Source organism: Mytilus galloprovincialis, chromosome 12, assembly GCF_965363235.1.
Source record: "Mytilus galloprovincialis chromosome 12, xbMytGall1.hap1.1, whole genome shotgun sequence".
NCBI classification, from domain to species: Eukaryota; Metazoa; Mollusca; class Bivalvia; order Mytilida; family Mytilidae; genus Mytilus; species Mytilus galloprovincialis.
In genome coordinates, this window is record NC_134849.1 from 32750209 (window position 1) to 32879415 (window position 129207).

The following is a 129207-nucleotide window of genomic DNA, read 5'->3' on the forward strand; positions in this document are numbered from 1 at the left end:
TTCAAAAGAAGCATCATTTTCTTAAAGGGATGACTTTTTGGTTGATTGCTTGCATTAATTTGTATTTAAAACTTTTAAAGAATGCTCATCAATCTTTCGATTCTATTTGATCATTCTGGACAACAATACTGTGCACAGTATATATACATTAATAAATAAAATGTATGTTTTTATAAATTAAACAACAGTTCAACATAATAATTAATAAGACAATATTGTTAAATATTGAAAATAACAAACATCTTTCATTAGTATGAGGAACTTTTTGTTGTTGTTTACTATGACATTGAGTAACTTATGTTTTTTTTTATGAAGAACATGTTTTACATGACTATGGATCATGAAACATTGGTCATGATTAAACAGTTAATGCAGGAATGTATTATTAATACACACTTTAGATTTTGCTTCTGATTTTTTTTTTTGATTGACCTTATTCCATTTCTAAAAGTCGAAATCAGAAGTGAATATCGTTGCGTTCGTATGTCATTACAGGTTCCATTTCTGTTAGTGTAGACAATGCAATTTCCCATAGGAACTCCCTTTGCAGTTAAAACTGTAACGCTTTGACTATGAAGTTTCATGAAAAATGATAACATAGAATTAAAAGTTAATATGCAATACTATTTTATTCAAAGGTCAAAACATAAAGCTGTTCGGCAGATTTTGATCATGTATTTATGTTCTTATTCAATACTTCAAACGAACATAAAGCATTTATAAAGTAAAACTCAACACCGTTATTTGGTTATCAGGTAGCCCCGACAGCACAGAAAGCTTATTTTATTACAAATAATAATACAAATGTTCAATTTGCAGTCATCGACCGCTGCCATCACATATAAACACAAACACAATCTACAATAGAAAATGTTTCTATTACTAGTAGTTGAAGAAAAAAAAATTTACAGAATTACATGTATCATATAAACTATTTACTACATTACATATTATTCACATTCCTATGATGTCTTAAAAGGGGTGGGTGGGAAACAAAACTATACTGTCGGATAGGCGAACCTCGAATGACAATTCTAGACTATAATACTATAATTTTAGCGCTAAAATTCTAGCATGAAGTTATCATGATTGATATAACTTAAACCGATAATAACTTACTGATTGTCCAATCAAATTAATCATGTTTTGATTTGAACACAAGTACTAAAAGTAAACACATACACGTGTTCCCGAGTAACCTTTATAAATACATATGCCATGAACTTGTTAGAGTTTAAACTTGTACTACCCCTACCTTCACTTTTTGTCTACTTCAGAATTCATTTTTCACCGCAATAGTTTGTGTTTGTACTGGTAACAGTCCCAAGTTATGTCTCAATGCGACGAAACATAGAGATCATATCTGGGAACTAGTATGACAACAAATCAAAGTATCTATGATAATAAATATCTCACTAAAAGAGGCGTGGTTTGCGAACCAGCTGTATTTACAAAGTGCAAACTTCACTGTGTATCAACATTGAATTATTGACAAATGATGAGATGACTGTGAACTTTCTATATTTGTGTGCAACTAGACTATGACATTACTAAAAACGATGTTACAAATTAGAAACATTAAATGATGTTGTGAAACAGTAATTTTGTTCTCATGTTCTGCTATTTTACCATTTATACTTGATTAGTAAAGGGTTATTTGCTTGCTATAGGGTATGAGTTTTGCTCATTGATGACCTATAGTTGTTTACATCCTTGTTACATCTTTGAGGTCTCTAATAGTGCATATGTGTCTTAATTGACATTATATATCATATCTCCTTTTTTATATTTAATGCAATTTAAAGACAACTGATACATTGATACATTTTTGTTTTCACCCTCTCAATTACTTTTAAAAAGACTGGACTTTCACAACTACTTTATTTAGTAGAAGAGAGAAACCCGTAAATTTTAAAGTATTGCTTTAACATTTACCAGTGTGCATTTATACAAAAATCGTTTCTGTTCTGTTAATGTGAAACCTCTTGGTGGATGTAAGGAATGATTTATCTTTAAGCAGCATTGTAAAAGACGTCCATAGAAACATTGTTTTTCAACCGTTTCCAATGCCTGATTATCAGGATTTGCTCTTATGTAAAAGGAACGATGAAAATATGTATGTAGCCTGAAATTGATAAATCTGTGATATCTATTATTTATTGAGCAATGTTGAATGAAACGTTTGTTCTTACAAAACTCTAAAAATAAATACTAAACGTTTCTTTTTTCTATGTAACGAATCCGTAACCCCATTTCCAAATTATCCAACGCCCTGCATGTGTTGTTCTTCTCAATAGCGATGCATTTGAAACGTTATACATGTTAGAGTGTCAATTTTAGAAATAACAATTTTTAATATAAGATTCATTTGTGTTGTGTTTTCGTGTGATTTCATATTCAAATATGGTATTGATGATATAAGAGATACATAGACTAATATCTATTTTAGTTTATGAAGCGAGTAGTATCCCCAAAGGTGCTTCTAAATGCTATTAGAGACAAATACTAAGATATGGCATATTATATTATTGAATTTCAAACTTGCAATATAAACAACGATCGATTGCAATATATCTTAATCTTGAAAATTAGAATTGATATAACCTGTATAATATTATGAAACATTTCTTTTATCAATTCAATTTAATTGTATGACTGTCAAATAGCAAATTTGATTTAATCTCCATTTTATCAACAGTACATGTAACAACATATATAAACTTGCACTTTGTTCATTCTTGAAGGCCGGACAATGACCTATTGTTGATAATTTGTGTGTCATTTAGTTTCTTCTTCTGTTGTCTCATATCACATCTTTCTTGCTTTTTTATATTGAAAAGCATTAGTCACATAGCTAACAAGTTATTATTTAAAAGCGTGTTTGAACCGCCTTCTGTACATTTTGTACTTTCAAAATTTAATTACCAGAATTTTTAGCTTCATAGCCCAGATAAACACGAATTAAAGTTTGGTGATTCAAGAAATTGATCCTTATCATAAAAATGCAATGAATGATGTGTCAAAATATCTAGTTCGTACGTATAGACAATATATCACTGAACTATACCGATACATGAAATTGGCAAAATTAGCCATTAAATATATTGTATGAAACTTGTTTATTCTGTGTTGTACATTTAGTTTACCATTCTGATCTTTTATTTGTGATCTATATATTAGTTATGCCTGCAGTTATCATTTTTTGATTAATTACAAGTTTTATCATGATTTTGCATTAATTCTGCGAAGAAGTATAGAGTAGCAAATAGTCATTGTATGACTCTCTGTCATTACACACAAAGACAAAAAACCCAAACTTGATCAATCAACAGAACTAGTGGATAACAACTGGCAGATTCCTTATCTGATGGGGTGAACCTGGTTTATCGCTATAACACATCTCCCCTTTGTATGACAGTTGTTATTATTTCTGTTATATTGACTACATTTCGTGAGCCATCCAAACATACGTTAAAGATTAATGTGACAATAGTTTGAATTCAGCAGCCAAATCCGTGGAAACAAACATCACAGAAAACTAGTACTTCAGATGCGGGAGATGACAAACACTTCTTTATATATATCACATAGGTTTTTCATTTGGTAATTTAGATAACGTTTAAACAGTTCTTGGGCTTTGTTTTCTATCACAATTACACCACTACTAGTATTGTACGCATTAGGAAAGTAACAACTATGCTTTGTTTGAAAGTTATATTTTTAATTTAGTATATATTCTTAGCCTGATATCGAATTACTGGTGTGTTATATCTTTCTTGAATTCAATCCAAACAGTCTAAACGACAACATCAATTAAATAATTAATCTACTATTAACTTCTTTCAACTTAATATCTTGGATATTTGGTATATTATAAGCTTTATCATGGTGAAGTGCAAATTATTTTTTTCAAACTAAACTTTCATTAAGAGAGTAGATAGTACATCAAGTTGGCAGCAACACATACAGCAACACATACACTTTTGTTCAGTTGGTAAAAAAAATGTATTAAGAAATGGGTGTTTTTATAATGGCCCTGTTATATATCCTTGGTCAGTAATAATGGCCTCGGATGTCTGTAACGGCACTCGGCGTTGCCTCGGACCATTTTAGACTTCCTCAACCATTATTACAGACCTTGGACATATAACTGGGCCGTTATAAAAACACCCATTCATTAATACTATAGTAAAGTTTCAATAGGAATACGAACGTTTTTTATTTATTTTTCAAAGACATATTTTCTTCATTTCCGTCACATAAATATTAACAAACGTATTTATAGTAGGTGCTTGATTCGTACAAATAATAATTTTTAATTGATTAAAAGTTGAATCACCACATTCCGTCATATGTTCCAATCAACTAAAGATAATTATGCTCTACCAACCTTATTGAAAAGCACTGTTTGTTGACATTTTCCCCGTGTACTTTGTGTTAAAGGTTATGTTTAAAAGGATATAAACGTTGTCAATTGAAAAAAATGTATTAACACTCCAATTCGGTAATATAGATGATCATTAAAAATATGTCACAATATGCTGTTATCTTCCTTTAAACATAAGCTGAACGATTGAAACATATCCGTAGTCATCTGTGAAACAGATATTCAATATGGTCAATCAACTGGAGATGGCGTTCGGAAAATTATCGATAAGGTGGATTTGGGAAATATGTACTAAATATAAAATTGAGAATGGAAATGAGGAATTTGCCAAAGATACAACAACCCGACCAAAGAGCAGGATATAGGTTCTATTTAAATGTTGCTAAAGAAAATTGGAAAGTTCACAACAAGAAACTGACATCATCTCATTTTTTGAAAAGTTGTGTTTTCAATAAACCTTTACTGTACATATATTCAACATATGAGGCAGACCTACCTGAATATGTTGTATCCTTTATTTCAATTTTGAAATGATAGAGTTCAAAATATTCACCTAACTTGGAACTATTGAGTGACAGGACATCCTCTTTATTGCGGAAAGAGAAGTTAGCCGATTATGCTAGCGTGTTTTCATTTTTTTGACAATTATATTTGCGAGATATTGTTTTGCATTTTATACAAAATTTAACGGATCTTTGTTTTCAGTTTGCTATAAATTAAGAAAACCGGCATGCAATATACAATTAAAAGTTTAAATCGTTCATCTCAATTTAAAATAAAACGATTATATGTCACACAAAACTTTATAGTTAAAGGGACAACGCACTTATTCAAGATCTTAACCGAAACGCTTTAACTTTATAAAAGGTAGAACATTTCAATTGAATTTATAAATGACAAAAGAACACTTCATATTGCATTGTATTGTGACGTAACGGTTAATGATTTTGAATGTTACTTACAAGAGCCTATTTGTTAAGGTAATGTATAAGTGTATATTTTAGAATATCATTTAACATAATACAATCTAAGTTTGTGTCAATAAATAGCAAAATGATCATTTGGTGGTTTAAACAGTACAAATACTTTTATATTCTTTTGTTCGCTTTCAAAAAAGTCCATTAACTCTAGATTTTTGTAAAATAAAGAGTTTATGATTTGTTATGAATAGGGATGAATAAGTTTTTAATTGTATCTTTTTTTCACTTTCCATTTTATTATATGCAGTCTTCAATCTTCATTTCTCCCTACGTGCAAGTAAAAAGGAAACATATGCGATGAATTGACACGATAAAATAACTGTTGCTCACAGAAGAAGACTAAGATAAATAAAATTGACATATAAGATAATAGTACAACCTGTTTAAGTGAATGACTATCAAAATTATTGTCCTGAATTTTGTGCAGTACGAAAACAAAGCTTATAAAAACTGGAGTTACTATGCTAAAATTACCCTGTTTAACCATAATAAAGGTTGGTCGTTTTGGAGGGATAGTTTAAACTACAATTTTGCATGTCAAAAAATTAGATGAACTGTAGAATGTAAGAAATGAATCATGAAGTTTTATATGTTTAAAAGTTGAAGCTGCGAAATAAGAAATAGATCAGAAACCATTCAATTATTTCGATTTTCATGGTCCCGACAGATTTATTACTGTTTTTAGGTTAGACCAGATTTGGAGGGTCAGAACCCCTAAACGTCCACATCAATTTTTGTTAAAGTGAAATATGCATTAACAAAACAGGGAAGCGCATCTATCAATACATAACTTGATCAAGAACATAAACCAAGAACATAAACGATGAGACATAATATAGAAAGCAGGGTTGCTATGCATGAATATATTTACATATATCAATTTATGAACAGAGTTACTTTTAAATGTTATGTCCTGCAAAAAGGTAAAAAAAACAATCGAATTAAAGAACCTGTTGCCCCTAGATATATGACTGTAATTAGCGCTTAAATTTGATAATACATGTCATTTGCACCCTCGTGATAAAACCAAATTGTATCGTATTTAAAAAAAAAATATGTCTACAGTGATACCTGTTATATGATACCAAGTCAGTGAATGAATTTACAAAAGCGCTTTAAATGACTCATTGATGTGCATTATACGATAAGACCTCGACCTTTAAATACCTGTTATTTAAATATCATTGACTACAAGTTTGTTTATTTTTTAGATGTAACTTCCTTGTATGGTATCACATATTTCCCCTTACAAACGGATTTTGGTAAAACATAATCACTGAAAAAGGTAAAAGGCAGGTACTAAACAATAGCAGATGGATTCATGTGTTTATATATCAAATGAATTAAGATCATGGATAAAACAGTAAAGAGGAATAAACAAATACCTTCTTTAGTGTATATAATGACAATTTTAAGTGATTATATGGATATAAATTCTATGCCGTTTATTTTCTGAAAACGTAAATTAGATTACGGAAAGCGATTTAGGATATAGATAATTATTTAGAAAAACATCTCTAATTAAAATGAATAACAACAAAAGTGAATCTCAGGAATTGTTGCGATTGTTTAAATGTGCAGTGGATACAGGCACTGAAGTTCTATCAGCCTTTGCTGGTAGCAAACTTTTACCAACTTATAATGGGTGTTTTATACGATTTCTTGATGACAAAAAACATCAAATATTTCATCTCTGGCAATCTAAAAAGTTATTGTGCTGTGCATGTCCAGCAGCAGGTTGCAACCTAAAGAGGACTGGTCATATGGATAAATGGATATTTAAAAAACTGTATGACGATAATGGCAATGAAGATAGGGGACATATTGTCCGTAATAGCGGCAGAGTTGAACAATTGTGTTTACACAAGTACATCACACGAAATATTGCAATTCATGAATTAGATATCAGCGCAATATCGTTTCTTCTCCGGAGTTTAGCGCCTTTGTCGCAAAACGAAACCACTGCATTGGATACAGTTACAACTTACAGAAGTCAGATTTGTCATGCACATTCTATGAAATGCTATTCAATTACCGAACTAAATACGGTATGGAATGAATTAGAGAATGCCTTAGTAGATCTAGCAGACCCTTTTTACAAACGAATTGTCCGAAACCAAATCAAGGACTTGCGGAAGGTTAATTTCGAAAAGGAAGAAATAACGGACTTATTAAAAAAAGTTGCTGAGGTCAATACTGTGAGTATAGCTAAAACCATCTGAAAATTTATGTGACGTTTTCATCTATGACTATTATACCGTATAGCTGGTTATTTTATCGGGTGTAAAATTTCGGGATTTCAGGGCAACAAAGTGTACGAAATTTTAGCAGTTTTCATTTTGGTGGATCCTTAAGTCCCCATTAAATATTTTGGCCGAACTGATATGGTGTATAAATTGACAAACACGTGTCTATTGTTATGGTTAAATGATCGCTTTACCTGCATGACGTCTTATTTATTGATTATATTTTGATACAATTAATCAATAATAATGCCCGTTTTTGTCACAAGTATACAAACTTCTTGTAAATTTTACGGTTAATTAGTTGCGAAATAGAGACCTTTGATGTACTAATTGGGTTATAAAGTTATTAAAAAATACCTTACACTCTTATATTATTTGACACTTTTTACCTATTAACTAATTAACATTTGACATGCAGCAATTAATAAATTATTTGTGAATAATTCCCTTTTTGTGATGTTTAAAATATCCTTAACAGTTATTGACCCGTTGACCGGAAAAACATAAATTGTTTACAAAACGATTTAGCTATTAGAAAGTACCTTTCGCGATTTTCCTTTATCCGCCAAAATAAGCGAAAATAAACACTCCGCAAAAATTACCCACTACACGGTACTTAGTAGTTTTTGTTTGTACTTTGCTCCCTGACAACAGGATATTTTTGCAAGATTTCTTCCTTATATCTATTAAGATAATACATTTACATATTTCTTAAGTATCATACTAAGCGCATCTTTGTCTGCATACACCATATACATATTTCCTCCTTCTTACCAGATGGTCCTTAAAACAAGAATAATAGAATAATAAGAAATGAACACATATTTACAACAACTTCCTCTCAACCGATATCCATGAGCAATACAACAAATATGCAAATGAAATCACAAATGTGTGTGTAATTAAGTAATGAAATCAATATAACATGCACCATTTAAGAGTTGATAGATCAAGGGAATATTCAAACATTTCGACCACCCGTTATTTGAAAAGTAGTTAAGATTAGAGCAGTATGAATGCATACAATACTATTAACAGTCTAACATTGTTTACCAATCGGCTTAATACAAGACAACAAGAGTAGTCTAGTTTTTCTATCTGGGCTAAACTGGGTTGTCGTTTTAATACGTAGAAGAAACTACTATATAGTTGTTTGTAAATCACATTACATTGCATAAACTGCTTCAAAAGAGAATAAAGGAGTTTCAAAAAAGAATAAATACATCTTAGCGTTTACATGACTTTCCTCTATACTTTTATAGATATATGTTTTCTTATAAATGAATATTCCCAAGGAAGGTGACTATGCTAACTATTTCTAAACATTGAATTTATTTGGAAACCAAAGATTTCCTCCAACGACAGGTCTACTCTAACTATTGCAGAAATCCTGTATAATGTTACTTATGCATTTTGATAAAGGATGAAAAACTAGATCTTCTTTCACTCTTGATGCAAACATTGCAGAATATTGTTACAAGCAAAGTCATATTGTTAGATCATCCAAATATTCCATAAAACATCTTTGCCGATGATTAACTATGTTATAGATAATGCATATTTTAAGGTTTTTCCTGTCGTAGAACACACCGAGGGGTGTCAGGATTGATCAAATGAAAGACCGACCGTAGGGAGGTTTTTCTTTGAGCAATTCTGATATCCCGAGGTGAATCTACGACATGAAAAACCTTACAATATGCATTATCTGACTTATACATGTTATATACCGTCAAAAAATATATTCTACAAAGATTTGCAGAATTAGCATCTTAATCTACCGACCACAATAAAGTGGGATATTCCTTTCCGATGCGTTCAGATTTGAATACGCCATACGGCTCATTTTGAATGTGAAATAAAACTCACTTATTAATCTAGTCTTCAAAACGTTAGAAAGCATCATCCAGACACAACACAAATATTACTGTAACTGTACGAGTGAAGACAGAATTGAATTGTTACGGTTTATGAAAAAATAAAAGTCACTTTGTAAGTAATTTATTGTACCAACTTAGTTTATGGGAGAGGTGCTATGTTGGTTTTTCCTCTATTTGTAATGACAATTTTATCGCGGAAAAGTGATTATTTTTTCAACAATTTTTAACTTATGAACTATTCAATACAATTTTTCTCTTGAATTGCAATGCATTTTTTTAACCAGAGATCTATACTAACCCGACCCCATTGTGAGGTACGTGACTGCTATTCGATAGAATATAAGCACGTTTTATCAGTCGATCATTTGATAGAGTAAAAGGTATATATGGATGTAAAAAGGTAACAACTGACACGGAGAGAGCACGAAATCGTGATACATGTACATGTAACATGAAAACGAATAACAATACATGTAGGTTACAGTATGATTTCTTTTTCAGTGTGAATCAATAAGATTTTCAAAATCCTGCACACGAATGTGTTAAATCTTGCTTGTTTTAAAATTGTTATGAAAAGTTTTACATTAAAATTCATCTCACGTATAAAATAATGTCCCTTTATTGTAGCTTCAAATAAACAAAACTTCATATTATTTGTTTCTAAAATAAAAATGCGCGTTAAACCTTTAAAAAGTAAATTCCCCAATTGGCAACAACAAACTATCAAACGAATTGTAAAAATGTTGGAGTAAATTATAGTTTACATTTTTATCAAGGAAAATTGAAACATGGTATCGTCCGGGTTGATTCTTCGAAAGAATGACCCATCGTTCTGAAAGAAAATAACTCCATATAGGTATATAAATTACTTTATCAGCAACCAAAGCAGAACATTATATGTAAGTTTCTTTCTATTTGTTACAATATAAAATAGTTTACTTCTCTACCTTCTATAAACATTTATTCTCATCCGTAACTTAAAGATAGAATTAAATAATTGTTTTAACTTTATTTCTAAAAAAAATGAGTCACATAGTAAAGTCCATTTTAGATGAGACCAAGCCAAAAAAAAATTCTTTGAAACTATTACCTTGAAGAGGGACGAAAGATACCAAAGGGACAGTCAAACTCATAAATCCAAAACAAACTGACAACGCCATGGCTAAAAATTAAAAAGACAAACAAACAACAGTACACACGACACAACATAGAAAACTAAAGAATAAAAACACGAACACCACCAAAAAACTAGGGGTGATCTCAGGTGCTCCGGAAGGGTAAGCAGATCCTGCTCCACATGCGGCACCCGTCGTGTTGCTTATGTGATAACAAATCCGGTAAATAGTCTACTTCGGTAGGTCACATTTATGAAAGGGAAGGGAATTGTACTTACGACGCAAGGAACATATCCGATATCATTTGTGAAACGGTTATTCCATAACGGTCAACCAACTCGTGATGGCGTCCGTAAAATTTACGAAGGGATGATTTCAACTTCACCATTTGGATCTCTTGGTTCAATAGCTTCCTTGTGAGCAGCAACCCTCTATCAAGAAAATCATGATAGGAAATGCAAGCACGGGAATATCGTATCAATTGGGAGATATATACCCCGTATGCAGGTGCTGCGAATATGCAAAGTGTTTGAGCTGATAACATGTGTGTAACAATTGATGGTCTTGTGTATTTGACTTTCGACGTTCCGATTGGAATCAACTACACCCTTAATTGTTTTGTCCGTCTTTAGCATACCATACATAGGAGGTTCTGAAGAATAAAGAAATGAAGCTTACGGTATCCATTTAGTTTAAAGTTTATTATTTAATGATGCCGTCCTTGCACTGAATAATTCAAGTTCATAGCATCTGTCAAATTGAACTTGAAATAAAGGGTATAGATGGCGTTCCTGATTTTCAGTTTTAAGTTGTCTATGTTGTTTGTTTGTTTGTCATTCATCGTTATTTGACATGGTGTTTTTAGTTTTAGCTTGTATTCGACTTATCAGTTTGAAATATCACTTTGGTATCTTTAATCACTCTCTTATAAGCTCATTTCATATCCTTACCTACATTGAGCTAGTAAACGAGAATCGCTTGAGGACCGCTTAAGAACCATATTTTGCTTCTAACGAGGTACAGTTAACTCTCGTTGTCTCGAACTCGGTTGACTCGAAATTTCGGATGAGTCGAAGTTTTTTTTGAATATTTCGATTTTGAAATTTCGATTTTTATGGAGTCAGATTTGGCAAAATGCACAAACACTGGTTTTGTTTTCTAGGTGATAAAATATTACGGCTTCTGTTATTTGTATCAAGAAGATTTCCATGATAGGGGATGGCAACTTGCTAAATTCCCTTGAAACGGTGGTTTTCAACTAAAATGTTAAAGTCATCACTTCAAAAGTTTGTTTCACACTATAATGATTTGATGCATGTCATTGATGACAACGAACCTCACCTTTCATTTTAGCCATATTCCGACCTGTTATCATCGGTTGCGTCTTCAATAAATGAAAAACTAAAATTGACAAACTTGGCCTCAACAATTTGACAAGAGACTATCTCCCCTTTCTCAGGCACCCATAATATATTAATAAAAGGGTTGGTGTTGCTTGTTTTTATTTTAAGTGTAACAGTTGTCTTTTGTCAATGTCTTGTCTGTTTCTGCAGGTAACAGCCTATACTTTGTCCTGAAAATCGAATTTTAAATTACTTACTAGGCTTAACATTTTGTACTTTAGACGAGCGTTTGTCTTCTACAAGAGACGCATTAGTGAAGCTCGAATGAAAAGTCATAAAGACCGATGGTTAATTATTAGGTGATGTCTTAGGGTAAAAAAACGAGAAATCTATCGATCTGTTACGGTATATTAAGTATTAATTGAATTATATATGAATCAACAACGCATTTTAAAAGGAGATACTGAGCTGTTGACAAAAGTAGAGAATGCACATCTGACACTTTAGTACTTACTTTTTGTATCAATTAGGAATCAGTTATTCCATGGTTGTATAATACACCTGTATTTTCGTCTATCAATTGAAATCAAAGTTTATTGTTTCTCGTGATTTTATAGCATTTTACAAATGAAATGAACAACATCATGAATAAACTAGTACACATATAAAGATGTATTTTTCTTATTAGGGCATCATTGAAGTAAAGAATAGCATGTCATCAAACATAAACGCCATTACGAGATCTGAAGGAAATTTGAAAACGATGGTCACTGAAGAATCGCTTGTAATGAAACAGGCACAGCAGGTTATCCTCCAGGAAGTAATATCATCTAAATCCATTGTTAAAGAAAGTGGAGCTAACATGTTGGAACAGTTTGGTGTACTCAACACCAATCAAGCAGAAATGAGAGGACAACTAAAAGAGATAGGTATAAATAAATATGCCTCCTCCTTCAAAGGGGGCATTAAGTGTTATCCTTGTCCGTCCGTACGTCCGTCCGTCCGTCCGTCTGTATGTCCCAAATTGGTTTCCGTTCTCTAACTTTAGTGTGCCTCAAACAAATAATATGAAACTTAAGGATGATCGCTCCTCTTGTTTTTGAATTTTTGTCAGATATTCGGAATTCTCTGGTTTTATCCATGTAAAGCCATGAAGAATTGCCCACTATATCCTACTTTTTTCCCCACTATTTAATTACATATAGTTTAAAATGACATCTTTGAAAATCTTATAAAATCCTTGTTATTTTTTCATAGTTTTTGATGGAAAAAAGGTACCAATGTTGAATGTATCAAAATTCTAGAGAGAATCATTTCCCAACAACTTTTCAATTGCTTTTATCTCGAAAACAAGCTCACGGAACCTTCATTTTTTCTGCTTTTTTAGTTTCTTTATTCATATACTTCAATCTATAACAGCCTTTTAAAATGCTTGTTATTTTGAAACAGAGAAGCGAACATCATTTAACACAAAACACAGTTCAAAATCTAATTTGGGTGGCGTCATTTCTATCGTTCTGGAGTTATGCCCCTTTATTCAAGGAAATTTGCTGTATTATTTGTTTCCGTTCTCTTACTTTAGTTTGCCTTATCCAAATATTATGAAACTTATACACAATGCTTATTACCAAAAAACTCAGATCGTGTTCGAATTTTGGTGGTGTCACATTTACCGTTCTCGAGTTCTGCCTCTTGATAACGTTATATGAAAGCGAGGGCATCATCTGTGTCCCATGGACACATTCTCCATTTATCTTATTTAATGTCAATCAAGTAATGTACAAAGTGGTGAAATCATAAGTTGAAAAGCACAGAAATCCAACGTCCAAAGCAAAAACAAAGCCGTAATTCAATTAACTATTAACCACGTGTAAGGACGTTTTTCTTTTATTAATATGTAGGTACATGTGTTGGTGTGACATACAACTTTATTTCGGTTATTACGTAGGTTTTGTTAAAATCACAAACATTTGATTCTAAGAACTGATACCTAGGACTAATTCATCAACATTCTATATTGAATATAAATAAACTCATCATAGATACCAGGATTGAAATTTTGTATTTGCGCCAGACGCGCGTTTCGTCTACACAAGACTACGCTCGAATAAAACAAAAGTTTAAAAAGGCCAAAAAAAGTACGAAGATGAAGAGTAATGAGGGCCAAAAATTCCTAAAGGTTTTGCCAAATACAGCTAAAGTACTCTATTACTGAGGTAGAAAAGCCTTAGTTTTTCAAAAATGCAAAGTTTTGTGAACAGTTAATTTATAATTTTGACCATATCAATGATAATTGATGTTAACACAGAATTGCTGACAACTGGGCTGGTTATACCCTCGGAGGATAAAAACTCCACCAGCAGCGGCATCGACCGAGCAGTTGTAAATAAACTCATCATAGATACCAGGATTGAAATGTTTTATTTGCGCAAGACGACCGTTTCCTCTACAAAAGACTCATCAGTGACGCTCAAATAACACAAAAGGTTAAAAAAGCAATGAGCAATGAAACTGCAAAATTGAGTGACAAATAGCATTTTTCTTAATTCAGAGAGATAATGTCCCAACTGTTTCAGTGATGACGACGGATACGTTTCCGTCCTATTTTCCTCGAAAAGGACATCATTGAATAAGATTTATCAGCGAATGTGTACTTGCATGAGCAACACGACGGGTGACACATGTGGAGCAAGATATATTTATCCTATCGGAGCACTTAGGAGATCACTCGAATTTATTTTAGTTTTCGTTGTAGTTTTATGTTGAGTGTTCTTCCCAATTCATCATTTTTCATTTTTTGACATGCCGTTGTCAGTTTTCTCAACATTTTAAAATCATTTCACATTTTTTTTTTGGGTCATGACATGTTCAATAGTATAAAGGGTCATCAAACATATCTATTACAGGTGAATTTCTCTTCTGGGTTTGGTGACAAAGACACTCTTACACTTTCAATTGATCATTTAAATATTATCATTCCTACCATCTATTTTTACAACTAGAGACCTTTGATAGGATAATTTTATATAATTTGACAGTGCATTCAGATCGAGAAAAAAAACTTACCTCAATACCCATGATAACTAAAGTATTAATGAAGCCATAGCTCACACTGACCATTTCGGCTAGATGAATTTGTTTGAATCCTACAAATATCAGTGACACGTATCTGTTAAAAACCATCATTATAATGTACGATCCAGATCTTATTTGGACATACAACCCAAAACCAAAACTACATATACCCTTTGCAAGTCAATGAGTTTGAACAGCGGTATACTACTGTTGCCTTTATTTTGGTTCAGTAATGACAATTTAGTTTTGAGTAGGACTTAATTACTAATCATGATATAATTATATATAATGTCTCAAAATAATTAAAACTTCACTTTTATACGACGTATCATACAAGGGAGTACAACACAAAAAAATGTGTATACTTATAAAGAAATAACCAGTAAATGTTGACATTTTTGTAACATTTGATTTTAAATATATGTTTTTTATTTGTTATTATTTTTCAGTGAAAATGGTACATCAAATCACCAATACTACTATTTCTTTAAAGTATGAACAGTCTATAGACTTATCAGGTGCGTTGTTAGGAATTAATCATTATAATATATCACCGTGTGTAATGTGTAGCTAAGATAAGTGTTGGTTAATGGAAATAACATATAAATTATATCTTAAGAATGTTTTGTTAAATTGTGACAGAACCCATGCAAAGATTCAATATGAAAGTTATTTCCTCTTCTGTGTTTGATATAAGTGAAATTTATTTGTAATTGTTAAACAATAAGTGAAAGACACCTAGGTCGTTTGGTTTGAGTTCCGTTCTACAAGAAAGGAAATATTGTCATTGTCAAAGGTCAAATTCATGAAACCGTATAAGATATCGAAAAAAATAATTTCACTGAATATTTAGTTGAAACACGTACATTTTGGTTGAAAAGGTAAGTTAACATTAGTAGGAGTCTACTCCCATCCTTTATCTTAAATTAACTGTATATTGATTGCACTCATTAACCTTATATTGTAGAGGGTCTTTTGATTTGAATTCTTTGTTTTCTGACCATGAAATTGAAGTCATAATTTTTTTGACGTTCTAGATTTAAATCTTTGCTGTAACTTCTTTTTGGTATATGAAAAAGTCATCGAATTTTCTGTATATGGTTGCAGACATATGACCTTGAAGAAGGTCAACCGAAAGTGGCCTTTTGCAAACAGGGCGTAGTCGTTTTTGCTTTATTTTCATGTCAAGTTACTAGAACTTTATAACTGTAATATCAGTGTGACGTAACATTGAAATGGAACCAAAAGTACCAATTTCTTTTATTTTTGTTTAGCAAAGTATAAAAGCCGTATACTTTTGAAATAAGCAAAAATAAAGCTTTTTTCAAACAAGTAATGACATTCTAAATGGGAAATAAATATGCCCCTATTGAAATAGTGCATTTGGTATGGAAAAGACTCGAATTGTTTTCTTGTTATCTCTACTGCGACTCATTTCATGTTTGGCATTCTAACTATTTTGATCTAAGCGCCACTGGTGCGTCTTATGTAGACGAAACGGGAGTCTGGCGTATCAAATTATAAGCCTGGTACATTTTTTGTACCTTTGATAACTATTTATCTTCAGGGTATTTTGATAAATTTATATTGAAGCAAAAAAAAAGGGATTTCATATGAAAGTTATTTCCCGTTGTATTCAATTTAAGAAATATGTATTTTGTAACTGTCAAACCATAAGTAATAGAGACCTTATGCTCATCAACACGAACATCAGGTTAAGTTCAAAGGTTGAGGTCATGCTATAATGTTTGATTCTTGCATCTTATCGCTTCTTCTAGAAAACCGTATAAGATATCGACAAAATATACTTATTGGATTGTTTGTTGTGACATAATTTTAGCTGAAAAGTAACTTAAAGGACCTGAAAGTTGGCTTTAAATTGGAATTGATGCAACGTCTTTGTTTTGTGACTGTGGAAATGAAGTCGAGTTCAAAATTTGATTTAACACTCTAGAGTATGACGATTGATGTAACTTCCTTTTAAACTTGCTAGGTTAAAACCCAGGTTTAACCTCCATTTTTTACATAAGTAAATGCTTTACCAACATGACAGGTCAGGAATATTACAGTTGTTTTCCATTCGTTTGATGTGTAAGAGCTTTTGATTTTGAGTTCGGTATTTTTGTTGTTTTACTTTTTAATACACGATGGAGTTGTAGGGTCTTTTAATTTGGTTGCTTACATATGACCTTGCATCAATTCAACCGGAATTTCTTTTTTAAATCAAAAATAGCTATTATTGCACTATTTTTATATAAAATTCATTTCAACCATATATTATTGGCATCAGTGAAAGTAACTTTTCATATGAAACCAAAAGTGAAATTGTGTAAATCAATAGTACATTTTACCTACTTACATGTATATGCCTTAATTAAGGCAACCTTATATAGTGACATCATATTGTTTTTGTCAACGTTAAGTACATGTGTAAGCTATTATCTGACTCTGATGACAATTTAAACCGTGTGTCGGTATTTGCCTATATTAATATGTTCATGTTGGGTTTAACCCCATCAGTTGTTCTTTAAACAATTGAACTTTAACCTTGGAAATAACGTGATTTTGATTATAAATTTTCTTCCAAAGCTTTTATCTTTTGCGATTCTTTTGCTAGTCTTTTTTTTGGAGAAGATTTAAAGTATTTGCTATCGGGTTTGAAGATATATGACCTTGGACAGGTCAAGTAGAATTAGTCTCTTGATGACCTAAAGTAGCAATTATTACCATAATTTGCATGTCAAAGTACATACAATCATACATTATTTGAATCAGTGTGAAATAACCTCATCTGAGATGGGACGTATTATTTATCAAATCGGAAGAAGCGATTTGTCTCCTTTATGTTATAAAGAAGTATATCACAACATATGGTTTTGTTCGATGTTGACTTAACTATTATTTGACAACAGAAGTGAATTTGACTAAATTGGAAGTGGCTTTTTATTATCCTAATTCACCAAAAAAGTTACTCGAACTTATATTGTATGGAATCAGTTTGATATAAACTATCAATTGTTACCAGAGCAACAATTTTTATTCTTTTTCTTATCTTAAGCGAACTTTCGGTGGAAAGACCATTTACTTGGTATTAATTGAGATCTTTTTTCAAAAAAATCAACGAGTTGTAAAATTATACAGTATGAATTATTTCAAAAACATACACTGCTCATCAAATCAGATCAAACATTAATTACCTATAATAAAAAAAGAAATACCTATTGCGTTAATCCGTCAATACACATGTTTTCTGTCAAACATCCCCACCTGAAGGTTTTCCTCATATATTTGAGCCACTTGATGTCATTATTTGGGACCTGATATATGTTAGTAAAATGCGTTTTGTTAAGATATATATTTTTTTTACTCTTTTGGTCTTTTGGAAAATTTTGTTTGTGCTGTATTTAGACCCCTCTACAACGAGATTTGTTACATGCACACGTTGCGGTTTTTATCCAACACAATTATAGGTTTGAACGTTGTTTTCAATTTAGACATGTATATATATATATGTATAAAACGAAAGCAAATTTACAGATCTAACATTGTTGGGTTGATGTTTGGACGAGTTGTATATACATGTATATATATAATTCGTCTAAATAACAGCCCAACAATATTAGATCCGTAAATTTGCGTTGGCAAATTTTTTAATCAGGGATGCTGTCCCATGTATAAAAATATGAAATTGGGTCGTCTCTTGTTTTTCATAAGGGAGCGTTACTAAACCTGTTTTCATTTTCTGTGTTCTTATATATTGATACATATCTATCACTGGACGTTAAGTCTCTTTTTTGTATTTAACACAGTTGGTATTTTCTCGTCCTATAGTGAATAGTTGACTGTCGACGTTTTGACATTAAATGAGAAAAAAAAAACACCCCCTTCCCCCCACCAAAAAAAACCCCAAAAAACAAGCAAACAAACGAAGCATTCAAACAATCGTGTTTTGAAGGGGGAAAGACCGTTTAAAAGTGTTTTAAAAACAATTGATTTTTAATTACATCTACAGTCACTTTTATTTTTTGCGAGGGTTTTTTTGCAAGATGTCAGTTAGATATTTGGTGTCTGATATCGAACAGTCAACATATTAAAACACAATTATAAGATTTATCAATGTCGTCGTCTAAAAATCATGCGAAACCTGAAAGAAGTCAACTGGAAGCGACCTTTTGTAAATCGGGAAAAAAACATTAAAAATCTTTGAAAATGCAAAAACTAATACAAATAAGAAAAAGAAAAAGAAAATCTAAAGTATAGCAAATTCCGGACAAAGAGGGAGATATATTCCTTAATTTAAAATGGTTTTCAAAACTTTATGTCAGTAAATTTAGATCAAAACAATATCCTTATTTTCATGCCAATACTGAAGAACTGGCTACTGGGCTGATGCTACTCTTTGGGACTAATTGTCCATCAATAGAGGTACCGACCCAGTGGTAGTAATACCATAAAAGGATCCAGTTTTATTGCACCAGTTGCGCATTTCGACCATTAATGTCTCTCCAAATTGAGAGAGGCCAAAATGTTTGAAAATTGAAAAACTAATTTGAACGTTTAAGAGAAATCAAACAATATCATTCACTTACACTTGAACTATTGCACTAATACTTATATAAATATTATTCAGAAGGTGAAGAATGCCTTGTGTTATGGCAGCTGGCAACTCCCGCAAATTGGAATCCCAAAGAAATTGAACAGATTCTGAACGAGTCTCAAGAAAGGTTTAAAGATCTCCCAATGAAGATCAAATTCGTTAGAAATGGATCATTGGTATTAATGACCACAATTGCTGCCAAAGATTTAAAAGAGTCGACAACTTTTCAGACTGCTGTTAAAGCCTTTTTAACAAGGATGGTAGAGGTTTGCAACATTGATACAACCATTAAATGTAATGTCGATGTAACGCTGCATATACTGAAGAGTGATGAAGGTAAGTAAATCCATATCATACTACGTTATTTCAATACTAATTTTGGAAGTGTCTCATTACCTGTTTAACTGCGACGGAGGTTATTGCAACATACTGTGTTTTTGTCTCTTACTATCATCATGAAAGGCACTATTTCATGACTTTGTTTAAACAAAATCTCAAAACTATTTAGTATATACACACAAACAATGGTTTCATCCAATTATCTCTTGCTCTTTAAATTATCTGCAAACAATTTGCAATCCGAATATGAGGGTTATGACTTAATCTAAATTTATTCACAGATTTTTTCTTCTATACTTTACGAAGCTGTCTTGTGAGCTTTGTAATCAATTTTGTTTTACACACTTATAGTCAGCACTTCTGTGTTGACTTGAGTTATCATTGATATGTTCATAATTATTATTTAACTGTTAACAAAACTTTGAATTTATGAAATACTAAGGCTTTTCTACCTCAGGAATAGATTACCTTAGCTGTATTTGGCAAAAATTTTAGGAATTGTTGGTCCTCAATTCACTTCAACTTCGTACTTTATTTGGCTTTTTTAACATTTTTTTTTATTCGAGCGTCACTGATGAGTCTTTTGTAGACGAAACCCGCGTCTGGCGTAAATATAAAATTTCAATCCTGGTATCTATGATGAGTTTAATTATATTATACAGATGATTAAATTTGTTGTTGAACTGCTTAGATAAACCCAAATGATAGCATGTCGAAAACATTTTCATTTCCAAACAATAATTTGTAGTTCTTTGTAAAAATTATTTGTTTGAGATTCAACGGTTAATTGTAAACGAATACAAAGTTCTTTATTTTCTGAATAGGAAGTCTGTCACAATCCCGATTGACCACAACGTGTGTTATTTATTTAACGGGAATTCATAACAAGATAATGAAAAATAAAGATAATCGACCAATGCTATACAAATTCAGCATAAGTATTCATTTTATAATGGTAGAAACTGGAAGACGAGAAAGTAAAATTTTGTAATGCTGGGAAGGGCCCTGTTGTTAAGAAAATATTTTGTTTAAATTTGAATTAGAATCCGAATTACAAAACATACCAAGTTATTAAAACAAATTCAGTTTTCAGTTGTTTGTATCAATGATTGCATATTGAAAATCATGGGTAGAAGAAATAAAATCCTTAAATATCTTCAAAATATATAAAGAAATAAAATTCGATGATTTATACTCAAGGTGGAAATATAGGAGTGAAAACTTGAATATTTCAATATGTATTAAACAATGTTAAACCACCTTTGTGGTCTTGTGGTATCGTTTGCGCCTCCTTAGACCAAGGGGGTACGCTAATTGCATCTGCTTATACAAACCAAAGACTATAAACTTAGTATTTTCCACTCCTCTGCTTAGCATTGACAATAAGACCAAAGGCTAGTTGGCTCAAAATAATGTGTGCGGGTTGGATGAAATGTCTTCTTGTGTATCGTTACTTCGTCAATATGCACGTTTACAATATACCTAAGCGTGTCGGTCGAGGGTAAAGCTGGTTTATACTACAAAAATACGTTAAAAGTGTTTCACAACTTGTTGATTACGCTATAATGATCCTATATTAACACCTTAACAGAAGATCCTTAGGTTATTTCTAGTCCGAGGTGAAAAGAGGGGCAACACGCTCATAAATAGAAAATAAACTGACAAAAAAGAAAAAGACAAACAGACAAACAATAACACACAAAACATAAAATAGAAAATTAAAAGACTAAGCAAGACGAACCCCAAAAAAAACGTTGGTGATCTAAGGTGCTCAGGAAGGGTAAGCAGATCCTGCACCACATAAAATAATAGTTTGAAAAAAAAAAATGACATAATCATACTGCGTTGCATTGATTTTCAATCTATACTTCAATTTGGATTATGACCACATGCTAGCAATTTGCAATACTTCTAGCTATACTACCTAAATAGTTTAAATATTAGTAGTAAATTAAGACGAAATTTTGTAGGTGTCAAACCACAACTCCAACAAATCAGCATCTGTATTTATATTGAAATTGTTCAAATATGCATCTTCATTCATGCAAATATTTTTGATATATCAAAAAACGATATCAACAGTACTCTGTTCTGTCAAAAGAAAGGACATATTTGAACAATTTCAATATAAATGCCATAGTTGTGCTTGCACATTCTTTAATAGATGTTCTACGTTAATCAGAATTTTGGTAGTAGATGAGTAATATAAGGTTATATGTCACACATTGGTGTTCTGAAATGTTATAAATTTTTACATGTATAACTAGGATTTAAATAGTAAGAATAAATCAAACTAAGACAGCTGTGAAAACTAAAATTTTTGGAGAAATTTATCATGTGTCAGACATTGATTACCTTAGCCGTATTTGGCACAACTTTTTAGAATTTTGGGTCCTTAATGCATGCTCTTCAAGGAAACGCGCGTCTGGCGTATTGAATTATAATCCTGGTACCTTTGATAACTACTTGAATTCGTATCATGTCATTTTAACCAACCAGTTTTCGCGAATATATCATTTTTCGTGTTAAAGTTGATTTACGTCAAATTGTGATTTCATTAATATCTGAACTTAAGGAAGATAACAAGAGAAACGTATAAAACTAGGAAACAAAGAAACAGATAACACTTTAACCACAGCAAAAATGTTTAACAGCAAAATAAATACCAGGCTTCTCATTGTGTTCGGCAACTACGCGTTTCCTTTACAATAGCCTCATCACTGACACTCCAATCAAAAATAAAGTACGAATTGAAGATCTTTCATGTACCATAATTCCAAATGAAACATCGGCATACAAAAACACTATCCAATAATGCAAAAAAACATACAATACCTAAAATAAGAGTTGTTCTAAAGTACTTTTCAAACCAAAATACTGGTACAATTTTATTTGGTTTGTTGATATGCAAAGGACGATAAAGTTTTTTTTATCAAAATATTTTAATTCGTTTTCACTCCGTTTTGTATCTTGAATAGATTGAAACTTTTAACAGCAAAAAGGGTCAGCAACAAAAGAAATAATAATAAGTTATATGATAAAGACCTTTCTGGAGTTGCTTTCCTATACCACACATGCCACAGTTGTTTTTACTATTTTGTTGCAATTCTTCAACTTTACGAAAAATGAGCAATTTAGGCTGTTTTAATAGTCTAAATTTAACAATGTACGGTTTTTAAATAAGCTTGTTAGTTCGAAGCACCTGGAATGTAGCTTTAGAATATAGTGTATACAACAGTTTATTAGAATATATAAGTACAGTTGCAAGTTAATAAGACTGTTGTAGAAAGTAAAATAACAAGAAAACCGAACTCCAAGAAATATTCAAAATGGAAAGTCCCTTATCAAATGGCAAAAATAAAAGCTCAAATACATCAAACGAAAACCTTATGTCTAGGGGTCCAAAATTCGCGTAAATATACATCAAAGTAATATATGTATTTGTACGAAAACTCTCGTATATGACAGTTGTATAACTCGATATGTTATGCAATAGTGCAACGTAAGCTAAATAATGTTTGTGTTGTATTATCTTATTTACAATATAGAATATGAAATACTCTATTTGTATTTTATCACTAGTATTACCGAAACTTTCGGTGGTCGGGTGTTACCTTTCCACGTCAGTTTTAATCTAGCGACGTACTACAGTACATGATATATAACAGGCATAGATTACCTTAGCCGTATTTGGCACAATTTTTTAGAATTTTGGATCCTCAATGCTCTTCAACTTTGTACTTGCTTGGCTTTATAAATATTTCGATTTGAGCGTCACTGATGAGTGTTATGTAGACGAAACGCGCGTCTGGTGTACTAAATTATAATCCTGGTACCTTTGATAACTATTTACACCACTGGTAAGATGCCACTGATGGTGGACGTTTCGTCTCCGAGGGTATCATCAGCCCAGTAGTCAACACTTCTGTGTTGACATGAATATCAATAATGTGTTCATTTTTATAAATTTCCTGTTTACATTACTTTGAATTTTCGAAAAACTAAGGATGTTCTTATCCCAGGCATAGATTACCTTAGCCGTATTTGGCACATTTTTGGGAATTTTGGATCCTCAATGCTCTTCCACTTTGTTTGGCTTTATAAATATTTTGATTTGAGCGTCACTGATGAGTCTTATGTAGACGAAACGCGCGTCTGGCGTACTTAATTATAATCCTGGTACCTGGTACTATATAAGGCACTGGGATGCTACTTTTACAAATCAGCTGAATTATCTATAGTAAAGCATCCTACAAATTAATGTAAGATACAGTCTCAGAAAATAATTATATTTATAAGAACGTCTGAGCCAGTGACACCTCTACAACAGATTTATCCATTGGATCACTAGCAGCGATGGTGATACATGGCTGTGTACATTATGTATATACAACTCGTCTAAACATCAACCCAACAATAATAGATCTGTGAACTTGCTTTCGCATTTTTTTATTCTTCCCTCGACGGGATTCGAACTCATGCTACTGATATATCGCGACACCAATTCGGCTGCACTGTAGCCATCCCGCTAGACCACACGACCACCTGGGCTTCATAAAAATGAAGCTTTCAGTGGACGGACGTTACCTTTCCATGTCAGTTTAAATCTAGCTTCGTACTACAGTACATGATATATAAGGCATGGAGATGTTATTTTTACAGATCAGCTAAATTATCTATAACAAATGATCCTACAAATTAATTTAAGATACAGTCACAGAAAATGATTATATTTATAAGTACGTCAGAGCCAGTGACAAGTCACAGAAAATAATTATATTTATAAGTACGTCTGAGCCAGTGACAACTCTACAACAGATTTATCCCTCGGATCACCAGCAGTGATGGTGATACATGGCTGTGTACATTATGTATATACAACTAATCTAAACATCAAACCAACATAGTTAGATCTGTAAATTTGGTTTTGTAAATTTTTTGTTATTCCCTTGCCGGGATTCGAACCCATGCTACTGAGATATTTTGACACCAAATCGCCTGTACTGTAGCCGTCCCGCTAGACCACACGACCACCTGGGCTTCATAAAAATACAGTCACAGAAAATAAATATATTTATAAGTAAGTCTGAGCCAGTGGCAACTCTACAACAGATTTATCCATCGGATCACAGGCATTGATGGTGATACATGGCTGTGTACATTATGTATATACAACTCGTCTAAACATCAACCAAACAATGTAAGATCTGTAAATTTGCTTTCGCAAATTTTTTGTTCTTCCCTCACCGGGATTCGAACCCATGCTACTGAGGTATCATGATACTAAATCGCCTGCACTGTAGCCGTCCCGATAGACCACATGACCACCTTGGCTTCATAAAAATGAAGCTTTCGGTGGCCGGGTGTTACCTTTCCACGTCAGTTTTAATCTAGCGTCGTACTACAGTATATGATATATAAGGCGTGGAGATGTTATTTTTATGGATCAGGTAAATTATCTATAGTAAAGGATCCTACAAATAAATGTAAGATACAGTCACAGAAAATACATATATTTATAAGTACGTCTGAGCCAGTGGCAACTCTACAACAGATTTATCCATCGGATCACAAGCATTGATGGTGATACATGGCTGTGTACATTATGTATATACAACTCGTCTAAACATCAACCAAACAATGTAAGATCTGTAAATTTGCTTTTTGCCGGGATTCGAACCCATGCTACTGATGTATCGTGATACCAAATCGCCTGCACTGTAACCGGTGCGCTAGACCACACGACCACCTGGGCTTCATAAATAAATGAAGCTTTCGGTGGCCGGATGTTACCTTTCCACGTCAGTTATAATCTAGCGTCTCACTACAGTACATGATATATAAGGCCTGAAGATGTTAGTCTTACAGATTATACATATATATATAATTGAGTTGATCTGTAACAATAACATCTCCATGCCTTATATATCATTGAAAAGAATTGCGCTATTATTAACGTACCTTTTTGCGGTACGGCCACTATCTTTGTGACGTCGCGTAATTGTGATACTTTATGTTGTATTGAATAGAAACGTATAATGGCAGACGTAGTTCTATCTTTAACGCCTTAGTTAGTTTTCGATCAAATACACAACGCAACGCAATAATCTACATTGGTGCCGTGACTTCAAACGGAGAGAATGGACATAAGCCGATTAAAATCCTTGAGAGCGGGGAACAAAGCAGCGGTAACAAAAGTTTAAAAAAAACTGGAGGAAGCCATCGGAGATTCACAAATAGACAAGGAGGAAGTATTAACATTGCTCGAAGCAATTGAGAAGAAAAAGAAGATGTTAGCCTCAATAGACGAACAGATATTAAATGCAGTCGAATCAGAAGATATTACAAATGAAATTCTTGAAACAGATGAGTATTATTTAGATTTAGAGGGTAAAATACGAAAATTTAAAAGGTTCGTAAAACCCGTACCAAAAGCAACATCTTCGATACTAGATTCAAACGCACCAGAGTTTGTTCCGTACACAAACCCATTTACTCACACAAGTCAGCAATTATCTCAGTCAAGTTTGACCTCAAGTAATAACCATCGCCTACCAAAGCTATCTATTCCCAATTTTAATGGAGACATTTTACAATGGCAATATTTCTGGGATTCATACGAAACCACGATTCATCACAATCACACATTAACTGACATTCAGAAATTTTCGCACTTGAACTCATTGCTTCAATTTGAAGCTGCAAACGTAATTTTAGGATAGACCATGACAACTCCAAACTATCACAAAGAAATTGAATTATTGAGAAACCGCTATGGCCAACCACATAAAATCATTAATGCATATATGAAAGCACTATTTGATAAACCCGCACCACATGATACATTAGAAAGTTTGAGAACATTTCATGACAAATCGGAAGCTTACATACGGGGTCTAGAGTCTCTCGGACAATGTCAGAAAATGTACGGATCGCTATTGATACCAGTGATTCTCGGGAGGTCACCGCATGAAGTACGAAAAAATATAACTCGAGAAAACGGAAGCGACAGTTGGAATTCTCAATCGCTTAGAATCGCGATAGGTAAAGAGATTTCTATTCAAGAGTCCGGATACGGTGATTATACACAGACGTATTCAACCGCAACTCCTAGCGCAAATTTCATAACAGGCGTTAAACGAGTAACTACAGATAAAACCCGTCCGATAAACACAACAGATAAATCATTAACCTCGAATCGGAAGAAACAATGCACATATTATGACGGAAACCACTGGCAAAACGAATGTTAAGATGTCATAGATCACGATTAAAGAGTAGCCATTATTAAAGAAAAGAGGTTATGCTTTAATTGTTTAGGTAAGCATAAAATAGCCGATTGCAAATCCAAGAATACGTGTAAGTGTTGCCACCGGAAGCATCACTCTTCATTATGTAAACAGAACTCGTACTCAAATAAACATCATATTGAAACTGAACAATCGCAAAAATAAAGAAGACACAGAAACTTCTATGTTGTATACCGCTAGCGAAGAAAGGTCCACTGTTTTACTGAAAACCGCATTCAGTCCAGTCGTTCACAAAAATACATGTATAGATGCAAGAATACTCTTGGACGAGGAAGCTCAGCGCTCGTTTATAACCGAAGAACTAGCAGCTAAATTGGTAATTACAAAAGAGGGGTCTGAAACATTAAGTATAGCTACATTTGGAAGTACTCGAAAAAAGGTGAGAAATCTTGACAAAACAACAATTAATCTTAAATCTATAGAAGGAGAATTAATCCCTATTAAAGTTTTAAATGTACCAACCATTGCTTCACTCACAACATAGGAATAACGCAGAAGTTTTCATATTTACGTGGTCTACAATTAGCACACCCAGTCATGGAAGGAGAGCAATTTGAAATATCCTTATTAATTGGAGGTGATTTTTACGGGACATAGTTCAAGACAAAATAGTCCGTGGAAACGGTCCAACTGCAGTTAGCTCGAAAATTGGATATTTACTTTCCGGTCCTGTTCCTACACGAACCAGTAATGCATCTTTCTCAATGATGAATATACTAGTATCTTACAAACATGAAGAGTGGGATCTTGAAAAAATTTGGAAGCTTGAATCGTTAGGAATTGACGCTAAAGAACAAAATGATCCAGACCTAGCTGAATCAATTAAAATTTACTTACAAACCTCCATTACGAAGAAAAATTATAGATATGTTACGAAATTACCATGGAGAGAGAATGCGCCAGAACTACCGACAAATGAAGACATCGCAAAACGCAGAACGGAAAGCGTTATTCGTCGCCTTAAGAAGGATCCCGAGATGTTCCGAAAGTATGGTGAGATAATTACAGACCAAGAACAAAGAGGATTCATTGAAAAGGTATATGATGAAAGTACATGCACAAACAAGGTTCATTACATTCCGCATCATCCCGTGAAAAAGGATTCAGTCACCACCACGATACGCATAGTATATAACTGTAGCTGTAGAGCGAACGACAGTAGTCCTTGTTTTAACGATTGCCTAGCAACATATCCACCAATTATGACTGATTTGACGGAGATATTAGTCCGCTTTAGAATGTATAAATATGCAGTTACAGTGGATATTGAAAAAGCATTTTTGCATATTGAATTAGATGTTGATAACAGAGATGTCACAATATTTTATTGGTTAGAGAATCCCATGGACACAGAAAGCCGTTTGATTACTTACCGGTTTAAGGTTGTACTTTTCGGCGCCACCTGTTCGCCATTCATGTTAAGCGCCACGCTAATGAAACATTTTAGAGACAATCCGTCAACTACATCAACAGAGTTACAGAGAAATGTATACGTGGATAACGTTCTAACCAGTTTTACAGATAAACAATCACTTTTGAAATTCTACACGGAGTCAAGAAAATAATTGTCAGAGGCAGGATCCAACTTACGGTCTTGGAATTCTAACAGTACGGAATTACAGAACGTCGCAGAACGAGACAAGATCGGCGATAATGACGACATAGTCAATATTTTAGGCATAAGATGGGATAGGGAATCCGACGATTTGAAATTTCAACAGATTGAATTTATGGAAAAGGACAAAATGATAACAATAGATGAGGTTTTGCGCACATCGTCTAGAATTTTCGACCCCCTATGATTAATCACGCCAATTACGGCGAAAGCAAAGCTGTTTATGCAGACTTTATGGAAGGCAAAGTTGGATTGGGATGAATGTTTGTCCGACAAACTGAACAGTAAATGGCAGGCAATAGCTTTAGATATCGAGGAGGCTACCAAAATAGTATTTCCATGAATGTTAACGAAAGGAGTTATTAACGAGAAAACGTCGCTACATATTTTCACAGACGCTAGTCAGTTAGCATACGGAGCTTGTGCTTACTTAGTTACAGCAAATTCATCGGTCATCGTCATGGCTAAAACAGAGTAGTACCCGTAAAACCGAGTTCATTACCACGTTTAGAACTTATGGGCGCGCTTATCGGCGCCAGATTAGCAAGACATCTTTTTAAAGTCATAGCAACAGAACATGTGTATATGTGGAGCGATAATCAAATTGTTTTGAGTTGGATTAAATCGTCAAAAAGCTTAAAACCGTTCGTAGCAAATCGACTTAAAGAAATAAGAAAATTAACAGAAAATGCTGAATGGAATTATTGTCCAACAGATGACAATCCAGCTGATTACTTAACTCGCGGAATTTACGCTAAACACCTTTATAATAACAGCTTATGGATGAACGGTCCAAAATGGATTTTAAATCGTGAAAATTGGCCGACATGGACGAGAAAAATTGAAGACTGCAGCACGATGGTAACTGTTAGTGATGACAATACAGACGATGAAAGTACAAATGCTTCAACACAGACAATTTCATGTATAGATATACAACGATACAGATCTTTAGAAAAATTAATTAGAGTAACAGCATACGTCTTGCGTTTTATACAGAATTTACGGAATTTAAAAGATAAACGGTCAATCGGATTTATCAGTGTTGAGAAGCGATGTACAGCATTAAAAGTTCTAATAGTAACAGTACAACAGGAAACATTTAAGGATGAAATTGAAAGCTTGAATTCATCTTCACAGAAAAAAGTGCCACTTGTTCGACAACTTAAACTATATACAGACAAAAATGGATTACTACGTTGTACCGGGAGAATACCAAACGCACCTGTGAAGGAGAGTACTAAATATGCGTTGTTATTGCCAACACACCACAGTCTTACGTCCTTAATCGTAATGGATGCACACACAAAGACTTTACATGCCGGACTTAACAGTACAATCGCGTATCTTCAACAGAAATATTGGATACCGAGAATAAAGCGGTGCGTAAAATCACAAATTCGCAAATGCATTCAATGTATTAAAATATCAGGAATGCCTTACAGCGCACCCGATCCTCCACTGCTACCTAAAGATCGAGTCAACTACGATTATCCTTTTTCAGTAACCGACGTTGATTTCACAGGAGCTTTGTATACAAAAGGAAAACACAACCAATTAAGCAAAACATGTATTTGTCTATCCACTTGCGCCGCTACACGAGCTATACACTTGGAGATAGTCACAGATTTAACCGAGGAGTCTTTCGATATAACAAACTAGTCAAAACATTTACTAAATTTTATCATCGGTATAAGGACATCATTCGTAAATATAGCTCAACATGCAGACTTCTTATACGTTCAGGTATTTCACATCCAATTTTTTATGGAAATATTCTTTATAAAGCACAAAAATGTCAGTATTCACCTCAGAAACTAACGAAACCATTAAATAGACTTATTAAAAAGGGATATAGTTACGATACTGTTGTCAGGTCATTAAAGATTGCATATTTTGGCGTTAATATTGATTCACTTATAGGGTCTTTGCATCAAAACTAAACACATTTATTCAAAAACCAGTTGTTGGCATGACACGGGTTATGTTCTTCTCATATATGTTATGATGGTATGATACTTAACCACTAACGGGAAGGATTGTGCCTGATGTTCATATGATGAAATCATAATCTTTCAGTCAGTTTAATTGAAGTCTGGAGCTGGCATGTCAGTTAACTGCTAGTAGTCTGTTGTTATTTATGTATTAATGTCATTTTGTTTATTTTCTTTTGTTACATCTTCTGACATCAGACTCGGACTTCTCTTGAACTGAATTTTAATGTGCGTATTGTTATGTGTTTACTTTTCTACATTGGCCAGAGGTATAGGGGGAGGGTTGAGATCTCACAAACATGTTTAACCCCGCCGCATTTTGCACCTGTCCCAAGTGAGGAGCCTATGGCCTTTGTTAGTCTAGTATTATTTCAATTTTAGTTTCTTGTGTACACTTTGGAAATTAGTATGGCGTTCATTATCACTGAACTAGTATATATTTGTTTAGGGGCAGCTGAAGGACGCCTCCGGGTGCAGGAATTTCTCGCTACATTGAAGACCAGTTGGTGACCTTCTGCTGTTGTTTTTTTCTATGGTCGCGTTGTTGTTTCTTTCCCACATTCCCCATTTCCATTCTCAATTTTATTGCTTTTAAAAGATTTGTCGCTAGGAGATCTACACCCAGGATTATGTTGTCCGATAATGCAACAACCTTCAAGGCAGCCGCCGAAAAGATTACAATATCAAACGAAGCGAATGCAAGAAAAACTTTCCGATCAAGGAACTGAGTGGAAATTCATACCCAATCGTGCACCGTGGTTTGGAGGCTTTTGGGAACGCATAATTAGACTCACGAAAAAGTCAATTAAAGCAATACTAGGAAAGTCATGTGTCACTACGGAAATGTTGAATACAATTATAATCGAAATTGAGGGAACTCTAAACAATCATCCTATAACTCATATTTCTACTGATATTAAAGATCCCGAACCGCTGACGCCAACGCACCTTTTATATGGTCGTCGACTTGACAACCAATCGGAACAGAATATTGACAGTGTTACTTCCGAAGATTTGCACGTGAAACTGAATAAAAATTTACAGAGAAATAATGAACTAATCAACCATTTTCGCTCAAGATGGAAACACGAATATCTGACGTCACTCCGTGAATTCCACCGTACATCTGGAAGAAACGAACAAACAATACAAATAGATGACATTGTACAAGTACACAATGACACAAATCGTATAATGTGGAAATTAGCAGTTGAACAAGATTTAGTTCGTTGAAAGGATGGGCTCATTCGATCAGCTGTTTACAAGACCGACACAGGAATTACCAACCGTCCGATTGTGAAGCTTTATCCGTTGGAAATACGCAGTACAAATGATGACAGTGAATGAACTTTTCTGCCCTGGAGAAATAAGTTTATGTATAGACTGTTCAATTAACTACGGTTATTAGATAGACTTGTCAAAGTGTTAAATTATTCAGATGTGAACAGTTAAAAACTTGTCAAAGTGTTAAATTATTCAGACGTGAACAGTTAAAAACTTGTCAAAGTGTTAAATTATTCAGACGTGAGCAGTTAAAAAATATTCAGAGACTTTAACTATGATTTTATTTCATTTTATGTCACAATTGATCAGACATTTAATTTCAAATTTACGAATTTTTCATATTGTATTTCAAATTTTAGTTAAATATCATTTTCTGCGGCCCCAGAATGTAAAGAATTGCGCTATTTTTAACATACTTTTTTGCGGTACGGCCACTATCTTTATGACGTCGTGTAATTGTGATTGTTTTGAATAGAAACGTATAATGGCAGACGTAGTTCTATCTTTAACGCCTTAGTTAGATTACGATCAAATACACAACGCAACGCAATACTCTACAATCATGTACTGTAGTACGATGCTAGATTAAAACTGACGAGGAAAGGTAACACACGGCCACCGAAAGCTTTATTATTGTAGAGCTCAGGTGGTCGTGTGGTCTAGCGGTACGGCTACAGTGCAGGCGAGTTGGTGTCACGATATCACAATAGCATGGGTTCGAATCCCTGCCTAGGGAAGAACAAAAAATTTGCAAAAGCAAATTTACAGATCTAACATTGTTGGGTTGATGTTTAGACGATTTGTATATACATAAAAAGTGTACATAACAACACCAATAACATAAAAAGGAACTATAAATGTAATTATTTATAAATATTTCGGATAACAGATATCCTTCATCGGTATATATGATTGTGATGTTGAATGAATCAATTATCAGTCTACTTAGATTAAGCTGTTACAATCTTGAAATTTATACAATAAAAAAGTCAAAACGAACATCAGGTAAGACGCTTGCACAATTCTAAAAATTTGTTAAACACGACATAGGTTATATGACTAATTACATCAGAGAGTTCAAATATATGCTTTAAATAAAAATAACATTTCTGTAAAATGAGGATGTGCTATCCCGTTTGAAATTTATTACGAAATTCGAATTTCCTAATCAGAGTCAATATTTTCATCGTGATTCACAACGAGAAATCCATCATTACGGAACCATGGTGTGAATGTTTATTTTTAGTATCACTCTACGATTTTATCAATCTAAGTACATTTATTTATTTTCTTTTGTCAGAAATGTGTTGTCGGTGCATTTATCGATCTTTGTAATAACATGTTTAAACATATTCTTCATGTACCTGACTTTGAAGGCACGAGTAAACGCAATATCAATTAACTGTTGAGACGTTATATCAGGTCTGGAAAATTTAACCGGCACGTTACTTATTGTTCGTGAATCAGAGTGCGATTTTGTATTGTCAAAAAATAAGAAAATGTTCCTCTCTCATGATTTTTCTTTTAGATATTTGTCTATTGTATTTATTTTGTAGATATGCACACAATTATTTAATCTTTTTTACTGTATTTCCGAATGACAGGCAAATATTTCCCTTAATATTGTTAAAACATTTGAGTTTCTTTGACTTTCCAACTAGTTACGGTTGTTTTCCCCCTGTACTGCTACAGATAGCATCACTGTTAGTATTTCCTTAGCTAATTTCCCGCCTTTGTAGATCCTTTTTTTAGCCAAGTGTTTTGTATCTGCGATTCCTTTTCGTCGACAGTGTATTTAGATTGATAAACAAATATTTTTTTCTCTTTTTTGGGGCGTATGACAATTGCGACGATTTAAAGAAAATGATTGATTTTATACCGGGTGGTTACATGCACTATACCTAGGTATATTGGTAAAATCTGGATAATAACGGTGTTTACTTATGTTTCAGTTAATTTTGTTTCATATTGTTGGGGAACTTTGTTGTTACACGATAAACCTGGCCGTTACTTATACATTTTATGTCAAAATAAGAACTTGTAAAACGCCCGCTTCTCTTTGTAAGCAAGAGATTGGATTTTAATGTTCTGCTTTTGAATGGTGTGAATAGCTTTCTTATTCCATTATTTGAGTGGTTGTAAACAGATTTTTATTATCTACTCGAAATCCTTCTTCCACCTCCACGTGGTGGGCAAGAGACAACCATTACATACTATGATTGAAAATTCATAACAAATGTACAAGTGGCTAGAAGAATAGGTTTATAACGATGGATATTAATACCTTTAATATGTTATTTACCTGTACACAAATGAGAGACAAAAATTAGCGAAAGTAAGATGCAGATCGGTGCAAATGTAAAACGCCGTTTTTTGCGTACATAAAGTCTACATTCTTGTTTGAATTAACTTAATTCAATAACCACTTTAGATTGTTCTTAGAACATTTTACTTCAGTAAGTTAACGGTTCTTCAACTTACCTTTTTACTAATACCCGTAAACAACTATATGTCTATATCATATATCATTGGATTCGTCAAAATAGGAACTTTCCAAAAATCAATGTCGTCAAATAGGAATGTGCTAACATTTTTGCATAAAACATGGTAAATGATCAAATATTATGCTACTGTTTTTCTTTATATAGATTAACGTCGGAATTTATGTTAAGTTTCAGATAAAGACAGCTTTTAAAATCAATTAACCATGAAATATCTCGAAAATGTTAAAAAAAAAAGAACCTTAAAAATAGCAATTGATTTAAAAGTTCTTTTATCCAAGATCAATAAATATTCAATTAATGTTACAGTAGTCACCTTGCATGGTGACATTTAAACTCTGAAAAATACAATTGAGCCAATACATAAAAAAGGTTAAAACAATAGAATTCAGCAAGGAGTTTATTCTGTGTCATCTTCAAGGATATTATTGGGAATTTCTGCACAATACTGGACTCTTGACAGATGCACAACTCTGTACATGAACGATTGTGTTGTGAACAAATGCATGACTTTGTACTTGGAGATTTCTTCATACTTGGACACATACGATCTTGCAAGAATTATGTTGACATATGCATCCAAAATACACAAATGTATAATAATCCTCTCACTATCTACATTCTAACCGTGCTAGGATATAAAGTTTACCCTAAAGAGTAAGTCAGGTGTGATGCTGTCCAAATTTTAGTTTGAAAAGAAGCACTATAAATATTATGTTTCATTACCGCTTCACAGGGAAGCAAAATGACAAGACTTTCGTCATTACTTGTGGCAAGTTTGACGTATATTTTATTCATATCATGATAAAACAATTATATGTTTTCTGATCAAAAAGCTGTGCAACTTAATTCTTTCTCACACATACACGTGCTTCATGTTTGTCTGAAGTCGCGAAGCTCTTCAAACCACTGAAATCATACATAGTGCGTATCCTGTAGACTGAATTCTTACATATCCGAAACAGAGAATACGTTTTGTCGCACCAGTAAGAACACCTTTTAACAATTGGTTTGAAAAAAAACCGCAACAATAGTTGGTGAATATGCTTTTACGCGGTCCTTTACCTATGTTCTCAATCTGCACTGACAAATATTTGTTATGGGTCATTTGTTTGTATAGTAATTAACACACTTCACATTATTATCCTTATCAGATTCATTAATACTAGTCTTTAACAGAAGTGTCTAAATCGACTTGACAATTTGAGGTTTCAAAAACGTTTAGGTAAAGCAAATCTGGTTAATTGAAGTTGGGGGGGGGGGAGTCAAAGTTTTGAAGAATTAAACTTCAGAAAAAATTAAAGAGTGTCTGTTTGGTTTCCTTATTAGACATGATCTTCTTCCATGCAAGATTACTTCTATCTCCTATAGTCTGACTTTATAGAGGTTTTCGAGAAGTCCTGGAGATCAAAACGTCCGCTGCTGTGTGCGCTAGAATAAAGCATTGAGACATATTTTATTTAATAGTCGGCTGTAAGGTATACGAATATCTAATTTTTCTTGACACCAAACAGTGAACCAATGACAAGTATAAGTCTTAACTTTTGAATTTGATATTTGATTTTAAAAACTTCATGGATGATAGTAATCATCATCAAAGGGAACAGTAATGATGATTCACAAAGTCGTACAATGATATTCGCCTCTTATTATGTCTGTTTTTTTTCATCATCTTAATTTGAACTTTTTTCAGCAATACAACCACTAAGATTTGCGCCTCTAAGGGATGCTATAAAATGACTGGTAAAGGTCAAATGAACGAGAATAGACTTATGAATTTGTATACCTACGATGAACCTGATCCGTTTGATCATTTTAAACAAATATGCTGTCATATCGGTCCACATTCCATTGTTATGTCCCGATATCTGTGTAAAACCAAAGTCGCCACCTGTAGATGATGACTGATTTCTCTTTTAGTTAAAACATATGAAGTTCAAATAAATAATGTGACATTTCAGATGACGATCAAAAAAGAAGTGACAAATTATCCGATCGTTCTGCCTTAATTAACACCTGGCAGCAAAATGTCCACAAGTTTAGAAAAAATATATCAGTATTTCAATGAAGTGTTTGCACCACATCCAACTTGCTCATGTTGCTGATATATTTTTTTAAAAAGAATATTATGAACTTTAACTAATTTCATCAGACAGATTAGGCTTGAATTGTTGGTATTGCCACTGTCGACCTCCAACAAAAGCATTCCACAGTCGAAATAATATGTCTGGGATAATTATATACCTATATGGAGTTATTTTCTTTCAGAATGACAGGTCATTCTTTTTCAGAATCAACCCGGACGATACCATGTTTCAATGAAATATGCTCAAAGGCATAAAATAATGACCTGTGTGAGGTCATTATTTTCTTTGATAAAAATGCAATCTATAATTTACTTCAAAATTTTATTCGTCTGAAAGTTTTTTGTTGCCGATTTGGAAATTTATTTTTAAAGTTCAATCGAAGATAGATGTAAAAGAAACCTTCATTGCCCGCATTTTAATTTTAGAAACAAATAACGTGAAGTTTTGTTAATTTATCGCTACAATAAAGAAATATTACCATATATGTGAGATGAATTTAATATAGACTTTCATGAATAAAAAGCCAGATTTAACATATTCGTGTGTTAGATTTTGAAAATCTTATTGAGTCACACTGAATAGGTTGATTGATTTTTGGTTGCTTGCTTAACGTCCAGTGGCAAATATTTCATGCATGGTCATGACGATAAACGCTGAAAAGGAAATCATGCTGTGACCTACATGTATTTATATTCGTCTTCGTGTCAGTTCTTAACTTTTTTAAATTTATATATGCCTTTTACTCTATCAAATGTTTAACTAATAAGATAATCTTATATTCTATTGAATAACATTAACGTAACTCAGAAAAGGGTCGGGTGCGGAGGGTATATAATTATATCCTGATTATCTGTTAATAAAATGTATTGATGTCAAAAGACAATCTTTCTGAATTTTTCATTCGATTCAATTAAAATAGTTAAAAAAATAACCACTTTTCCGCGATAGAAATGACATTACAAATAGAAAAAAAAACACACCCCTCCCCCTTTTCCACAAACTAAGTGGTATAATAAATTATTTATAATGTGTCTTGTATTTGTCATACACCGTTATCGGATGGTAACAATACATTTGCGTTTTACTTCATGAAGTTACAGTAATATTTTTATTGTGTATGGATAATATTTTTTACAAGGTTTATATCTAGATTCATTTGTGAGTTTTTACTTGAGCCGTAGGGCGTATTAAAACATCAACGCATTAGAAAGGAATATCCCACTTTAGTGTTGTCGATAAAATAGGATACTACATTTTGCAAATCTTTATAAAAAATAATTTTTTTTTTTGACGGTATATAAGTCAGATAAAGCATATTTTAAGGTTTTTCTTGTCGTAGAACACACCTCGGGGTGTTCTACGACAAGAAAAACCTTAAAATATGCATTATCTCTAACTTAATTTGATAATGTTTTATAATCATGTCGATTTTTATACATTTAGCATAAGACATAACAATTATGAAATTGTATTGAAACGTACTCCATTTAATGCAAATTACTCCAAGTGTCAAACAAAAACGCTTCAAAAACGGATAAAGTTGGTCAAACTTTATTTGAAATCGTGAAAATAAGACGTAACAAGAATGTCTATATTAACAGAAAACATATAACGAATGCTATATTAGAATTCTAACAAAACAATTGTCAATTTCAAGTTTCCTTTAAAGTTAGCTCTCATAGTTTTAAGCCCACTATATTAAAAGATGCTCGAAACGATTTTTGTCTTTTAACTACGAATATTATAAGTTATAGCCAAATAGTCCAATTAATGACTAAACTATGTAGATAAACGACTATTCTTCACTCGATCGGCAAACTGAATTAAAAAAAGTTGTTTTGACAATTAACTATTAATGCAATTTTTTTTAATGAGATGGGAATTCGGAATACTCAGTTTATAAAGGGTACTTTTACAAAGGATTTAATGAAAAATATTTTGACATTTATTTTAATGTGACAAAACACTTATCCTACCTTCATGACAAATATGTTGTTGTCCCCGCAGATAAAGCTCCAAACAACATCGTTTTGTGTGTAAAACTCATTACATTAAATGCTTGATAAACGAATAGGTATTGACAATTCAGTTGGAAACCCAACATATACCCTCACGACACTTACTAAATAGGATATCCTGGATAATCATAGGTCTGTTCTATGTTCCTTTGGAATTTCAACCAAAGATGATGCACTGGATCTTTCATCACTGTATTGAATACCATAAGTGTCCTTACAAACAACGGTATATTGCTGGGTCTTCAAAGAGCTCCACGAAACCTCTTTCTAAATTATTAACATCCACATTATCAGCAATCAAAGACGGGCTTTAAAGTTATTGTAAAACTGCCTATTCTAGAATTGGCGTGCATCAGATGTGGATCTTAAAAATTCCAAAGATCTTTTGGAGTACATAAAATCTAACTCTCTTACATGTCGTAATAGTATTAAAAATTTTACTTTTCTACACTTTATACAAGTATTCCACATGCCAAACGAAAAGACAAATTGAAAGATTTGGTTTTGCTTTGTTTCATAAAAGAATGGCCAACGACGATACAAGTATCTTATCTTAGGAAGGGATAAATCCTACTTTGTAAAGGATTATTCTGATTCAAACAAAAAATTCTCTGAAACTGACATATTCAAGATGCTTGATTTCTTGATTTGTTACATTCGGAGGACGTGTTTTTCAACAGACTATCGGCATTCCAATGGGAACGAATTGTGCCCCTCTACTGGCCGACTTGTTTCTTTATTATTATGAGACTGACTTCATACAGGAAGATAAGAAGTTAGCAATATCCTTTAACTCAACCTTTCGCTATATAGATGATGTTCTTTCACTAAATAATTCAAAATTTGGTGATTATGTCGAACCCATCTATCCCATTGAACTAGAGATGAAGGATACAACATATACAGTTAAGTCGGCCTCATATCTTGACTTACATCTAGAAATTGACAATAAGGGTCGATAAAAAACAAAACTGTACGACAAAAGAGATGATTTCAGCTTTCCAATTGTGAACTTTCCATTTCTAAGTAGCAACATTCCAGTAGCTCCTGCATACGGTGTATATATCTCCCAATTGATTCGATATTCTTGTGCTTGTTGCATTTCCTATCATGATTTTCTTGAAAGATGGTTGCTGCTCACAATGAAGCTATTAAATCAAGAGTTCCTAATGGTGAAGTTGAAATCATATCTTCGTAAATTTTACGGACGCCATCACGAGTTGGTTGACCATTATGGAATAACCGTTTCACAAATGATATCGGATATGTTTCTTACGTCTTAACTACAATCCCCTTCCCTTTCATGAATGTGACCTACCAAATTAGACTATTTACCGGATTTGTTATATCATAAGCAACACGACGGGTGCCACATATGGAGCAGGATCTGATTACTCTTCCGAAGTACCTGAGATCACCCCTAGTTTTTGATGGGGTTCGTGTTGTTTATTCTTTAGTTGGCTATGTTGTATCATGTGAACTATTGTTTGTCTGTTTGTCCTTTTCATTTTTAGTCATGGCGTTGTCAGTTTATTTTCGATTTATGAGTTTGACTGTCCCTGTGGTATCTTTCGTCCATCTTTTACGCAGGTTTGGCTGTATGTATATGACGGAATTATAATCAACTGTCATAAAAAAAAATGGAGGTTTAGCTAGCAACAAACTAGTTTGAATCACCATTTTTTTTTAAATATGTATGTACCAAGACAGGAATATGAAAGTTGTTTTTCAATTGTTGCGTCGGTTGATAAAGTTTGATTTAAGTCAGAGATTGTTGACCCCTCTATTCGAATGAACCTTGATGGTGTTTATTTTTTTATTTTCAAATGTTTCTTTTACATTATTTTTCACATCTCTAGTATGGGCAAAGACTTTAAGTATATCTTCTTTTAATAATAAAGACAAAAGAAAAATCTGATAGCAACGCATAATTTCTCTAGAAATGTAAATCTATTTAAGTTGTGTTCGATTTGTACACAAGGATGAACAGTTACAAAAAAATTAGAACTCTATAAATCTACTGGTACGAAAATCTGGTCGAGAAAAAGAAATATTTGTTCTTTTTTACCGACCTGATAATTTAGTAATTACTATTCCTGTAAATTGTTTGAAAGGGACGCAATTTATGTTTGAAATCATAAAAAGGTTGTCTGCATTTACATAAGGTGCCAATAATATCCCTTTTTAAATAATTATAAAACATCTTTAAGTTCTGACCTTTAGTGTTAGTTTTACTCACAGTGAGATCCATTAGTCTAATACTACTTTAATATTTTATGAAAAATGGGTATATTTCATCTTTTTAATAATGTGCATGATCAGGTCTGCCAAACTGTTGATTAGTTATATAGGCCAAGATTAATTGTTGTTCACAAAGGTTTTGTTAAGTCATTTTTTAAGCTCGTAACTTATTAATATATAGAAATGAAAGCATAACAAAACACTTCATATAACAAGATACCTACGTTAACACAATTTACTCCACAACAAAGATCGTTTTCAGAATTACTTCTTTACAAAAGGTTTTTAATGATTTGTAAGCTATATAAAGATATCAGTAGATGTTTTATACATAACATATATATAAGATATAGGAAACAAAACTGCTATAGTTTCTGATATTAGTAATGATTTTATGCTCTGACTATCAGTCTGAAAAAATGCACGTTTAACACATATAATTGTTTTAAAAATATGTTAAGTGACTATTTCTATCTAATTTGACATACAGTAATAAAAACATACATGAATTTGCCATCGAATATACATTTCATAAAATATACTGAATGTATGCAAACAACTAGTAAAATAATAACTGATTTAAAAAAATATCAATCGAGTAGAGAGGAATAAGTAAAGAAAAAATGGATGAACTCCACCAAATGTTCATACGTAAAGTTCACGTTATTAGTAGTGTTTACTTGAAATATTTAAGCTACTTTTTTCTGAAGGAATATCTTTGATAACTTCTGTTATATCAATCTTTTCGAAACCCATTGTGATTTAGGCCTAACACAATACATTGAAACTAAATTTATTCTTTATTATCAAGGATAAAAGGATGTTACTTAATAATTGAATGCCATACCACTTGTATACAAATGATAGGTATAGCTACCAATAAAACCAGGTTTAATCAACTCTTTTTTACTTAAGAAATGACTGTACCCAGTCATGCATATGCAATTTGTTGTCTATTCGTTTTTCTTTTTAAACTAACAACAAAACAAAGCACAGTTATAGAGAATCGAGTAAAAATTACTGATATGAAACTGTGGTGGTTTTTAAACTTAATTGATTTGTGCTGACAGTTTTCAATTACAAATATGAAATAAGTTTTCAATAACTTTAACATTTTTAACAAAATTTGATTCAGTTCAGAAGCGTAATGACTATTTTTGTAATTATTTGGACGGCTATTTTTAATCTCTTAAATTCAATGGTTATGATATACAGGTATGACAAGATCGAATATATTTAACATAAAACATGATTGATTGGTCGATCAGTAATTCAATTTTAGACCATGTACTACGACTAAAAAAATTGAATGGATATTGCAAGATTTTTAGAGATGATTATATGTCGTCTGTTTTATTTCAAGTCTTAAAGTATTGTCTTAAACAAATCTGCCTATTGAATATTGGCAAAACTTTTAGGAATTTTGGTCCTCAATGCTCTTCAACTTCATACTTTATTTGTTTTTGTTTTTTTTTTGTTTTTTTTTTTTACCTTTTTTGGATTCGAGCGTCACTGATGAGTCTTTTGTAGAAGAAACGCGCGTCTGGCGTATATACAAAATTAAGTCCTGGTATCTATGATGAGTTTATTGGTTTATTACATATAACACGTATTTAGAAAAAGCAGTATTTATTATTTATTTATGTATAGTGTATATTAATTTAAAAAACGATGCTTTATTTTTCAATCAAATGCAGCATATGACTGCTAACTGAACTGTGATTAAATCAACATTCCTCGAGAATCGGATACGCAGTTATTGTGACAAATGGACGACATAGAATATTTCTATTCGACCATATTCATGATGTAAACATAGTTGTAGTAAATTGACTGTAAAAACGCGGAAATGTAAGTAAACCATCAACATCAGTGCAAGCGGTGTTTACAGGCATTTAGTTTTTGCTCTGGTTGTTCTGCGATCAACTGTATTTTGGGAGTTATGCACTAACGTGCTTAATTCAAGACATTTTAGGCCTTACATTCATTTATTAAGACTAAATTATGCATTATAAATACTGGTATCTGACATCCTAATATAAGAAACACAACTTAGAAATATAATACTCTTCATTTCATTCAAAATTTCATATGGCAAAATAATTGCCCAAGCATACCTTTACTCTTATATTATATAACCTACATTTTTGTATATACTTTTAGATGTTTAGGTCTAATGTTATCATTCCAGTTAACGTCAGCTGTATAGTACCAAATATAACTACAGATGACAAAGCAGTCCAAACAGAAGGTAAAGATTATTGAAATGTTATTGGTTTATAGAAATGAGTTAACAACAAACAATGTATGTGTGTTCTGTAAATTTCGAGATTGTATAATTACATTCTCTTGGTAATGGTTAAATATTGGATCTTTAAGATTGTATTAACACTCATATTGAGAACGACTATAGTCTGCACCTTATTTCAATAGCAAGTTTGTTTATGAGTGTGCACGTTCGTCTGTTCATGTCATAGTTAAATGAAGTGTATGCACAAAAATATATAGACATGTATATTTATTTTAAATGAAAAACATACATTATTGATCACTTTACCAAATATTCAATTGGAGATAGTTAACCTTATTTGTAATCCTATAAACCTATTCATTTCTAAATAGTCTGTCTAAATGATAGGTTTTTTTTGCTTCTGTAGTAGTACAGTGTTGGATTAAAAAGTAAAATACAATTCAAATTTTTTCAAATGGATTAATTGGAATTAATAGTATTATTTTGTATTTGTGAAACAAACAGGTTTACTTTGAATTACAAGTTGAACAAACATATTTGAATCTTCTTATAACCATGTGTATATTCAGGGGACGGATCCATCCATTTCTAACCCAAGATAAAGGGGGTTCCCAACTATATGTTCTTAATCAATTGTAATGCTTGTAAAAAAACTGGGAATTTACCCCGGGAACCCCCTCTGGATCCACCACTGTATTTCAATCGCAACATAACATGCATAATTAAAAAAAAAGCCTCATTGTTTTATGTGTTCCACTTGCAAAATAGACGTTCTTCAGACAAAACGTAGTATTACGTAATATCAATTATATACCAAGCAAAATGCATTCAACAAAAGTGCAAACCAAAGGTGTTGATTATTAAAGTACTATGTATTGAGTTCACATATGAAATAAAGTTGCATTTAGCTGTAGGTGACTAAATTTATTTAATTATTTAATTTGTTTTAGTTCCAGTTAACATGACTTGCAAATTACCAAATATAACTACAGATGATAAATTAGTTCAAACAGATGACGAAAGTGTTCAAACAGATGACGAATGTGTTCAAATTTATGACAACTGTTTGAAAACAAGACAGGGTATGTACAAGAATGATTTTAATTGTTGTAAAACATTGCTTTTTAAAATATCGTATCTCAATCAGACTTCCGGATAATATGACTTTGAATCTATATAATTCGTAACATATTACTGATGATGGACGGTATACACGATGTCTTAATAATTTATGGTTGTTGCCATACTATACAATGTAAGCGGTACATTTAGGTTTTAACTTTTGATAGCCTTATCGATATGTTTCTTTTAAAAAATGTTTCTCTGATAGAAATTATTTCATTTTGTTCACGTTTTACTCATATGCCTTATCATTCAATTCAGACTAACGAGATATAAGTGGAAATCGTAAAACTGTACATAACAAAATACCAATTTCTCATAAGATCAGTAAAAAAATTCATATTTAATCTTTAATAGAGGGAAAAGTCTGCTATATTTAAAAAAAGATACAAATTTGATAAAATTCATTAAAAATTTGAAAAAAGACATAAAACTCAGCTCGTAACTTATTAATATATAGAAATGAAAGCATCACAAAACACTTCATATAACAAGATACCTACGTTAACACAATTTACTCCACAACAAAGATCGTTTTCAGAATTACTACTTTACAAAAGGTTTTTAATGATTTGTAAGCTATATAAAGTATTCAGTAGATGTTTTATATATAATAGTTATCAAAAGTACAAGGATTATAATTTTATACGCCAGACGCGCATATATATAAGATATAGGACACAAAACCGCTATAGTTTCTGATATTAGTAATGATTTTATGCTCTGACTATCAGTCGGAAAAAATGCACGTTTAACATATATAATTGTTTTTAAAATATGTTAAGTGACTATTTCTATCTAATTTGACATACAGTAATAAAAACATACATGAATTTGCCATCGAATATACATTTCATAAAATATACTGAATGTATGCATACAACTAGTAAAATAATAACTGATTTAAAAAAAATATCAATCGAGTAGAGAGGAATAAATAAAGAAAAAGTGGATGAACTCCACCAAATGTTCATACGTAAAGTTCTCGTTATTAGTAGTGTTTACTTGAAATATTTAAGCTACTTTTTTCTGAAGGAATATCTTTGATAACTTCTGTTATATCAATCTTTTCGAAACCCATTGTGATTTAGGCCTAACACAATACATTGAAACTAGTTCATTGTTGACCACTACAACGTAAAAAAAACTTCAGGGCTGGCAATAACTTTGGATCAATAAAATAGAAAACGTGAATCCTGCAATTGCTTTACAAGAAAAAGATTAAGTAAGCTATATAACACAAAGGTATAATCTGCAATTTTTTAAAATAAGGAAATGTCTGTACAAAGTCAGGACTATGACAGTTGTTTTTATATCGTTTAATTTGTTTGAGCTTTGATTTTTGCATTTCATATGGAATTTTCTGTTGTGAATTTCCGTGGGGTACGGTAATATTGTTATTTTACTTTGTACCATTATGTTATATACAAACCCATAACACTAAGTCCTATTACAACGGTATTTAGGATACATATAAAATAGCATTAAACGACCGCATGTACTGTAGACCTGTACATTGTAGATAAACTTATATGAAAAAGTATACCGTTATGCTGGTTACTGTCAACAATAATTGGAGGTATCATATTTTGCTATGCACATTCACAATCGTTCTGACTTTATACTTTTAAATGATATTAAACTACTTGAAAATAACCAAATGACATATACCGTTTCTTATGTTTGCACCAATAGGTATTGAGTTCAATCCTGAAATGCCCGTGTTAACAGGTAAGTAACAACTGTTTATCAAATAACATTATTTATTACATACTTAGAAGACACATTGTATATGTTATACAGCTCATTGCAATCCATGTAATCGTGCTGTATCAGTCATTCATGAAGAGATCGATATCAGTCACCATTGCAAGGGCTTCATCACACCCTTCATCTGTATTATGTCACGTCATCTAAATCATTCACGGTTGCAAATTCTTTGTCAAACCCTTATTCTGTATTATTATATTATATCACGTGTCTACTGAAGTCATATATTAAAGTGTATATGATATGGCTTTTTCAATATCTCACACCGCATCACCATATTGGTGTCTCCGGTTGTTACTGATGTTATATTATAAAAGCCATATAATATTCTTTATTAATAAATATCGACAAATAGCAATAGAATTTGTATAAATAAAAAATCGTAAACGCGCCAGAAGCACATGTCGTCTACAAAAGACTCATCAGCTACGCTCGAATACAAAAAGGTACAAAGGCCAAATAAAGTACGCAGTTGAAAAGAATAAGTTATTACTCCCCCTCTCTTATAAAAAGCAAGTAATTCAATAGATGGAGATGTCCCTCCATGGGTTGAAACTGTATAATGTGATCTTTTCAATCGCAAGCTTCATTGATTTACAAGTATGATGCTCATTTGTAGGATTATAAGAACGAGCATACGGAATAACTTCAGTTAATGTTTGTGTTACATATATGCCTTTCTTATTATATACCTAAACTTTTTATCTGTATAAAAGTCAAAATGGCTATAAAAAGTAAAAATTCCGGAAAGAAAACTATTGTTTACAAACAATCGATCTGTACATCAACAACAAAACGTTATAATATATACATTGTGTAGAAACTGATCAATATTTGTCAATCGAAAAGATCATCATGCAGGGTTTTATCAAAGGGTTAGAAAAATGATTTTGAATTTAGAAACTAATTGAAGGTTTTCGCCGTTTGCATTAAAAAAATTATGAAAATAGTTTGCCTCTTTGTAGCAATAGTTGTTTTCAATAAAAGCATTTGATACCTTCTACATGAGAACAGTTGAAGTTTATTCTTTGCCTTATTGCTTTTTTTTAAACACATGACCTATTTTTGGCAGTCAAACAGTAAAAATCGTTATAAAATGGCCATATTTTCATTATTACAAAACTATCCATTTCAATTGTAGCCACTTCATTTCCGTTGTCTTATCTATAAATTCATATGCAGAGAATACAATAAACCCTTCTTATTTAGAAAATGTAAGAGTTTGAGACATTGCAATCTGTATAGAAATTTGAAAATTATTTCGGTATCATTTACATCCAAATCTTTACAATACAAACAGCAGTTACCTACAACATGTACAATGAAATTATATTCTACAAATAAAGTTTCAAAGTAATTGTATTGCTATTAAAGAAAATAAAAGAATGTATCACTATTAAAATTGTACTTCGAAATTATGCTTGCAAATAATAATTATGTTTATAATTTAGTTGATAAAATATACATCGAACATGTTATTTCATGTTATTTCAGGTTCGTATTCAAATGAAAATGAAAGTGAACTTACAGAATCATATATGGACATTTCGGACGTTAGCTTATGCAGTATGTAGAAAAACCTACTTATTAATCACAACACCAATTCCATCGCTAATTACATTTTTTCTTATATAGAACGCATTGTGCGCCACTCCTTGGTGAACTCTTTTTGTTTTCTTACAAATCAGAGATATTTTCAATCAATAGATTCATGTTAGCCAAATCATTGAATTTACTATTTAGATATATTGATGATTTCATTCCATAAATGATCCAATCTCTTGACATAAGTGATCATCTCATTTCTCAAATCTGACTTTAATTTTGAAATTAAGAATTTTTCCCAACATCTGAAGTACAGTTGTTGTCGTTTGTTTATTTAATTTATTCGTGTTTCTCTTTTCTCGTTTTTCATATAGATTAAATTGTTGTTTTTCCTGTTTGAATGGTTTTACACTTAGTCTAGTAGTTTTGGTGCCTTTTCATTTCATCGATTCAAAATCAAAATGCAAGAACGAATTTATGCTGAGCCTTCCCTTTTATCCGTATATAAGAAAATACAATCCTGGAGAGAAAAATGACCGATCTGTAGATAAGCAAGAACGTGTTATAATACAATGAATTGTTTAGAAACTAACCAATGGCCGCCAATCTAAAATATATTTGGGCAGGGAGTTCACAAAGCGTAAGGGAAATAATGTCAATTCAGAAACACATTGATGGTTTTTCGTTGTTTGCATCAAATAATTTTTCAAAATAAGTTGCCTCTATGTCTTAATAGTTGTTTTCAATAAAAGCATATGACACCTTTTTCCTGAGGACAGTTGAAATATTTTCATTTGCTTTATTCGATACTTTAAACGTACTTTTTTATGTGAATAAAACAGTAATCTAATGCAATTACTTTTCATTAGACGCTAAAAAATATTTTGAGATTTAGATTACACGTTTTACCAGTCCGTTACTTTAGAAGCAACCATTTTGAATTCCGATTTTTTTTTAATTTACAATTTCTCACAAAAGAAACAAGAAAGTAACGTTTTACTTTTAAATTCAAATTATTTACCAACAAAAAAGTATCAAATTAATTGTATTCCTGTGAAAGAAAATTTTAGAAAAAGGTAACACTACTAAAACTGTACTTCTAGATATAAACTTGCCAATGGTAGCTATCTTTATAATTTAGTTTATAAAATACAATATAGAAAATGATATTTCACATTGTTTCAGATCCTTATAGGAAGGAAAAAGAACATAGCAGAATCGAATCTTGGGCCATTGAGAATAAACATCCATTAACGTTCTCGTAAGTCATAGTTTACGATAGCACAAATAGTGCGCTAAGAATCTTTTAAGACTGTAACATGAAGCATTCTCTCTTCGCCCTTTTCTTTCTCTTAACATCCTTTAAGAATACCCTTAAGACGGTCTTATTCTAAGTACACTTACTAACTTTCCGTCCTGCCCGTAAACGTTTTCTTTCTTCGGTTTAGTCATTGCCGAAAAGAAATCTCTCGTGCGCTTTAAAGTAACAGGATTTGTTCTTAGGGGACGACCATTTGATATTGGGGGGAGGGGGGGGGTGGGGGTGGGGGTGGGGATTTTGAAAATAAATAACTCGGCCTTGATAATCACAAAAATAAATGCTTTGTTTGCAAATGCCTCATGTAGAAAATTTCAAAACTAAACGCTTGTCTTCATATCGAATTGTTTTCACGTTGAGTGCCTTGCAAGAAGCAAGTTCTGTTCTCCCGAAGACATAGCCCCTGACTTTTCGGGATCAATGTTTCTTTTTAATTTTTTTCATTGATTGTCCTTCTGTATTCTGTTAGTGTTGCATTCCTTTTGTAATTTAGAAATTTTGTTAATTAACTTGGTCATGTGTTTAAAAAACAGAAGCCCAAGACTTCAACTATGTTAATTATATTTTGCTTTATCATGCATATTGGTCTCTTGATGTTGTCTATAAAAACTTAAGTCTTACACTGAATGTATACATTTTGCTTTGAGGCAAAAAAAAAGACAGTGTCTGGGGAACACCCAGGAAGCATGATTTTGCATTATTTCTTCTACAGTTTCTTGTGCCTTCAGTGGCTCCAAAACCCTTCAAAATAAATTGCCTCACTCCGCTCGGCGTACCATGTTTGCCAATACTTTTAAAATAGGCTAGATACAATCAATCTTTTATATAGTATATGGAACCAATACATGTATATGCAGTTGGGTATATAGAAGATTCATTTCTGCAGAGGATGATGATTAATTCTGATTAAATGGTACATGATGACTTAATTAACTATACATGTATCATTTATAATTTATAAACAAATAATTTAAAAATTGTATGTTTTCGAATATTTTAAATATAGTTGTGAAATAAATATCCAGTCCCTTGCTTTAATGAAAATGAAAAATCTTTCATTAAAAGTGCAAAAATAAATCACCGATCCAAAAAAAAAAAAAATCCTGCCCCGAACCTCCCCCCCCCCCCCAGAATATCAAATGGTCGTCCCCTTACATATTCTGCACACATATTGATCCTTAATAAGTTAAAAACGTGGGAATATTTAAAAGGAAAAAGAATACACTGGCTCAGTGCAAGACAACGAAAACCGGATTTTAAACAAGAGGAAATATCCCCCGTCCTCACAACGGGAAAATTTGACATGACCAGTTTATTATGATATCGGTCCATTTCATTGGTTATCTGTCTATGAATAAAGGAACGATTTCATTCATTTTCGTAACCCGGAACGGCGAATTATTTATAGTTTTTGTGGAAATTTGAAGATCATTGAAAAAGAAACAGATTTGATATGATGACCAATTAGACAACTTTCTACCAGAGACAACGTGACGTAGAATTTAATAAATATATGTCACCGTCCGACCTTTAACAATTATCAAAACCCATACCATCTAGTCAGCAATATTTAATAGGCCCCGAATGGAAGAATGTAAATCAATTCAAACGAGAAAACTTACAACCTGGTTAATGAACAAAACAATAAATGGAAAAAAATATGATATACAGCAATAATTGACAACCACTGAATTATGGGCATCTGTCTTGGGGCAGTATTATAAGACAGTGTTTTAATTTTTTTTTTGGTTGAAAATTTGCGGATAGGTATATATTAGAGAGTGTTTTGGAGTTTTGGAACAAATTTGATAATAAGTATATATAAAACAGTATTTTATTTGAATAAGAAATATCGGAATATTCATACCGTTTATTTCGATAAAATGCAGTTCGTCTTTTCATTAACGGAATAAACTGTACTGATAGATCTATATAATAGTGGAAATTTCAGGAGAATCAGTATATATGAGATACTATATTTCATAGTTTTGGGAGAAATTTGCAGATCAGTATATATTTAAGACAGTTGTTAGAAATATGTATCAAAACAATTATTTCTTTAATATTTCAGTGTCTAAAAAGGTATCTTTTGTACAACATTTGGGAAAAATACGGCTTAGAAAGGTGTTAAAGGATATAGCCATAAATCATATATGCTCGCTATGGTCGCTATGTCTTAGCGACAGTTCTTGGTAATTTATAAATCCGTCACAAAATCATGGGGATTTCAGCCTCATGGAATAAACGTCTTGTAAAGTGATCTTGATTTATTCGCCTGTTAATTATCAATCATATGTTAAAAAAACCGCCATTTTCATTCAAAGAGTAGTTAAGTGGTGTGTATAAGCACACTTACACTAAAAGATGTTAAGTCCGAGTCGTGTTACGCTCGTTTATGCTTAAGTTGATGCAAAGAGTTCTTACTAAAGGAAAACAAATAAAGATATTTTCAAGGTACCCGAATTGATAAGTTTATGATAAGGGGATGCAAAGAATTCACTTAAATCCGTAAGAAATTGAAATGTTGTAAGGGCTGTCAATCATTCTATGATTGATATAACATTGTTTTTGTTACAATCTTAGTCGCTAAGACAGTCTTTAAATGATCTTAGGTGGTAAGAGAGCTTCTCGTTACCGGCCCCTGGACCGTAATGTAGACTGTATGTAGAAATACCTATTTAATAACAGCATCAAATCAATCCTTGATTACAATTTTTTTTAAATATCTATCAATTGGGTACGAACGGTGCGGCCCTCCTTGGCGAACTTTCTGATTTCATACAAGTCGGATATCTTACAAGCACAATCAATATGATCAATGAAGCCAGGTCATTTAATTTCAAATTAATATATATATATTGATGATGTCCTTTTCCTTAATTATCTGAACGTTTCCTGACAAAACAAATAACCGCATTTAAATCTGACTTTGGTTTTGAAATTTATAATTTTCCCCAACCTTAGCAGCAATTTAAAAAATAAAGCCACATGCATATGGAGCATAGTTTTCCCAGAGAATTCGGCATTCTAATGCTTGAAGCTGCAACTCAGCTTTTTTAAAACGTCACTTTGTGTCTATTCAGAAAGTTGATTGACAAGGACAGTTGAAGAATAAGTTCATAGAAACAAACCAAGACCTTGTCGATAAGTATTTGGTATCAATTTAAACACTGATAAAAACTCTTTAATATAAAAATCTAGAACATACATCACGGAATGGCAAATACCTCATTTTTTTAATGCATTTTAATTACTTAAGTATATCTCATCTGCAGCGACGCTTGATCATGAGCTGTGCAATTGTCTTGGATATTCACAGAATAACGGTTTACTATCACTGTATAAACAAAAATAGGTAACATATGTTAATCAATCTCTTCTCCCTGAATTCTTATATAATGTACTAGGAGTTTTGTAATAGAAGAAAGGTTGTCACATCAACACCATTTACAAATTTATAAGCACAACGAAAACGAAAACACTCAACAACTTCCGACTAAAGCTTGTATGAATTCAGACTAACTACAAAAGTGGTTAAGGTAAAAGCAAGCATTATATTAAATAAAAATATTCAACATAAGTGCATAATACACAGCTAAAATTATATTCCTTCCATGTACGCTATATATACTACCTAATCAAAGATAATGCATATGCTTATCTTAAAAATACAAGATGGCTAAAGATGTTCTTATCATCATTAACATTTCATCGGTTCAAAATTTATATACAAGAACGAATTTATTCTGAGCCTCCATTTTTACCCGTATAAAATAAAAATCCCGGAGAGAAAAGATAATCGATCTGTAGATAAATAAGAACGTGTTCACTGGTATTTAACTGATAATCGTAACTGAAATTACGACTATCCCAATCTTGCGACGGTAGATATAGGTATAATCTTTACAGTATTTTTTTTCTCAAATGTAGCATGCTTTTGTCAATAGTTACTAAGCTGCAAAGCTTTTCTATACCATTACATGATATTTGAATCGTAACGGTGCACTGGAATTGTCTAAGAGTTTGTTTTTATGTTTTTCAAGAGCTTGTGACATTATACAATGTTATAATCTGTATTAAAACTTGAATTTGTTTTTTAAATTGATAAAACAAAATTATTTTATTGCAATTTATAGTTTTAACCAGTATTGAAAAAACGCATATCGCCTTTTGAAAGAATACTTCCGGTATCACGATATATATTTTTTTTCAAAACTAACGACAATTAATTTCTTAGAAGTTCAAATTATTTATAAACAAATAAAGATTCAAATTGTATCGCTATAAAAGAAACACAAACAATGTAACGCTATTAAAATTGTACTTCTTAACATATGCTTGTCAATGGTAACTATTTTCATATTTAGTTTATAAAATACAATATAGAAAATGATATTTCACATTATTTCAGATCCACATTGGAAGAAAAACTAATAGAATCAAAACTGGACCGTATCAAACACTGTATGTAGATATACCTACTTACCAACTCAAACCCTGATTACAATTAATTGAAAAATCTATCAATTTGGAACGAACTGTGCGCCTCCCCTTGCAAAACTCTTTAAAATTTTCAGTTTGAGATCTTTAAAGCACAGGTGAAAGTATGATCTCAGTTCTAAAATTTTACTTTGATATTAAAATTACGAATTTTCCACAATCTTCGCAGCCATATCGAAACTCCACATGCACATGGAACGTACATTTTTTTCAAAACAACATTACGTATTCAATAGTGGGAAGCTACTACTCTTTGCTTATATTAGATATGTAAAATGCCAATATATTGTCTATTCAGAACGTTGATGAACAAGTATTATTATAGAAAAAGTTCATTGGAAGATACACTGAGCCTGTGGATAAATATTACATTAACTTCACAAATCAAAGATGCGTGTCCTGTACTATAGATTATAGGTACTGATGCGGTTTATCTTCTGAAAAACGTGTTGTATTATTCCTATTAAACCTTGTTTCATCCTCTGTTTTATTCATAAAAAATGGTTGTACCAAGTCAGGTTTACGACAGTTGTTTTCCGTTCGTTTGATGTTTTACATGTTTGGCCTTTTGATAAATACTCTCAGTTTTGAATTGTCATTAGAGTTCGTTATGTTTGTAATTATACATACGTAGTGTTATGGTAATACAGATTTGACATTTATGGAAATGTTAAACAGTATACAAAAATGACCCAGTCACATGACAGGGAGTACAGTACAAATAAATACAAGAACACAGAAAACAGAGAAATACACAAATAAACAATACAACAGAACATCTCGACCTTCTACTGAATAAAAATAAACACTTAAAACAACATAGTACAGCACACAAAACTGCACAACAGAACCACGAACTGTCTTTCACTTGACTTGGTCAACGCCACAAAAGTGACGTCGCAGGTAAATTTCTAAAATATGTTAACGTTGATTGAGCAGGTTTGCAACATTGTCGTTTGCTCTGTTTTATAACAATTACAAGAATATTAGAAAAAATATGTTGTACTATCCAGCTATGTCGGTATTTTTTTTCTAAATCAAAATGTAATTCAAAGAAAGAAAGAAAGTTTCTTTAAACTAAAATCTTAGAAATGAACTTTTTGATTAATTATCTTTAATTTCAAACACAAATACACAATAAAAAAGGGGTAGAATTACTAATACAAACGATGAGACATATAACAATATCCGATCAGAATTACAAATAGAACAGTATAACTAAATATATGAATGCTTGATACCAAGTACCGTGACACGTCTTATAGCAATGAGAATTTACACTATGCAAAACAGTTAAATTCTGGAATAGGTCATGTGCGGTGCTTCACATGGTAAATCACAATCAAAGACGTGATAAAAAGCTATTAGTAAGTTAAGACACAGACACATCATATGGATCAACCGATTCGTGGTGGTGTCCATAAATTGAAGTGTATTTTTTTTCAGGAATAGATTACCTAAGCTGTATTTTGCAAAACTTTAATGAATTTTGGTCCTCAATGCTCTTTAACTTCGTACTTTGTATGCCATTTAAAAAAAATTCTGGATTCAAGCGTCTTCTTGTTTTTTTAAAACGCGCGTCTGGTGTAAATACAAAACTTGATTTTAGTATCTGTGATGAATTTACAACCACTGGGTCGAAGCCACTGCTGGTGAAGAATTAATTTCCTGAGGGTATCTCCAGCCCAGTAGTCAGCACTTGAAATATCATTGATATTGTCATATTTATAGGTTAACTGTTTAACAAAACTTTTGATTTCTTAAAATACTTTTCTCCATCAGGAATAGATAACCTTAGCTGTATTTTGGAGAGAAATTGGTGCGTTATGCTTTTCAACTTCGTACTTTCTTTGGATTTTTTTGACTTTTTTGGATTCGTCAACAAAAAGCTCATCAGTGACGCTCGAATCAAAAAATTTCAAAAAGGCCTCATAAATAGGCTATAATTGTTATATTTTTGATTTACGATCATATTTGTATCAAAATCGTTATTTGATTTTGTTAGAATTTCATATTGTCACCTAGGCAATAACACAGATTAGTTTGTATTTTATTCCCTTTTTTTTTACATTTTATATGTTTGAAGACTTGTTTTCTTCAAATCATCGATCATTACTAATGTTTTTTTATAAAACTTTTAACAATATCAAGAAATTCATTACATATCTCTGATTAAACAAAATAGGGAAAACATACAGAACAGAATGTCATTAAACCTATTGCCCTACTTTTCGTCTTAGTTTCAAACTACACATTACTCGTATGCCATTATCATTGTTTGACAATTCTCCCGTATTCAAACTATCTTATATACATGATACAGTACTGGTTCTTTTCAGACTGTTCAAGAGGGCAATATTCCGCATTGCGAAAAGTGAAGAATGAATTATAAACGCTCACGACTACAACCAGGATTACTAAACAAAAGTCATTTTTTTTAAAATTGAATAACAAATTAACTTGACTTAGCTAGGGAAACATCAGGAAGAAAGGAACCCAAAGGAAGAGTAAACTCGAGACATTTACAGTTGATCAAAACGTTCTCAAATTTAGACATCCAACAATGTAACTAAAAGCTTCCCAAGTGTATAAAATTTGAAAACGAGAGTCTGTTAAAAAGCTAACATTACCCACTTTTAAACAAGTGAATTTCAAAAATTATCACTGAAAACAATGGGAACACACACACACACACACACACATATATATATATATATATAAAGATTGGTGCTGTAGTGTATCAAAGGTGTGAGTTCGAATCCCGCTGAGGGACGAACAAAAAATTGTCAGTAGAAAATCTAACTCTAACACTGTTTGGAGTAATTTTCAGACTTATATAAATATTTGTATTAACCATGTATCTCTATCACTCTGAGATCCAGTGGGCATATATATTGTATGGTTTGTCACTTGTTTAGACTTGTTTGTATGATATACTTATTTCTAGTGACTGTATAATGAATTGCATCATGATCCCATATGATATATAAAAATTGTTGAGTTAGATTACTGACAAATGAAAAATACATTGTGTATAAAAATAATAATATAACATCCACACACGCTTAAAAAACACGTGTCTCATGTCTATCTCTAGATTAGCCTTCCGTGACAGGGTAACACTACGACTATTGAAGTTATATTTTTTATATAGCGGATGTGGTCGAGTGGTCTAGAGCGCTGGACATGAGGCTAAGCGATTGGTGCTGTAGTGTATCAAAGGTGTGAGTTCGAATCCCGCTGAGGGACGAACAAAAAATTGTCAGTAGAAAATCTAACTCTAACACTGTTTGGAGTAATTTTCAGACTTATATAAATATTTGTATTAACCATGTATCTCTATCACTCTGAGATCCAGTGGGCATATATATTGTATGGTTTGTCACTTGTTTAGACTTGTTTGTATGATATACTTATTTCTAGTGACTGTATAATGAATTGCATCATGATCCCATATGATATATAAAAATTGTTGAGTTAGATTACTGACAAATGAAAAATACATTGTGTATAAAAATAATAATATAACATCCACACACGCTTAAAAAACACGTGTCTCATTCTATCTCTAGATTAGCCTTCCGTGACAAGGTAACACTACGACTATTGAAGTTATATTTTTTATATAGCGGATGTGGTCGAGTGGTCTAGAGCGCTGGACATGAGGCTAAGCGATTGGTGCTGTAGTGTATCAAAGGTGTGAGTTCGAATCCCGCTGAGGGACGAACAAAAAATTGTCAGTAGAAAATCTAACTCTAACACTGTTTGGAGTAATTTTCAGACTTATATATATATATATATATATATATACAACTCGTCTAAACATCACCCAACAATGTTAGATCTGTAAATAGTTATCAAAGGTACCAGGATTATAATTTAGTACGCCAGACGCGCGTTTCGTCTACATAAGACTCATCAGTGACGCTCATATCAAAATATTTATAAAGCCAAATAAATACAAAGTTGAAGAGCATTAAGGATCCAAAATTCCAAAAAGTTGTGCCAAATACGGCTAAGGAAATCTATGCCTGGAATAAGAAAATCCTTAGTTTTTCGAAAAATTTATAACTTTTGTTGACGGGAAATTTATAAAAATTGACCACATTATTGATATTCATGTCAACACCGAAGTGTTGACTACTGGGCTGGTGATACCCTCGGGGACGAAACGTCCACCAGCAGTGGCATCGACCCAGTGGTGTAAATAGTTATCAAAGGTACCAGGATTATAATTTAGTACGCCAGACGCGCGTTTCGTCTACATAAGACTCATCAGTGACGCTCATATCAATTTGCTTTCGCAAATTTTTTGTTCTTCCCTCGCCGGGATTCGAACTCATGCTACTGTGATTATCGTGACACCAAACGCCTGCACTGCAGCCGTCCCGCTAGACCACACGACCACCTGGGCTCTACAATAATAAAGCTTTCGGTGGCCGTGTGTTACCTTTCCTCGTCAGTTTTAATCTAGCGTCGTACTACAGTACATGATATATAAGGCATGGAGATGTTATTGTTACAGATCAGCTCAATTATCTATAGTAAAGGATCTTACAAATTAATGTAAGATACAGTCATATATATATAAATATATATATTCATTAAATAAAATAGTAAAAAAGTAAAAAGTTAACAGTTCCATTCTATCGATTTCATCTTTCCATTGGGACTCTTCAGGATAACTGATGTAGTGTCGCTATATGCTATATATATATAACTAACCAGAGAAGAACACTTACGACAGCTTCATTAACCGGCCATTAACTCAAGCTAAATGAAAACTTTGAATTTAACAAATAAAAAATGTAACACCTCCAATTACAGATGACTATGGCGAAACCATGGAGAGAGACATAAATACATATACAAGTCTGGGAAAAGGTTACTCTAGGCAAACAGGTAATATTCTAAGTTCAACTTCTGCATTACAGATGGATACCGTTAAGGTTCATGCATTGTGCAACACGGCTTATAAAAATATCATTGCTATCCAGAGCTCATTGTACAATATCAACTGCAGTAGATCTTGGGTACATAAAACTGCATTGAGTCATTATGTTGTGCTAGTTTTCACAGGGAAAGACCATACTACAACACAATAGTTAAAACATACATACATACATAGAAAATGTCAGTTAAACTTATGTCGTATGGTCGTTATAGTATCAGACTACACATTGCTTATGCGACATTCTTTGTTTTGAAAATTCTGTGTTATTCAAACTATCTTAAATAGTACTTGTTCTTATCAGAACTTCCAATTACAGGTGGCAATGCCGATGACATTGAGAAACAGAAAAGGGCAAATAAAAGTATGTAAACAGATGTTTATTTTAAGCGATTACTAGGTAATATGTTAAGCTCCACGTCTGTATTACAGATGATATCGTTTAGCTGAACGCATTTAACACGTTGCAACTCGGCTAATAACAAGAACATTGCTATCATGAGTTCATAACGATATTTTAATTAATCACCGGAAAAGCTCTGATTAAACAAAATAGGGAAAACATACAGAACAAAATGTGATGAAAGCTTATGCCGTAACTTTCGTCATAGTATTAGTACCAGACTTCACATTACTCATGTGACATAATTATTGTGTGGCAATTATTCCGTATTCAAACTACAGTCGACTCTCGTTATCCCGAAGTCAGTCGGACCAGAGAATTATTTCGAGATACACGTAGTTCGACTCAAACGAAAACCGGAAGTTTGACAGACCAAGGGACGCAACTCTTGCTTAGCATGGTAAAGCTAAAATAAATCCGGATGAATATGGGAGGAGGATCGATATTCTGGTATCAGATCGATGTTCTTTTAAAATTATTTTTACTTATTCAATTGTTTCAGTTACAATTTTTTTCTATGGCCTTCATCCGAGAGATTAAATTCAAATCGATCTTAGAGTTATTTAGGTCGTTAAAAGATGACAAAATTGTTTATTTTCGATACAAGAGATTTTAGAATATTTAGATTTCTTTTCATTTTGTTTTATCTCACTCTTTCTTTTCACAATAGAAAATACAACAAGATTAAAGACGCCGATTGAGTAATTTTTAGTTGATCATCAACGGAAGTCTTAATCCTTACTTTATACACACCAAGCTCATTTGTGTAAATCACGATTTATTGTTTTGTAAACATTTTAGATAATTTGTCATAAACATTAACACATAACTAATTATTTATTAAATTCCATAAAAGATAATCTCAGGTAAACACTCGTGGAAATAGCATGTCATAAATCAATTACAGTTGTCAGTGACCGGGAATTTAATTACACGTGTATTGTCAGATTAACTCTTCAATCTATTTAAATCCCGGAGGTCATGTTTTGACATATTTGTCGACATAGTTCGAGATAAATATTGAATTTTGAATGCTTTTGCTAACCTTGAGACTGTAAATTTAGTTCGACTCACTCGAAATTTCGACTCATCCAATTTCGACTCATCAGGAGTCGAAATACATACATTTATATGGAAGAAAGTTTGGGACCACGTGAAAACTTCGACTCCTCCGAAATTTCGAGTCAACCGATTTCGAGACAACGAGAGTCGTCTTTGTATTTTATATAATACTGGTTCTTTTCAGACAGTTCAAATTGTAATGTTCTGCATTGCAAAAAGTAAAGAATAAATTTATCGCTCGCGACTACAACCAGTATTACTAAACAAATTTTTTTTTTTTTCAAATTAAATAACAAATTAATTTGACTTAGTTAAGGAAACATCAGAAAGAAAGGAACCCAAAGGAACAGTAAACTCGAGACATTTACAGTGGATCATGACGTTCTCAAATTTAGACATCCAACAAAGTAACTAAAAGCTTCCCAAATGAATAAAATTTGAAAATGAGGGTCTGTTAAAAAGCTTAAATCATGACCCTTAAACAAGTGCATACAATACAAAAATGATCACTGAAAACAATGGACACATATATACATGTATATATAATTAGCCATAGAAAACACACATACGACAGCTTCATTTACCGGCCATTAACTCAAGCTAAATTAAAACTTTGAATTTAACAAATAAAAAATATAGCATCTCCAATTACAGATGACTATGCCATTGCCATTGAGAGCCAGGAAGGAGCATACACAAGTCTGGTAGAAGATACTGTAGGAGAACAGGTAATATTCTCAGCCCCACTTCTGCATTATAGATGGATACCGTTAAGATGCACGCATTATTCAATACGGCTTATAAAAATTCAAATTGCTATCCAGAGTTCATCTTACAATCTCAACAGAAATAGATCATGGGTACATCAAACCGTGTTGAGTCTTAATGTTATGTTAATTTTCACCGGGAAAGACCCTGATACCAGAAAATAGTAATAACATACATACATACATACATACATACATACATACATACATACATACATACATACATACATACATACATACATACATACATACATACATACATACATACATACATACATACATACATACATACATACATAGAACATGTCAGTTAAACTTATGTCGAAATGATCGTTATAGTATCAGACTACACATTGCTTATGTGACGTATTCTTTGTTTTGAAAATTCTTTTTTGTTCTGACTATTTTATTTAGAACTGGTTCTTTCAAGACCGTCCAATTGCAGAAGAAGACAATGGCGATGACATTGAGAGACAGAAAATGGCAAATAAAAGTATAAAAAAAGGTAATATTTTAAGCTCCACTTCTACATTACAGTTGGATATCGTTTAGCTGAACGCATTTCACACGTTGCAACACGGCTTATAACAAGAACATTGCTATCCAGAGTTCATCGTACAATCTCAACAGAAGTAGATTTTGGATACACCAAACTGTATTGAGTCTAAATGTTAAATCAAAATTTTCACCTGGAAAGACCCCTATATACAACAATATATATAGTTAAAACATACCGTACAGTGGGTTACTTTCGCGGGTGTAAAATTTTGCCATAGAATAAGATATTCGAAATATTTTAGCAGTTAATATTTTGGCAGATTTAAAACTTTTATCAATGCCTGTGCATGTGCATGTTTAAATTGATGAAATTTATTTTGGCGAGTTTGTTCTATCTGCAAAAATAACCCACTTCACCATGTTTACAGTACATAAGAAAATGTGATTTGAGCTTATGCCTTAATTTTTTGTCATTGTATCAAACTACTTATATGACATATAATTGTTTTGACAATTAATTATTCCTATCTATATAGCACTGGTTCATTTCATACCGTTCAACAGACAATGTTCTGCATAGCAAAAAGTGTACATTAAATTGATCACACTACAACCAAAAATCCTAATCAATAATAAATATATTTTGATTAAGTTTAGGAACCATCATACAGAAAGAAAGGAACTCAAAGGAACAGTAAACCGGAGACATGTGCAGTGCATCTTCGCGTCTTTTACTTAAAACATGTTCAAAATAACAAATAGCTTCCACAGTGTATATGTTCCGGACCATATGAGTATTTGGACCATACGCGTATGGTCATGACCATATGGGTATATACTCATATGGTCCGACCATACGCGTATGGTCGGGGTAATTAACACTCTGTTACAGTTTACTTTTAATACTTCTCAACTCTTCATATGGTATGACCGTTCATTCAAAAGACGCTATCATATAGGTAATTTTATCGTTATATTATAATAAAAAGATAAGCTAAATAAAAATAAGAAGTTTCACATTGTTAATTTTACTTAATTGTTTTTCACTCGCAAACAAAATGTGTAAATGAAAAAGATCGTGCACAAAACTTGCAAATGCAAAAAAGCTATGATACCGTGTGGAAGTGAATGTCATCCAAGCCTACATGCACTAATGTAACTAGCGATGAAAACTAACTATGGCATCAATATTAAATTTTTACGTAGTTTTTTTTTATTATAAAATTAAAAAATGGTCATGTTTTAAACCATCACTGTTTTTTTTAGATAAAGTTCTTGTATTATTGAAACGTTTATAATGTAATTTGGAAAAATAAACATACCTATATGGTCCAAATACTCATATGGTCCAGCCCGTTAATAACCAAACGAGTATTATACTCATATGGTCCGACCATACGCGTACGGTCGGACCATACGCGTTTGGTCGGACCATATGAGTATACGCATATGGTCATGACCATACGAGTATGGTCCAAATACTCATATGGTCCGGAACATATACAAAAAAGTGAAAAATAGAGTCTGTGAAAAGCTTATATAAAACCGTTAAAACAAGTGAATGATATACATATACAATAGTGAAAAATAAAAAGACTTTAAAAAAGGGATGCCAAAGATCTGAAATTTAATTCTCGGATATTCGGTCAAGATACTCGAGTACTCGCATGTACTCGGATGAATCTAAAACGTGTATTCAAAATTTTGATTTATGGTTGGATGCAGTGTTTTTATTATTACCTTTCGTAAACATTTAAACGAAACACAAACATACTACGCATATAGCTTGGTCCTCTGTTTTTTGTGACAACTCAACAATTAATTACCGTCTGACGTTTCTACAAATGACCTATCATAATAGCATTAATTGTATGTGTATGTGTTCAGGAACGAAAGGTCCGACAAAGTGGACAATATAAGTATCATCTGTTCCTGAGGAGTTTGTATTTTTTTAAATTCGACTTCTCCATCAATTTTGTCAGCAACAATATTGGACTTCAAATTATTTGTGCATTTTCGTGTTGCCCAGTCTTACTTTTTCTGTGTTTTTTTATTTTTTTGCACTATCGTTTGTCTGATTTTCTTTTTTTACAAGCAATGACGTTTGTCAGTTTATTTTCGACTTTTAGGTTTGAATGTCGCTGTCGTACTTTCGCCCATCTTTAAATTGTAAATAAAACAATTATAGTTTCAAATACAGAGTAATTTAATTAATTTAATTGTACATCTCATACAAATCACATTTAGTACATAGAAGTCTTGATTAACAAACAAAGGTAACTTTTTACTATTTGTGATGCGTTGATTATTAATCCATGAAAGTGTTGATCCGTGTACAAACACCGTTAAAAATGTCTTTAATCAGTTGCGTAGTGTTCACAGCAGGTCACTATGATTTTGTTCCTTTTTAGAAATATGATCTGGTCAACAATTTCAGACGAAAGACTGTTTGACTTTTATTTTTTTGTTACAAGTTGTGCGCGTGAAAATTTTCCTTTGGAAGGAAGGGACGTTGCTTGAACTACTATAACAAATAGTAGCCTTAGATAAACACATTTATGTTGTAAATTAATTTTATTTAGTATAACGAAGGGGGTATTGCAACGGAACTAAAGAGAGTGGAAATGTGAAGAGAAATATTTCAAGATGTTTAACAGCAAACGAATATCTGAGTAATTAAACAGTACTCGAGAACTAGGCCTTCCGACAGAGTACCCGAGAACTCGAGTACTCGTTGCCATCCCTACTTTAAAATGTAAATAATTATATAACATACATTTAACTTCGGTGATCTACCATATCATCTACTTAAACTGACTAGTAAAATATTGTCCTTTATAAGTAACTGCACTTACATATCATTTTGCAGATGCAAATTACGACAATTTTGAAAGTGGAAAAATGCATATTATATTGTAATGAAAAAAGATAGATTTGGGCGCTTATCTTTATTACTTCATTACAAATAATAAACTTAAGTATTATGTGTTGTATCACATCTGATAACAAGAACATTGATATCCAGAGGTCATGGTACAATCTCCGCAGAATTAGTTCTTGGCAACATCAAACCGTATTTAGTCTTAAGCCTCGGTCGTACCTTACCGGATAACACGTCCGGACGCCTAACGGATGAAAATAAAAGTTGTCCTTTGACAAAATTGTTATCCGTTGGGAGTCTGTTGATGTACAGAACGGATGTCGAACGTACATCCAACGGACGAATACCGCATAAAACGGACACCTAACGGAAGTGTACCGGATAAAACGGATGATCAAAATGTACGGAAAAATTAAAGGCGACATTAATAATGCATGTAAATCGCATAAATATTCAAAATGTTTCTGTGTAACTGGTTTTGGTTTAATCTTCAAACTGCCGCCAAAGGGCAGGGTCTTGCCTGATTAAGAGCTTCAAGATGATGAAGACGTGCCCTTACTATATGATCGATTATGAATAATTAGAATTCATGAACCTATCGAAATATAATTGGCATTTCTGACTCGAAAATTTCAATTGACATATATCCGTTTCAGATCCGTTTATGATCCGTTTTATCCGTTACACGTCCGGTAGTAGTCCGTTTCACATTCGTTTTATCCGTTAGACGTCCATTAGAAGTCTGTTGTTGAATTTTATGCCAAATCTCCATTGGATGTAGAACGGACACGTTACGGATAAAAAAACGGAAACGAAACGGACGAGTACCGTACAAAACGGACGCATACCAAACGTCAACGGCATTTCATCCGTTCAAAGTTTTGAACATGCTCAAAATTTTCCATCAGACAGAACGGACGTCGACGGATAAAACGTACGCTAAACGGACATGCAACGGATATGGACGGACGTTTAACGGATAAGAACAGACGTCCAACGGACATGAACGGATTGAAAAAAAAGTTATCCGTTAGGCATCCGTTCGAGCTATCCGTTAAGGTGTGACCGAGGCTTTAATGGTATGTTAATATATCACGGAAAAGTCACTGATACAAAAATACAAGAAAAACATACAGAACAAAATGTCAGTTAAGCTTGTGTAGTACTTTTCGTCATAGTATAAGACTACACATTTCCCATGTGACATATCATTATTTTGACAATTCTCCCTTATTCAAACTATCTTATATAGTACTGGTATTTTTCAGACTGTTCAAGGGGCAATGTTCTGCATAATATAAAGGGAAAACTGAATTAATCGCTCTTGACGCCAACCAAGATTCCTAAACAATAATGACTTTTCTTTTAAATTGAATAACTAATCATTTTGACTTAGTTTGGGAACCATCAGGAAGAATGGAAACCCAACGGAACAGTAAACTCGAGACATTTACAGTACATTATAAAGCTCTCAAATTTAGACATCTGACAAAATAACTTAAACCCTTCCAAGTGTTTAAAATTTAAAAAAGAGAGTCTGTTAAAAAGCTTTTATTAACCAACTAAGTACATTATTGGAAAATATGACTGTTTATTATAAACCCTAACTGGGCTTAATACAGAAAAACAGGGCCATTACAGAAAAACAGGGCCATGACAGAAAAAACAGGACCATTACAGAAAAAAACCCCAGAGCCATTACAGAGAACAGGGCCATTACAGAAAAACAGTGTTAAGATCAAATATAATACATTTAACATGGCCGCCGATTTTCAAATATAGGGATCACTGTTCATCCTGTTTTTCAACACATAACTTCTGTCAACTAATATCTTGGATATTTTGTATATTAAAAGCTTTATAATGGTAAAGTACAAATTATATTTTTTAAACTAAACTGTCATTAAAAGAGTAGAGCTAGAGAGCATCAAGTTGGCAGCAACACATACACTTTTGTTCAGTTGGTTAATAAATGTATTAAGAAATGGGTGTTTTTATAATGGCCCTTTTATATGTCCTCGGTCAGTAATAATGGCCTCGGATGTCTGTTGCCTTGGACACATACATGTAACAGGGCCATTATAAAAACACCCATTCATTAATACTATAATATAAACCCGTTAAGTGAATAATATACAGTAGTGATAACATAAAACAATGAAAATACAACAACCTATAATCAATCATAAAACATACACTTAAGACAGCTTCATTCACCGGCCATTTATTTATGCTAAATTCTAATTTCTTGTTTTTAATCAATAAGAAATCTAAAACCTCCAATTGCAGATGACGATGGCGATAATATTGATAGACAGATAAGGGAAAATAAAAGTATGGACAAATGTTTTCCTAAGCAATCAGGTAATATTTTAAGCTCATCTTCTGCATTACAGATGGATATCGTTAAATTGAACGCATTGCACACGTTGCAACCCGGCTAATAACAAGAACATTGATATTTCCAGAGGTCATTGTACAATGTCAACAGATGTATATATTTAGTACATCAAACCGCATTGAGTTTTAATGCTGTTTTGATTAATCACCGGGAAAGCTCTGATTATACAATATAGGAAAAACACAGAACGAAATGTCATTAAAGCTTATGCCGTAATTTTCGTCATAGTATTAGTCTACCCACATTACTCATTATTTTGACAATTCTCCCTTATTCAAACTATCTTATATAGTATTGGTTCTATTCAGACTGTTCAAATGTTCTGAATGACAAAAAGTGACGAATGAAATGATTGCACATGACTCCAACCAAGATTCCTAAAAACATTTTTGTTAACTTGAATAACAAAATACTTTACTAACTTTGGGAACCATCAGGAAAAAGGGAACTAAAAAAATAGTAAATCTAAGACTTTTACAGGTCATCATCGCGTCTGTTACTTAAGACATGTTAAAAAAAATTCCAAAGTGTATAAAAAATGTGAAAACGAGAGTCTGTGAACAGCTTATATAAACCCGTTCAAACAAGTGATTGATATACAATAGTGCTAAATAAAAACAAGTATTCAATCATATAAAATATACTTTTGTGACACGGTGATGACTACTGTACCCCTATTTTGACAATTTTATCTATTATGTCTGTTAAGTTCATTCATCGTTGTAAATACAATGGAAGTTTATGCGACTGTCATATAAGTGGGAATCATTAGTAGATATAAAAACAAATAGATACAAAAAAAAAAAAATCTATTCATTGAATGTCCTTTAAATTTACAAATGTACTACTTAAAAAGCAAAAATAAAAACCAGCAAAAGGTCTTCTAAAAACTCTCCATGGCAAAAATTGACAGTTGACTCCTTAAATCTTATAGAATGTAATATCCTTGAAAGACTTTGTTTGATTATTTTTTGCGAAAATAATAGATGACGAACAGAAATCATCACCTGGACAAAATCTACCAAAATAATAAGTGATATATCACCTATGCTAAAATTATAAGTAATTTGTCATCTGAAGTCAAAAGTCGACTCCTTGTTTGAGTTTTTGCGCTTAAGGCTAAGTTTGTGTTTTCTCTAAAAGTTTAGTGAATAGAGAGTAACTATTTATAGCAAACATTATGAGCATGACAAAATCTACATATGAGTCAGTAAAACAAAATCGTCAGTAAAATCCTTGAATGTGTGTTTGCACTTGAATAACGCGTTGTACCCATTTATGTAGATTTTGCAGAAACTGTAGCAGATATAAAGCAGCTGTTTATATAATGTTTAACACACTTTATCAAAAATACGTGTACTATTGTTTATGTTTGAGGAAATTATTGAAGGTAGTGGAAAACAGTAACTAGCAAATATCATCTTTAGGAAAAGATCTACTAATACTTAATACACCTGTACTCGTCATTCTACTGTGTATTGGGGTCATTCCTTGAATTACTAGTTTTTTTTATTATAACGGAACTATAATTGCAAGAGAAACGGTAAATGAATTAAATTTCCAACAAATCAACTTCCAACATTAGTTCAACATAGCCGAAAATGTAAATTAACACTTTGAAGAATCTAGTGCCCTTGCACGATGGATGTCACATGTAGAGCAGGATATTTTTACCGTTCAGGACGCCTGCGATCATCCTCCGTATTTTTTGGGTTCGTGTCTTTTGATTTCTATGTTGTTTGTGTACTTATTTTTGCGTTTGCAGTTTATTTTCGACTTGTGCGTTTGAATGTCCCTTTGGTATCTTTCATCTCTCCTTTACACATCATTTTATTTTTTCTGGAAAATATATTGGTATTATATGCAAGCGGTATAACCAATGGTTGTGAAGAGATTTACTATCGGAATAATAGAAAAGCCAGTAGATTTTATAACTTCTAAATCATTATATTTGAGGATAGTTGAGCTGATGCACGTAAAGAATTTTCTCCTATGACCAAACGGTAATAGTCAAATTTGACTTTTTCAAATATTTTGTACCCCCAAAAATGCCAGGAGAAAAGTCTATGGATGATAGATGTGGTAAAATGCATTGTTGGGCGTTAGCGAGGGATAAAATTAACGAATATCACGGCCCAGGCCATGTGTAAATTTACAACAGTCTATGGCTTCTATAAATTATTTCGATTCTAATAGGACAATTACGGTCATTAAAATACTGAAGCGAGGGTTGGTTTGGTGTGTGTGGCTGATCTTTTTTACTCCCTGTTAGATAAAGCTCAAATATCTTAATAAATCAGTAGCTTGCATGGGTTAGTTTGTGAATAACCACTAGAAAAAAAAACTGTTTGATTCTTCTAATTCTAAAACCCAACATTTGCCATTTCTATTTTACATGATTTTCTCGTAAGCTTCCGTCAAATCCAAAGTTGACATTTCGTATCTAAGGAGCCGCCATGTTGACTTGCTGAAGTTAGTAGATATTCAAATAATGCAATAGAATAGAAAATAAAACAAAACCTACCTCAAAAATCAGTTTTAATACAATATCATACGAATTTCGATGATTCACGTAACAGAAAGCTTCCAACTTAAGCGGTTTCATTTGTATGACGTAATGTTTTGAAATGACTTAAATGCGCCAAAAAAATTCATAGACTTTCGCGGAATTTTATGTTATTTTTATTTTGTTGATTTCTCCGAGCTCTTGTGCATTACTGGTTTTTATTATGCATCCGAATAAGAATAACAGTTATTTTGTCTTTTTTTTAATTGCACTTTTTTAATCAATAAAATCGGCAAAGGGTCTGCAAATACGATACAATACATATAGATTTACGTTGGAAGTATATTGTAACAGCCATTATTATGTATATCTCTGAGTCTGCGCTATGTATAAATATATCGAGAATTTTATCACAGTGTTGTTTACAAAGCGAAAGAAGCACGTCATATTAAAATACAAGTTTTAACTAACTTTATTTTACTTTATGTAAACCCATAGGCATTATCATAAGTAAATACTCTAATTAATGATGTCAAAACGCAAAACTATAATCCCATTAGGACTCCTTGGTGTGTTTTATTACGTTTTTTGTTTTACCCATCACTATGATATCTTAATGGTGTAACTCAAACAAAAACAATTTTTAATAACATACTTTGGCCATAGATATATCTCTAGTGCTGCTTGGTGCCTACATTAAAGGATAAAGATGTGCCTTTTTACACATAAGCTCCTTGTAATATTCCAATATCGAATTACAAAATAACAACTATAAAATGCAATGAAACAAAAGCACAATATCAACGATTCGTGAAACCAAAACAAATATTTTGATGCGCACACAATTTGCATTATAATAAATTGTTTTCCTTGCAACTTTTATTCTTAAATCAATGTAAAAGAAAAATTGTTTTTGTTTTAATATTTGCATTTGTTTATGAGGGAATTGAAAATGAGTTAACAAAACGTAAGTAACAAGAACAACAGGACCCGTATATTTGGATATCATAAAACTTCACAATCAAACCAATGCAGTTTAAACTAAATTAATATATTCAATTACCTATATTATACATAGAATGTGTCTACCACTATATCATGTATATATAACCCTGTTTTGTTCCGAAAAATTCAGGGTAAGCTTTGATATTTTATCAGTTGTTACATTTTATATTTTGTTTGGCAGAATCCAGATGCACTATACTGTGAAATCAAGTTCCAAAGGTAATGGTATATATTTAGTAATTCGATCTGATATAGGGATATTTTATACTATTGTGTACCCGAACATGATCAAGGTACACACTATCACCTTTAGTAATGCATACCTTGATTAGGTTTATAAAGATTTTGGTCATCTAATGCAATTTCTTTGTTCCTCAGAATCTTCTATTTGAATTTCATCTCAAATGAATATAGGAACAAATCAACAAGAGACAAATGTTTGAAATGAGGAATACGTGTGTAAAGGGTAAAAATGTCAATGTATAAATACTATAACTAGAGAATAAAGACATAGAGTATATGTCCTCTGACAGATCTTTGGTATATTCAGTATCAACATCTACTTGACACAACCATATGGTAGGCAGCTTTACAATAACTTTGAAGTCCGACTTTGATTGCTGATACAATTAATATTCATAATTGAGAAAGAGGTTTCATGGAAAACATGAAAAACCGGGCAGTATTGCGTTGTTTGTAAACAACTTTATGTTATTAAGGCATTCAAAGCAGTGACGAAATATCCAGTTCTTCAACTTTGTAAAAGAGGGACGAGAGATACTAGAGGGACAGTCAAACTCATTAATCGGAAATAAACTGAAAACGGCATGGCTAACAAAGAAAAAGACAAACAGACAAATAATAGTACATAAGGCAAAACATAGAAAACTAAAGACTAAGCAACACGAACCCTATAAAACAGGGGTGATCTTAGATTTTCCGGAAGGGTAAGCAGATCCTGCTCCACACGTTGCACTCGTCTAGTGGCTTTTGTTATTACAAAACTCTGTAAATAGTATAATTCGGTAGGTCACATTCATTAAAAGGGAATGGGATTGTAGTTACGACAAAAGGAACATATCGTATATCATCTGTGAAACGGTTATTCCATAACGATCAACCAACTCGTGATGACGTCCTTAAAATTTACAAAGGAACGATTTCAACTTCACTATCTGGAAATCTTTGTTTAATAGCTTCCTTGTGACCAGCAACAATATATCGAGGAAATTATGATAGGCAATTCCAGTCCGGTGTTGTGTGAGGATTTTGTCCAACAGGCAGTTGACATTCCTGCGAAAAGCAAGTGTTATTCTCTTCTTGCTGACATGTTACTTTATATCTGACTTATGTCATGAAGTTTGCTTTAGGAAGTAAGATACGAAAGAATTAGTCCCGTTTATAAATCTTCTTCTGTTCGCAGTAAGTGAATATGATGAGCTTATCTTTTAAGGTGCCCTGGAAAAAAAATATTACAGAAAAAAATGGTCTACGTTTTGAGTTTCCTTTATTGTCAATAAGTTGAAAACTAAACTAAGCGTCAAAAGGGTTGAATTTTTATTTTCTTCTTTGAACTTCAAATTTGTATTAAACAACACTTTATCAGCACCTGCAAATTATGATAAGGAGAGAGAGTTGTTCAGCGAGTGTTTCTTATAGTAAAATTGGTTGCTTCTTTCAAGTAGGCTATTGAGCAACGTGTTCTTACTGACTGGTACACTATATCTCATTTCTTTAATTATAGAAAAGAAGATGGACAATTTTGATTAGTGTTTACCTTGTCCTTTATTATTAAAGCAAATGGAAAAACATGTCTGGTTTCAGAGGGATTGTATTAAACGTTAAGTTTTAGAATTCAGTATTCCTTCAGAAAGAACAGGGAAACCCCATCAATAACTTATTCGTTACATAACGTACATTTACAATAATTCTTAAGGTGTAATACCACCATTGATTTTTCCCTATTAGTCTTTGTTAAATTGGCACTTTTAAAAAAATCGTGCAGTATTTACCTTTATTTCAACCAAAGAAATACTTTGCATGTGTAAAGTTCAATCCTTTCCAGTGATACAGTGAAAATTCCACACTACATTTCATTGCAAATAAGAAAGTAACCACCGCCGAGGGTAGACAACCCAATTTTTACACTGTTATTTACTGGTTACCTGCTTTGGTAACTATGTAACCTTAACGTTCCAAAATATTTTATAAGACCATCAAATAAAAAAAGAATGATGCTTTCAGACACCCAACATACATATTTACGACTCAGAAAAATTTAAGTGCATTGAAATGCAGTGTGAATTTTCTACAACTGTCAAATTCAAGGGAATATTTTTTTAGGCCTACTTTCGTATGCAACCGGATGTGACGTACCATGATTTGGTGGTATTACACCTAAAGAACACCTAAATGTCAAATAAACTTAATGCAATTTTTTCCCCTCCAATTGCAAGTTATTTCAAGCATAACTGTCAAGTTTTGTCTCACTCAGAACTATAGTTTCAGAGAAAATCACTATAATGTAAGGCCATATCCTACGGCAATTTCAGTCCAATTTCTTCGAAAAATCCTAACTTCAGTGTATCATTATAAAATGCAGTGTTGACTAATATCTGATCATAAACTCATGATATATGCATTCAAACAATTAAATAGAATACAAAAGACAACTTTAAGATGATAAACAATTTTATTGCACCTTTTAGAGTTCATTTGAAGGTCTGTTTTGGTCTGTTTTGGCCCATTTTTCCTCTTTCCTTCCTTTTTTATCAAAACTTGATATCTTTTGTCTAAAAAATAAAACAAATGTGATTATTTCCCCACAAAAATGAAATAAATGTAATGTTAAATCAATAATTAAAGTGTTTTAGCTGAAAGAACTGTCTCTATAAATGTTAACAGTCTACACAGAAGTTTCTATTAGCCCTTATGTGTAACTTGAGTTTTTTGTCTGTTCCCCTAGTGTGAGAAATAACGGTTCCCTTTCAGTCAATCATTTATTGCTACTGGTATCAAAGTCTTTTTATTTACTCATAACAGTATATTTCTAATAGATTTACACAAAAAGTCCACTTTCTTGTATTTTACATTAGAAAATGGGGAGAAAGAGTAATAAAAAAATACCTCAAAATGTTTTTAAAAAGGGTTATGTCCCTTGGAATGCTGGTACAAAAAATAATTGGTAAGAATTATAAAGTTTAAGTATGTGAGACTGGATTCTGATGTGTATAAATCCAGGACAAATAAGTGTTTAGATGAGTTATTGTCTGTGCAAAATGTAGACGGCACAATGGCAAATTGTAAACTTTTGCGGCCAAAAAAAACCAAACATGATGATAGTTGATACATACTTTAATGCTGAAGTGTCATCTGCAGACCAATTCACGTATAAGATTTTTCAACAGAATGCTTTTCAGAACATGGTTAACACTGAAATAAAAAATTCACAAGTTGTATAAACAAAACAAAAACTGTAAGGGTAATTTAAAATTTAACACAGTAATCTAAATACAGCTTCGTCTGTCAACCCATTTGACTAAGAAAACACCCGTAAACCCCCATTTCAATGCAATTTTACCTCAAACGTACTTTCTGTGTCTAAATCCATTCCGAATAGTCCATGTGTACAATGTATGAACTGGTTTATTAATAACTTTTAAAAATGAAAGTACAATAGGGTCACGAGTGCACATTTAGTTTCCCTAAATAGGTGTAATACCACCATTGATTTTTCCCTATTAGTCTTTGTTAAATTGGCACTTTTAAAAAAATCGTGCAGTATTTACCTTTATTTCAACCAAAGAAATACTTTGCATGTGTAAAGTTCAATCCTTTCCAGTGATACAGTGAAAATTCCACACTACATTTCATTGCAAATAAGAAAGTAACCACCGCCGAGGGTAGACAACCCAATTTTTACACTGTTATTTACTGGTTACCTGCTTTGGTAACTATGTAACCTTAACGTTCCAAAATATTTTATAAGACCATCAAATAAAAAAAGAATGATGCTTTCAGACACCCAACATACATATTTACGACTCAGAAAAATTTAAGTGCATTGAAATGCAGTGTGAATTTTCTACAACTGTCAAATTCAAGGGAATATTTTTTTAGGCCTACTTTCGTATGCAACCGGATGTGACGTACCATGATTTGGTGGTATTACACCTAAAGAACACCTAAATGTCAAATAAACTTAATGCAATTTTTTCCCCTCCAATTGCAAGTTATTTCAAGCATAACTGTCAAGTTTTGTCTCACTCAGAACTATAGTTTCAGAGAAAATCACTATAATGTAAGGCCATATCCTACGGCAATTTCAGTCCAATTTCTTCGAAAAATCCTAACTTCAGTGTATCATTATAAAATGCAGTGTTGACTAATATCTGATCATAAACTCATGATATATGCATTCAAACAATTAAATAGAATACAAAAGACAACTTTAAGATGATAAACAATTTTATTGCACCTTTTAGAGTTCATTTGAAGGTCTGTTTTGGTCTGTGTTGGTCCATTTTTCCTCTTTCCTTCCTTTTTTATCAAAACTTCTATAAATGTTAACAGTCTACACAGAAGTTTCTATTAGCCCTTATGTGTAACTTGAGTTTTTTGTCTGTTCCCCTAGTGTGAGAAATAACGGTTCCCTTTCAGTCAATCATTTATTGCTACTGGTATCAAAGTCTTTTTATTTACTCATAACAGTATATTTCTAATAGATTTACACAAAAAGTCCACTTTCTTGTATTTTACATTAGAAAATGGGGAGAAAGAGTAATAAAAAAATACCTCAAAATGTTTTTAAAAAGGGTTATGTCCCTTGGAATGCTGGTACAAAAAATAATTGGTAAGAATTATAAAGTTTAAGTATGTGAGACTGGATTCTGATGTGTATAAATCCAGGACAAATAAGTGTTTAGATGAGTTATTGTCTGTGCAAAATGTAGACGGCACAATGGCAAATTGTAAACTTTTGCGGCCAAAAAAAAACAAACATGATGATAGTTGATACATACTTTAATGCTGAAGTGTCATCTGCAGACCAATTCACGTATAAGATTTTTCAACAGAATGCTTTTCAGAACATGGTTAACACTGAAATAAAAAATTCACAAGTTGTATAAACAAAACAAAAACTGTAAGGGTAATTTAAAATTTAACACAGTAATCTAAATACAGCTTCGTCTGTCAACCCATTTGACTAAGAAAACACCCGTAAACCCCCATTTCAATGCAATTTTACCTCAAACGTACTTTCTGTGTCTAAATCCATTCCGAATAGTCCATGTGTACAATGTATGAACTGGTTTATTAATAACTTTTAAAAATGAAAGTACAATAGGGTCACGAGTGCACATTTAGTTTCCCTAAATAGGTGTAATACCACCATTGATTTTTCCCTATTAGTCTTTGTTAAATTGGCACTTTTAAAAAAATCGTGCAGTATTTACCTTTATTTCAACCAAAGAAATACTTTGCATGTGTAAAGTTCAATCCTTTCCAGTGATACAGTGAAAATTCCACACTACATTTCATTGCATATAAGAAAGTAACCACCGCCGAGGGTAGACAACCCAATTTTTACACTGTTATTTACTGGTTACCTGCTTTGGTAACTATGTAACCTTAACGTTCCAAAATATTTTATAAGACCATCAAATAAAAAAAGAATGATGCTTTCAGACACCCAACATACATATTTACGACTCAAACATTGTTTTAACTACACTAGGTGGGCTTGTTTTTAAATGTAAAACTAAACGAGGACCCAGTCCGACAAAAACAATATTTTAAATACTTATAGAACTTTTAAGGTATTTAAAGGTATGATAACAATATATATTTGTCATAGACCATGTTATTCGTTTTTGAAGCCCCTCTCATGCTTTCATTATTTGGGGACACTGTAATTTCTGGAAAGGGTCTGTTACGTATTGGTTAAAGTAAGATTTTGAATAAACAAACATAAATCCATATGAATTGATTCCTACAATCTCAAGATTTGAAAAGCCCCCAATCACCCAAGAAATATTTTTCTTGTTATTTGCTATGTTATGCATTTTTCAGTTTTACAAGGTATATATATTTTGCAATTACATATAATGAGGTACAATTTAATGCACTAGTGTAAGCTCCTTTCATTCTTTGTTTTTCACATGACCAAATTTCCGTAATAAATCAGATAAGACAGCGCTAAAACATGAAAAGTGAACAAGTTTGATTACTATCTTCCATTGTCAATGATTGTCTGAACGAAGCCTGCGCGTTCGTAACAGAGGCATTCATATCGGAAATTGTCCAGTGAGGTCGCTAAAACACTCCCTAATGTTAGCTGAGGTCCGAATCATTCGAGAATCTTTTATGTCTGGTCGCATTGCGATCGTGACTTAGTTCTATCAGATTCTGTTATATTGGGTTTTGATGGTTTCTTTAGAACAGGTATTATCTATGAAAATGTATCATTGCCGATTGATTCAAAATTGCGTCAAGATCATGCAAAAGATATAAACGGATCTGATCAGATAACAGGAGAATAGAACGATTTCGACTGGAAACAGCTGAATCAGGAGGTTTCCCGAAAAATATTTTATTGTTGTCGTGATTGAATGATTGTTTTGAATATTTCTTGCCTTAGACTTTGATTAGACATTTGACAAATTTAATCGAAGATAGTCTAATCAAAGACTGAAGTAAAAGTACTGAATGTATAACTAAGGTCTAAAATCAACACTAGTATAAAATAAATTGTTAGTCTTATTCTAGTTTAACTTCCGTTCAATAGATATAGGAAGATGTGGGGTGAGTGCCAATGAGACAACTCTCAATCCAAATAACAATTTAAAAAAGTAAACCATTATAGGTCAATGTAGTTTGGAAATACAAAAATAACACACTAATTGTGTAACTCAAAAAAATACAATTATTCTTTTTATATTTGTGTGTGTGTGTTACATTTAAGGCATTATCGTCAATTCAATACAACATGTGTTAAAGTTTTGAAATTATCTTTGACTCACAGTGTTTCATTGATACTGTTCATAACACTTACAAGAGTATGTCAATTCTTATTATTTCATATAACTGAAACACTGCTCAAGGAGTTCATCAAATCTTCAAAGTAAAGTTATTTAAAGATATCAAAATTAAAACGTTTCTGTCATAGGTGGCAAAAATATGATCGTGAATATTGTTTTTTGCTTTCAGATGAAGAAATTGTACCGAAGTCAAATGGGTAAAAGCAGAAATCCCTCCAAACGACAGTTAAAACGTTTTATTTGATTATACATTAATATTGATATGGATATTTTAGATGCAATTTTGTATGGGGGTATGTCGGTCAGATTTGACGTATGGAACTCCATTCAGTAGAAGGCCGTGCTTACTGTTAAAAGTTGACTTAACTATGATTAGTACATATGTATATAATGTATATAATGTATATAAATTTACTTTTATATTTCTGATAAATTAATGATAAATTATGTACTGTATGTTAATCATTTTTTGTAGAGATTTCATGAATGAAATCAAATCCGATTGGTGTATACTAATGATTAAAACTAATTAGTAATCACTATAAGTAAAATCTCTATACATATATAATATGATAAATTTGATACAATTTAATGTAAATATATGATTATTTAAATCAATCATGCATGTTATATTCAATCAAAGATATAGGATAAATGCTTAGTCTATATAAATTCCTTTCCATACAAGATAAATGATGGAATAGTAACTGTCTTTTTTGCATATCTCAATAATATATCACAGTGAGTGAAGAGAGGCAGTCCTCCTCATCTATAAATTGATGAAATTAAACGTGATAAACAGGTAAGTAAAATGGACCATTTGTCAGTCATTAGATAGTAGAATGCTTTACAATACATTATACAACGTTATCTAAGAATAAGAGATAAAACTGTATAAGGAAAATGTAGGATAATTTTATATGAAATTATTATATTTATACCTTATATACAAGTTTACACACTATTAATATATTTCAGAACAGTTGTTTGATTTGTACCTAATACGTTAATGTTCGTTGCTCCAATATAGATTTTATATATTTGCCTATAAAGTGTATTTTAACATTTGAGTTTTAATGAGGAATCAATAGTGATATTGTTTTGTTAATATGTATGTATAACGTATAAGTATTTTCATAATAATTGGATCTTAGAAACCATGGAATAGGATTAATAATCTACCGAAAAAAACATGAATAAAAAATCTATTTCCCCAAAAGGAAGCTTTCATTTTTTATTCACGTTGTTAGATACAACATGTGTAGTGACACTTGGCTCATTCATACGCTTTAATATACATTAGTGTACCTCATTTATCATTTTCTATATAAAATATGTACACAATCATTTTACCATTTTTTTCAAATTGCAAGCATTGAACTATTGGATAGGTCAATAGTTTCCAACATTTGGACCACGATGAAACTATTTGACCGCAAGCTTTATTATATTTCGCGGAATTTTCAATGCAGCTACGGAATTAGAGGATTTTGAAAATACTGCGGGATTAACGATGTCGCGTTTTACCTATTGTATTTTGGGATGACGTTAGTCCCAGACGTAGCCTTAGCATTTCAAAATATTTATGAAGTTTACATTAGCATGATTAGGGTTGGGTTTCTGCTTTTTATATCAATATTTATGATAGTTGGTTTATCACTGCAATTTATTGTCTGTTTTCTTTTGCGATATAATAAAACATTTACTGACTAAATATTCGTGGAATGGTTAGTTTATTGTCCCCTCAGATACACCTATTGCCATCGGCTACGTCTCAGGACAATATTTGCACTACGGGGGACCATACACGTACTATTCCGCTCATAACCTGTCAATAATTATACAATATTGTATTTTCGTTTATTAATATTGAAATGTCCACGACAATGGAAGTGGGTGATAATTTCGTTAAGTAAATAGTAAAGTTTGTACATCTAGCAATTCATTAAATACCATTGTCAAGTGATTACAGTTTATTTAGAAAATGCATACCAGGGAGTACGACAAAGGGGGATGAACAATTTCCTCCGCTATTGAAATGTTTACTGATATTTGTAAATCATGTGAAATCTGCATCTTATGTAATCTGAGATTACTCCATATTCTACTTAATGAAAATTATTAAAAATATAATAACATTAAACTCATTTGTTGTTATCTTCACTGGAATCCAGGTTCTGTAAAAAATGTATCCCTTAAGGTGGTACCTAACACTACATGGAGATAAGAACAAGTTGTTATTCAAGTACTATCTTTTGGATTGATTGATTGATACGTTTGGGTTCTTTTATTATCACTAGAGCTATCCAAAATTATATTCCCACTATCCTAAAAAGGTCTAAAAATTCGCATTCTAAAATGTATCTCTCAAACTAAATAATCAGATATTTTATGACATTGATACGCTTGTTTTCTCTGTATAAAGTTATCGTCAAGTTTTGAACTCAGTAGCTAAGAAAATTTACATCTACAGATTTATGTTTAAACATTTGAATCAGGATAATCTAAAACAAATGTTCTTGATCCTATATCAAATCATTTTCTGAGGTATAGAACATTTTTCAGACGTAGTCGGTATAGTTTCGGTTTGTGCCCTTTGAACTTAAGGACGCTTAACTATGACAACAGAATACGCATGCTCGAAAATCCTTTCTGTGATTGGACAAAATGCTGTCATGGAGGGTTATTTGGTTGTGTTTGAAAAAACGTCTCGTTAATTATATCGTGATGGAAAGCAAGTGAAAAAGTATCAATATTTGAACTAGATCTTACAAAGATTTATATTTTGATTAAAATAATTGTTTCTCCAATAGCTCTTTGCATCCGTGATAGCTGTTTATTCGGGACAATTATATAATTATTAATGTAAACTTTGTTGTACGAACGTACATGACTTTTAGAACGCACCTACGCATGTGTGATTTCCGCGGGGTTTTGGTGAATTTAAACAGAAAGATACGAGGACCGAGAATACTGAACACAAACAGAGAAAACGTTATCTAAATGGTATCTTTGTGCTGCTGAAGGCTATCGAAATGATAGTTTTAAACATATACTCAAATTTAGATACGTCGGATATCTTTTTTTAAAGATAGTTATAATTTTCCGCGTTTCGCAGTATAGAGGAAAATTATTGTACTAACGTTCCGTCTGATTAATCATGTGATTATCACATGTTTACATGTACATGTAATAAATAAGCGGGAAATAATCCCGTGGAGTAATCACTCTCTACCCAACACTGATACAGTCAAGATGGACACCGATATGTTGAGCAGCCCTTTAAGAAATGCCATTTCGAGAGAAGTTTCCAATGCCATATCAACATCTCAACAGGATTTATTGAACAGTATAAACGGTATAATGGACAGTAAACTGACAAATTTCCAGACCACCTTACAAGAAAGTCAACAAGAAATTTCGCAGACTCAAATGGCCAAGATGGAGGCCACTCTGACCGATAACTATACTTTTCAGAGGAAGGGCAACGAAAACCAATTCAAGTATGGTGTGAAGGTTCTAACAAAGCTGAAAGAGGCGAAGTCAAGCTTAGAAGTTCATGATTTGACCAGAGCGACCGTACAGAACGCTAAATCCAGGATTTCAGAAGGTATTGACATTGTGCAAGAGAGACAAAAGTTAATTAAACTTGCAGATTCTTCTCAACTCGGTTGGAAAGTGGTTAATGAGTATGTTGCCAACCCAATAGCAGAAGACTCCGAAGATGAGAGAAAAATGTTAAGAGCTCAGTCTAGAGCAGAGCGCAAGAGTAAAGCAGAGAAAACCAAGAAAAGCATCAAACCCAGACAAGTTCCTTATGCCAGGAATGCAGATAAAGATGATTCTTTCAAGCCTGGAAAGTGTTTCAATTGTGGAAAAAGGGGGCACTGGGCAGATGGGTCAACTTTTTTAATTAATTCTCCATAGGCGACAATGGTAACGTTTTCCTCCATTGCTCAGTCCATATCGTTTACTTGAACATGTATGATGGCTCATATCGAAGCTGATACATTTATACATGTCTGGTTAAATTTTCGGGGTGGCAAGTGAGATTACTTTTTTTCGCAAATTGCTGGACCCCGGAAGATGGTGAAAAATGTCAGTCTCCACATGAAATAATCCCAAAATTTTGATCATAAAACTCAATAAAAAAATTGTCCTTTCTAATAATTTATTTCAGGTCAAATCTACATATTTCTTTTCTCATCACATCAGCTCTATAAAACAGTTCTTATTGTTCATTTATGTCCATTTTTAAAATCACAGCATCCACAATTGTATGGCGGACTAATATTGTTTTTTAATTACGTCATCTGAGTTCCTCATCTCAAGGTCTATTAGGGATCCTGACCCAGATAATTGTCCTGATAGAAAACAAAAGATAAGTAATTCTTTATATTTATCAAACTTAGATAGTTCAAGCTTATTTTGTAGCTCAGATGATAATTTTTATTGCAATAATTCCAAAATAAGAAACGCCAATGAGAAGGTTTCAATAACAATTGATTGTTTACAAAAAGTTGATCTTGTTACTTATGTGGAAAAACCGGTTAGTCCAGTAGGTAGATTGAAAAATGCTATCGATGAATGGAGATTAATCACAGGTAATACACATATAATTGATGTTATACAAAACGGGTATAACATACTTTTCAAAACAGAACCAGATCATAAAATTATTAGAAATAACAGATCATCTCTTGATAACGCAAGTTTTGTTAAGTCAGAAATTGAAACTTTGCTGTCAAAAGGTTGTATATCAGAAGTGAATGAGATACCTTGTGTAGTTAATCCTTTGACCGTTGCTTTTAATAAATCGAGCAAACCCAGGTTGGTATTGGATTGTAGACACATCAATCCTCATTTATTTAAATTTAGATTTAAATATGAAGACACAAAGTTAGCAAGGGAAATTTTTCACCAACATGATTTTCTATATGGCTATGATTTAAAAAGTGCTTATCACCATATTGAACTTGTTGAATTGCACAGAGAATATTTAGGTTTTGCATGGGAGATAGATGGTGCAAACAGATATTTCGTCTTTAATGTCTTGCCATTTGGATTGGCTACTGCTGGTTACATATTTACCAAAGTTCTCAGAGCAGTTGTAAAGTATTTCAGATCTAAAGGCACACAAATTATTATGTTTTTAGATGATGGTTTGGGAGGTGGTAAAGATTTTGAATCTTGTCAAAAAAGATGTCAGTTTATAAAATTTCAACTTCAAAAGCTAGGTTTTCTAATTGCACATGAAAAATGTGTTTGGGATCCATGCCAAAAATTGAAATGGTTAGGTTTCATTTGGAATACTGAAACTGGTAGAATATTCGTCAGTCCTGAGAGAATAGATAAAGCAGAGCAAACTGTAAACTATATACTTTCCGAGATTGGGAGAGGTAAAGTTTTGTTAAAGGCTCGAATTTTAGCAGGCATAGTCGGTCAACTCATATCAATGCAAATAGTATTTGGTGATGTCGTGAGATTGAGAACAAGATTTTTATATGCTTGTGTTAACGATAGAGCAAGCTGGGAGGCATCTGTAAAAATTACATCAGAAGCTATTGATGAGTTAGAATTTTGGAGAGTTTCTTGCAGAGCAAGGAATAGTAAAGGTGTGAATATAAGCACAGTTAATTTTCACGACAATTTTGATGTCGATTTGTTTTGTGATGCCTCAGATGTAGGCTTTGGTGGTTTTTGTTCCACTTATGATCGTACCGAAATATTCGGTAACTGGGTAGGTAATGAACCTTTTGAGAGTTCAACTTGGCGTGAACTTGAATGCGTCAAGAGAGTTTTGTATACTCAAGATTTGTTGTTGGAGAACAAATTAGTTCGAGTCAACAGTGACAATCAAAATGTCGCACGTATTTTGACGGTGGGGAGCAGAAATTTGTCACTACAAAAAACTGCGATTAATATTTTAGAATCTTGTGAACAGAAAAACATTAATATTCAGACTCGCTGGGTCCCTCGAGCTCAGAATGTGTATGCAGATCAACTTAGTTGTTATACAGATCACGATGACTGGTCTTTAAACGATGAAACATTCAGTTTTTTAAACAATATTTGGGGTCCGTGTAGCATAGACCGATTTGCCACTCATTACAATACACATTGTTCGCGTTTCAATTCAGTTATATGGTGCCCAGGAACTGAAGCAGTTGACAGTTTTAATCAATATTTGGGAAATGACAACAATTGGTTGGTACCCCCACCTTCTTTGATTGCAAAAACAGTAAACAAAATGTGCAATGAGCGTGCTAATGGTATTTTGGTTATACTAGAATGGAAATCGGCGGCATTTTGGCCTTTACTTTGTGCACAAGAAATTTTTAAGAGTTTTGTTTCAGACGCTATTTATCTTACAAATGACAAAGTTATAGTGAAGGGTGCCGGTAAAAACGGCATTTTCGGGAAATGGCCACTTAAATTTAGGTTGATAGCTTTAAATATTATGTTCTAATGATCCATATTTGCGATTTTCAGGCTTAGGACTGAGGCAACATGTTGTGGAGATTGTAGAGAAGAGTACTGTAGGATGTTCGGGTGAACTTGGAAAATTAGCAGAAAAGATGTCGGTTTATCTTATCCAGTCTAAAAGTGACAATACTACAAAAAAGTACTTTGCTAGTTATAATCGTTGGAGATCTTTTGCTCAATGATATGGTTTTAACGAATTACCCGCAGATCCGATTCATGTTTTATTGTTTTTAACTTTATTGATTGACAAGAAGTCATCACCTTGTACTTTAGATTCGATAATTTATGCTTTAAAGTGGGTACATGAGCTTTATGGTTACGTTGATCCTACAAATAACGCTTACATTCATTCGTTAGCTCAATCATGTAAAAGATTAAATGGAAAACCAGTCGTAAAGAAGGACCCTAGGCCTGTTACCTCGGATATAATACTTGAACTCTGTAAAATTAATGAATTTGAAAATGACTTGCTTATTGTTAGAGACTTGACTATGATTTTGATAGGCTATGCTGGATTTTTGCGCTATGACGAATTAAGTTCTATTACATGTTAGGATGTTAAGATTTTTGATGATCATATTTCTATTTTTCTGCCCCGGTCCAAGACCGATCAATACAGACAAGGTAACGAGATATTTATTTCTAGTGGTAACACTTTGGCATGTCCAGTTGTTATGTATAAGCGATACATTTCACTTGCTAGTTTGGATGTTAATTCGGATTATTTTATATTTCGACCGATTTTTAGGTCTAAGGGGTTAGCTAAGTTGATATATAAGAATAAGAAGTTAAGCTATACAGCCACAAAAGAGAATATTGTACGTAGATTAAAGACTGTAGCTCCTGACTTGAACCTAGGTTTGCATTCTTTACGTTCTGGTGGTGCTTCTGCAGCAGCCAGGTCAGAAGTAAATGAGAGATGTATTAAACGTCCTGGAAGATGGAAATCAGATATTAGCAAAGATGGTTACATTGCTGATTCCTTAGATATGAGATTATCAGTATCTAGAAAACTTGGTTTATAATTTGGGCTCTTTTCATCCCTTTCTTTGTGATCTCTAGATTACGGTGGGCAGTCGGCAAATATATATTTGGTTATTGTATTAATATTATGTATTATAGTGAGATTTATGGTATAAATTGCAATGAGATTACATCACTAAAGTGTGTACTTATAATTTTCCGCGTTTCGCAGTATAGAGGAAAATTATTGTACTAACGTTCCGTCTGATTAATCATGTGATTATCACATGTTTACGTGTACATGTAATAAATGAGCGGGAAATAATCCCGTGGAGTAATCACTCTCTACCCAACACTGCTACAGTCAAGTTTCTTAACGATATTTGTATATATTGTTTCTCATTAATATTTCATATCTAGATCTTCATTGGGTTTTTATAATGTTTGTGCAATGTATTATTACGTTTTTTGCTGAATGTACTGATGCACGTAGGGTTATTTTAAAGTTTCATGTTCCACTTTATATCTTTTTTGTTTGTTGTTTTTGTTATATGTCATATCTTTAAGTATACCGTCCAAGTATGACTCCGGAAACGGTCTTTCGAGCATAATTAGCTTTCGACTAATTTAGGGTTTGGACACAGGTTTCCAACGCCGTCTATCGACATAGTTCGTTTTTCCTGGCCGGCGGGATCGTTAAGGATGGAGAAATTTTGATGATTTATAATTATTAATTACAACTCAGTATGTTATGCTGTATGGTTATATCACACATGCTGTTATATTTCACATGTCATGTTTATTTATTTGTAATAAATTCGGTGTCCTCTTGATTACGTTGGGCAGTCGGCAAATATATATTTGGTTATTGTATTAATATTATGTATTATAGTGAGATTTATGGTATAAATTGCAATGAGATTACATCAGTAAAGTGTGTACTTCTTGTTATGCATATATTGACATCATGAATATCATGGAGTGTGTTAAAAAAAAGTTATTGTTTGTTTTAGCAAACCTGGTTCAAAACAAACATGTTTTGGCAATTGCTATATATTAATAATATAATTTGTTACGATATTCAAACTAGAAATTTACAAGATTTGAACAATATTTTTCTGCAGTACATATTTTTCTGGTATAGAGGAATTAAATTTAATGTAGGTAAGGAATCGAAATTGAAAACGATGTAATTTTGTTTGTACTGTACGTGAATTTAGGTAATACCTATTTCAAAATTAGAATCAAAAGAATCGAGCACTACGTTTTTTCCGCACTAATCGGTTTTCATATTTTATATGAGTTATATCAGAAAACAACTCTTACATGTGAATAGAAGGATAGGAAAATCGAAAAAAAAATTAAATAAAATACGATAATAATGCGATTTCAAAAAATAAGAACTTTTGAGTTCACCAGCGTCATTGTGCTTCTCGTGATTAGAAATAATAAAAAAAAATGTTTGACCATGACATGCATAATATACATTTATCATTTGTTTTCATGTAACTAAAAGTCTTTCAAACAAATTCCATTTTTGCATTTGTTACAGTATAAATTAAGAACAGACATTTGTATTGCAGCTTTCGGGGATTAAAAAGAAATTTCAACCCTTGGTCAACCCTCAAGTTGTTTGTGTTGTCTGTTTATTATATTAAAGTTAACATTTGATTCAAGTTCACCTGGTTGCAAGTCATAAAATATTGTAAATCAACTACAATTGTTCATTTTGTTTTTAATTGAATATCATTTGATCCAATGTTTAACTATATCAAGTTGTTTATTTTGTTGCATGTAGTTCATTGGAAAGAAAGACTTCTATCTATATACAGATTTTCTAAAATAAAATAACATCTGTTATTGATAGCTAAGTCCTTGTTGAACATGTTGAAACTGCGAATTGGAATATATCTATAATAAATTGTAATGCAATTTGGATGTAACAATTTTTTTCATTGGCTAAAAGTTGCCGTCAAATCCACAGTTGACCAGACGTAACTAAGGAGGGACCCGACATTTTATATTGATTGAATCAACAAATGTTCGATTACTACTATATAATCGAAAATAAAACAACACCTCTCTCGAATTCTCCGTTTTAATGTAATTTTATCCGAATTTGAAGCGTACAGGTAACCTCCAGTTTGTAAGTTTTCTTTTATATGACGTCACGTTTAGCCATGACGTCAGTGTGCGAAAGTCATTCATGAAGTTTCGCGGATTTTTTTTCAAATTTAGACATTTTTTCAAGTTTTATCGTATTTTTTTCTTTTTACAATGACGGTTGCAAATCTCCGTTTTACTGTCTCCGCTACGCGTCGCCAGTAAAACTGCAGTTTCGAACGTCAAATCTACAATTGAAGGTGGCAACTCTTCAACTACAGTACTATTATTTCGATTCTAATGCATTATTCCTTAATTTTATGTTACAAATGTAATGACATGTTTGTATATTCATTTATATAAACAAACGTGAAAGAAAACGTATTACTTTCTTATATTAACGAATGTATAGCACCCCTTCCTTTTTAATATTTGATCATCAAAATACCTTATGAATTGCCAAAAAAACAACTCTTTAAATATGTAGATGCTGCTGGATATTTTTTTAATTTATGAGGAAAATGCCGGGAACACACCATGTAGAAATTCAAAGTCTGGTAATGGATAGGTAACATATGGTTCAAGATAAAAAGTAACGAAATACACTTAAGACAGTCGTTATTCATGTAACACTAACACACATACATGTAGCTAAAATGTACGTTGAGTCAAAAATGAGACTCTGGAGGGATATGCAGTTTCTGCTTTAAAATCGGAACTCATCGAATTGTTATCACTGGTACAATCCGGTATTGATCATATTTTGTTAATATAAGCGACTGCTAACTGTTCAAAGCAGGAACTGCTAACACTTTTGAACAAGCTACTATTAATTTAAAGCAGCAACTTATTACACATAAAAGAATTGTTTACATTTTAGGGTAGGACCTATATATTCATATGGGCATCAAGTGCAATACTTGAGACATTGTTAGAATAGAATCTATATATACTTTGGAGCAGTAACTATGAACCTTAAAATTAACTGGCAACACTACAAAGCAGAAATTGCTGACACAAAGATCAGAAAATATTAACCCTTTAAAACAGCAACTGCTAACCCTTAAGAGCAAATACTGGTAATATTTTGTGGCATTTGAATACTCCTTTTATTGTCACTTGGTAATGTTGATTTATTGTTTATGTATTTTACTGATCCTGATGGGAATAAAACAATTAGAAACTTGTCAATTCATAAAACGTGTAGATATGACTTCTCTGGACTTACAAATTTGTTCTCTGATGGAAGACGCAGATGTTATATTGGTCAATTTGAAATATGAAATGACATGACGTTGGTTGACGTAGTTATATTCGACTGTTAGTATATTTTACTCCAATTGATATGTAATAAAGCAAAATTAATATTTAAAAGTTAATATACCCTTTTCAATAGTTTATCACGTTTCAGAAAGAATTCCGTCATTTTTAAAAAGTAAAATACTGAACTCCGAGGAAAATGCAAAACGGAAAGTCCCTTATCAAATGGCAAAATCAAATAATAAAACACATCGAACGAAATAACAACAATAAGCATGATCCTGACTTGATACAGGCATTTTCAAACGTAGAAAAATGGTGAATTTGACCAGGTTTTATAGCGCTAAATCTCTCACTTTATGACAGTTGCATCAAATTTCGTTATATTTACGACGATGCGTGAACAAAACAAAGATAAAGGTAAGAAAGTCAAAATTTGGATACAGCAAATATCATCAATACTATTGTGCAAGATTCTTGCAAGATTCTTGAAGTACACAGGAATATTCTGTTTGAGATCTATATTAAAGTTTAACCACTGATATTTGTGTTTATTTAGCCAAAGTTGCGCTATATTCCTATGACCACTTAAACAGTTATCTCGGGTAACATCAAACGTGAGGAAGAGGGACGAAAAATACCAGAGGGACAGTCAAACCCATAAATCGAAATAAACTGACAAAGAAAGTGATATACAGTATTTTGAATCTGGAAGCCAGACATTATACCATCAATACAATATGCAATAACATTATAAAAGCATGAGTGCTGCAACTGCGTAAAACAGTTATGTGCTTTAATTAGTCTGCAGTCAAGTATGGTGGTCTTAAATGAACAGAGTATTCAAATAAGAAGATGTAAATAAATTCATCATAGATATAAGGACAAACTTTTGCGCGTTTCGTCTACAAAAGACTCATCAGTAACGCTCGAATCCCAAAAAAAATGAAAAAAGCCAAATAAAGTACGAAGTTGAAGAGCATTGAGGACTAAAATTCGTAAAAGTTTTGCCAAAATCCAGCTAAGGTAATCTATGCCTGAGAAAGAAAAGCCTTAGTATTTCAAAAATTCTAATTTTTGTACACAGTTAATTTATAAATATAACCATATCAATGATAATTCATGTCAGCACAAAAAGTGCTGACTACTGGGCTAGTGATACCCTCGGGGAGATAAATCTCAACCAGCAGTGGCATCGACCCAGTCATCAGTGACGCTCGAAACCCAAAAAATATTGATTGATTGATTGTTGGTTGCTTTACGCCGCATTAGCACAAAAAGGCTATATCGAGGCCAAAAAAATTCAAAAAGCCAAATAAAGTACGAAGTTGAAGAGCATTGAAGACTAAAATTCCTAAGAGTTTTGCCAAATCCAGCTAAGATAATCTATGCCTGGTGAAGAATAGCTTTAGTATTTCAGTTAATTTATAAATATAACCAAGATACCAAATGACATAAAAGTAAACAAATATAGATTAGCATACGGCTTCAACAATAAGACAATCCAATACCCCATAGTGAGTTATAATAGAAATGACAAATGAAAAATAATCCAATCGAGAAAAACTAACGGCCTGATTGATGTATAAAGTGATAAAAAATAAAATAAATAAGATCCTGGTTTTGGATTGACACATACATAACGTTTCGGGGTTAAACATGTTAGCTGAAAAAACCTACAAATGTCAGTAGAAAAGATCTTAACTTATCAATGTATGGCACAAAGTAACAGACTTTTAAAACAATTGACCAGCAGGTACATTTGTTTTATTCTACCATTACATAAGAATTTGTCTGTGCCAATTCAGGAACATAACAGCTGTTATTCATTCGTTTGATTTGTTGGAGCTTTTAATTTTGCCATTTCATTAGGGACTGTCCGTTTTGAATTTTCCTTTGAGTTCAGTATGTTTATGATTTTACTCAGTAGTAAGTTTCATACCGTGCAAGTATTTAGTAAGTCAAGTTATGTATTAAGACTATTAACATCCTGTTTTTATACAGTAAGACCGTACAATTGTCTATAATTGTTTATATTCACTTCATCTTAACTTTGTTGTATCGTAGTTTCATTGCAATCATACCACACCTTTTTATTGTATAAACATCGGGGAAACGACCAACTCTTAACATGTTTAAACAGTATACAGATAAACATAATTGGCATGACAAGATATGAGTGGACTCTGTATTTTATGTCCATCCAAGGTACAACTATTCTAAAGATTAACATCTGTTGTTTGTATTAATAATTTAGAATTTTCATTGATGCTGGAATGTTGCCATTCATCGAGTTACTCGAGTTCAAATTAAAGTAAGAGTTACTGTTCGAGTTAAACTTTGAGTTAGAATTTGATTTCGATATAGAATTCTAACCTTTATTAGAATTAACGTTCTAGTAAGCATTCAGTTTCGAGTGAAACTTCGAGTCTGAATCACATTCAAAGTTAAAGTTCGACATATTCCCAATTTCAAGAAGTCTTTTCTTGTACAATTAATAAAATTGAGAATGGAAATGGGGAATGTGTCAAAGAGACAACAACCCGACCATAGAAAAAAAAACAACAAAAGGTCATCAACAGGTCTTCAATGTAGCGAGAACTTCCCGCACTCGGGGGCGTCCTTCAGCTTGCCCCTAAACAGATATATACTAGTTCAGTGATAATGAACGCCATACTAATTTTAAAATTGTACACAAGAAACTAAAATTAAAATAATACAAGACAAACAAAGTCTAGAGGCTCCTGACTTGAGACAGGAGCAAAAATGCGGCGGGATTAAACATGTTGATGATATCTCAACCCTCCCCCTATACCTCTAACCAATGTAGAAAAGTAAACGCATAACAATACGCACATTTAAAATTCTGTTGAAGAGAAGTCCGAGTCTGATGTCAGAAGATGTAACCAATGCAAAGAAAATAAACAAAATGACAATAATACATAATTACAACCGACTTCTAGCAGTTAACTGACATGCCAGCTCCAGACTTCAATTAAACTGATTGAAAGATTATGGTTTCATCGTATGAATATCAGGCACTACCCTTCCCGTTATGGGTTTAGTATCATACCATCATAACATATATGAGAAGAACATACCCCGTGTCATGCCAACAACTGTTTTTTTAATAACTGTGTTTAGTTCCGATGCAAAGACCCTATAAGTGAATCAATATTAACGCCAAAATATGCAATCTTTAATGACCTGACAACAGTATCGTAACTATATCCCTTCTTAATAAGTCTATTGAAAGGTTTTGTTAGTTTCTGAGGTGAATACTGACATTTTTGTGCTTTATAAAGAATATTTCCATAAAAAATGGATTTGAAATACCTGAACGTATAAGAAGTCTGCATGTTGAGCTACATTTACGAATGATGTCCTTATACCGATGATAACGTTTAGTAAATGTTTGTGATATCGAAAACCCTTGTGTAACAATTTTTCAGTAATACATAAATTTCTCTCGTTAAAATCTAAAACATTGTTACATACACGAGCGAATCGTACAAGTTGCGATATATAAACACCGTAAGATGGTGACAAGGAGATGTCAGCATCTAAAAATGGATAATTAATCTAATAGGAAATGAAAACTCCTCTCTTTTATCATAAATTTTAGTATTAAGCTTTCCGTTAGTGATATAGATATCAAGATCGAGGAAAGGGCAGTGGTCATTGTTAGTATTAGCTTTATTTTTAATGAGTTCAACAGGATAAATTTCTTTAGTAAACATGCTGAAGCCGCCATTATTGAGAGCCAGAATTTCATCAAAATATCTAAAATTATTATAAAATTAACTCGGTTATGTAAGAAGTAATGCATTTTGAGTCTGACTGTGCAACACTTTTCAAAGTTTCATTTGAAGACAATTCATATTTGTTTATACTGTAACAAGTACAAAATAACTGTTATCAACTGGACAAACATGAACTAAATTTAGCTACCCGTAATTTACCTATATGTTTAGTTATGTAATCACATAAGCAACACGACGGGTGCCACATGTGGAGCAGGATCTGCTTACCCTTCCGGAGCACCTGAGATCACTCCTAGTTTTTGGTGGGGTTCGTGTTGTTTATTCTTTAGTTTTCTATGCTGTGTTGTGTGTACTATTGTTTTTCTGATTGTCTTTTTCATTTTTAGCCATGGAGTTGTCAGTTTGTTTTAGATTTATGAGTTTGACTGTCCCTTTGGTATCTTTCGTCCCTCTTTTATGCACTTTTTTATGATAACTTCTAACACTTATTCCTGGAACATCAACACAGTTTTACAGGTAAATTGTCTGTAGGTAAAAGGGTATTGGCATTTAAGAAATAAATTGTTTAATTAAATCATGATAAACAAATCAAAAATAAATGAACTAAAGAGAATGCATAAACAGAACTATTAACAAATGATTTTTTTATTTTGTTTTGTACCGTTTGTGTTGCATTTGACATTTATATCAAGTGACGGAAAAGTTTGTTTTTCCAACAGAATGAATGAATGATCCAGGTTTATTCCTGACCTTTTAGATAAGAAAATGCCTGTAGTAAGTCAGGAATTTGACAGTTTTTATCCATTAGTTTGATGTGTATAAACTTCTGATTTTGCCATTTGATAAGAAACGTTCCGTTTTGAATTTTCCTCGGCGTTTATTATTCTTTTGATTAATATGAAACCCCTCTTTACGAGAGACGAAACGATACAGAAATTAACAACTATAGGTCACCATTCACTGTCAACGTCACACTGTATTAGAAAGAAGTTAAATAAAAAAAATACTCCGAGGAAAATTCAAAAAAGAAAATAACGCTTGTCACTCATTTCAATTACCATGCATATTATAAGACGATGACCACACAATATATTAAGCATGATTTTATCCAGTTGACATTGAAAGGGTATCATAAAGTCATTACAACGTGCAAGCTTAAGACACTATCAGTTAATAATCACACTGATCATGTCAATTTATAAAAGATAAGAACAATAAGTTGTAAGGAAAACACACACCGAAACCGACTCGTCTGAGAACATTCAATTTATCATGCTTTACTACACAATACTAGCTTTATTAGGTATGTAAATTGTATTTAAGACTTCTGTTGTACTCGGAATGCAATTTATTATAATTTCTAATATCTGTTCCATTATGAAATAGAAATAGAAACGTAAGTGGGATGTTACTTGATGAAAAACAAGTAAAATACAAAAAAAAACCACAATGGTCGGGTGACAACTAAATAGAGAGAACAAAGTCATATAAACATTTAATAAACGTTAAGTTTTGAAATATTAAAACATTTCATATATGATTCCTTTTTTTCCTTTTTTCCTTCTTTGCTAATTAATACCGCAGTCCCAATATACCACGATTGCACTACGATCTGCGAAAACAATGAAAATTTGACGATCGTACTGCGATCGTGCAGATCTCAATAAGGTCGTAGTACGGGCGTTGTGAGCTGTACATAATCGTGATGAACGTGGCCAACTTTGAACATGTTCAAAGCAATCGTGGTGCGGTCGTTGCGAAATCAAGTCTGAGTAGAAGCGTAATGAGAGCGCAGTACGGTCGTGGTAAGATAGCAAAGGTCACTGTACCAACGTAGCGAGAGCGTAACGAAAGCGTTATGCTATTCGTAGAGATTTCGCTACGATCTTACAGCGACAGTATTATTACCTCACTACGAACATCACGTTCTCATCTTGACCCAGCTACGCTTCTTCTACGACTATACCCCGTTTACACCACGCTGTTCATAGTACGATTCTAGCACGCCCATTCTGTCCTCTTCGTACGGACTGACTACGTTCATACTACGACTATCATGCTCATTTTCACATATAATATATAAAAGCTCTCCAGGTTTTGATTGTATGTATGTAATTTGAACTTCTTGTCCTTTTTCTCTTACGGCTCAGCCATGTTGACACATTTGTGTCATCCTTGCTATCGTTTACTAAAACATCGTTATCTTAAATTTGATGGACCAACATAAGGTTGTGATTCAGGTTGGATTCGTCGATCACACATCTCTGCTGGATTAGATTCGTTACTATCAGTGCTCCTTCTGCTTCTACATCTACCCCGACTACCATGCCCACGTGAACTGGTAGATTTTGGTGGCATGACTGTATTGTTTCCATGAAATCTACGTATTAATCGGAAATAGAATGAATGAAATAGTATCTATATGGATTATAATGTTGACTTTATTGCTGCAAGCGTAGTGAGATCGCAATATGAACGTAATATGATCGTATTATGGTCATGGTAATTAGAGCATGCTATAGTAAGAAGCGCGGTAAGATCGCGTTGCAATCATATAAATCGTAGTATGGTCGTAGTGAGGACGTGATGAGCGTAGAAATATCGTTATAATCGTAAAGGGGTCAAAGAATAAGCATGGTGAGAATTTGGCATATTCGTAGTGGGATCGTTGTAGAAGCGTAATAAAGACATAGTGTCAACGTTAACGTGAAAGAAACAAAATTTTACATTTTATACCGCTCATACCGCGATCTAAAATAAATTCTTATAATTCTAATTGAAAACGCAATATGGACCTTTCCCAATATTTCAATGGTAACGATTAACAAACATCAAACTAAAAGTATCGATATTATACTAGTATACATTACAATTGTTATTAACGCTTTGCAATTTTTTGTAGCTACACAAATTATATTATTAAATGTCAAAAGTTTCAGTAGTTGGATTTATTATTTAGCGAAAGCAGAGTTTTTTGCAATTAAATTTCGCGTAAACTGTTAAGCAAGGCAAAATTTAAACTCACGGCTTTCAGAACTGCAACCAGAGTTCAATTTTTAAAACTTCAATGTTCCGGAAGAACAAATAACTTAACTGTATATCAACAAAAAGACAAACACGTGTACAATAAGAAAAGTTTGGTCGTAAAAATCCAGAGTGGTAACATGATTGTGAACTTAAGGTCAAAGGTCAGACCTCAATGTCTCAATATTTCAACATCAAGGACAAAAGGAGAAATTTTTTGATATTTATTCAATAGAATATTACAAAAATGATTCAATCATAAGCATATGATATAAACATATTGGACTACTTATATGAAGAGCTGCTATTACAAAAGGGCGTTGATCTGGAACCATCTGTTTTTTTCCATTTATAACATAGCAAAAGAAGAGATGGCCTTGACCTTTTCACATTCATACACTTTCATACTGCTTATACTTTACTCTAAAATATATAAAACGACAGTTTATCAAATTATTTCAATATTTTTTTAAAACAAAAATAATTCAAGCACTGAAACAGTGCTTTTTACTTCGCATCTAAAAGGTTGTGTTTTTTGTGAAAATTAATATTTAGTTATAAATACATACATATTGTGAATTTGCAAAGTATGACCAGATTAGTTATAACACAAAAGATATCATAGTCAACCGAGGCGAATGCGAGGTTTAAAAAATCATTAGTGTGACTTGCATCGAATAAGCGTTTGCTTGAGTGTAAAACCGGCTCAGTTTTGTGTAGCTGTCTGTCATTTTTAAAGGTTGTGCTTTTACACACAAAAAAACCTTTATCATATCCAAACTACAAAGAGAAATACAGGAATGTGAGGATACAGGTGGATTAGTTTGATCACATATATGGCTTTCTGATGCTTCTAATTTAAAGACGCAACAATTCTGCCTTCTGATGTACGTCTTAAAACATCACTGATGATGCATAACTCTCTTGCCCAAAAAAAGCAGACTGTTAAGAGAAGTTAAATGTAGCATCGCTCTGTCACACAACAATTATTTGCGAAACATAAAAGTACTCTTTTCCCGACCGCGTGCATGCTTATAAATTATCGGAGGTTGAACATTGAAATACAATTTATTTTTTCCACATAATATCAACAAGTCATTATACGGAAAAACATCTAATACGAAGGATTTGGTTGATTTTTATAGAAAAGACACACTTTTATTAACTTCAGCATAACTTATTTACAGAATAAACACGGAAGAACTACTTTATATATTCAAAAATAGATTAAATTATCCTAGAAAATGTACATAAACACATCGAAACTATAATATTCATTGTTAAGAGGGAAAAAATGGTGGAGCTGATTGACGGATAGGCAATTTCCGTATATTAAAAGTGTACAAATGATGTTTTAATATTTGAATTTTTGACGGGGATGGTATTATATTTATGTCTTCATCATAACAAAGTTCTTTGATGGTATGTCCATCGACACTATTTACGACAATAGCGAGAAATTTAACAAAAACATTAAGTTTTTGGATTTTAAAGTCACTACCCGAATTTTTTTACGACCAGACGGAAATTAAAATACAGATATTATTCTCTCTTTTAAAACAATGTTCAACCGCCGTGTGTTATTCCGGATCATTAAAATCGTTAACTGAGCGTCTTTTTTCGAGTTCAGTTGCAGTACTATTTACAGTTTTATGGAACTACAAACGGAAGCACACAGTTCTTATTATAAGAGTCTTATACTTTTTTAGAAGTAATAGTTTACTGAGATTTAACTCGTACTTGTGCATTGTGGAAACAAACTGAGGATTCAAATGAGCTCCAAACGAACAATCATGTCATCTAATGAATATGTATAAAAGACACTTTCAAACTATCGAAACTGGAAGATCATTGTAGTTTATGGTTTCATTTAGGAACAAATTTTCAGGTTGCAATACATTGTTTCAAGATGTACTTAATAGTCCTTTTAATTCGTAGTGTGTTTTCAACATGTTGTGTGTGAGTGCAATGTTGGTTGGATTAGCCATGGTACATCCTGTTATTATTTCAGCGATAATGTAAAGAACTGGGACACATCATCCGTATGTATATTATAAGACAACAACTAATATAAAACAACATATTTATCATTTTGAGTGCCATATAGTTCAGTTAAAATCCACTTTACCTATTACAAGAACAATGTAACATTGAGTTTTATTTTGAATTTAAAGCAACGATAACAATGGAAAAGAGAGGCAAAAGCTACATACAAAAGAGACAGTCAAATTCATATATCGAAAATATACTGACAACGCCATGGCTAAAATAGTAAAAGACAAACCTACAAACAATCATACACAAGACACAACATAGAAAAACTAAACGCTAAGCAACCCCAACCCCAAAAACTGGGGGTGATCACGGATGCTCTGCCAGGGTAAGTATATCCTGCGCTATGTGTAGCACAAGTCCTGACAAGTTATGACAAACCCGATAAATAGTCTCATTCGAAAGGCACATACGTGAAAAAGGAAAGAGATTGTAGTGACAACATCGGGAATATATTCGATATCAATTGTGAAATGATCGTTCCAAATCGGTCAATCGAATACTAAGGGTTGACTTCAACTTCACCGATTGGAATTCTTGGTTTGATAGCTCATTATGAGCAGCAACCCTCTATCAAGGAAATCCTGATAGGAAAAACAAGCTCGGGAATATCGTATTAATTGGGAGATATCTACTCTGTTATGCATGCGCTGGTATAATGTTGCTACATAGAAATGAAAAGATCACAAATGGCAAGCTGAAATCATCTCTTTTGTTGGAAAGTTATGTTTTCAACCAACCCTCATTGTCAATTTCAAGATGTAAGTCAAGATATGAGGCAGATTTAGTTGTATCCTTTATCTCTAGTCCAATGGGAAACATGCGTTTAACATAGTCACCACATTTTGAACTATTTAGTGAGAGAATATTATCTATATCACTGTATATACCGGAAAGTTAAATTAAAGGTTATTGCTCACTTCTTAGCTTTCTTCCTGAGTAGATCCTGTATGAAGTCAGCCTCATGATAATGAAAGAACAAGTCGTCAAAATAAGGGAAACAATAGGAATGATGATAATTTGTTAAAATAAATTAACTTCCTGGTTAATATTTAAAGATAAATAAAATACGTTATTGTAATTTTGATGAGAAATTGAAAGGAACATAGTAACACAACTTTAAACATTTATTTTTAAGAAACAAATTCGGACTTATTCTTTAAATTTGTCTTTTAGTTTGAAATTAGGGAATACTCTTTTAAAGGATAGACAAGTCAAATGTCAAATAAAATATAATACATCTTCTTCAGTTATAAGCGATTAGCCATGTTAGCGGCAACATAGTTACAATATCTTTAGTTTATACAATTAACGATGTTTGCTTGCCATGTTTTTGAATTTGGGTAAGATTTTCGAAATCCTCTGGTTTTATCCATTTACAGGTATAATTAAAAGCCATTTGTAAAAGTCTTATAAAATCTTATTTATTTTTGATAGTTTTTTAGAACTTTAACTTGTCAATGATAAAGCTATGAAAAATCAAGAGAGAATATTTTCCCGCCAAAATTCCAATGGCTAATATCTCAAAAACAAACACATTGACCCCGATATTTTTTTGGCTTTATTTATTCCTCAATTAATACCCTATCAATATATACTAGTTTTATGAAAAGTTATTTATTTTGAAACTGATCAGCAAACGTTCTTAAACTAATCATAATTACAAATGTACTAGGTATGAAAATTTGGACGCCAGTCCCACGTTTCGTATAATAATATATGATTAAACAGTGCCGCTCAAATCAATAAGTTGTATCTATTCTTTCAACAAATTCTCATACGAAACACTTGCCTGTGGACTTTGCACAATAAATAACCATCAATCACTCAAACCGTGAGTAGAAAAGGTAGAAAAAAAGGTTTTCAGTAATTGTGTTTAAATTGACGATTCTTTCTCATATTGATTTGGATAAAATAAAATCTGTCGGACGAAATCAACTCATGTCGATAGAATAGCCAACAGTAACATGTAAATGAAAATGAAGATTTTGTTAAGATATATCAGGTTGGTCAAGTAGGATATTTTTATTATGCTTAAGGGTGACTGTAATATTTTTTTCTGTCTTGGAGAAATAACATAAAAAATGTGGTCCACACTTAATAACACACGTAGCGTGTTATTTTAAAGTGTGCATCAATTTTTTTTTTATGTTATTACGAATAGACGGGAAAATATTACAGTCATTTCTTATAATTTAACTTTGAATTCAATTTTAAACCGGAGTATACCATGACAAAACGTTGAAAATAAATAATTATTATTATGACCTGATAAAAAACCAACGTCAGCCAATCAGAAGACGTTTAACATCAAAAATTAAATTATCTTATTATAATTCTGTATAAAGATATGATAGTAATATTATGATGATTTTGGTAATCACACATTTCACAGGCTTCTTGCCAGGCACACCATTCTGAACTTGCAATTATAGAGAGCATGGATGAAAATACGTTTATACATTCGATGATGACGAAACTTGGAGGTGAGTAATTATAACTGCAGACATAGAATATAGGACTTTTTTCCCCGTGAAAGTAAATTGATAACTTGTACACAGTTGATAAATTTTACAATCAGAAGTCCCTCAATGTCATTTATTTTTACTGCATCGACTGGAGCAAATAAGCAATATGAATGACCAAAACAACCACTTTATGATTGACTCGACTATACTCTTATATTAAAAATGATCCATCAACTTCTGCTCCGTCAAACCATGGAACTGCTTCAATCAATCCGAGAAAAGATCTGTAACTGGCACGAAAAACAGGATTATACTGATATCGGTCCCCTATCAGTAGTATACACATTGGTTGGAAACAATGTATCATAAATAATTGTTTAACACAATTTGCGAAAATCCTGCCTTTTGAGAAAGCAATATAACTAATTATGCCGTAAGGAGATACTGTAAAATTCACCCTTTTTGTTAACATAGACACCTTATAAGGTAATGATTCGTTTTCACTATCTTAACCGTGATTCCGTTTCAGATTTAATAGAACTAGTAGGACGCAGCTGGCCCCTTAACAATATGTATACTAGTACAGTGATAATGGACGTCATACTAAACTCCTAATTATACAGAAGAAGCTAAAATTAAAAAGCATACAAGACTAACAAAGGTCAGAGAATCCTGACTCGGGACAGGCGCAAAATTGGGGCGGGGTTAAACATGTTAATAAGATCTCAACTCTCCACCTATATATGCCTATACCTCTAAGCAATGTAGAAAAGTAAACGCAAAACAATACGCACATTAAAATTCAGTTCAAGACAAGTCCGATGTCAGAAGATGTAACAAAAGAAAATAAAACAAAAATGACAATAATACATAAAAAAAAACCAGACTACTAGCAGTTAACTGACATGCCAGCTCCAGACCTCAATTAAACTGATTGCAAGATTATCTCTTCATCATATGAATATCAGGCATTCTACCAATACGTTGCATGATCAGTAAATTGTGTTCCATGTTCTGTATGTGTATGTTTCTTAAAACATAATTATATCATAATATCTGTATAAATACGTCATCATATATCATCGGTGAAAAACACTCACTTCCATCAATACAGAGTAACAATGGGCAAACATTCGCTCGTATAAAAAAAATCTCATACAAATTACATTCAGTTCATTTAACCCATTTACATTTTGTATTCCACTTACCCAAAAACCTGCCAATGGTGCTGTATCATAGATTTAGATAGATATGACATGAGTGCAAGTTATAAAGAGCCCTCACAACCACGGCCATATCTTTATAAACTAGAGGCTCTAAAGAGCCTGTGTCGCTCACCTTGGTCTATGTGAATATTAAACAATGGACACAGATGGATTCATGACAAAATTGTGTTTTGGTGATGGTGATGTGTTTGTAGATCTTACTTTACTAAACATTCTTGCTGCTTACAATTATCTCTATCTATAACAGTACTTTCTGTGGAAAATGTTGTTGAAAATCTTCAAATTTTAAGAAAATTGTTAAAAATAGACTATGAAGGGCAATAACTCCTTAGGAGGTCAATTGACTATTTTGGTCATACTGACTTATTTTTAGTTCTTACTTTGCTGTACATTATTGCTGTTTACAGTTTATCTCTTTCTATAATAATATTCAAGATAATAACAAAACAACAGCAAAATTTCCTCAAAATAACCAATTCAGGGGCAGCAACCTAACAACCGATTATCCAATTCATCTGAAAATCCCAGGGCAGATAGATCGTGATCTGATCAACAATTTTACTTCCTGTCAGATTTGCTCTTAATGCTTTGGTTTTTGAGTTATAAGACAAAAACTGCATTTTACCCCCATGTTCTATTTTTAGCCTTGGCGGCCATCTTGGTTTGTTGGCCGAGTTACCGGACACATTTTTTTAACTAGATACCCAAATGATGATTATGGCTAAGTTTGGTTAAATTTGGCCCAGTAGTTTCAGAGGAATTGATTTTTCTAAAAGATTAAGATTTACGAAAAATGGTTAAAAAATGACTATAAAGGGCAATAACTCCTAAAGTGTTCAACTGACCATTTTGGTCACGTTGACTTATTTGTAGATCTTACTTTGCTGAACATTATTGCTGGTAACAGTTTATCTCTATCTATAATAATATTCAAGATAATAACCAAAAACAGCAAAATTTCCTTAAAATTACCATTTCAGGGCAGCAACCCAACAACGGAATGTCCGATTCATCTGAAAATTTCAGGGCAAATAGATCTTGACCTGATGAACAATTTTACCCCTGTCAGATTTGCTCTAAATGCTTTGGTTTTTGAGTTATAAGCCAACAACTGCATTTTACCCCTATGTTCTATTTTTAGCCATGGCGGCCATCTTGGTTGGTTGGTCGGGTCACCGGACACATTTTTAAACTAGATACCCCAATGATGATTATGGCCAAGTTTGGTTAAATTTGGCCCAGTAGTTTCAGAGGAGAAGATTTTTCTAAAAGTTAACGCAGGACGACGACGACGGACGACGACGACGACGGACGACGACGACGGACGACGGACGCCAAGTGATGAGAAAAGCTCACTTGGCCTTTTGGCTAGGTGAGCTAAAAACGAGATACGAACATCAACAAACGATAACCACTGAACAATGCCACAACAAAATATTTTAACATAACACAGTGTTTTGCGTGCAACAGGATATTTTTGGTTAGATGGAACAGATGAATATTCAGAGGGTCGATGGGAATGGGCGTCAACAGGGAATGCCTTAGATTATACAAACTGGTATCCTGGAGAACCAAATAATGGTGGAGGCGAAGATTGCCTGATGACAGGTGGAACATTCGGAGATTTCTGGAACGATTCCCCTTGTGGAACTGTTTACAAATTTGTTTGTGAGAAAAAGCAAGTAAAATTTAATTCATTTTAATATAAGTAAATTATTTTCCCGTATAGTATTAAATATGCAAACTAAATCATGCAGCTGCTGATTGGATGACTAGTATTGAACTCTTAGGTATACTAGTAGCTAATCCACTGTATATTTTATCTTGTGTTTCAGGGATTTTTAGATTGAATTATGCGTCAAATCTTGTTTGTACTTTTAATTTCAGTCTAATTTTCACGTCTTTATTCATTATAAAAACAAACTTTGTAAAAGTTTATGTATCCGTAATTACTTTTAATGGTATTCGAATGTTTCGTTATTTTCTAGATTTTTTTATTAGCAGTTGTGTATTTAACATGCTTAAAGAAATGATTCATAAAACAACACGGTTTACACACCTACGGTCTGAATGAATTATAATTTCATGAAAAATGGTCTTTGATATATATGACACAAAACTGTAATAAAAAAAGATAGATTCAGTAAAAATAATACGATTATCTGATCTATATTCCGATACTTTTTAATTACTAATTTCAATCAAAGGACAGAAAATTCGTCGGACTATAGTTTTTAAGGCATTGGTGCATTTACACTACATCGATGTCTCTGCTAGACAGATGGGCTCCGACGGTAATACCATTCCAATATTAATTCATAATTCGAATATCATGAATAATAAAGGATAAAAAAGAACAAAGAGAATAAACATTGATTTTTTATTATCAAATTTTACATTTGAAATTCTTATCAAAAACAGTATATGAGTTTGTAAAAAGTAAAATATAAAGAAAAAACCCAAATTCAATGGAAAATTTTTATCGAATAATTAAAAAATTTAAACACTTTAAACACATCAAACGAATGGAAAACTGCTTTCTTAGTTTTGACTTGGTACAGACATTACCTTGTGGAAATGATGTACATGATCTAAAGGAATAGAAAAAAAAAAGTTAATGTAAATCAAATTGTAATACACTACACAATTTATGTGTAAGGATTTTCTGTTTGTCACTTTAATTTTTTTCTTGCAGATTGGAGGATCCGATTGTTGGGTAACGTCTCTACGAAAACTGCAAAGTTTATATTTTATAGATTAAATATATTAAATACAAAGCCTTTAAAGTCTTATGTAATCAACAAACGGATACTCGATACTGCTTTAAAAAGAAAGTTTGAAATTCAAAACACAAACTGAAACGAATGAAACGGTGACAAATAAAAGACTTATTATTTTAAACCAGGTGCGATATCGATTAAACTATAATACAGTTAACGCATGCAAACAAAACTTAAAACAAAAACCCATTAGACGAACATCGAATAACTACATTATACTGACAATAAGACATATGTGGAATGTTCCTTAAAATACATTATACAAACCACAAACAAAATAAACAGATTTCAACTCAGGATAAAATACTGAACCAACACGTATAAGAAAGCAACGACACAATACCCGAAAGCAGGATATATAGATATGGAATCACGTCTGCAACAGTGAACACAAAACATAACAAAATGTCTAACAGAACTTACAGAATAGAAATTATATATATATATTTATTTATATAGTTGCGCATGCAGTTTTAATTCAAGTACTTTGATAAAGAAGTTTCAAAATATTTATACCTAATATGCATTGGAAGATAAGTAACAATACAGGATGCATACCTTTAAACCAGCAGGCGGCCTTTTAGTTTCAAAGTTTAGATATACAGAAAATATCTCCGTTTTAAAATGGATACAAACACTTCTTTTGGTGTTTTGTAGTTAACAATCATGAATAGTTTAGATATTTTATTTTGAAACATACGTTCGGCTGTTTTCTGCTCTATGGTCGGGTTGTTGTCGCTTTGACACGTTCTCCATTTCCTTGATCAATTCTATTTATAATAAACAATAAAAAAAAACAACGTCATAACGCTTTTTTATTATTTATCATGTTAATAGAAAACGTTTAGAGTGTTTGAAAAATGAAATCGATATTGGAAAAAACAAGGTTTTCACACAAAAACAATATTTTATGATACTATAAAATAAGAAGACTCGGTACGATTGTCATGTATTAGAGACCAAATGACACAGAAATTACAACTTTAAGCAACTGCAGGGCCTTCAACAATTAGCAAAGCCCAATTGAATTGTCAGCTATAAAAAAACAGAAATGTCAAATATAAAACAATTTAAAGAAGAATCATAACGACATAATTTATAAAAAAAATAATAAAAATTGATACACTGCAACACACAACAATCGCTGTATGGCTCCTGACTTGTAAAAGGTACAAACAGAATATTGCGTGGTAAACCAAGTTTTGGGTCACCAACCTTTTTCTTACTATGGACAGTGGTCTGATAGTACATTATTAGTACAAACTATAAAAGTCAGTTGAAAACAGCTACATTCATTAGTTGGATACAAATAGAAATACATCTAACAAAACATAGAATAAACTTGGACGGGTACTTATACATCCACACACCAAAAAGACACTAATTACAGATCTAAGAGCACTCGCAGTGTTACTGACAGCGATTTGAAAGCCAATAAAACTAATTAAAAGATCATGCATCTAAGACGTAAAAAAGATTTCATTGAGATATATTCTATAATCGAAGTCAAACCATTTTAAAGAATTCTCAAAACGTAGATTTCGTTTAGACATATCACGTTAGTCGATCATTTTGATTTTTGATAACACCACAATGTAGTGATTTCAAACAAAATTTTGTTAAAGAAGTGATTGTATTTCTATGGTGATCATATACAACGTGCAATTTACAGCCTTGTTGGCAGGCACACAATTCCAAATTTGCAATTATAGGGACGATGAACGAAAATACATTTTTTCATTCTATAATGATGACACTTGGAGGTATAGATCACACTCAATGCAAATATATTTTTTATACGTGCAATACAGATTTTATAATTTGGAACTCTCAGAAGCTCTGGGTTTCACTCATTTCCATCGTTCAGACCAAAGAAAATAAGCACTATACTTCATACTTGGAACATTTTTTTAAAGTATTTGTTAGACCCTATTATCATGATTATACTCTTTTCAATTTTTCATACAAAAACAAAAAAGTCTTGCTCTGTCATATAAAACAGTTTAACTATCTTTTCGAAAAAAAATTACAATTGAACCGAAAAACATGATTACACTGAATGCGGTTTCTCATAGGTTAAACATGTTCTGGACCATTTGGAGCATCCGTGTATAGTCATAACCATATGCGTATATACTCCTATGGACGACTATACGCATATGGTTAGGGTATGTATTGCGTCGAACGTTGAACAGTTATTGCGTAATACATAACCCTTCAAGGTGCCATCAATACAGAGTTTTCTAAAAATGAAATTTTGACTTAATTAATAATTTTGGTATCATTGTTTTATGATAAATGAAATAAAATGAATTTTACTAACAAGTAAAAGTTATTAAATACCCATTTTTGCATTGTCACTGTTAACATGTCTTTCCAAACACACTTTGTAGACTTTGAAATTAACAAAATGAACTGTTACACAACTATTCAAATATATCATTAGCAATTGGAGCATTGAAACATCCTTTCTACTGAAATTTGGTGTTTTAATCAATTTTTGTGAATTAAAATTTCTGAAACATTTAAAATCATTTCTAGTTATTTCATTTATTCATGCCCCTCTTTTTACGTACGATAACAAATTAAAGTAGTTTACACGTTTTCCTCTCTTTTCTTATATAGAAACCACTGTTATTGTAAGATCGCAGGAAGAAGAGTATGAACATATCAGTTTAATGAAAATATGTTGAAATCGGAAAAAATTAAATATGCGTATATCCATTATGTCTTGACCATACATTTGTATATGTATGATACAAATACTCATATGGTCCGGACCATATACATAAAATGCAAATCATGTATATTTGATATAAGTTAGAACACAGGCTTCTTTGTAGGTGTTGTTTTTGTTATGGCAAGATGACTTAATCTACGGGCTTTGTATGGAACAGTTCATGAGATATTGAAAACTGTTCTATAATTGTCATCAATACATTTCTGGTAGTGAGTATCTGGCTTAAACGAGCATTTTTTGTTTGGGAATTGAACGAATACTGTAAACTCAGAAATTATTGAGAGGTTTTAATATTGCGAAAAACGCGTTAATTAAAACTCTTATTTTGAAATATTTTATATGAATTAAACAAGATTTTTCTCAAAATCGTAAAAATTAAAATTGCATTGAAATAAAAAAAAAATGACAAAATCGCATTAAAAAATAGACGCAACAATTTCTCAATTTACAGTACGTTGGTTCCATTACCTGTATCGCATTAGTTTTCGTTATATAGAAAACAGCTTCCAATATAGAAAAACAAATTTGATACTTGCACATATTTCAAGTGTACACACTAACTTTTAAACTTATCAATAAGCTTTATTATCAGTAAATGGTTATCTTATTCTGTTTCTGTTTGTTGCTTAAACAAATATCACGTAATATAGATATAAAACTTGATAGAGGGAGAAAACAGGTTATCTTTTTCAATTAATCACATAATTACTATACATTTCAGAATTATTACATATTGTATTAGTTTAACTAATATTAAATACAAATGCATCTAAGCTAACGTGTACCAGTACCAATAAAATTCAGAAATGATTGCATATTCTAGATCAAACAGTTTTTTTTCCAATTTGAACTGTTTTAAAGAAGTCATGTTGGTGTCTTTTTTAGCTTGCTTCTCGATATGAGCCAGTACTCCGTGTTGAAGACCGTACATTTACCTATATTGGTTTACTTTTGCAAAATGTGGCTTGGATGCAGAGTTGTCTTATTGGCACTCAGGTCACATCTTCTTATATCTACATAAAAACTAACATTTGTTACCAAATATCTTTAACTGAAAAAGTGTCATTTTCTCGAATATGCTACTAGAAGAAACACTTTCAGAAGGTGTTTTGTAGTTATGAATTTAGAATGAAATCTTGATTGTATCAATTTTTCTGTCCTCCAATTGATACCTTATTACTGCTTTTGTATGGCAATACAAATCGTTGACTTATCGTTTCTTTTTCTTGTCTAAAAGAGGGACGAAAGATACCAGAGGGAGCGTCAAATAAACTCATCGTAGATACAAGGACTAAATTTTGTATATACGCCAGACGCGCGTTCCGTCTTTAAAAGACTCATCAGTAGCTCTCGAATCCAAAAAAGTTAAAAAGGCCAAATAAAGTACGAAGTTGAAGAGCATTGAAGACCAAAATTCCTAAACGTTTTGCCAAATCCAGCTATGGTAATAAATGTCTGAGGTAGAAAAGCCTTAGTATTTCAAAAATTCTAAATTTTGTCAACAGTTAATTTATAAATATAACCTTATCAATGATACTTCATGGGCTGGTGACACCTTCGGGGAGATAAATCTCCACCAGCAGTGGCATCGACCCAGTGGTTGTAAATAAACTCATCATAGATACCAGAACTAAATTTTGTATATACCTCAGACGCGCGTTACGTCTACAAGACTCATCAGTTACGCTCGAATCCAAAAAAGTTTAAAAGGCTAAATAACTCATAGATAGAAAATAAACTGACAACACATGGCTAAAAAATAAAAAAACAAACAGACAAATAATAGTACAGAAGACCCAACATAGTAAACTAAAGACTAAGCAACACGAATTGTCAAAATCTGAATCTGAAGTCAGACAGACAGATATCATTAGCATATTAATGCATACACAGCCTAAAGTTGAAACTTGTTTTTCTATATAATATAAAAATTATATATTCCAAAAAAAAGTTAATTTCTTCAAATTTATAAAATGTGAAAAGCCTCTAAAAGGTTAAAAAAGGGTTAATCCTTCTGCTTTTTTGTACAAATTAGTGAAATGTTTAGCATCTGTCCACCATCTTGAAAATTTTTGCCGTTTTGAATTTTGCAGAGTGGGTCCATAGCCTAAATTGACCACAATATACATGTTTAACCTTGTGCAAAGTTTCATGCTTTTATCATTAAACCCACAATTCTTAAGAAAATATGCACGAATCAGGTGGACTAATATGACTTTAAGGTGATTAAATCAACTATTAAAGGAAAACAACGGCACAAGAACAGTTTAAACCGTTACCTAGGCAGCATTTATAAGGTAATTCTTGATTATTAAAAAAAAAAACAACATCATCAAGGTAGTATGTGTTGTTGAATTTATCAATTAAATGTTATTTAGACGGCCATAAACTGTATAAAATGTTTCATGAATACGTCATAGACAAAAGGTTTGTTAACCGTCTGTTTACGTTTACGCCAAACATTTGTCATTTTTAAATGAAAAATAACTTTTGCAAATTGCTCTGCAACTTTCAAAGTTTTTTAAAGTGTTTTTTTTTTAAATACACAATAATTTAATTCATCAAATATTGCTTGTTTCATATATTTTGATTATTTTTTAATCATTTTTGATCTATGATTAAAAACGAGTTATCCATTAGGTCTCTCTGTTAGTTTTAGTTTAGTGTAACACACATGATGGAGTAAGTATAAATAGTAAATCTTTAAAAACGAAAACAAAATGCATGTGCATTGATTTTTTTATTCATTGTATCATGTGGTTTAACATACTTGAATATCAACAGGACATTTATAAAGCATTTCAACACTGCAAAAGTGTGATTATTTATTTGATGTTAGTTTATTAGAGAACATACATATCATTATAGATGATTTCAGAAATAAAGTTATTGTTGCCAGATCTTTCTTATATTTTGAATTACAAAACAAATGTTTAAAAATATCCTTGTTTTTTTTCAAATACTATATAAGCATACCGTGTTTACAATCTAACTCTCTTTCATTTTGCAATAGTATTAAAACAATTGACTTTTCTACCTTTTACACAAGTATTCCACATTCCAAACCAAAAGACTAATTGAAAGAGTTGGTATTGCTTTGTTTCATATAAAAAAAATGGCCAAAATGTCTTAGGCAGGGATAAATCCTACTTTGTAAAGGGTCACTCTGCTTCAAACAAAAAATTCTTTGAAACTTACCTTATCAAGATGCTTGATTTCTTGATTGACAACATATTTGTTACGTTCGGAGGACGTATTTTTCAACAGACTGTCGGCATTCCAATGGGAACCAATTGTGCCCCTCTTCTTGCCGACTGGTTGCTTTATTATTATGAGTCTGACTTCATACAGAAAGAAAGATAAGAAGTTAGCAATATCGTTTTACTCTTCCTTCCGCTCTATACGTTCTGTCACTAAATAATTCAAAATTTGGCGACTTAGTTGAACACATCTATCCCATCGAACTAGAGATACAGGATACAATAGATACAGTTAAGTCATATCTTGACTAACATCTAGAAATTGTCAATGAGGGTACCGGTCGGTTGAAAACAAAACGTTACGACAAAACGGATGAATGTAGCTTTCTAATTGTGGTCTTTTCATTTCTAAGTAGCAACATTCAAGCATCACCTGCATACGGCGTATATATATCTCCCAATTGATACGATATTTCCGTGCATGTATTTCCTATCATAATTTTCTTGATGGAGGGTTTCTGCTCAAAAGGAAGCTATTAGGCAACAGTTCCAAAAGATGAAGTAGAAATCATCCCTTCATAAATTTTACGGACGCCGTCACGAGTTGATTGACCATCGTTTCACAAATGATATCAGATATATTCCTTACGTCGTAACTACAATCCCCCTCCTTTTCATGAATGTGACCTACCGAATAGGACTATTTACTGGATTTCTAATAACATAAGCAACACGACAGGTGTCACATGTGGAGCAGGATCTATTTACCCTTCCGGAGCACCTGAGATCACCCTTAGTTTTTTGGTGGGGTTCGTGTTGCTTAACTTTGGTTTTCTATGTTTTTTCCGGAAGGGTAGACAGAATCTGCTCCACATGTGGCACCCGTCGTGTTGCTTTTGTTCAAATAAGTACGATGATCAGAGTGCAGGGTTCGACATTAACCATTTAACATATGATTATATAAGTTGAAACAACCATTGGATTACTTTTATTAACAAGTTAAATATGCAAAATATTCACAATCACTCCCAAAACAGATAGGCAAATTATTTTCCAATTCTTAAACAGCTGTCTTTACTTATTATCATTGACTTATCTACCTTTTAACTAACATTTTCACGAACATTAACTAAATTCTGCCACCAAAAACGGAAACGGTACGTCCAGGTCTCGCTTTTTGCCTAGATCAAGGCCACACAATAAAATGATGTATGATTCAGTCTCCAAAATCTGCGGCAAGGCCATCCTTGAACAAAGTCGATCGAAAACATTCGTTAAGAACATAATGTGTTCTGTGCCCAATGAAAACGATTTTCCCAGGCCCTTGTGTTTAAAGGTTGCACTTTGTAAATGCAGCTGTTTCTCAAACCACGTCTCTTTTGGGGAGATTTAGAATATTCATAGATAATTAAATTTGTTTACATGATGGTTCCCAGTTCCGATCTGTAGGTTGCATCTCACAGAGACATAACTTGGAAAAGTTATCAGTAAATATACATGTAAATATTGTTGATATTGAAAACTGTGGTAACCCAGCAGTCGTGGTAGGGGTAGTGAAGAAATCTAGTGTTATTTTAAACTCTTAGAAATTCGGGGCATATAAACGTTGAAAATATGCCGCACAGCCCTATATTTTGACCTTTGAATATGAACTAGGATATAATTTTTTGTTCAAATCTTCCTTGTAAAAGTGGTACAGTTTTAGCCGAAAAGGGAGTTCCTATGGGAAAATGCATTGTTAATATTTACAGAAATGCTATCTATAAAGAGTAAAATAAGAGAACAAATAGAATGTAACCAAAGTTGGTTTATCTCACATATATTTATGAAATTAACTCAAAAACAAAGTTTTATAAATATTTCATGAAGATTGATAAATCCTCGGCTGTGGTGTAGTGGTTAGTGCATCGGACTACTAACACAAAGGTTCCTGGTTCGATTCCCGTCTGGGATGAAAATTTCAGGGACTTAATTTTCGGCTCTCCCTTGACAACATTTGCGAGTATGATCTTGAGGAAAACGATGATAGTCCATCGGACGGGGACGATAAATGGCTGACCCGTGTTAAGAAAGAGCCATATCTCTTGCACGTTAAAGACACCCTTGTAGATTTCGAAAAAGAGCAGGCTAATGCAGCTACAAGAAAGCACTCGCACCCGCAAAGTGGAAAGGGGTTAATATAAGTTGCAAAACTTGTTTCCCAATCCACTATAAATAAATATGTTTAAACTAAATCCTGTGCCTTAAATATGATTACTAAGCATACATTTACAGTTTGCATTATGCATAGTTTAATTAAAGGCCTGAATGCAAAATTAATTCTTAATATATGCATACTTTTAGGTTACATTGTTTCGAAGTGCTTATATTTACTCTTCGCATTCATGGAAACTTAAAGATACTTCCAGAATATAATTAGTGTGTGTGTGTGTGTGTGGGGGGGGGGGGGTTCTCATGTCGATAACCCTAAAGTAAGTCGCAACACCTAAATCTACTTTTTTGTCACCACGGCCAAAGTGTAGGTGGTACAGTTTTAGCCGTAAAAGGAGTTCATATGGGATAATGCATTGTCAATATTTAGAGAAATGCAACCTATTACGGTGATCTTTATGATGCCGCTTTCTAATATATATAATACTAAAATTACGAGGTCCAATTTGTCAGCCGTCATCAAGTAAAAACGATGAATCAAAGAATTCAACTTTATATATAACTTATATATTATAATGGTGTTGATTAAAAATTACACCACTCCTGGCCCTTTTGTTTTCCACGTAATTAATATTGCCAATAATTAAGAAGTTCCGGATCGAGTCCGACACCGATACCAATAGTATATTTAACTGTTACAATTTGTACCTATTACCTTATCTGTACGTTCCGCATCTGACAGGCGCACCACCAAACAGTGTATTTAGAATTTTGCTGTATATTGTTGAGTAAAAAATGCTTTATTCTAAGCCCTTTTGTTTTCCAAATTATTAATATTACCAATAATTGATAGGCTCCAGGTCGACGGGTTCAAACAGAAAGATTTTGAAAGCAGAGAAAACTGTGCATCTTATAATTGACATGACTTTATCAGATGACAATATCAATACTAAAATAACGCATACGCATAGTTATATACTTCAATTCAGTCACGGACCCGCGATATCACGGGTGTGTTCTAGTATGCACACTAAAATATCTTAATAAAATAAAGCCAAAAGATGCGCATTAGGTTTCAATTAATATGTGTGAATAATTCTAAAGCCTCCTTGTATATATTTGCATCGTGTACATAGAACGAATGGAGATCTTGCTATCTCACGGTTTAAAATTACCTCAATATGCAAAAATTAATTGTATACGAAACCTGTGTCAGAGTAAAAAAGGGAAATGACCAGATACCTCCTATTCATGATAGTCACCTCTCATGTCATTTGTAAGTTTATATTTCACTGATTAATAAGGTATATTGTTTGTTTGTTGTTCCCTTTGCAATAAGGAGCTATTAAGCTTCGTTTCGTGTGTGCCACATGATAGCTTAATTTTAACTGTGCATCGAAAAATGTAAGGTTTCTTAATAGTTTTACTTAAAATAAGGGAGATTTTTAACTGCTAACGGAGTGCAATAGTAACTATTGGGTTTTTTTCTTGGTCTGTTTTTTTTTTGCCAAATGATCGTCAGTTTATTTTTAGCTTATGAGATTAGATGTCACTTTTGTATCATTGGCCTCTCTTTCCCGGGTTATCAGAAAGGTTGAATCACTAATTACATTCATTTAAATCCATTTGCTGCATGGGTCATTTGTTTTTACAGATTCACTCATTTGCGTGAATAAAAAGACACGGTAGATACTTATTATGAAACAATTCAAAACAAGTTTTGCAAAATCGGCCCATTTATACCTAGGATAGATAACTTAGGATGAAAATAGTCTGTTCTATGTTAATGACTTGGTCAAGTATCTATTATTAGTTTAATTTTTTACAAATACGTTTTACTGATATCTAACGTCAACAATTTAGAACTGAATACTCGGTTGCTTATACCTTCTGGGAGGAAACGTCCATGAGCATTGAAAACCAAATTGTACAGTTTAGCTTTTTCTTCAATTTCAGGTAATACTGAATATGAGTTACCCCTTTAATAACAACATCGGGTATATTTTAGCCATGGAAGACAGAATTAACGATGCATCATTAAGTAATGCAGAATCAATCAAAGACCACTTTACTATACAAGCCGAAGTAGCCCAACTCTCATTGTCAGAAACAGAGAAGCACTTAGAAAATTCTGTTCAACACGGGGTAAATGAGTTGAAAGAGTCTCAATGCAACTTAGTGTACTAATTGTTGGAAACAAAGTAGATGCAACTAGATCAGACGTTGAGGACGTAAAAGAAAAATAAGACAAAACTCAACATATACAAGGACAAGATTTTTTGTTTTATTTTTGTTTTACAAGTACACACCCGTGATATCGCGGGTCCGTGACTGAATTAAAGTATATAACTATGCCTAAGCCTTATTTTAGTAATTGGTATTGTCATCTGATAAAGTCATCTCGATTACAAAATACACAGTTTTCTCTGCTTCCAAATCTTTCTGTTTGAATCCGTCGACCTGGAACTTATCAATTATTGGAAATATTAATTATTTGGAAAACAAAAGGTCCAGGCTATCCAGTAATGGGGTATTTTTTAATCAACAGCATTGTCCTATATTAGTTATCTTAGAAAGTCTTGCTGATTGCTGAATAAAGCTACAATAGGGAACAATTTGACAATGATTGAATTTAGTAGTGCTAGCCCTTTGATTATGACCCGTGTATATAGCAAAATCCTAAATACACCGCCTGTCAAATGCGGAACGTACAGATAAGGTAATATATAGCTAACAGGTGAATATACTATTGGTATCGGTTTCGGATTAGACCCGGAACTTGTTCATTATTGGCAATATTAATTATGAGGAAAACAAAAGGGTCTGGAGTGGTGTAATTTTTAATCTACACCATTGTCCTATATTAGTTATATATAGAGTTGAATTCTTTGATGTGTCGTTTTTACCCGATGACGGTTGACAAATTGGACCTCGTAATCTTAGTATTATAGATGGGTCGGAACGTTTTAAGTGTTGTTTATAATGTGATTTAGGCCGACAAAGACAAAGTAATGTTAGACTTTGCAAATAAGATATAGCTGTTTCAAAAATTGCTTATACTCACATATTTCGTTGATCAAATTAAGTTTATGCTTTCAAACCGTTATGGAATAATTCAAGCTTAGTGTTCCTAATATTGTTTTAATTACCTTTTTTAACCTTGATTCCAATTTAAGATGAAATATTAAGAGCCATACAGAACTTAACACTGTCAGTAAAGTATGAAAGACCCAGAAACGTACTCGTACCAGAGGAATCATGTACAGGTAGAATTTTTATACAACAACACATTTGTAATATATCTGGTATTATAGTACATATTTGATATTGGTTACTGGTATTTTATTTCAAAGTTCATTGAAAAAATAAGGCAAATAGCATTTTCTACTAGCACCATTATATGCCAAAGTTTTAAGATGACAATGCCGTCAGACAACATAATTTATGTGTTAGAAATATGAAATAGTACGTTTTAAACTTAGATGCAACGGAACATCCTGTCCTTTGGCAAATGGCAATCCCTGAGCAATGGAATCTAGAAGGTGTAGAAGCAACTCTTCGAAATCAATCTAACAAAGATGAAGTATTTAAGAAGAAATTTGTGAGGAAAGGATCTTTGATTATGTTGACAACGATATCATCAAGTATACTCAGTGATCCTGAAGCATTTGAAGCTGCAGTCATATCATTTCTAGTGAAAATGATAGCAGACTGTGAAATCAATACAGAAATACCAGACCGACTTGAGGTCAGGCTTCATATTTTGGATGCTAATGAAGGTTTGTAATCTTAATCAACTTATATAATTGCACCATGATAAAGAAAAAAGAGAAGTTTCTATAGTATTTCGATTAGCAAACCTACTGTGTGGCGGATTCTATAAGTGTACTATTCTGTATTGTCTAAATATATAGATATTTCATATAAAGTGTACGTATTAAATTTACCTTCATATTCCGGCAGATAAGTCAAATATATTGCCTTAATTGATCATTTTTGTTTTGGTAAGAACATACATTATTTCACATTATCATATAATTAGTTACTAAATACAGCTATTGTAATATCTAATAAAGGTTTCTTTTCAAGTCTGTATCACTTACCCTGTTTCGCATACCCCGTATCGCATAGCTAAACCCGTATCGCATACATGGCGTGACGTCATAAATCGAACGACGTAAAGTTGCTGTATTTCCTGGCATGATACGAAATGTAACCTCATTTAGTTTGAATTTCTGAAAATACTTGCTAGAGAAAATGGATCGTTTATTGACACTAAAAAAAAAATCATTTCTGAAAATTATCAAATACTTCTTTCCGAATTTTCAATGTTACCTTTGTAAAGGATTACAAAAATGTGTTCAGGACCCGACTTTGTTTTGTGTGATAAGACAATATTGGTGATTTTCATCTAAATGTGGTCCTCAATATTTATTTCTAAATAAAGGCAACAGTAGTATACCACTGTTCAAAATTCATAAATCGATTGAGAAAAACTGATCCGGGTTACAAACTAGAACTGAGGGAAACACATCAAATATAAGTGGAGAACTATACGACACAACAGAAGCACAACACTAAATTGTATCGTAAACGGAAACGAACTATAATATAACGATGACCATTTTCCTGACTTGGAACAGGACATTTTAAGAAAAAATAATGGGTTGTACCTGGTTTTTAGGCTAGTCAATCCTCACACTTTATCTGCCATTACCTGTTATCTAAAATCTGCCAAGCCCAAACCTTAGAATCAAACGATTGTACCCTGTCCTTACATATATGTTATGAATCAGACTTTGTTAAAATATATGATAAACTGATCAATGCATGACAAAATCCGTATCGAATGCTGTATCATCACTCGACCAATATCAGCCATCGGAACCTTCGGCTCTCATGATTGATATTGGTTTCTTGTGATGATACAGCATGCGATACGGATTTTGCCATGTATAATTCTATATATATTAGTTTAATGCTTAATTACTATGCTTACTACTATGTTTGGTCATGGAGCTTAGAAACATTGAAAATGGCCGCCAAATTCAAAATTAGCATATAAGGTACTGATAATAGAAAACCAAAAAATTGATGATGTCTACATATATGCATGCATATAAAAATCTGTACATATCCAGGTATGGTATTAAATAAAATCCCAGGACATAAGCATGCTAAATGTTATAAGATTTTTAGCTTTGCTTATCAATTTTTTCTAACAATTGAAATATAAACACCTACAGTTGGGTGTAGACCAAGCATTAAATTAAGTAAACACACATGATCAATTCGTGCACATATATCGTTAGATAACTTAAATTGAAAATTCAAAATGAAATAAGCAATAAAACAATAATACACAAAGAAAAAGAAAAAGAACACTATAACACGTAATTAAGTTGATAAACAACGTCAATACCTACAATCTGTATGTCTATAGGTTGCATTTCTGTAAATATTGACAATGCAATTTCCCATAGGAACTCCTTTTACGGCTAAAACTGTACCACTTTTACTATGAAGTTTTGAAAAAAAATCTTATCCTAGAATTGAAAGTTCATATGCACCACAATTTTTTTCAAAGGTCAAAATATAGGGCTGTGCGGCATATTTTCAACGTTTATATGCCCTGAACTTCTCAGAGTTTAAACTTACACTAATTTTCTTAACTACCCCTACCTCGAATGAAAGGTTACCACAGATTTCAATGTAAACAATATGCACGTGTTTATTTACTGGTAACATTCCCAAGTTCTGTCTATGCGATATGGAACACAGAGAGCATAACTGGGAACCAGTATGTAAACAAAATGAATTTTCTATGAATATTCAATTACTCCCCAAAAGAGGCGTGTTTTGAGAAACAGCTGTATTTACAAAGTGCAACCTATAGCTGCTGCTTGATGTGAGACAAAGCTATACGTTGAAGACCGTACTTTTGATCTAAACATCTTCAGATATCTATGTAAGATCATCGTGTATTATTTGTTAAACTGATACGGACTACTTATCAACAAGGTCTTGATATGTTGCTTTGAACTATTGTTATGCAAAAGGAGGAGACGTTCTTTGACATAACCCGTGTGAACCATATCTTTTTTCTTTTATGTATATTTATAAAAAAAGAACATAGTATAGACCTGTATATGTGCATGCCAAAAACTTTCTTTTTAGTTAATGTTACCTGCAAATTACCAAACATACCTACAGATGATAAAAATGTCCAAACTGAAGGTAAATATTGTAAAACTTAGTTAACCTGAGGAATGAGTATGCGAAATTTTATGAATGTGCTTCTTAATCATTTATCAACGATACATGTATGTTTTATTTCTTTTTATGCCACATCTACGATAGTAGAGGGGCATTATGTTTTCTGGTGTGTGCCTCCGTCCGTTCGTCCGTCTGTCCCGCTACAGGTTAAAGATTTTGGTCAAGGTAAGTTTTTGATGAAGTTGAAGTCCAATCAAATTTAAATTTAGTACATATGTTTCCCATGATATGATTCTTCTAATTTTAATGCCAAATTAAAGTTTTGACCTCAATTTCACGGTCCACTGCACATAGAAAATGATAGTGGGAAGTTCAGGTTAAAGTTTTGGTTAAAGTTTTTGGTCAAGGTAGTTTTTGATGAAGTTGAAGTCACACCAACTTGAAACTTAGTACACATGTTCCCTATGGTATGATCTTTCTAATTTTAATTCCAAATTAAAGTTTTGACCCCAACTCACGGTCCACTGAACATGAAAAATGATAGTGCGAGTGGGGCATCCGTGTACTATGGACACATTCTTGTTTTATATATTTTAGATAGAAATTGATAACTAGAAATAATTTCATATGTTATTGTTAGTTTGAAGTGATTTTCAACACCAAATGTTCATGCAGAAATAAACATACCTTTTTCTCGATCGTCATGGTCATGGTCAATTGCAATTTTCGTAAACTGCCGTTTTTCTTTTCTTTCAATGACGATGTCAGTAAGTTGTCAAATATGAGTTTATATTTCCTTAAGTATCTTTCGCCTTTCTTTTCAGAACTGTAAACTTCCATTTGATGTTTTTAGAATGCGTTTCCAAAATATGAAACGTAACTTTAAAGGTACCCAGCGAATCTTTTCATGCCAAACGTTGTTTTTTTTCTTACCTAAAAGTATTATTTCAAAACAAATGTTGAAAAATTGATCATATTTATAAAATTGATAAGGAATAAATGTACTTTCTGTAACAATTCCAAATGATTTGCATGCAATAAAGCTTGTTCTTATATAAATCAAAAAATGAAACTCAATGTAAATGTCTCATTTTTAACTAACCTGACCCATATTTTATAAAGGAATGATACAGAAATTTTCAATTTTTGTACTTGTTGTAAAAATACAAGGCCGGTGACAATATTTTTTCTTTCCTTTTTTAAAACCTATCTTTTTATATTTATGTCAAAATTCCCCCAATTTAAAAGTGTACATGCAAAGGTATTGATAAAAGTTCAATAAAAATCGCGAAATTTTACACCCGTGAAAATGACCCGCTATACGGGATTATATACTTTTCCTCCTTTGTCTGTTGCAAATTCCCTCAGACCAAAAGAATGAAAAGACGCTTAAAGTCAAAAATAGATATAAAAAAATGAAAACAGTAAAAGGACCCAGAATTATAGCTGTATCTATATAAGATTGGCCTTATTTTTTTAATTCCCCTTTCTCTTTGGCAAACTCCCTCAGGCAAAAACAAATGAAAACAACGTTTTTTGAGGTTAAACTAATCACGAACGTTCAAATCTAAACATTCAAAAACCAAAGATGAAACACGGTGGCCTTGGATAAATATGGCTATTCTATTTGAGTCAAATACATCATTGGCTTCCAAAATTGTGTGTTTGAGTGTGTTTGCTGCTGAAATACGCATCATGAACTGGGGATGTTTCAATTAACAATATGACCTTAACTTTAATATCTTATCACTATTGAAGTAAACTATTGTGCAAGGCTCATAACTTTTGTACCTTAAAAATTAAGTTAACTAAACTTAGTATGCAGTTGCAATACGGGCCGTCTGTGTGTTACTCTCTGGCCTTGACTTTTGACCCGTTTCATTGTTAAACATTGTTATATTTTTGTTCGGTGCATAACAGAAGATTGACAAACTTTGTATGCAGAAACTTCATTTTAACCTCGATTTTGACCGTTAATCCTTATGATAGTAAAGTGTATTCTTTAATTGTTTTCGGTTTAACATATGATCGAGAAGTGTCAAATACCAAAATCAGTCACTCTGACCTTGACTTTGATACTTGACCCTAAGAAAGTTATTTGAGTTCGGGGGAATAACTGTTTTATTAAGTTCTTATGTTAATCAAACTAAGTGAGATAATGCAATGTGGGATGGTGATTTATCAGTTAGATTAGTTAACTGTTACTTGACCTATATTGAAAGCTGTATGTGGACATTTGGATATCTTAATTATTTATTTGGTAAATAATGTGTTCATTCGAGTACCACTGACGAGTTCTAGGCAGACTAAACGTGGGATATGTGTTAAAAGCCTAATTCTTTGTTGAGTTATAGGCTGGTATCTGTGATGAGTTTTTATCTTAATTTACCTCAAGATACCACAAAACTATCAAAAAGTAAAATAGCACAAACAAACAAGGCAAATTCAAAACGGCAAGTCATTTATCAAATGATAAAATCAAAGGCTTAAACACATCAAACGAATGGACAACAACTGCCATATTCTTGACTTGGTACAGGCATTTCCTTATGTAGAAAATGGGGGATAAAACCTAGTTTTATAGCTAGTAAAACCTCTCACTTGTATGACAGTCGTATAGAATTCCATTATATTCACAACAATGTGTGAACAAACCAAACAGACATAATGGGTATAGGGGGAGGGTTGAGATCTCACAAACATGTTTAACCCAGCCGCATTTTTGCGCCTGTCCCAAGTCAGGAGCCTCTGGCCTTTGCTAGTCTTGTGTTCTTTTAATTTTAGTTTCTTGTGTACAATTTGGAAATTAGTATGGCGTTCATTATCACTGAACTAGTATATATTTGTTTAGGGGCCAGCTGAAGGACGCCTCCGGGTGCGGGAATTTCTCGCTACATTGAAGACCTGTTGGTGACCTTCTGCTGTTGTTTTTTACTATGGTCGGGTTGTTGTCTCTTTGGCACATTCCCCATTTCCATTCTCAATTTTATAATGGGTAAAACTTCTAATAAAAACATCGTACAATTTCTGAAATATTTATTAATATAATTATAACTTAACTTGCGTTTCCTGTCATGATAGAGAGTTGCTGGGGATGTATTGAACAAGGAAATACAGGATGTAATTTTAAGTCATCTATTCGAAAACTTTACAGACACCATAACAAGTTGATTGACCTTTATGAAATATATGTGTCACTGGTGATCACTGAGATATGTTTCTACTGTACGTTAACTTTAACTCTTTTGGATCACCTAAAATCAATTTTAGTTTTTTGTGTGGCTTGTGTCGTTCAGATTTTATTTTACTATGTAATGTTTTGTGAACTTGATTTTCTTTTCGTCTTTTTATTCTTTTACAATGATGTTGTCATTTGTTTTTTTGACTTGTGAGTTTTGGATGTCATCTGAATATCTTCCGCTTCATTTTAGTAATTCATTTAAGAATTTACGATAGTTTTGGCTAATATCGAAACATTTGCTGGAGCATACTCGTAAGTACAAGAAATATTAAGGCATCACTATTATCGTGTATCGTGTTTCTTGTGGTTAGTACTTCGCTTAAGGGTTAGTAATGAAAGGCGTTGTGTTCATATCAAATTGTATTCAAGTTATGCGACGTTGCGCACAAGGCAACGTTACGTAAACAATAGGCAACGTAAACAATAGGTAACGTTAGTGACGTTAGTTACTTAGTAAATGTACAGCGGCTAATACTTGACACTGGGGGCGCCGAAAAGTGAAAATTAATCTAAAATTATGAAAAAGAAATTAGCATGATACAAAGTGTGAAATGATAATTAACTATTTAAAGTCCATGTAATAAAATAGAAATTGTTAAACTGTCTATTCACTATGATCATTATCAAAATTACGGCGCACTTGATACCAGTAAGTATATTGTCATGAAAATATTAAGTCCATGTTTGAATCTTTAGCTTGGCTTCAGTTTTACTCGGTGCTCTGTCTCCGTGGATTTTCATCATTCCTGGTTCCCTGCTAAATGTGTGAATCCTACCATTGTTCTTCATTGTGTTGCTGTTTGATTGATACGTCTCAAAATAGTCTTTGTTAAATTTAATTGAATTGTCAGATACTTCTGCCATTGATTCGATTTTCCCAAAACGTTTCAAATCGACTTCTTTTGTCTTGTGTTGTAACGTGAAAGATGATGATGTGGGTTCAGCTGAGTCTTTCATTGGTCCAGAAAGTAGGTATCCGAGTTTGATTCTACTGCGGTCGGGCCTGGTCCTCGGATAACTGTGTCTTCTACGATATCCCAGTAGTAATCCGAACCTATTAAAAATGAAATCCTGAATTCATCCATGTCGCTAACAGGGTGCGCTAATGTAAGTCCACTGAGGTATGGCAGTTTAGCAGCATTGTATGGCATGCGATTGTGTAACGGGGCTGCGATAGTAGGGACAATAAATACTTCCATTGGTATTTTCTTCCCATTCTGAGTTTGTAAATCTATTACGACAATGTCCAAATTGCGTATATTTCTGTTTTCATCTCCAAATGCTGCTAGGCTAACTGTCGAGGTTCCATTCGGTTTTAATTGCAATTTAGCGGCTAATTCCTCGCTAATAAACGACTTCTGAGATCCTTCATCTAAAAGAATATTAGCGGTAGCTGACCTGTCATCTACCCAAACTGGTGAATTGGCTGTCTTTAATAAAACGTCTGTCCTTGGTTTAATGTTCAATGTCGACGTGTAACATGTTAATGCATCATTTTCGCTCTCTACTGTACTTACTATGTTATTTTGCGGTAAAGATTTTGCTGTACTTACGCTTTCCTTTTCTTGATTCTTATTACTGTCACAAAGACTAGTGTGGTGCTTGTTATCACATTTTCTGCATCTAAAACGCGAGCGGCATTCTGAAACTTTATGACTTCCAAAGCAACTGTAACATACTTTTTTCTGTTCAATGATAGCTAAGCGGCTCTCTCTGTCTACAACACTGGTACATTCGACTGACGAATGCGATTGTTTGCAATAAATACAGGTTTTGGGTTTGAACTGATTTATTACATATTGAGGTCTTGTGGTGATTTTGGGTTCAACTGTTGTGTGAAATGACGCTGTGGTTGTGAAACTGTCTAATTTATCTGAATTACCAGTTTCCTGTACGTACATCTCTTTGCCGATTGCTTCTCTAAGGGACCTTATATCCCAATTCCGTTTTCCGTGTTCTCTGGTCATGAGTTTTTTCATTTCGTCGGGCAAAATATGATTGGTACTAAAAGTGATCCGAATGTGTCTTGCGATTGTCCGAGCGACTCTAATCCCCTTATGCACGATAACATTTTATCGTAAAATACTCTTATGCTGTGCGGCGTAAGTGACGGATGCGTAAGTTCAAGTAGATTCTGCATGTATGCGTTTATAATGGTTTGTGTCTGTCCATACCTCTCCTTTAACAATATGATTGCGTGTTCATAGTTGGCGTTTGATAGAGATAAACCGGATATGCATTGTGCGGCTTCACTGTGTACCTGAGATTTGAGATAGCTGAACTTTTGTATATTTGTCAAAGAGGGATTGTGATGAATGGTTGTCTCAAACGATTCCCAAAATGTCTGCCATGTTAAAATGTCTCCGGTAAAGTTTGGTAGATCAAGTGTCGGTAGCTTGTGATAGAAGTTTGTTGCTGTTGTTGGGTTTGCATTCGTATAAACGGAGTTATTATCTACGGAAAATACATTTTCTGAATGGTTTGAATTATGATTTGCAATACTTGTTGACGGAAAATTTGATGAATCAAGTGTATTGGCTATTGGAACATAAGTTGTTTCACTCACCGTTTGCTGAAATGGGGTTGTTTTGTTTCCAGAAACTATGTCCTTGAACCGGCGAATGGCGACTTCCATATTCATTGTATAATCGTCCGCGTCAAGAATTTCTTGTTCCATGTCTTCTAGTTCAGTTCCATCTAAGATCTGTGAGTCTAAAGAGCAGGTTCCTCTTCTTTGTAAGGTTGTCTGCGGCAGCCGAAAGTTCTTCATGTCCAATATCATCTTGCGAAATTCTTTCCTTTGTTCTATTAATTAATCTTGTAACTGCACTACGGTGACCACCACGAATTGCTTTTAATTTCTCCATGGGTCACGGCACCAATATCGTGTATCGTGTTTCTTGTGGTTAGTACTTCGCTTAAGGGTTAGTAATGAAAGGCGTTGTGTTCATATCAAATTGTATTCAAGTTATGCGACGTTGCGCACAAGGCAACGTTACGTAAACAATAGGTAACGTTAGTGACGTTAGTTACTTAGTAAATGTACAGCGGCTAATACTTGACAACTATCAACAACGTGAATGTAAAGGCATTAACTCAGAAAAAAAAACGTACTGAACGTAACCTCATATAATACAAGATACAAGTATATGTACGGACTTATGTATATTAATTAATCTTCATTCTGTTGTAGAAATACTGTATATTCACCATGTTTACAATCTTATATAGCAAGGTTTAACTATGGAATATCGAAATACAAAACTAATGTAAAAATACTTAAGAACCAGACATTCATATTCTTACCTATACTAATATTTCCAAATATCTAAATTTGCAATGCTTTTATCAACAGGACGTAAAAGAGATCGGAATGAATCTGACAAATTTGATCTAGCCTTTTTAAACTGTGACGACAAAAAGGAAAGTGAATGGGTAGAAAATATGTCGATAATGTTGGAGACAAAGTATGATATAACATGTGCTATCCTCGCAAAAGATTCTTTGTACGGTTTTCCATTAAAAACGAAACTCGCTATGCATTTAAAAATGTTTCAAGCAGGTTTAGTAACTGTAACAAAGAACAATTATAAACACTATTCACATATAATAAATGAAAGCATGCCACTTGTGGGCGTGGAAATAGATTATGTAGGACAAATTCCAGAAGAGCTCTGGCAACGGCCATACATCAACTGCACAACGTGTGAGCAATGCCTGGTGAGTGATGTGAAAATCATATTTCAGAAGTATGTGGTTAAAATGTATCAATGTAATTAATATGTTATGGTAATAAACATGTTATGCATTTAAACAGCACAGACGTATTTTGTGCACAAATTAATCTTCTAAAGAGCCATCTACGGTAATTAAATTCCAACTGTTCATGATTTATCAAATACTTAATCCATAATTTATGTTGAGGTCACACGTAATTCGAATTCGATTCGCGTTAACTAATTCGAATTAGTTTAATTCGCATTCGAAACGTTGTACGTCCTAACGTCAATTATAATTCGCATTACAATGAGCGTCAAATTCGCTTACTGTCCAAACGACGTTAACTTTTAATTCGTATTAACAAAAGCGTATTTCTAATGCGAATTGGATAATTCGAATTAGCCAATTCGAATTAGAAAAGAAGAGTGTGTGAACGCGATTAGCGAATTCGATTCGCATTCGATTCTAATTCAATTCGAATAAAATGTTCGTGTGAACGAGGCATTATTTGCACTTCAAACAAAATTAGACATATGCTGAATTCCGCAGTAACTCCAGACCAGTAATTCTATCTTCAAACGGAGATCTGATTTCAAATAAGTTTATTCTTTTAACCAAATAAAAATGACATTCAATATTATAAATAGCATGTCTTGTAATGAATGGTTTATTGTATAGCTCTATTAGTAGTATCTTTTCGCATGTTTAACTACTAAACCTTTTCATTACAGGTAAATTGAAGCCGACGACAGAAAGTGTAAAAGATGAAACAGATTGTGAAAAGTGCAAGTCTTCAGGTAAAAACATACTTAAAATTTACACAGTCGACATTCATGTTATTCTATGGAATAGGAATGTTTTTTAGTGTTTGTTTGGGTTTTTTTATGCCCATTATGTTTTCTGGTCTGTGAGTCCATTCGTTCATCCTTCCGTCCGTTCGTCTGTCTGTCCCGCTTCAGGTTAAAATGTTGATGGAATTGATGTCCAATCAACTAAAAAACTAAGTAAACATGTTCCCTATGATATGATCTTTCTAATTTTAATACCAAATTAGATATGTTATCCCATTTTTACGGTCCACTGAACATAGAAAATGATAGTGCGGATGGGGCATCCGTGTACTTGGGACATATTCTTGTTTTGTTTTTAGTAAAGCAATATAGTTATTCAAATAAATATCGCATAAACATCTACATTTTCAGGGAAATCAATTCTTGCAAATTTATCTATGAGCCTTCATAAGTCGGTGTGAAAAGAACACATTGCATTGCTTTTAAAGCGCTGAAAAATAAGATAGTCCTTATCAATCGTTTATGTAATTGCCTTCTTAAAAAAAATCCTTAGATTTGTTTTATTGATTTAATTTTGCTCACACTTTGTTCCTTTTTCATTACTCTGTTTTCACGTTACAGTGGCGACGGCTGTCTATCACCAGTTTGACGCAAAACGAAAAGGGAAGTTTCAAACAATTATATGTGGATCACTTACAGATGAGCCATGGATACTAGACTTCATTAGGAAAATAATGCCGTTTAACCAACGAGTATACTACATTAATAAGTGGCTTAAACAAATAAGAAATCCACTGGAAAATACTTCAACAATATATGTTCTTATTTCACCAAATCTTCTGAAGTGCCGATCAATACTTGAATGCATTGGATCTGTCGATCGTAAATGTAGAATTGTTCAATTACAGATTACTCGTGGAGAAATCCGTAGTCCCCTTGAATGTTTTCCATTGATAAAGGGTTATGATACTACAGTCAATAACGACAAGACTTTAGCACACACAATTTTTCCACCAGATAATTAGTATGGAAATACTACTGTAAGAAACATTCATCATAAGACAGATATATATATGTCAAACTTTCATTAACACCACAATTTTTTTTTTCATTATCTAAATGTATCAGGTACCGTGAACAGTGTCATAATTTAATGATTCTATTGTAAGTTCCATTTGCCTTTGTCAACAAAATATAAGGCTATCTATTGTCTTACTATCTTAAAATAAACTAAGATTTATAAACTACATGCCCTATGTATATCTTTGCATGTTACATAATATTATCGAAAAGGGGCAACTTCAACCGTGAAAGAATTCTATTTCAAACGATCATATATTTTTTAATCATTTGCTTCAAATTATCAATCAAATAGTTATTTTTTTTAGAAAGCCCAATACGAAAAGCGTTGTCATGACATTGCATTTATAACTCATCAAATATGTTTGTGTATACAATTTTTATATAAATAATGTTTAATTTCATGTTCTTTGGGGGAAAAGATAGGTCAAATGTGTTAATCCATGCAGTCAAACGGACAAATTCTAATTGTCAACATTTGACACATTTTAAAGTATTTATTTTATTAGTGTCATGTATTGTCTGGTTTTGAAGTGCTTCCAGTGGACTGTCAGTACTAGAGGGCTCTATCAATTAACCATTACTGGGGTACCGTCATAATTGTTATGATACATTTAGAAAACATTATCTAAGTTTTTTTCTGATTTTAAGAAAACACCATGTGTCTTACATGTCCGAGGAGTATCTAGTTTCAAAGAATCTCCGATGATCTTGACTGTCAACTAACATTGCTGTCAAGATTTCAAATGGAAAGACTGTGTAAAATATTGCTTCTTGAAACCACTATCAATAAAGGAAACAAGAATGATGTTCTGAATGTCAAAAATGTCAACGATTATTTTGTTTGTTGAAAATCTTGAATTTGTATTATAATTTTTTAGATTTTTTAAAAGTTATAATAGATGTAGATTTAAAAACCATTCAATGACACAATTGCAGTTTAAAATTCAACATGATTTATGTATATATGTATCTCAATACTAACACCTAATTGTTTATACATTTGAAAAGTAAAAAAAGATTGTAGTTTTTTTCTTATGTGAGAACTGTAGTTTGAAGAGAGAAACTAGTTACTGAAGCATTTGGTAAAAAAAACATTGTTTGTTTTTAAAGTCTCGTTGAAGATTATTTGTGTGTGTGGGGGCTCCCCGGGATGGGGGGGGGGGGGGGGGCTGAAAGTTGTAGGTGAACACATAATTTTGATAACAGGAAGAACAAGAGTGCACACATTGCAATGTCTCGCCTTTTTTTACTAATCGTTGATATTATGTTGATAGTCCTAAATATAAAGCTTTATTACAACTGTCACATAAACTTAACATTAACCAAAAAAACTAATCATTGTCCAATGAACCATGACATTAAGGTCAAGGTCAGATGAACCATTTTTGGAAGACATGTACAGCTAACAATTCTGCCATACAACAAATATAGTTGACCTATTACTTATAGTTAAAGAAAAAAAAGCCAAAACATTAAAACGTATCACTGAGCAATGAACCGTGAAAATGAGGTCAAGGTCAAATATAACCTGCGCGACTATAAATAAATATTTCCATACACCAAATATAGTTAACCTATTCGTATAGTATAAGATAAAAAGACCAAAATTCAAAAAATAACTTTGACCACTGAACCATGAAAATGAGGTCAAGGTTAGATGACACCTGCCAGCTAGACATGTACACCTTACAATCATTCCATACACCAAATATGGGGACCTATTGCATATAGTATAAGAAAAACAGACCAAAACACAAAAACTTAACTTTAACCACTGAACAATGGAAATGAGGTCAAGGTCAGATGACACCTGCCGGTTGGACATGTACACTTAACAGTCCTTACATACACCAAATACACAAGACCTTTTGCTTATAGTATCTGAGATATGGACTTGACCACCAAAAATTAACCTTGTTCACTGATCCATGAAATGAGGTCGAGGTCAAGTGAAAACTGTCTGACAGGCATGAGGACCTTGCAAGGTACGCACATACCAAATATAGTTATCATATTCCTTATAATAAGAGAGAATTTAACATTACAAAAAATCTTCACTTTTTTTCAAGTAGTCACTGAACCATGAAAATGAGGTCAAGGACATTGGACATGTGACTGACGGAAACTTCGTAACATGACGCATCTATATACAAAGTACGAAACATCCAGGTCTTCCACCTTCTAAAATATAAAGCTTTTAACCCTTTCGCCGACGAGTTCCGGTTTACCGGGATTCACGCTTCAGACAGCTGACGATGAGTCCCGTTTTACCGGGATCGGAATACCTCTTTTATGTTTCCCGCTCAAACAGTGCAAACGTGGGTTATCTTTCTTTGATGGATAACATGGATGAAAGTGTAAACATGGCGGTTCCGTTTGTTGAAAACCGTGTCAAAATCAGAGGAAATTTACGGAATTTACGAGAATTTGAAATGAGGGACATTTTTTTTGAAAGAATATGGAAGAATTGAAGCCAAACTAGTATACTTTTTTGACATAAAATGTCGTTTTATGTAAAAAAACAGCTAGAATGGACATCGATCAGTGTGAGGAATTTGTACAGCCTCATAACATTTTTCAAAATTTTGCCGTTTTGGGTTAAAAAATTACGATTTGGGGTGAAAGAGTCGAATTTTGAGAATTTCACCTTGATAATGACGAAAATTTGAAAATTTTGATATTTTATGAAGAAAAAATTGTCAAAACATGAACAAAACTGTGAACATGGTCTTAGTGAATAAAATAAATACACAAATACTATAAACAAGTTTTTATTGACATTTATTATGAATATTTCCAACTTGAGTAATAGTAGCCAGGGACGCCATCGTCTCAGAGTAGCTTCTGTCTGGGCAGCAATCGGTGAAAGGGTTAAGAAGTTAGCTAACGCCGCCGGATCACTATCCCTAT

At 32.6% G+C, this 129207-nt stretch overlaps 3 protein-coding genes and 3 long non-coding RNA genes across 6 annotated transcripts; 4 read left to right on the top strand and 2 right to left on the bottom strand.

Annotated features, from left to right (window-relative positions):
* The first annotated feature begins 6589 nt into the window (after positions 1–6589).
* LOC143055553 (uncharacterized) lies at positions 6590–79147 on the top strand. Its single transcript, XM_076228710.1, has 17 exons — positions 6590–7565; positions 12637–12877; positions 15473–15541; positions 19654–19956; positions 43201–43260; positions 44211–44342; positions 46078–46113; positions 47647–47718; positions 48883–48958; positions 53427–53479; positions 58343–58417; positions 58786–58830; positions 60586–60659; positions 61113–61203; positions 66367–66441; positions 70171–70208; positions 77199–79147. The coding sequence occupies exons 1-16, from the start codon at positions 6894–6896 to the stop codon at positions 70191–70193; spliced, it is 2097 nt and encodes a 698-aa protein (XP_076084825.1). The 5' UTR covers positions 6590–6893; the 3' UTR covers positions 70194–70208; positions 77199–79147.
* LOC143055551 (uncharacterized) lies at positions 72558–74545 on the bottom strand. The gene is made up of 3 exons (XR_012972079.1): positions 74467–74545; positions 73343–73421; positions 72558–72781 (listed from the first exon to the last, which is right to left on the bottom strand). It is a non-coding gene; the product is annotated as an uncharacterized LOC143055551 (long non-coding RNA).
* LOC143055552 (uncharacterized) lies at positions 75011–75698 on the bottom strand. The gene is made up of 2 exons (XR_012972080.1): positions 75446–75698; positions 75011–75089 (listed from the first exon to the last, which is right to left on the bottom strand). It is a non-coding gene; the product is annotated as an uncharacterized LOC143055552 (long non-coding RNA).
* Positions 79148–92780: 13633 nt separating the features above from the next.
* LOC143054773 (perlucin-like) lies at positions 92781–103153 on the top strand. The gene is made up of 5 exons (XM_076227822.1): positions 92781–92908; positions 96568–96671; positions 99077–99167; positions 101846–102053; positions 103071–103153. Exons 1-5 carry the CDS (start codon positions 92878–92880, stop codon positions 103093–103095), a joined length of 459 nt encoding a protein of 152 aa, XP_076083937.1. The 5' UTR covers positions 92781–92877; the 3' UTR covers positions 103096–103153.
* Positions 103154–114699: 11546 nt separating this feature from the next.
* Positions 114700–117503, top strand: LOC143053645 (uncharacterized). The gene is made up of 2 exons (XM_076226433.1): positions 114700–115025; positions 117424–117503. The coding sequence occupies exons 1-2, from the start codon at positions 114758–114760 to the stop codon at positions 117501–117503; spliced, it is 348 nt and encodes a 115-aa protein (XP_076082548.1). The 5' UTR covers positions 114700–114757.
* Positions 117504–124056: 6553 nt separating this feature from the next.
* On the top strand, positions 124057–126463 carry LOC143055558 (uncharacterized). Its single transcript, XR_012972083.1, has 3 exons — positions 124057–124170; positions 125155–125220; positions 125836–126463. It is a non-coding gene; the product is annotated as an uncharacterized LOC143055558 (long non-coding RNA).
* Positions 126464–129207: the final 2744 nt, after the last annotated feature.

What these genes read in the sequence shown, in the direction of transcription:
- LOC143055553 (XM_076228710.1), top strand. Translation starts at nt 6,894, where the DNA reads ATGAATAACAACAAAAGTGAATCTCAGGAATTGTTGCGATTGTTTAAA. An exon ending in AGGACAACTAAAAGAGATAG is followed by an intron (nt 12,878 to 15,472) that starts GTATAAATAAAT and finishes ATTATTTTTCAG; the next exon opens with TGAAAATGGTACATCAAATC. An exon ending in TGAAATGCCCGTGTTAACAG is followed by an intron (nt 46,114 to 47,646) that starts GTAAGTAACAAC and finishes ATGTTATTTCAG; the next exon opens with GTTCGTATTCAAATGAAAAT.
- LOC143054773 (XM_076227822.1), top strand. Translation starts at nt 92,878, where the DNA reads ATGCTTTACTACACAATACTAGCTTTATTAG. An exon ending in CACAATACTAGCTTTATTAG is followed by an intron (nt 92,909 to 96,567) that starts GTATGTAAATTG and finishes TTTAATTCGTAG; the next exon opens with TGTGTTTTCAACATGTTGTG. An exon ending in GATGATGACGAAACTTGGAG is followed by an intron (nt 99,168 to 101,845) that starts GTGAGTAATTAT and finishes TGCGTGCAACAG; the next exon opens with GATATTTTTGGTTAGATGGA.
- LOC143053645 (XM_076226433.1), top strand. Translation starts at nt 114,758, where the DNA reads ATGGCAATCCCTGAGCAATGGAATCTAGAAGGTGTAGAAGCAACTCTT. An exon ending in TATTTTGGATGCTAATGAAG is followed by an intron (nt 115,026 to 117,423) that starts GTTTGTAATCTT and finishes CTTTCTTTTTAG; the next exon opens with TTAATGTTACCTGCAAATTA.